This window comes from Grampus griseus (assembly GCF_964374135.1).
Source record: "Grampus griseus genome assembly, chromosome: 5".
NCBI lineage: Eukaryota > Metazoa > Chordata > Mammalia > Artiodactyla > Delphinidae > Grampus > Grampus griseus.
The window spans coordinates 47,956,927-48,066,654 of NC_138998.1; the positions used below are offsets into that span (position 1 = coordinate 47,956,927).

Here is a 109,728-nt window from a genome sequence, read left to right on the forward strand (position 1 = left end):
GCAAGAAAAATAAAAGACATCGAGATTGGAAAGGAAGATGTAAATCAATCTGTATTCTAAAATGGCATAATCTTGCACACAGGAAATTCTAAGGAATCCACCGAGACACTATTAGAACTAATGAGTTCAGCAAGCTTGTAGGATTCAAGATATATACAAAATTATTTTATTTCTATACACCAGCAATGAATAATAAAAAATGAAATTAGGATGGGAATGTAAATCGGCACAGCCACTATGGAAAACAGTCGATGTTAACAATGTTTTAACGATGTTAAAAAATGCCAATGCATGGATAGTTGGATGGGTTGACTGATTGGCTAAATATTCATTGTGCACCTGTTCCATGCAATGGCAATCTACAAGGGCCAAGATATGGGGGGCAGCGAAGGAAGAAAAGTCAATCTTCCATCATACCTTCCAGTTGAGTTTCTTCCTTTATTACATTCATTATTACATTTGTTACATATATTACACTAAATTCTTTTCATAAAAGAGGCTATGCTGGGCAGTAACCAAATTCTTCTTTCCAGAAAAGGTACTGTATGATTGAGATGATTTATGCAATTGGAAGAATTCACCAGAGAACAAAGTCTAGATTGTGAGGAACCCCAATCATTTCCAGTGTCCTCAGGTGCCCACGGTGGATTCAGGACTTCCACGCCGACGGGTCCCGGGGCACGAGCTGAAGACAGGCGGTCAGCGAGAAGGAGGGACGCTCTACACGTAAAGAACCTCAAGTCCCAGAATCCCATGGGGACTCCAAGTCCCAGAAACCCGCCCGGCAAATCTACTCCGAGTCCCTAGCCGTCTGGCCGCGGACGCGACCAAGACAGGAAACTGGGGTGAGATGCCGCAGAATTTGTCCCCCACCATTTTCCTTGTAGGGAGGGGCTTTTTACAGAACTATAGGTACCTCAGTCGTCACATTCTCTCAGTTACAGCCCATGAAAGGCCCCCTGCCGGCAAGTTTTTTGTGATGTTCAGCATCCCCCCCTCCTCTCTCCCCTTTTCCTTGCCCCCGTAAGAATGGTTCAGCCGGGCATCTTGAGTTGGATCGATGGTTGCACCCGCCCTCCCCCGGAATGTGGGCCTTTGGAGCGTGTGAGGTGGGAGGGGCGGAGGTGGGAGGCGTGCTGGGCCCCGGCTGCAGCAGAGGCAGTGTCTGCCGCTGGCGGTGGGGGGAGCCGTGCGGGTTCCGGCTGCCCCGGCGAGGCGACCTCTGGGCCCGCGCCGCGGGCGTGGAGGACAGGTAGGCGAGCGGGCAGCCGCGGCTCCGGGAGAAACTCGGGCCTCGGAGTCCCCTACGGCGCCCGCTGCGCCCCTCGGCCTCCAGCGTTGAGGCGGGGGAGGAAGGAGATGCCGACCCAGAGAGACAGCAGTACCATGTCTCACCCGATCGCAGGCGGCGGCGGCAGCGGGGACCATTCTCACCAGGTCCGGGTGAAAGCCTACTACCGCGGGTGAGTGTGTGGGGTGGGGGTGGGGGTGAGAGGGAAGGGGAGAGGCCAGCTGGACTTGGCCTGGAGGGGGGGCGGGTGTGGGGCTGGAGATGTGGAAGGGATGGGCTGGGCGGGCAAGTCGGGGGACTCGGGATGGGTGACCGAGTGGTCGGGGGAGGAGCACGGGGCACTGGATTGCGGCACCCCCAAGGTGTGGCGCAGGGCGCCCTGGAATCGCGCGGCTGAGGGTCCTGAGCAGGGTCCGAGGGAGGAGCCTTGGAGTAAGTAGGTCCACCTGGTGGGTCCGAGAGACTCGTCTACCAAGAGATTTACAAGAGCTTTACGTCTTTAAGTCTGGATGTATTAGGGGTTGAGAGTTGATTCTGAGTGATGCCTTAGTTAACTAAGTTTACCATGGGTTTAAAAGACAGGATTGCTTCAGTTTGTTGACCCTTTTGATTACCAGCAGGCCTAAAGCCTCTGGTTCTCTAAGTCAGGTTTGTCTTTATCACATAGAAGAGTTCGCGACGTGTACCTGGACTGTGGTCAGGCTGCCAGTATATTAGACATAGGAGTTATTATTTGAGTAAAGTTGATGCGTTTTCAGGGATATGCATTAGGTACTTATGTCTCGCCAAGATTAGGTTGTATATGTGTAAATTAAAATTTGTGAACGCTTCTTTGTCAGTGTTGCTTCAAGGACTGTCCGATAGGGTGAGATATTGCAAGAAGAGGATGAGCATAGGCACAGTTTTAAAATCTGTGATCTTTACTCATATTATTACCTAAGTTATAACTATTGTGGTTACCAGAAATGATCCAGTCCTAAAATCAGTGTATTAAATCATATTCCGTAGTATGACCGTGGTTTGAAATTTCTTAGAGATAACTATATTTGGGAGCATTAGAAAGTTGAACTGTTAGTGTGAGCATAAAGGTTTGAAACTAAGGGTTAACAGAACACCCGACCGCTGTGGCCTGTCTTACTGCTTGTTCAAGCAGAAGTAAATTGCTTTAAAAAACTCAAGCACTAGGAGGTTTGAAACTGCAGTACATACTTTTACATTCCTTAGAGGATCAGTGAAGATAGCAAACTTTCAAAATGCCTCTCTTGTTTTGATTTCAAAGAAAATATAAGCCCCTAAATGTCTTACTGATTTGATGTAAGGACTTCTAGTTTGTTTGCTGCCGTGAAGCCTCTGACCTCTCTCTGTTCATTAGCTTGACTGTATTTAGTAGTAGTTTAGAGGAGTTATTTTGGACAGTAACAGTGTTTTTGCTTAAATTGATCAGGGAAGTCTTGATTTTCAAACAATAGCTACGCACTTTGCACTGTGGAAAAAAAAAGCTTTGCTTCCTTTACCTTACCTTTAATTTGACAGATGAGATATTTCGCTTTAGAATGTGTTCCATTTTATAGTTGACAGTCTGTGAGTTGTTAGGTACAGAGAATGAAATATAGTACATTTTCTTTTTTTTAAATAGTGTCTGATTATTGACAGTTTAAAAAGCGAGGTTAAAAAATAAATACACGCACATGGTAGGAAAGTGCAAATTGTTCAGAAGTATAAAATAAAAAGTGTTCCCCATTCAGTCCTCCCAACCTTCAGAGGTAATTACTATTGATAGTTTATTTCTTGTTCTTCTGGAGGTTGCCTTTATTACTTTAAAAGTTATACTTCCGTTTCGTGATTTATCAACTTTACATGGTATCTATTGATTCCTTCCTCTGAAGATGCGAAATTGGATGCACACTACATTTTGCTTCCTCGCTCCCTGATACCTCTCAAGTTTTGATTGTTACAGTATAATTTTTAGTTCTCCGGTTTATCTTTCTGACTTTAAATAATATAAATTTTTGACTTATTCATTTCAGGTAGTTTCCAATGATTCCAACTATGAAACACAAAGAAACTAGTGCTTCTTCCTTTTTTCCTATTTTTATTAGTTTGACAAGTGTAAATAGGCCTAGTTAGTAAATTAAAATCATTGTAAGCTTCTCTTTTGGAAAGAAATCAAAGTCTTTAGAATGTAGGTATCATATAATATTTTCTTGGTTTATTGCTCCAATTATTTTTTTTTTTAAAGAGGATAAGGACGGCTTCCCTGGTGGCGCAGTGGTTAAGAATCCGCCTGCCAATGCAGGGGACACGGGTTCCAGCCCTGGTCCGGGAAGATCCCACATGCCGCGGAGCAACTAAGCCCGTGCACCACAACTACTGAGTCTGCGCTCTAGAGCCTGCGAGCCACAACTACTGAGCCCGCGTGCCACAACTACTGAGCCTGCATGCCACAACTACTGAAGCCCGCATGCCTAGAGCCTGTGCTCCGCAGCAAGAGAAGCCACTGCAATGAGAAGCCCGCGCACCGCAACGAAGAGTAGCCCCCGCTCGTGGCAACTAGAGAAAGCCCATGCGCAGCAACGAAGACCCAATGCAGCCAAACATAAATAAATAAAATAAATAAAAAGTTCCCTTTAAAAAATAAATAAATTTAAAAAAATAAATAAAAGAGCATAAGGACTTATAACCCTTTTACTGCTTGACTAAAACGTCTCCAAGACATTCAAGTTAACATTTTCTTTGCTTGTTTTTAAAAACCTATGAATTTTGCTAAGTAATGAATCAACCCCTTGCCCTTTAGTGCTTTTATTCAATGAAAACTTTCTAATAGTGCCTTCATTCCAAGCCTCATTTAAAGACAACATCAGCACTCTAAATTGTACCAATTTCTGTCCTCTGAAATTAGATCTGTTAAGATTATATGTTTATTAACAATAGTCTAAACTGATGGTTATGATATTACTTAGCTGCCCATTACTACAAATGAAAGTAAAATGAGTCACCAATGAGGATAGTTAATAAACGGGTTGGCTAAGTAGAACACCTGCCTGATTTTAAAGTAGAAAATTCTTCCCTTACTATCAAGAAATGTAAGGACAATCTGCATTTGAAAAAGTTTCTTTTCCTTCAGATCATCTGAACGGCCGTTATCGATTTTCCCCCATCTCCTTCTAACAATATTTCTTTCCAGTGAATATTGAAATCTCAGAATAGACAGAATATTTTAGTGAATGAATTGCCGTCTCCTTTCAATGATGTGTTTAGTGTTCTCATGCTGTTTAATTTGTTCTTAGTGCAACTGTGATGTCTCCCTAGATATAGCAGATATTTAATTAGCCTTTTTCTAATTTTTATTCAGGAGATTAATAGCACTGAGAATCTGATTTTATTGGAGGCCACCTAAGAGTGCCTGTCTCCTGGCCTGTACTCCTCTTTCCTCACCACAGGAGCTTGTCAATGAGTGGCCTGCCTGCCTTCAATCATTACCTTGTGGTGTTAGCTTGGAGGAGGAGAAACAGGTTTTGTGGGTTAGTGGTAGATTGCCATTGTGTGTGCTATCGTTCTATAAAGTTACTTGATATTACAGGGTAAAATTTAACAAGGAAATGTCTGAATTACTCGTTTCTTTACGTTATAAATGTAAGAGAAATTTTGCAAAGAGCTTGTAAAAAAGCTTTTTAAACCAGTGCTGTTGAGCAGTTATGAATCCAGAGGATTCTTTCTGTGAACATCTACAAATAAAAAGGGATGAACTCCTTGCATATTTGGAAATTATAGCTGGTTTAGTGACGAAGTATGCAGGATTTTTCTCACTGTGAACAAGTCTTGGCAAGACTTGTTTTTAAAAGTATTGCAAAATAATTTTAGTGATATACTTTAGCAATGGTTCTAAGGAAATAAAAATGATATATTAAGTTGAAAGTTGGGAGAATGTGAGTCATTGGTCATGCAGCTTCTGGCATGTCACCTAACCATAGGGCAGCAGATCCGTAGCTTCACCAGAGAGAAAGAAGGGACATGGTGGCCTGGTGCCAAAACCAAAACAACCGTCTCAGAAATTTGGATTAGATAATGTGGAGATAAATTGCTTGTTAGCAGTGAGGACTGAAGCTGAAGAGTTACGGGAGAGGCTGGTGAGGCCGGGATCACCCGTGTGCAAACTGAAGGGCTGAGGAAACAGAGGAGAAAAAAGCAGCTCTCTACAGAGAATAATTTCCTGGATAGCTTTCTAATACAGCTCCCAAACCTCTTATTAAAGTAACTTGAGTGTTTGTTTTCTTTATGGTTGAAATGAGCCTAATTAAAACACTCCAGTCTTGTTTAGGATTTCACATTTTACCAAAGTGTGTTTAAACTCAGTTTAATAAATATTGTTGAACAACTACTATAAGCCAGGCACATGGTACTGGGGTGGGCACAGAGGATGTAGAGTCAATAATACAAGGCTCTGCCCTTGAGGAACCAAGAGACTTGTGGGAGGAAAGACTTTAAAAAGTTAATAAAGGGATATGTGTGTGTGTGTGTGTGTGTGTGTGTCTGTGTGTGTGTGTGTGTGTGTCTGTGTGTGTGTGTGTGTGTGTGTCTGTGTGTGTGTATGTAAGGTACGTGCTAGGATGGCTACTGGGGAGAAGTTTGGGGTGAGGGAAGCCCTCCAAGAGGATGAAATGTTTGATGCTTTTAAAGGATAAGTAGGTTTGCCTGGTGGATTATGATGTTGGGTGGGAGGTCATTCCAGGCATTGCACAGCTGCATGATACGTTTGGAGAATTAAGATCAGTTTAGTCGTTAGTCCCATAGTCATTCCTCATTAGGACATAAAGTGTGAAGTGGACACTGATGAGAAGTGAGCTAATAAGAAGGTTCACAAGCACTAGATCATGAAGACTCTCGAATATCATACTTTGGGCTTCAGACTTTTTCTTGTTGGTGAAGGTTTTAAGTAAGAGGGATGCACGGTTTAGATTTTTATTTTAGAAAGATCACTCTTGGAACCAGTATAGTAGACGAATTAGCAATGGATGAGACTAATCTGGAGGCTTTGGAAGTAGTCCAAGTGAGAGATTCTGAGGAGTTGGAAAAGAGGATATGGATTCAATGGCAATTTTAGGGGGTAGAGTCAATATGAATTAGAGAATGATTGCCTGTGGAGAAGAGAGAGGGTCTGAGTCAGACATGGATTTCTCATTTGGAGAGACTAGGGAATAGAAAAGAAAGAGATTTATTAGAGAGAGTAATTAATTACCTGGAACAAGTAATCAAATTTTGAACTCAGGGTGCTTTGGGAGCATCCAGGGGGAAATGTCCAGAATTAACTGACCAACCGTTTTTTGTGTGCCTGCTCTGTGTCCCCAGCACTCTGCATGACAGCTAACCTATGTAGGAGTATGGCTGAGAATGATGATAGGAACAAAAATGCCACCAATGGCCAAATACAGATCACAAAGACAAGGCACTAAAGCTAAATTTTAAAAATACAGAGATATATAAAGTAGGCTCTCACCCCCTCTTCATAGGGATAGCCATTGTTAACAGTTGGGGATATTCTACATCATATCAATATATCTGTAAGTGTAGGTGTGTGTATACATACAGACACACCCTTTTATTTTTCCAATAAATGGGTTCATATTTCTATACATGTTTCTTTAACTTGAGTTTTTTCATTCATGGTCATTTTTCCATGTCAGGATAGACAGATAAATAGGTAGATACATACAGATAGAGCAATCCACCTCTTTCATTATAATTGGTACATAGTGTTCCATAGTATTGTTATACCACAGTTCATTTAATCTTTTTTTCTGATTGATGAACTTTCGTTAAATCGCTTTGTCAAATCATGTTGAAGGAACATCCTTATAGTTAATATGTATTCTTGCAAACATGGTCAAAGATATGCCTGCTTTAAAACTTGATATTATCTTCGAAAAATGTATCAATTGACATTCCCAGCAAGTGTACAAATGAAGCATTTTCCTTATGCTCCCATTGCATGTTATTGGTCTTTAAAATTTTTGCAAATACAATTGGCAAAAAATGCTAACCTTTTTTTAAACAATATTGAGAGGTAGATATCATTATCTCCATTTTATGGATGATAACTTCGAGGCTTAGTAAAGCATAATACAAAGCTGAGTCTTACCCTTCAGAGAAATTTCCCTTTACCCTTTTACTGTATTGATGGGGTTTTTAAGATTACTTTTTTTCTTTATTGTCAAATTCATATTTCACAGTTATTCTTTTCAAGTCAATTTTCTATCTCCTTGATTTTTAAAAATGGAAGTTTCATTATGGTTTTCTTATAATTAACAATTAATTTGAGGGGGTTATGAATATTTCCTTAAAACCTTTGACCCAGTAATTTTACCATCCATGGATAATCCTGCCTACAAAACTTTTTTTTTTCTGATTGTACTATATTTAATTTAGGAGAGAAGCTTATGTTGAGAAAGCAGAAGGACTGAATATGGTTCTTTTTCAGGTTTATTTTTAAAAGCAATTAGTCCTAAGGAAAAACTTTAGTTTCTATATTTTAGAACATAGGAACATAATGAATGCTTAAAACTGTTTGACCGCTGAAGCAAAAATGCTTTTTTTTTAAATTCAGCTAAAACTATATCTGAATTTGCCATTTTGGGCATCTTTGTGGTGAAGCAGACTGTATTCTGTTGAAGTCCAGTGGTAAGCTAATTTATGCCAACACTGAAGTTAAAACCAGGAAAAATAAGAATCTTCCATGCATGATTTGTTTTGTACCTTTAGAAGTAATATCTTTATTTTGCAGCTTACTTTTAGCTTTGGTACTATAATAAGGATTTGGTGATTGTGGGGTATATGAACATGGTGCTTTCCAATTACTTGGAGAGTTATTTATAAGAAACTCCCTTAAATGTTTTAGTTCCTGGAACTTAAGGAGTGGCAGTTGGTAAATCATGACTCCTTCATTGAGTCCCTTTAGGATGTATGTACTTATTACTTTTAAAGGATTACACATGTTTTAAAAATATTTGTATTTTCTGGGCTTCCCTGGTGGCGCAGTGGTTGAGAGTCCGCCTGCCGATGCAGGGGACACGGGTTCGTGCCCTGGTCCGGGAAGATCCCACATGTCACGGAGCGGCTGGGCCCCATGAGCCATGGCTGCTGAGCCTGCGCGTCCGGAGCCTGTGCTCCGCAACGGGAGAGGCCACAGCAGTGAGAGGCCCGCGTACTGCAAAAAAAAAAAAAAAAATTTGTATTTTCTGATAAATATTTTACAGCTCTTGAAAAATAAGGTTTCTGAAAATTCCCTATTGTTTGGAGATGTGCTTACGTATTTGTTAATTTTAACTACGTGTGGACCTTAATAAGGAAGTCTTATTTTGATGACATCTGATCATACTAACTTTTTCTCCTTGCATTCAAAAAAGATAATGTCACGCTTGTTCTTTGCCAGGGAAATTCAGTGGGAGCCTTTTCTTCTCTTCTGATTTAATTCTAAAATATACTCTCTGAATCCTCACCCCCTCATACTAGTAACCTTGAGGATATTTTGAAAGAAAAATTGCTTTAAGGTAAGCAGGTTCCCTTTTCTAAAAATAATTAATTTATGTATTTATTTTTGGCCGTGCTGGGTCTTCATTTCTGTGCGAGGGCTTTCTCTAGTTGTGGCAAGTGGGGGCCACTCTTCATCGCGGTGTGCGGGCCTCCCACTGTTGTGGCCTCTCTTGTTGCGGAGCACAGGCTCCAGATGTGCAGGCTCAGTAGTTGTGGCTCACAGGCCCAGTTGCTCCGCGGCATGTGGGATCTTCCCAGACCAGGGCTCGAACCCATGTCCCCTGCATTGGCAGGCAGATTCTCAACCACTGCGCCACCAGGGAAGCCCCAGCAAGTTCCCTTTTAATGTCACTAGAAGAAGGAGCTATTTTAAAATATATTTAAATATATACTATATATACTATTAAAATATACTGTTTAAAATATAAATTTTAAAAATAATTAAAACAGGGACTTCCCTGGTGGTCCAGTGGTTAAGACTTTGCCTTCCATTGCAGGGGGTGTGGGTTCGATCCCTGGTCAGGGAGCTAAGATCCCACATGCCTCGCAGCCAAAAAACCAAAACATAAAACAGAAGCAAGGACTTCCCTGGTGGTGCAGTGGTTAAGAATCCTCCTGCCAATGCAGGGGACACGGGTTCGAGCCCTGGTCCAGGAAGATCGCACATGCCGTGGAGCAACTAAGCCTGTGCACCACAACTACTGAGCCTGCTCTCTAGAGCCCGTGAGCCACAACTACTGAGCCCGTGTGCCACAACTACTGAAGCCCGCATGCCTAGAGCCTGTGGTCCGCAACAAGAGAAGCCACCTCAGTGAGAAGCCCACACACCACGACGAAGAGTAGCCCCCACTTGCTGCAACTAAGGATAGCCTGCCCCCAACATCGAAGACCCAACACAGCCAAAAATAAACTTAAAAAAAAAAAAAAGAAACCAGAAGCAATATTGTAACAAATTCAACAAAGACTTTAAAAATGATCCACATCAAAAAAAATCTTAAAAAAAAATTAAAACAATTTTTAAAATTTATAAGTCATTTAAATTTGTTTTATATCTTATTTATAATTATCATAAAATCATACCTTTACATGGTAGAAAAAATAATAATATTCTATGCCGTTCAGAAAGGTCTAAGTATTTGTTTGGCCAAAAAGGTTGTTCAGGTTTTTCCCTAACATCTTAAAAACCCAAATGAACTTTTTGGCCAACCCAATACAAAGTACATCTTCTTTCCATCTCTAGTCTCTCCTTAATCCCCTGTTCCACCACCTAGAGTTAACTACTATTAAAATTCTGCTTTCTTTTATTATATCTGTTGATCAGTATGGAAGATGAGGAATTTAGCACTTCTTCATTGCCTCCTCTCCTGACTATTTTTAGTTTTTCTTGTGGTTACATTTATAACTTAAATAATATACCTCCTCCCGCTTTTCTTTTTTATTTATAATTGTGGTAAAAAAATTTTAATTGACCATCTTAACCATTTTTAAGTGTACAGTTGAGCAGTGTTAACTATATTCACATTGTTATGTGACCAATCTCCAGAACTTTTTCATTTTGCAAAACTGAAACTACATACTAACAACTCTCCCATTCTTCTCCAACCCCCAACCCCTGGCAACTACTCTTCTGTTGTCTGTTTCTATGAATTTGACTACTCTAGATACTTCATATAAATGGAGTCATACAGTGTTTGTCTTTTTGTGGCTGGCTTATTTCATTTAACATAACGTCTTCAAGCTTCATTCATATTGTAGCATGTGTCAGAATTTCCTTTCTCTTTAATGCTGAGTAATATTTCTTTGTATTTATATATCACATTTAGTTTATGTATTCATCCGTCAGTGGACACTTGGGTTGCCTCCACCTTTTGGCTATTGTGAATAATGCTGCTATGAATGTGGATGTACAAATATCTTTTGGATTCCCTGTTTTCAGTTCTTTTGGATATATGTACCCAGAAGTGGAATTGCTGGATCATATGGAAATACTATTTTTAATTTTTTTGAGGAGCATCCATACTGTTTTCTATAGCTGCTGCACCATTTTTCATTCCCACCAACAGAGCACAAGGTGCTAATTTCTCCACATCTTCGATTATACTCGTTCTGTTTTTTTCATAGTAGCCATCCTAATGGATGTAAGGTGACCTTTCATTATGTTTTTCTCTTATTGGCGTATAGTTCATTTACAATGTTGTGTTAATTTCTGCTGTATCATTATAGTTTTGATTTACATTTCTCTAATAATTAGTGATGATAAACATCTTTTTTTTTTAACATCTTTATTGGAGTATAATTGCTTGACAATGGTGTGTTAGTTTCTGCTTTACAACAAAGTGAATCAGTTATACATATACATCTATCCCCATATCTCTTCCCTCTTGCATTTCCCTGAACATCTTTTTGCTAAGCTTGTTGGCCATTTGTATATCCTCTTTGGAGAAGTGTCTGTTCAAGTCCTTTGACTGTTTTTAAGTTTCAAGTTATTTGTTTTTTTCTTGTTCCCTGCTTTTACATTTAATTATTAGTTGTAAATATATTGACTCTCCACTAAGAAAGAGACATTTTTGAATTTACACTTCCTTTTGCTTTCTCTACATCTTGATTTTTCTTGGTAATTTTTATATTGTAAAGGTTTATAACATTATTCTGTTCTTTAACTCCTATTTTTTTTAAGTAATTTTAAAAAGCATTTATAATGAATTCTTATGTAAGTGTGATGCACTTGAAAAGCCAAGAAGTGTGTTTAGATGCTTAGAGAAGGAAAAGTAATCTTGTGTCAGTAAAACTTCTTTTAAGGGTTCCTGTTAACTTTAGTTTTGGGGGCTGGTATGTTTTCTCCGTAAATTTTATCCCATCTGTTTTCAATCATCTAGGATTTTCTCATACTTTTTGGTCTGCTGCTGCTGCCGTTTTCGTGTTCTAAGACTTTGATAAACTTGTCATTTCAGTTTTCTGTCATTTCATTAGGCCCTTAGGATGAAAGATTATAGATGTTTGTTCCTTCCACCATTTTAAACCAGAAGCATCTGTTTTTGTTTTGTTTTGTTTTGTTTTTCTGTGTATTTTTTAGAAGGTTGGATTATTTTTATCTAATAAGGGTCCACTTCTATTTAAAGTGTTATATGAATTAATAATGTTTTAAAATTTATTGAACAGATTTAGAGTATGCTATATGCTAGGTACTATTATAAGTATTTTAAACATGAATTCACTTAATCCATTAAATCCTTATAATATCATAGGAGATAATATTATTCTCATTTTATAGATGAGGAAATTGAACCAACAGAGAAGTTAAATAAATCACCTAAGGTTATACAGCTGGTAAGTGATAGAACCTGGATTCAAACCCAAGCATACTGGCTTTAGCTCTCATGGTCTTAACCAGTATACTACGGCTGCCTCGTATATGTCACTCATCCATTGTGGAATGCTTTTTTTTTTTTTTTTCCCATGGTACGCGGGCCTCTCACTGCTGTGGCTTCTCACGTTGCGGAGCACAGGCTCTGGACGCGCAGGCTCAGCGGCCATGGCTCACGGGCCCAGCCGCTCCGCGGCATGTGGGATCTTCCCGGACCGGGGCACGCACCCGTGTTCCCTGCATCGGCAGGCAGACTCTCAACCACTGCGCCACCAGGGAAGCCCTGGAATGCTTTTTATTTTACATTTCCTCATGCTTTTTTTTAGAGACCAACATATGACACCTCCATTCACTCAACATATATTAATCCATTCTGAGCCAGACGCTGCTTCAGATATTGGTGATGCAGCAGTGAGCAAAACAAAATGCCTGCTCGCATGTTTAGTTGGGGGAGACAGACTGTAAAATATGTATAATTTATATATGCTGGCAACGTATTTTCTCTGAAGAATAAAAAACAATTAACTAGCTTCATACACTAAAGTAGACCCATTTAATCTCGGAAACAAGGGTTACAGTTTTTATTAGCCAAACTTTTTTTTAAATTTATTTATTTTTATTTTTTGTCTGCATTGGGTCTTTGTTGCTGTGCACGGGCTTTCTCTAGTTGTGGCGAGCAGGGCTATCCTTTGTTGTGGTGGCTTCTCTTTTTGCGGAGCCTGGGTTCTAGGCACGTGGGCTTCAGTAGTTGTGGCTAGCGGGCTTCAGTAGTTGTGGCTCACGGGCTCAGTAGCTGTGGTGCATGGGATCAGTTGCTCCGTGGCACGTAGGATCTTCCCGGACCAAGGATCGAACCTGTGTCCCCTGCATTTGTGGGCGGATTCTTATCCACTGCACCACCAGGGAAGTCCCTAGCCAAACTCTTAAAAGTGAAATTGACTGACTGTATCCATTATGCTTTTGTCACAAAATAACATCTAATGATAGCTGTGGGTTGGGTGGATGCTGCTGTGGGAGGTGGTGTTGCAGATTAGCATGCAGGTGGCTTTTCAGGAGTGCTTTTGGGGTTGACAGCTATGGAAGAGAAGGGGAGAAGCAAGCTTAGGTAGGAAAAAATCAAGATGCCCTGAAGTCCCTACAGAAGCCTTAGTTGACCCTCCAGGGAGTTCTGAAGATGAGTTGACACTTCAGAGCTTTCCCGAGTCACGTCTGGGACCTTTATACCCCCATATTGAATTGGCTGTTGGTTGTGGGCTGACCAGGAAGGGGATTTGACTATAGGCGAGCAGTCACATCTCTGAAGGAGGCTGAAGACTGGGGATGTCTACCGGTAGCACTCCCGGTAGCTGGGATGACAAATGCTCCATTGCTAATGGGGGATTCTGGAGGTGGGGTGGAGAGCCGGCAGGTCAGATCACAGCATCCACCACGAGTGTCATTAGGAGATGTGGATTTGAATTTGCATTCTGTTTCCTAACTGTGAGACTCTGGCAAATATTCCCCTGTGCTAAGCTTTTTAAATCTGTAAAACAGGATTAGTAGGTCTAGTTTGACAGTTATTATGAAGATCATATAAGATGTTTGTTCAAACATCTGAAACATGCTAAATATTCTGCACATGTTTATAGGCTAAGGAAACATAAACAGTGATATTTCCTTGTCAAGAGTGCACTTTTTAGAAGTTGGGTTTCTCCTGGAAAATACTACTTCTACATTCAGTTAAGAAATATTTGAGTCCCTATTATATAAATAGTTATGTGAATATATTAAAAAGTCAAGAATTTTTATCTTCCAGCTGTTTATAATCTAGCTAAGGATGTGTGTATATAATTAGTTGAATAACAAAAATTGGAACATAAGATACATGTTGGCTGGACAGATTTAGAAGTATAGACCATCAGGCTTATGTGGTTGAAAAAGTTTTAATGGAAGTTGATATTGAAGAAAAAAGTTGATGTTGAAGAAAGAAGGTTGATGTTAAAGAAAGATCCCCACCTCCCTCCTTAAACTGAGGACAGATCAGGATTAAAACTTAGATCATCAAGGTCTTATGTGTGGTGGTTTGAGTAAACAGATGTCTGTAATAAAGAGTTTGTATCGGGAATGGTGCGATCACGTTGAGAATAGAAATTGGAACAAGCTTGGAACAAGCTTATCAAGAGTCTTAAATACCACAGAGAGAGTTGGAATTACAGATTTAGGAGACCCTTACATAGAGATAATAGTTAAAACATTGAATGTGAATTAGGTTTCAGAAAGAGAGAGACAATGAATGAGAGAGGTTGTGAAGAATGTCTTGTGATTGGAGATAGAGGAGACTTAATAAGTGTTCAGAATAGTAGAAAGGGAGCCAGGGAAGCAGACTGTTATGAAAGCTAAGGCAAGAGGGTTCCAAGAGGCAGGGGTAGAAAACCATGAGATGCTTAGAAAGAGAATGATTATCAAGAAAAGGCCATTCAGTTTCTATGTGTGGCTTTCTGCTTAAAGCCCCTAAAGACTGCAGTTTTAACTTTTTTGCACATGTCTAAAATTTTTAATACCTTATTTCTTACTCTGTGTTCTGCATTCCAACTACACATGTGTGCTTGCACAGTCCCTAACACAGTGTCATTTCCTTCCTTTCTTCAACAAATATTTATTGAATACCCATTCTGTGCTAGACACCGCGTTGGCCACTAGGAATATAATGAACAAAATTCCTATTTTAATCAAGCTTACATTCTAGCTGAGGTAGATGGTAGACTATAAACATCGGTTTATCTGTCCAGTGATAGAAGAGGTAGGTCAGAGGGGCAGCTAGGGCCATTCACACAGGGCCTTGTAGACCCTGCTAGAGACTTTGGATTTCCCTTTACTTTGGGGAAAGACATTTGGAGAGTTTAAAACAAAGGAAAGACATGAACTACATTAATTTTGTAAAACCCTTATGACAGAGGTCACTATATGTGTGTTAAATTAAGAGTCATTTGGTCTGTTTGACTTACCTTTGAAAGGATGACTGTGGCTGGCTACGACATGGAGATTAGATCACAGGGAGCCTTCTTATGGGTCCCTGGAGGAAAACCCAGGCTTCTGTTCTAAAACATTTTGTTATGTTTTTAAATCTCGTTGTGAATAGCTGCTAGGTGGATTTATTTAAGTACTATGACTTATCCAACAGTAATATAAAAATAAACACATGTTTATGTCAATTCCTTCATTTTTTTTGGTGTCTACCTTAAAATATGAATCCTATTTTAAAACGAATTTTGGCAAATGAGTTGTTAATCTGGGTGATTAATCCATGGAAGTCAGGGCTGAGGAAGAGGACCTTTGTCAAATTTTTGAAGGGCCATCTCTTGGATGAAGGTAAACTTTTGGGGGAGGGGAGATCTAGGACTAGAGATTGAAAGAGATTTCAGTTAAGTATAATGCAGAGTTTGTCAGTAATAGAGCTGTTTGTGGAGTGGAATGCCTCACAAAAGAGTGAGCTTCTGATAACTAACATTAAAGCAAAAGTGGAACTACTATCTGTTAGAGCAGTTAGGGTGGGCTTCCTGAATGAGGAGGGGAGATTGAATTAAGGTTTCTCACAAAATCACTATTTTAATCTTTAAGCATTATTCAATGTTGGTATTTTATTTTTTACAGAGATAGTTTACTGGAAGCGGCACAGGCTGGTGCACACACAAAATAACTGAAGTCCATCAAATGGTCAGGCATTCAGTAATATGTAGAGCATTATTAGTCTTAGTCATTGTCTAACTTAAAACTCCTTTTCTTTTTCAGGGATATCATGATAACACATTTTGAACCTTCAATCTCCTTTGAGGGCCTTTGTAATGAGGTTCGAGACATGTGTTCTTTTGACACCGAACAGCTTTTCACCATGAAATGGATAGATGAAGAAGGTGAGTGAATAAAGAGACGGCTGTCTGTGTGAGCATTTGATTTAAGATACCATTTTGTAATTTTTTTAAACAATAAAGCTATATTTAATTTCAACCAATCAAAATTTTGTAGCTTTGGGCTTCCCTGGTGGCGCAATGGTTGAGAGTCCGCCTGCCGATGCAGGGGACACGGGTTCGTGCCCTGGTCCGGGAAGATCCCACATGCCGCTGAGCGGCTGGGCCCGTGAGCCATGGCCGCTGAGCCCGCGCGTCCAGAGCCTGTGCTCCGCACCGGGAGAGGTCACAACAGTGAGAGTCCCGCGTACCACCAAAAAAAAAAAAAAAAAAAAAAAAAATTTGTAGCTTTTAGAATCTATTGCTCAAGACTGCACGTAAGCAACTTAAATGCAAAGTATACTGGTAGTGCTTAAGGGAAACAGACTGTGCACTTTTTTTTTTTTGCTCTCCTTCTATTTGATATTTTTTATTAGTTATCTATTTTATACATATTAATGTATATATGTCAATCCCAGTCTCCCATTTCATCCCCCCCAAACTGCTTTCCCCCCTTGGTGTCCATATGTTTGTTCTCTACATCTGTGTCTCTATTTCTGCCCTGCAAACCAGTTCATCTGTACCATTTTTCTAGATTCCACATATACACGTTAATATACGATATTTGTTTTTCTCTTTCTGACTTACTCCACTCTGTATGACAGTCTCTAGGTCCATCCACGTCTCTACAAATGACCCAATTTCATTCCGTTTTATGGCTGAGTAATATTCCATTGTGTATATGTACCACATCTTCTTTATCCATTCGTCTGTTGATGGGCATTTAGGTTGCTTCCATGACGTGGCTATTGTAAATAGTGTTGCAATGAACATTGTGGTACATGTATCTTCTTGAATTATGTTTTTTTCTGAGTATATGCCCAGTAGTGGGATTGCTGGGTCATATGGTAACTCTATTTTTAGTTTTTTAAGGACCCTCCATACTGTTCTCCATAGTGGCTGTATCAATTTACATTCCCACCAGCAGTGCAAGAGTGTTCTCTTTTCTCCACACCCTCTCCAGCATTTATTGTTTGTAGATTTTTTGATGATGGCCATTCTGACCAGTGTGAGCTGATACCTCATGGTAGTTTTGATTTGCATTTCTCTAATGATTAGTGATGTTAAGCATCCTTTCATGTGTTTGTTGGCAATCTGTATATCTTCTTTGGGGAAATGTCTATTTAGGTCTTCTGCCCATTTTTGGATTGGGTTGCTTGTTTTTTTAATATTGAGCTGCATGAGCTGTATATACATTTTGGAGATTAATCCATTGTCCGTTGATTCATTTGCAAATATTTTCTCCCATTCTGAGAGTTGTCTTTTCGTCTTGTTTATAGTTTCCTTTGCTGTGCAAAGCTTTTAAGTTTCATTAGGTCCCATTTGTTTATTTTTGTTTTTATTTCCATTACTCTAGGAGGTGGGTCAAAAAAGATCTTGCTGTGATTTATGTCAAAGAGTGTTCTTCCTATGTTTTCCTCTAAGAGTTTTATAGTGTCCGGTCTTACATTTAGGTCTTTAAGCTATTTGAGTTCATTTTAGTGTATGCTGTTAGGGAGTGTTCTAATTTCATTCTTTTACATGTAGCTGCCCAGTGTTCCCAACACCACTTATTGAAGAGGCTGTCTTTTCTCCATTGCATATCCTTGCTTTCTTTGTCATAGATTAGTTGACCATAAGTGCATGGGTTTATTTCTGGGTTTTCTATTCTGTTCCATTGATCTATATTTCTGTTTTTGTGTCAGTACCATATTGTCTTTATTACTGTAGCTTTGTAGTATAGTCTGAAGTCAGGGAGTCTGATTCCTCCAGCTCTGTTTTTTTCCCTCAAGATTACATTGGGTATTCGGGGTCTTTTGTGTCTTCATACAAATTTTAAGATTTTTTGTTCTATGTCTGTAAAAAAATGCCACTAGGGATTGCATTGAATCTGTAGATTTTTTTGGGTAGTATAGTCATTTTCATAATGTTGATTCTTCCAATCCAAGAACATGGTATATCTCTCCATCAGTTTGTGTCATCTTTGATTTCTTTCATCAGTGTCTTATAGTTTTCTGAGTACAAGTCTTTTACCTCCTTAGGTACATTTATTCCTAGGCATTTTATTCTTTTTGTTGCAATGGTGAATGGGATTGTTTCCTTAATTTCTCTTTCTGATCTTTCATTGTTAGTGTATAGGAATGCAAGAGATTTCTGTGCATTAATTTTATGTCATGCAACTTTACCAAATTCATTGATTAGCTCTAGTAGTTTTCTAGTGGCATCTTTAGGATTCTGTATGTATAGTATCATGTCATCTGCAAGCAGTGACAGTTTTACTTCTTTTCCAGTTTGGATTCCTTTTATTTCTTTTTCTCCTCTGATTGCCGTGGCTAGGACTTCCAAAACTATGTTGAATAATAGTGGCAAGAGTGGATATCCTTGTCTTGTTCCTGATCTTAGAGGAAACACTTTCAGTTTTTCACTATTGTGAATGATGTTTCCTGTGGGTTTGTCATATATGGCCTTTATTATGTTGAGGTAGGTTCCCTCTGTGCCCACTTTCTGCAGGACTTTTTATCATAAATGGGTGTTGAATTTTGTCAAAAGCTTTTGATTTAAGGTACCATTTTGTCTTTTTTTTTTAATTAATTAATTAATTAATTTTTGGCTGCATTGGGCCTTTGTTGCTGCACGCAGGCTTTCTCTAGTTGAGGTGAGCGGGGGCTACCCTTTGTTGTGGTGTGCAGGCTTCTCATTGCAGTGGCTTCTCTTGTTGCAGAGCACAGGCTCTAGGCATGCGGGCTTCAGTAGTTCTGGTACGTGGGCTCAGTAGTTGTGGCTCGCGGGCTCTAGAGTGCAGGCTCAGTAGTTGTGGCACAGGTTGCTCCATGGCATGTGGGATCTTCCCAGACTAGGGCTCGAACCTGTGCCCCCTGCATTGGCAGGCGGATTCTCCACCACTGTGCCATCAGGGAAGCCCTGTTTTTAAAACGTAATAAAAGTCCTAATTAACTTAAGGAGGGAAAGGTATATTAGAAATTTGATGCCATTCTTATTTTCCTTCAGGTATTTGAGTATCAAAGAGTACAACTTTGTTTTGCCCTTTTTACCCTTAAATATAGTGAAATTAATGTGACTTTTTTCCAGCAATAAGGTAAACATCTCATTAAATAGTGTTACATTTTAGTTTAATTTTGAATATATGTTGCCTTATATTTTAAGAGATTACTTTCAATAATTTGACAGTACTTTACAGCAAATATCTTTAAAGAAAATGTTTTAGAAAAAGTGTAAAAGTGATTGTGACAACCATTACTTCAAAGGTGGTGGCAAAAACTTGATTCAGAAAACATTTATTGAATATGTGTGTGTTGAGGATAGATACTTTCTATCCTCAAACTCCACAGGGAGACGGACATGTGAAGAACAAATGTGACAGTTGAACCTAAATGCATAGGGGCCTCAGAATACAAGAGAAAGAGAAGCATCCGCATATGCCTGAAATATTTGCAAAGTTTGAACTAACCGTATAACAGAGTAAAAGTTTTTGAAGTGGAGTAGGTGAGGGGAGAACCAGAAAGAAAGAATAATATATAAAAAGGCACAGAGGTATGAAGAACATGGTGTGTGGGGAAGAGCAGTAATTCACTAAATTGAAAGTATGGGGAGGCCTCGTTCTGGCGGTCCCATATTGAACTGGAGTTGGAAGAGGTGAGTCTGGTCTCAAAATGGAGGTAAAACCACCCCCAGGTCACTCCCAGCCTGCTGCCACCAGGAGGAGGGCCATGATCCAAAGGAACCAGCGCTGTTGAGAAAACTGTTTATTGGAGGTCTGAACGTTGAAACTACAGATTATAGTTTAAGAGAACATTTTGAGAAATGGGGCACACTTCCAGATTATGCAGTGATGAGAGACCGCCAAACAAAACTTCCCAGGACCTCTAGTTTTGTGACCTACTCTAGCGTTGAAGAGGTGGATGCAGCAGTGAGTGCAGGACCACCGAGGTTGATGGGTGTTTGGTGGAACCAAAGAGAGCTGTTTCTAGAGAGGATTCTGTAAAGCCTGCTGCCCTTCCGAAAGTGAAGAAACTTTTTGTTGGTGGTATTAAAGAGGATAGAGAAGAATATGAGAGACTACTTTGAAAAGTATGGCAGGATTGAAACCATAGAAGTTGGTCTTTCAACCATGGAAGACAGGCAGAGTGGAGAAAAGAGGATTTGCTTTTGTAGCTTTTGATGATCATGATACAGTTGATAAAATTGTTGTTCAGAAATACCACACAATTAACGGGCATAACTGTGAAGTGAAAAAGGTGTAACTCATAGTTCTTTCTCTCTAAATAGCTATTAAGTGTCCTAATTTTCTGGGGAAACTATAAAACTGTAGCCTTTGCCTCATTCAAGTAAAGGTTAAACTTTTCATTAAGGTCTGTTGATTCCCATGTGATCCATTTTACACTGGTGAATTCTGATACCAGTCTTTTCTTAATTTTAGGCTTACAGAGCCAGTAGTAATTATTTTTGAGTTCCTTGCAATTATTTTTCAGTTGTAATTTTTCATCTTTATTTTTAGCCATGTAGGCATTGGGGCATGCTTATATGGAGAAGAAATTTTCTCTAGGATCAGTGGAAGACAGGACTATAATTTGATTTCTCTGGTTTATGAGAAACATTGTTCTAGAAGCTAAACATTTAATTGTGGGATTTTATATCAGAGCAAATAAAGATCATACTTCATTTCTTTACACAGATTTATGACAACCATTCTTCTTCTTTGTGTTCAAAACTAGTTTTACTGATTTGTTTTGATGTGCATGTGGAAAAACTGGTTTGCTTAATCTAACTAAACATTTTAGAATGAATAGTGTTTTGTAACAATCATATGCTGGTTCTCATATGCAGTGAGAGTGTGGGGCAGGGCATGATAAATGTGAGTTTTTAGTTCCCTATATAAGAGTGATTGTTTTTCCTTAAAGATGTGCTTTAAAAATATTACATCTAATATTGAGTATTTTCTAAATTTCTAATTCTATAAATTCTAATTTATTCAGGGTCTGAATACCCGGTTTAAATTTAACTGTGTCACTTCTCTTTTACTAGACACTAGTAATTTCTGTCACTAGCCTTTGGGTATTTTGTTTCTTGTTAGTTTTTATTGAGAATAATGCATGCTTTTTAACAAAAATATTGATTTTTTTGAAGGAAAAAGTGTCTCTGGAGATCTTCAGACCCCCAGAAATAGCTGCTATGAACGAATTTATGGTATCTCTTTCTGTGAATATACAACTAGAAGGGATAGGGTAACAATTTTTTTCTGTCTTACAAATAGACTAATATTATGCAAGCTGTTATTTAACCTGTTTTTTCCCTTACCATCTTGTAGATAGCTTGTCATATCCGTGGGTTTTTTTTTTTTTTGGCCACGCCATGTGGCTTGTGGGATCTTAGTTCCCCGACCAGGGATTGAACCCAGGCCCTCAGCAGTGAGAGCGCGGAGTCCTAACCACTGGACCACCAGGATATTCCCCATATCAGTGCATGTAGATTTATCTCATTCCTCTTAAAGGCTATGTAATATTATATAACAATGTTGTACCATAACTTATTTAATTAATCCCCTTTTGATAGATATTTGGATAGTTTGCAGTTTGTCAAAAATACTGGTGCAGGGAATATCTTTGTGCATGTATTTTGGGGACACTTGTACTATATTATTTGTAAATTCCCTGCAATGGAATGTGTCCTTGATGATAGGTGGTACCAAATTGACCTCCAAAAATATTGTACCCCTTGTTATACTTTTACCAATAGCATTTGTGAATTCCTTTTTTTTTACACCCTGTAAAGGACTATGTGAGGGAAACAGTTGAAAATGTAGGTGACTTGCAGAGTGGGAGAGGGTATTATTTGGATATAGTACTTTAATTCATGTCCTGTTGACTCTAGTAGGTGAGTTTCATGGAAATTTCAAATGAGTATAAACTTTCTTTGACGTAAAGAGCATGGAGTGTTTCTGGATTCTGGGAGGTTAAGCTTCTTCCTGACTTGCATTATAAATCTGATTTGATCATGGGGGGAAACATAGAGTGCCAAGATGCAACAAAACCATACTTAGGATGGCAAGAAACATATTTCTCTGATGTGATGTTTTCCAAACATCTTCAGTCTGGTGTAATTTTAGCTGGTATGTTAAGAACTAAAATAGTAAATCATTCTTCATACTTTTTTTTAATCCCCAGCACTATGCACTGATAGCGGTAATCGTGTCAGAAAAAACAGTGAGTGAAAACTTTTGGACTGAATGTATATTCAGTGTAACTTCAGTTATTTAGATAGCAGTGTTGTGGCTCCAAACCTGAAAATTCAAAAATGAAAATCAACATCAATAAGAAAGAAAATCCGAGTACCTCTGAGCAGATCTTGTTTTGTAACTGGTATTTTCCTTCTGCTTGGAGAACTTCCTTTAACATTTCTGTAGTGGAGGTTTGCTGGTAATGAATTCTTTTAGCTTTTCCGTATCTTTACTTCTCCTCTAAAAATAGCTTTACTGAGGTATAATTAACATACAATAAACTGTGCATATTGTAAGTATACTATTTGATGAAGTTTGACACCCAGGAAACCATCACCACAAGCAAGGTAGAGAACATATCTATTACCCCTTAATGTTTCCGTCTGCTTTGCAATTCCTCACTCCTGCTCCTCTATTCCAGGCAACTACTGATCTGCTTTCTGTCCCTATAGGTTAGTTTGCATTTTTGGTCTGGCTTCTTTCACTCAGCATAATTATTGATACATGTTTTGTGTGTATCAGTAGTTCTTTTTTTTTTTTTTTTTTTTTGCTGAGTGGTATTCCATCATGTGGATGTACCACAATTTGTTTATCTGTTCATCTGTTGATGGACATTGAGTTTGTTTCTAGTTTGGGGCTATTATAAATAAAGGTGCTGTGGCAATCACATACAAGTCTTTGTATCAATATATATTTCCTTTTGTCTTGGGTAAATACTTAGAGGTGGAATGGCTGGATCATATGGTAGGTATATATGCTTTTTTTTTTTAGTGAAACAGGAAAAGGAAAATTTGAGGAGATGAGATGGGGTACTGCACTCCAGGCATGTCCTCAGGCAGATGGTTTTTAGAAAGGAGTTTATATGGAAGTTGAGGAAATGGATGCCTTTAAAAAACTATGCCTGGTAGTCCCTGGAAAGTCTTCCTGTACTCCCAGGGGGTAGAGGACCCCACGAGAAGATAGCTAACTTTAAGAAGTCCCCAAGCACTTCTCTTAGCTCTGGCCTCTGCCCCAGCACCATGCCCCAGACATTCTACCTAGTAAATTCTGGCTGCTACCATTTATATATCAGGCTGTGGTGATGCCTGAAAGGCAAAAGGATCAGACTGGGGCCCACCTGGGAGAAACGCCTTGCAGTGGTGAGGTGGGGATTTGTTGAGAGGTGAAGCAAGAGAGACCATAGGAGTCCAGCAGGGCACCAGGGCTCTCAGACATGCTGTTAAACATGCTCTGGTCTCTGCGAAGTTCTGTCCTTCTTGTTGGCAACCCCGTCTCCAATTGCATTGTCTTCCTTCCCTCTGTAGGAGCCAACTACTACCATAGAATAAGTTTATAGTCTAAACTGTCTTCGCACTCCTATCCCTCAACCCCTAAGCAACCACTAATCTGTCACTTTTTATATGTATACATGACAAAGTATAGTGTTTTTATGTGCTTTTATTTATTTTATTTTAGTTTTTTGGCCATGCTATGTGGGTTGAGGGATTTTAGTTCCCTGACCAGGGATTGAACCCTGGGCCCACTGCAGTGAAAGCACTGAGTCCTAACCACTGGACTGCTAGGGAATTCCCTTTATGTGCTTTTAAATTTATATCAGTGGCATTATTCAGCACATATTTTGAAACTTCCCATTTCTTTCTTTTTTTTTTTTTTACTGGGCCTTATGTAGATGGAGAACTAGTATATTCCTTTTTTAAAATTCTTTTTTAAAAAAATTGTCATAAACCATACATAACACAAAATTTTACCATTTTAACCTTTTTTTTAAAAAAATTATTTATTTATTTGCTGTGTGCAGTCTTAGTTGCAGCAGGCAGGCTCCATAGTTGTGGCTCATGGGCTCCTTAGTTATGGCTTGCGGGCTCCTTAGTTGTGGCACGTGGGCTTCTTAGTTGCAGCATGCGAACTCTTAGTTGTGGCATGCATGCGGGATCTGGTTCCCCAACAAGGGATCGAACCCAGGCCCCCTGCATTGGGAGTGCAGAATCTTATCCACTGCGCCACCAGGGAAGTCCCCATTTTAACCTTTTTAAAGTGTACAATTCAGTGACATTTAAGCACATTCAGAATGTCATGCAACCATCCTCACTACCCATTTCCAGAACTTTTTATCATCTCAAACAAAAACTCTATACCCATCAAACAATAACTCCCCTCCTCCAGCTTCTCCAGCTCCATTCCCACTCCTCCAGCTCCTGGTAACCTCACTTACACTTTCTCTCTCTATGAATTTGCCTTTCTGTCTCTCTGAATTTGTCTATGAATTTGCCTCTAGGTCACCTTTGTTTTTTTGCTTTTTTTTTTTTGGTTTGTTTTTGGTTTTGGTTTTTTTTGGCCACACCGCACGGCTTGTGGGATGTTAGTTCCCACCGCACGGCTTGTGGGATGTTAGTTCCCCAACCAGGGATTGAAATCAGGCCCAGGGCAATGAGAGCATGGAGTCCTAACCACTGGACTGCCAGGGAATTCCTGAGGTCATCTTTGTTTTTGAAAGATAATTTTGCTGGGTAAATAATTATAGGTTGATAATTTTTTTTCATTCAGTACACTGTTTTGTACTGCATTGTTTCTGATGCAGAATCTGCTGTCATCTTTACCTTTGTTTCTCTTATGTAATGTGTCTCTTTGGCTGCTTTTAAGATTTTTCTCTTTATCACTGGATAAAGCAATTTGATAATGATGGACCTTAGTTCAGTTTTCTTCATGTTTCTTGTCTTGAGATTTGTTGGTCTACTTGGATCCGTGGGTTTATAGTTTTCATCAAATTTGGAAAAATTTTGGCCATTATCTCTTCAAATATTGTTTTCTGTCACCAGATTCCTCTTTCAGGGATTCCAGTTACATGTATATTAGGCTTCTCAAACTTGTGATAAAGTTCACTAACTCTCTGTTCTTTTATTATTTTCCTTTTTCAGTCTTTTCCTCTACATTTCATTTTGTATAGTTTTATAGCTATGTTTTCAAGTTCACTAATCTTTTCTCCTGCAATGTCTAATCTGCCATGAATTCCCTCTAGAGCATTTTTCACTTCAGAAATTGTAGCAGCATTTCTAGACATTAAATCTGGGTCTTTTAAAATATCTTCCCTGTTTACTTAACATGCTCAATACCCATAGCTTCTGCACATATTGGATATAATTATAACTCTTTTAATGTCCATGTTTACAAGTTCTTATATTGGTGTCAGTTTGGGGTCAATTTCAATTGATTGATCTTTCTCCTGTTATGGGTCATCTTTTCCTGCTTCTTCACGTGCCTGCTTAGAGTTGATTGGATTCTGGACATTTTGACGTTTGCCTTATTGGATGTTGAATATATTTGTATTTGTGTAGATATTTTTGAGCTTTGTTCTGGGATGCTCAAAAATAGTAACTTAAATAACCATTTAAGTTACTTGGAAACAGTTGATCCTTCATTGCTTGATTTCCAATATCTTGAACCATTTTTTTTTCATTTATTTTGTCCAGTTTTTCTGTTGTTTTAGGAGGAGGGTTAAATCCAGTTTCTGTTAGTTTATCTTCTCCAAAAGTGGAAGTTGAGAATGAGCAGCTTGATAGGATAGCACATGCTTCTGTAACCACTGATTTCCACCTCCCAGAAAAAAGGAAGCAAGAAGCCATAAATCTATTACTATCTGTTATGGGGCCTAATATTGAAAGGATGACCACCTAAATACTATATTATTCTTGGAAAATTTTTGCAAATCTGCATTTTAAGCAATGCAACCCTTTAGGGAGTGCTGTGACTTTCAGAAGTGGCATACAGTGTCTTGAACCCAGTATTCAGAGGCAGGGTGGCAGTAGGAAGGTCTTGGTGGGAGCAGAGAGTGAATCTATAAATCTGTGGCAGGCTCAAAGATCAGGAAGATCTATCATCTATCTATCATCTATCAGGCAAATATTAAACATTGACAACTTTGGTTTCAGGCTGTGTTGATTCTTTCAAATGTGGGGCAGTGAATTCAGCCATATGCTAAAGTACCTAATATAACTAGTGTTACATATGTGTGTCATGTTCAGCACCTTGTGAAGTTATCTCATAAATAATTGGATCTTGCATATTTACCAAATGCCTTGAGGTCCACCGCTCTAATTTCTTTGTTTTTATAGGTGAAAAGAAAATGTAAATGCATTGAAAAAAGAACAGGCCTGCTGGTTAATATACAGATTTCATTACCTTTAAATTCGTTGAACTGAGCAGATCTCACTCTGGGTGTATGCCTTTTTTAGGATATGAATTTGGACTTTAGTAATTGAGTGGGCTTTGAAACATAGCTTTCTGTCTCATTTTTGTTTCATGATGACTCTACATGGAATGTTCTGCTTCTGAGTTATGTGTCCTGCTTTATCAGGCATTAAGCAGTTGGCCTGAAAAGGTAACACCTGAACCAAAGACATTCAGTCCAATGAAAACAAAACAGATGTGAGTATACGCAATGTCAGTGATTAACTTTACTTTCACACTTCCTTGTAGTTTTTCAAAAGCATCAATCTCTAGGGTACATACTGAAAGCAGATACTTGACCTAACTTAGGTTTCAACCAAGAGCAAGCAGATGCTGGCCTGGCAAAAGGACAATATCTAGCAAAAGAGAAAAATTGATTTTTAAAAATATGGTTATTACAATACTTTTAACACTGGTTAATTCCACTCATGGCTTTCAATCAAAGTGCAATATTAAAAACCACACCTGTAATGAACTAAGCATACTGTGAGTCACTTTAAATATATGATCTTTAGCTTTGCCATTCTCTTTGCAATGTAGGAAATACAGCCCTTGTTTTAACATAGGAGAAATTGGGATGGGATCTGGAGCCTGGGAGAGAACCTGTATGTAAAGTACTGCAGGACACCTCTTTGGGAGATTTTTGATGCTCCTTTTTAAAGTCCTGACTCAGGCATTTCCTAAGAATGTAATTTATTTTATATGACATTTATCTAGGTGATATACAGCTTGTAATGTCTGGCTGTTTTTCCCTTTGCTCCAGGAGCATGTACTATCTAATTAGGTTGATATGAGTTGAGAATACAACATTTTTCTCCAGCACACAACTCCTTAAAGGCTTTTCTAGACCTTTGATATCTTGTATATGCCAGTTAAGAATTTAATATTAAGTCAATTTTTTTTTTTTTTTTGCGGTACGCGGGCCTCTCACTGTTGTGGCCTCTCCTGTTGCGGAGCACAGGCTCCGGACGCGCAGGCCCAGCGGCCATGGCCCACGGGCCCAGCCGCTCCGCGGCATGTGGTATCCTCCCGGGCCCGGACATGAACCCGCGTCCCCTGCATCAGCAGGCGGACTCCCAACCACTGCGCCACCAGGGAAGCCCTAAGTCAATTTTTAAAGTTATAAAGAAAACTTCAAAAACTGCATCCATAATCCTATCATGCTGATGCAGAATTGTGTTTATTTTTCATAGAGACTTGTAATCTTTTTAATGATCTTTTCTTAATTTAGTTGTTCATTTTATATGTACTTTGAATGTTTCCTTTGTGTTGTTTTGTGTTTATTTCTGAAGTTCCTTTTTCGTTTTCCTGTTTTATTTATTTATTTATTTAGGCTGTGCCGGGTCTTAGTTGCGGCATGAGGGATCTTTAGTTGTGGCATGCAGACTTTTTTTTCTTAAAGATTTATTTATTATTTATTTTTGGCTGCGTCAGGTCTTAGTTGCGGCATACGGGATCTTCCGTTGTGGTGCACAGGCTCTTCATGGTGGTACATGGGCTTCTCTCTAGTTGTGGCATGCAGGTTTTCTCTCTCTAGTTGTGGCGCATGGGCTCCAGGGTGCATGGGCTCTGTAGTTTGTGGCACACGGGCTCTAGTTGAGGCGTGCGAGCTCAGTAGTTGTGGCATGCAGGCTCAGTTGCCCCGCGGCATGTGGGATCTTAGTTCCCTGACCAGGGATCGAACCTGCGTCCCCTGCATTGTAAGGCAGATTCTTTACCAGTGGGCCACCAGGGAAGTCCCATGCGGACTTCTTAGTTGTGGCATGTGGACTTCTTAGTTGCAGCATGTGGACTCTTAGTTGTGGCATGTGGACTTCTTAGTTGCAGCATGTGGACTCTTAGTTGTGGCATGTGGGCTTCTTAGTTGCGGCATGCATGCGGGATCTAGCTCCCTGACCAGGAATTGAACCCAGACCCCCTGCATTGGGAGTACTGAGTCTTACCACTGGACCACAAGGAAAGTCCCTGAAGTTCCTTTTTGTTAAGATACTCCCAGTCCTTTACAGATAGCATTTACTCAATTTTTGTCTCATCTCTTCTTTTTTCTGCAAATAAGGAAATCAGGGGCCATCTTAAAGAAGTGGTTTACGTGAGGTTGCTCAGAAAGTGAGGTGGTTAAGGTTTGGGATTTTTTAATTCATACTACTGCAGTAAAATCATCCTAACTGCAGAAGCCACTTGAACTGTGGAAGGCATAATTGCTGGGTGTTGAATTTGGTTCAATCTTGTAAGTTTTTTTGGAAATTTTTGTAGAAATAGGCCATTAGGACATTGCAAGCAGCTAGTGAGTCTAGAGAAAATTGGATTTAGTGTTTAAATTTTTTAAAAATCAAGATGCTTATAAGGCATTCATTGGTATCATTCATGTGTGAGATATATATATAGAGAGAGAGAGAGAGAAAGAGAGAGAGAGAGAGAAAGAATGATATAATATTTCTCATTGTTTAGAAAACAATCTGAGGTGAGCTTAAATGTATTTGCCAGCATGGACTCAGGTCCCTCACCTGGAAAATTAGAAATGAAGCATTCATTATATTTCAGATTCATTCTGTTCCTAGAATTCTTTGACTGTTTCATTCTTTGGAATTAATTTAGTCAACTGGCTTGTTTTTCTTTTTTTTTAAGCTGGCCTATTTTTCTAATTGGAAGAGTAATTTGCACACTTATTGAAATGTGAAATTTTCATTTTTCTTTTTTATGTTGCTTTTCTGTTTTTAAACTTTGGCCTGCACTTAAATATACTTCTATAGAAGCGAAAGTTATTTTTTAAAACCTACGTCAAAAAATAGAGCGTGGGCTTCCCTGGTGGCGTAGTGGTTGAGAGTCCGCCTGCCAATGCAGGGGACACGGGTTCGTGCCCTGGTCCGGGAAGATCCCACATGCTGTGGAGCGGCTAGGCCCGTGAACCATGGCCGCTGAGCCTGCACGTCTGGAGCCTGTGCTCTGCAATGGAAGAGGCCTCAACAGTGAGAGGCCCGCGTACCGCCAAAAAAATAGAGTGTAATTATGTGACTTACACTTTCATGTGTGTGGCAAATTGGGAGAAATTTGCATAAGTGAGAAAGTGAGTCTGTATAAAAGAATTGCTTTATTTCTTTGAGGCAAGTTAAGACAGACTTTGCTTTTGGACTGGAATATTACTTTGTTATCGAACTCACTTTTATAAAAATGCTGCACTAAATATTTTTAAATAGCTTTATTGAGATATAATTTATCATTTAAAGTGTACAATTCAGTGGTTTTTAGTATATTTGTGCAGAGAGTGTGCAGCCGTCACCACAATCAATTTTACAACATTTTCATTGCTCAAAAAAGAAACCCCATGCTCATTAGCAGTTACTCTCTATTTCCCCCAGGTTCCTTCCCCCACTGTCCCCAGACCTAAGTAACCACGTATCTAGCTCTTGTTTCTATAGATTTACCTAATCTAGACATGATATATAAAGTATTAATACTTAATCCTTTTTTAATGGTTAATAGTCCGTTGTATTCATACCACATTTTATTTATCCATTCATCAATTGATAGATATTTCGGTTATTTCCACTTTGTGACTATTATGAGTAATGTTTCTATGAACATTTCGTTACAACTTTTTGTGTGGACATATGTTTTCATATCTCTTGGATATATATCTAGGAGTGGAATTGCTGGGTGATATGGTAACAAATGTTCAACTTTTTGAGGAACTACCAGACTGTTTTTCAAAGCAGCAACACCATTTTACATTCCCACTAGCAGTGTATGAGGATTCCAGTTTCTCTGCATCCTCACCAACACCTGTTATTATCAGTGTACTGAGTATTGATCTAAAAACGGTATATCTGGGACTTCCCCGGTGGCACAGTGGATAAGACTCTGTGTTCCCAATGCAGGGGGCCTGGGTTCTTTCCCTGGTCAGAGAACTAGATCCCACATGCATGCCTCAACTAAGAGTTCGCGTGCCGCAACTAAGAGTTCGCATGCTGCAACTAAGGAGCCCATATGCCACAACTAAGGAGCCCTGGAGCCGCAACTAAGGAGCCTGCCTGCCACAACTAAGACCCAGTGCAACCAAATAAATATTAAATAAATAAATAAATAAAAATGCTCTATCTATGCAATCTGGTTGAATCATGTTGACCTATTTTTCAACTAGTCTCTTAAGATATCAACAACACTAAGACAAATATAAAGTCAGTATATGAGAGAACAAATAGCTTTCCTTTATAAAGGTAATACTCAGTCAGAAAGTATATTGGAAGAAAAGATTTCATCCATGTAATAACATAATTTTTTTTAAATCTAGGAATAAACTTTAAAGAAATGCATAGAAACCATATAAACAAAACTTAAAAAAAAACCCACATAAGTATACATATAGCTGATTCACTTTGTTGTACAGCAGAAACTAACACAATGTTGTAAAGCAATTATAATCCAATAAAGATGTTTAAAAAACCAAAAAAAACAATTGGGTGCCATAAATAAAACCTGAATAATGGGTTAGGGAGAGGGAACATAGAAAAAGTAAACTCCCTATAGATCAATCTGTAAAGAGCACAGTTCCCCCCCCCCAAATTCTAATAGGATCTTTTAGAAACTGGCAATTTCATCTGGAAAAATAAATGCTCAAGAGTAAATGGGGGGACTTCCCTGGTGGTGCAGTGGTTAAAGAGTCCGCCTACCAATGCAGGGGACTCGGGTTCAATCCCTGGTCCGGGAAGATCCCACATGTCACAGAGCAACTAAGCAATCTGCCACAACTACTGAGCCTGCACTGTACAGCCCGCGACCCACAACTACTGAGCCTGCATGCCACAACTACTGAAGCCCGCACGCCTAGAGCCCGTGATCCGCAACAAGAGAAGCCACCACAATGAGAAGCCCACACACCGCAACAAAGAGTAGCCCCCGCTCGCTGCAACTAGTGAAAGCCTGCACAGCAACGAAGACCCAATGCAGCCAAAAATAAATAAATAAATTTTTTAAAAAGAATAAATGGGAAAATTCTGAAAAAGGAAATGTAAAGACGGAAGACTTTTCCTAATTCTTTATATTGAAAAACATCATAATCACAGATATAGAAGTAATAACAACTGAGAAAAAAATATTTGCAACATTTACAAAGGATTGCTTATCTCTAATATAAGATAATTAAGTCAAAAAGAAATAGATGAAGCATCTACTGAAAAAGGTGCAAATAGCTAATTCATAAATGACAAAAAAAGCTCAAGGATCACTAATAAAGAAACAAAGATTTTAAAATAAGACATCAGTTTTCATCTATCAGATTAGAAAATAGTTAAAATTTAATCATTACCTGTAAGGGTTAGGAAAAACACACTTGGTTGAGTGTATATGGCATAACCTTTTTGGAGTTACTATCATTCCAAATTTTGAAATAATTGTCAAAATTTTAAATGGGCACACTTTGAGCCAATCATTTCTATTTCTAGGAAAGTATCATGAGAAATTACTCAAGCACAAATATTTCAGTTCAAGAATATTTACTATATTATTCACTAATAAATAAGGACTGAATACTGATACATGCTACAACTTAGATGAACTTGAAAACACTCTAAGCAAAAAAAATCTAGACATAAAAGACCACATATTGTGTGATTCCATTTATATGAAATGTCCAGAAAAGGCAAATCTGTAGAGACTGAAAATAATCAGTGGTTGCCTAGGTCTGACAGTGGAAGGAGAGGTTGGGGGGAAATGGGGAGTGACTGCTAATTGGAAGGGTTTTTTTTGAGGAGGGGTTATGAAAATGTTCTAAAATTGATTATGGTGGTAGTTGCACAGCTCTGTGAATATACTAACGACCACTGAACTGTACACTTCAAATGGGTAAATTGAATGCTGTGTGAATTGTATCTCAATAAAGCTGTTATTAAAAATGAGTAGATTATATCTAGCATTTTTTAAAAAATGTGAAACATTACCCCCTCAGGTAAAGCTTTTCAGAAGAGGTGGCATTTGTCCTGGGTCTTGTAAGATACACAGAATTTCAAGATTCACCTTGAAAGGTGGCAGGAAGGTGTTTGTAACATAACAAATCACCTCAAAGCCTAGTGGCTTTAAAAAACCCACCCTTTTACTTTATAGTCTTTTTACACTTCTGTGAGTTGATTGGCTCTGCTGGTCTCACTTGAGGTCTCTCATGCAGTAGCAATTGGATGACATCCGGGTCTGGAGTCACGTGGAGGCTCACCTGGGATGCTAGCATAGTAGGTTCTCTTTCTCTCTCTCTGTAGTCTCAGGGCTTCTACTCTCAGAGGCAGCTGAACTTCTTACATGGTGACTTAGGGCTCCCAAAAGCAAAAGATGCCAGATGTTTATAAGGTGGAAGCCTAGAACTGGCACAGCGCCACTCTGTGGCTTTTTCTTAGTTAATATAGTGCTAGAGCCAGTCCAACCATCCGCACCATCCATCTCCAGAACTTTCTCATCTTCCCAACTGAAACTCTTTACCCATTAATTTTACCCTATAAAGTTATTCTTTACCCAATAAATCCTCATTCTCCTCTCTCCCCCAGCAAATGGCAACCACCATTCTACCTTGTTTCTGCGAATTTTACTACTCTAGGTACCTTACTGAAGTAGAATCATACAATATTTGTCCTTTAGTAACTGACTTGTTTCACTTACCATAGTGTCTTCAAGGTTCATTCATGTTGTAGCATGTGTCAAAATTTGCTTCCTCTTTTTTTTTCTATTTTATATATACTAGTGTGTATCTGTGAATCCCACACTCCTAATGTATCCCTCACCCATCCCTTACCCTTTGGTAACCATAAGATTGTTTTCTTTTTTTTTTTTTGGCTTCGTTGGGTGTTCATTGTCACGAGCACTTTCCTTAGTTGTGGCGAGCGGGGGCTGCTCATCGTTGCCGTGTGGGGGCTTCTCATTTTGGTGGCTTCTCGTTGCAGAACATGGGCTCCAGGCATGCGGGCTTCAGTAGTTGTGGCGCACAGGCTTGGTTGCTCTGCGGCATGTGGCATCCTCCCGGACCAGGGGTCGAACCCGTGTCCCCTGCATTGGCAGGTGGATTCTTAACCACTGCGCCACCAGGAAAGCCCCGTAAGATTGTTTTCTATGTCTGTGAGTCTGTCTCTGTTTTGTAAATAAATTCATTTGTATCATTTTTTTAGATTCCATAAATAAGTGATATCATATATTTGTCTTTCTCTGTCTGACTTCACTTAGTGTGATAACCTCTACGTCCATCTATGTTGCTGCAAATGACATTATTTCATTCTTTTTTGTGGCTGAGTAATATTCCTTTGTATATACATATACCACATCTTCTTTATCCATTCTTCTGTTGATGGACACATAGGTTGCTTCCATATCTTGGCTGTTGTGAATAGTGCTGCAGTGAGCACTGGGGTGCATACATCTTTTTGAATTAGAGTTTTCATCTTTTCTAGATATATGCCCAAGAGTGGGATTGCTAGATCATATGATGACGCTATTTTTAGTTTTTTGAGGAACCTCCATACTGTTTTCCATAGTGGCTGCACCAATTTACATTCCTACCAACAGTGTAGGAGGGTTCCCCTTTCTCCACACCCTCTCCAACATTTATTGTTTGTAGACTTTTTGATGATGGCCATTTTGACTAGTGTGAGGTGATACCTCATTGTAGTTTTGATCTGCACTTCCCTGATAATTAGCAATGCTGAGCATCTTTTCATGTGCCTGTTGGCCAACAGTATGTCTTCTTTGGAGAAACATCTGTTTAGGTCTTCTTCCCACTTTTTTTTTTTTTTTTTTGCGGTACGTGGGTCTCTCACTGCTGTGGCCCCTCCCGTTGCGGAGCACAGTCTCCGGACGCTCAGGCCCAGCAGCCATGGCTCACGGGCTCAGCCGCTCCGCAGCATGTGGGATCCTCCCGGACCAGGGCACGAACCCGTGTCCCCTGCATCGGCAGGCGGGCTCTCAACCACTGTGCCACCAGGGAAGCCCTCCACTTTTTTTTAATGTATAAATTTATTTACTTTTGGCTGCGTTGGGTCTTCATTGCTGCGTGCAGGCTTTCTCTAGTTGCAGCGAGTGGAGCCTACTTTTTGTGGTGCATGGGCTTCTTATTGGGGTGGCTTCTCTTGTTGTGGAGTGTGGACTCTAGGCGTGTGGGCTTCAGTAGGTGTGGCACGTGGGCTCAGTAGTTGTGGCCCATGGGGTCTAGAGAGCTGGCTCAGTAGTTGTGGCACACGGGCTTAGTTGCTCCGCCGCATGTGGGATCTTCCCAGACCAGGGCTCAAACCTGTGTCCCCTGCATTGGCAGGCGGATTCTTAACACTGCCACCAGGGAAGTCCCTTCTGCCCATTTTTTTATTGGGTTATTTGTTATTTTGATATTGAGTTGTATGAGCTGTTTATATACAACTTCCTTTTTAAGACTAAATAATACTTCTTTTGTATGTACAGTCATCCCTTGGTGTCCACAGTAGATTGGTACTAGAGCCTTCCAGGGATACCAAAATTTGGTTATGCTCAAATCCCTTAAATAAAATGGTGTAGTATTTGCATGTAACCTACGCATATTCTTCCATATCCTTTAAATCATCTATAGATTACCTATAATACCTAATACATTGTAAATGCTATGCAAATAGTTGCCAGTGCATGGCAAATTCTAGTTTTAATTTTTTATGAACTTTCTGGAATTTTTTTTTCAAATATTTTTGATCCGAGGTTGATTGAATCCACAGATTCAGAACCTATAGATATGGAAGGCCAACTGTATATACCATGTTTTGTTTATCCATTCATCTGTTGTTGGACACTTGGGTTGCTTCTACCTTTTGGCTGTTGTGAATAGTGCTGCTGTGAACATGGGTGTACAAATATCTGTTGGAGTCTCTGCTTTTAGTTCTTTGGAAGTATACCCAGAAATGGAATTGCTGGATAATAGGTAATTATATGTTTTATTTTTTGAGGTCGCTGCATCATTGTACATTCCCACCATCAATGCACAAGGGTTCCAGTTTCTCCACATCCTTGCCAACACTTGTTATTGTCTGTGAATGTTTGTGTGTGTTTTACAAAACCTTATGGGTTTGAAGTGGTATCTCATTGATTTGCATTTTCCTGATGATTAGTGGTGTTGAACCTCTTTTCATGTGCTTGTTGGCTATTTGTATATCTTCTTTGGAGAAATATCCTTTGCTCATTTATTTATTTTCGTCGTTGTAGAGTTGTAGGAATTCTTTACATATTTCGAGTGTTAATCCCTTATCAGATGTATCATTTGCAAATATTTCCTCCAATAGGTTGTCTTTTCACTGTGCTGATAGTGTCCTTTTACACACAAAAGGTTTTTTTTTTTTTTTTTTTGCGGTACGCGGGCCTCTCAGTGTTGTGGCCTCTCCCGTTGAGGAGCACAGGCTCTGGACGCGCAGGCTCAGCGACCATGGCTCATGGGCCCAGCCGCTCCGCAGCATGTGGGATCTTCCCGGACCGGGGCACGAACCCGTGTCCCCTGCATCGGCAGGCGGACTCTAAGCCACTGCGCCACCAGGGAAGCCCCACACAAAAGTTTTTAATTTTGTTGTAGACCAATGTATTATTTTTTTTCTTACGTGTGCTTTTGGTGTCACATCCAAGAAATTGTTGCCAAACCCAATGTCGTGAAGCTTTCTCCCTGTGTTTTCCCCCAAGAGTTTTGTAGTTTTAGCTGTTGCATTTTAGGTCTGTGATCCATTTTGATTTCATTTTTATTTATTATATAAGATAAAGGTTCAACTTTATTCTTTTGTATATGGTTATGTTTGGATATTTTATAGGGATTTTTGTTAGTTTATATAGGTTTATAATGGTATTATGATTATGTTAAGGAATTTTTATCTAGCGTTGTAGGGATTTGCTCAGAATGACATGGTGGAGGAGGATAAGTGAGTGAGTCCGCAGGTGAAACAGGATTTTGTAATATGTTTGAAAATTTCCAAAATAAAAAGTTAAAAGAAGAGTTGGGGACTTCCCTGGCGGCACAGTGGATAAGCTTCCGCCTGCTAATGCAGGGGCCACAAGTTCGATCCCTGGTCCAGGAGATCCCACATGCTGCAGAGCAACTAAGCCTATGCTCCACAACTACTGAGCCTACACACTCTAGAGCCCGCGTGCCATAACTACTGAGCCCGCGCTCCACGACTACTGAAGCCTGTGCGCCTAGAGCCCATGCTCCGCAACAAGAGAAGCCACCGCAAGCAAAAGCCCATACACCACAACGAAGAGAAGTCCCTGCTTACCGCAACTAGAGAAAGAAAGCCCGCGCAGCAACTGAAGACCCAACGCAGCCAAAAATAAATAAAATGAAAAAAAAAAAGAGTTGGTAGACCAGGAGAATGGTGTTTAGAAACCCAGACACAAAATTTCTGTAAATAGTCAGTGGATAACTTTGTTCGATGGTATAGCGAGGTCAACCAGAGTAAAGACAAAACATGTCTTTGATTTCAGCAGCTGCTTCCATGACGTTAGATACGGCAGTTTTAGAAGTGTTTGGACTAAAACCTGATAGCAAAATTTTGAGAAATGCTTGGAAGATAGGAACATGGAGAAAGCAATGTGTGTTCACTCTTGATAGGAAGAAAAGCTGTTTCTATTAAGTCTAAAAGATTATAAATCTATGAATTAAAAAATACAAAAGAAAAGTATGAAGTCAAAATTCAAAGGCCCTGTCCCTTTTTCTTCCGTTTCTTCTCGCTCACCCCCTCGTTTCAGTCTGTAGTTTACTCTTGAGACTTGTGGCTACAGAATGAATGGCACCCTGGGCAGGAGAGAGGTTTTGGAGAGGGAGACTCAAACATGCCTTTGCCTGAGAAGAGCTAGTGGAAGGAAAGAAAAAATGAAGATAGAACTGGGGAGGACTAGTGGAATAATGCCCAGAGAAGATAGAGGAAAGGAGGGACTCAGTGGCCAAGTTGGAGAAAAGAACAGAGGCACTCATCTCTTTGAGTCAACAGGAAAGGAAATGACCTCACTTTTCTCTCTGAAGTAGTAGACTGAGTTCCCTGCTGAGAGTGATTGAAGTTTGGACAGGGTTGATGGCATCTCTTGGTGTAACCAGTAACCACAAGAATGAGTAAAAGAATGGCAGCGTTGAGGACCCAGCTCAGGCCCAACTATGTTCGAAATGACTTTTTCATTGAGGAATGCCATCGTACAGGGGGACTTGCCATCTCATTGATTTCCAGGGATGACTCAGTTCACTGGCTGGTTGACTAAGGGAGATGTTTCTTCCTTGTCCTCTCTGTGTGTAAGTTTACTAAACTAGGCATTTACACTTAAAAGCAATCAAGTGGGACTGCTCTTCAGTCCAGAGTACTTTAGTAGCTATGCTTGTTTTCTGTGAGCCTCTTAAGCAGGCTCTCTGGTGAAGGAGAAATTTGACAAAATGATTAAATAGAGACCTCCTCTGATCATATTGTGGTGATGAAACCACTTTCACTTCCTCTTTTGAAGAAACAGGTAACAGAAAACTTACCCCTGGCCATTAATCATGTTGCAGTGACAATCAAAAAAAAGAAAGAAAGAAAAAGAAATCCAGACACAGAGTTTCTATAAATAGTCAGTGGATAGCTTTGTTATAACTTTTTTTGCACTGACAGTCTAAAATGTGGTCAGGGTAGATTCTGTTTGCTATATTTTGAATGTAAACATCATCAAGAATTAAATGGTTGTATACATTTAAAGTTTGTTATCTGTGAACCTCATGTAATATTTTGTAGAAATAGGAGTGGGAGTTATGTTACCTACTTCAGAGAATAGAATTGTCTAAATAAATATCTCAAGTTTAGTCCTTGTCAAATATTTTCTGTAAGTATGAAATTGTTTTTCCTCAAGATTTTATGTAGTAGAAATTGTTTACTGGTCATATGTAGAGGATTTTAAAAGTGAGCTTTACTTTTCCTTTTTATATTTTTTAGGAGACCCATGTACAGTATCGTCTCAGTTGGAGTTAGAAGAAGCCTTTAGGCTTTATGAGCTAAACAAGGATTCTGAACTCTTGATTCATGGTAAAGGAATAGTCATTTCCTACTCTTATAGAACTATACTTCTTTAAAAACATAACCCTGTATCCTTAACCATTTAAAAACATGGTCCTGATGTCATTTTCTTAATCTGTATCCCTCCTTTCTATGTAATTGTCCTTGTTCAGTAGTATCTCAAATGCTAGAGAAGACAAAATCGATCAGCTTCTTATAATCTTAGGAAATTTCTTATTTGTGTATACCTTCTTGGGTATTAAAATGTGATCATCTCAGTGTTTTACAGCAAAGTTTTAGCATAGAATTTAAGAATTGAGAGCCCAGTAGAACCTAAGTCATCCCCTTGCAGTTTTGTAATGTATGCAAATGATGGTTTCCAAAGGTAAGATATCTTAAATGCCCTTTCTTTTGTTTAAGGGTTAACTGTGAAACTATTTATGTAGTAATCATAGACATTAGTGTGTTAAAGGTCAGCAAGCCTGAGAGGTGGGTAGTTGTATAGAAGGAGAGACCTAAACTCAACCATCATGTAACTGGTACATTGTAAACCTGGGTTGTAAATCTAGGTATTCTCTTTCCAAATCTGTGTTCTTTTCATTCTGCCATGCTACCCCTCAAATTTTTTAGGTCATGTAGAATCCACTTAATATGCTTAATATAATTGCAATACATTGGCAGTATTTCACATAGCATTTTTGGGAGTCTTAGGAGACTAGACCTAGGGAACTCTTTACAACTTGAAACAAATATAAATCTCCCCTCAATATAATGACTTATTTCAATATCTTGTTATTATTCCTTTGTACTTTCCTTTACAGTGTGATTTTTTTTTAAAAAAATAGTTTGATTTTTGTCTCCCTTCAGAATTTGACATAGTGACTCCCATGGGATTCATACTCTAATTTGTTGCGATCCTGGAAGAATGTTAGAAGTCTTCCTTTGGTCATCTCTGTCTAGAATAAAGCTACAGTGAATGTTTAAAGAAATTATTTGTCTTAAGCTTTATTGCTTTTTATGCTATATCAGAGATCTGTTTTCAGAAGTTAGCTTATATTTCAACTTTTAAAAATATTCCAGGAACTGTGTTTCCCATACTCTGTGCTCAAAACCATGTCCTTTTTTGTACATCACAGACTACAAAGAGTTGACTAGATGTTTATAAATGTACGATTTCATTATATTCTGTCTCTTTATAAAAATGTTTTGAATTAGCATTTTTACAAATCTGTAGCTCCTAAGACAAAACTTACATTTTTGGATTTGGATACTGTTTTTAATGTTAATTTATTCCTAAGTTTAGAAAAACTGTAGTGGCTTATGTTTATATTTGTATACACTTTGTAATTTTAATTCTTCATCCTAGCAAATTTGTCACTACAATGAGGATTTAAGGAAATAGTTAATGATTTCTCTAATGACCAAAAAAAAAAATCAATTAGTGATGTAATAGGGATTGGAATGAGTAATTTGAGCTTCTGATGCATTGTTTATGGATGTTCGCTTTCATAAGAATTTCTTTTATCATAGCCTTGGTAAAATGGGTCCCTTCAAAAAATAGTACTGACCATATGTTAAGTATCTTGTGTCAAGAGAAGGTCAGGTTTAAGTTTAGATCAATTTATGTGATATTTGAATTTAAAATTCTGTGTAATTTGTATGTTTTAAATATGCTGTATTAATTTTAGTTTGTTGTTTTTCAGTATTCCCTTGTGTACCAGAACGTCCTGGAATGCCTTGTCCAGGAGAAGATAGTGAGTGTTTATATACTTCATACCTTTGAATAGAGTTATTTATGATACAGTGGCACAAGAGAAATCAGAAATAGAACTTTTAATTCATTTGATTTCTTTTCCATTCTTCAGTCTAATTTAGAGTATATTAGTAAACTGCCTAAAGTCTCTACTTTTCCCAAATCGAAATGAGGCAGTTTTTTTTTTTAATTAAAAAAAACATTATTTATTTATTTGGTTGTGCTGGGTCTTAGTTGCAGCAGGCAGGCTCCTTAGTTGCATCTCACGGGCTACTTAGTTGTGGCCTGCAAACTCTTAGTTGCGGCATGCATGAGGGATCTGGTTCCCTGACCAGGGATTGAACCCGAGCCCCCTGCGTCGGGAATGCAGAGTCTTAACCACTGTGCCACCAGGGAAGTCCCAAAATGAGGCAGTTTTTAATTACAACTTACTGACATAATTGTCTATTGTGCATTTGAAAGGAAAATTAAGTTGATTTTAAGTCCTTTCCTGTTTGTTTTTTTTTTAATTAATTAATTTATTTTTGGCTGCGTTGGGTCTTTGTTGCTGCGCTCAGGCTTTTCTCTAGTTGCAGCGAGCAGGGGCTACTCTTCATTGCGGTGCGTGGGCTTCTCATTGTGGTGGCTTCTCTTGTTGCAGAGCATGGGCTCTAGGCGCATGAGCTTCAGTAGTTGTGGCACGTGGACTCAGTAGTTGTGGCTCACGGGCTCTAGAGCACAGGCTCAGTAGTTGTGGTGCACGGGCTTAGTTGCTCCATGGCATGTGGAATCTTCCCAGACCAGGAATCAAACCCATGTCCTCTGCATTGGCAGACGGATTCTTAACCACTGCGCCACCAGGGAAGTCCCCATTTCCTGTTTTTTAATCTTGGAAATTTTCAAACCTATGGAGAAGTTGAAAAAACATAGAAACATTGAAAACAAAGATACCCATATATCTTTACCAAGATTCACCAATTATTAACATTTTCTATGTTTGCTTTATCTCTGTATCTGTGCACACACATGCATACATGTATATACATAACAAACACTTGTTTTATTTTTATTTTTATTTTTTTTAAAGAAGATGTTGGGGGTAGGAGTTTCGTAATTTATTTATTTATTTTTGCTGTGTTGGGTCTTCGTTTCTGTGCAAGGGCTTTCTCTAGTTGTGGCAAGTGGGGGCCACTCTTCATCGCGGTGCGCGGGCCTCTCACTATTGCAGCCTCTCTTGTTGCAGAGCATAGGCTCCAGATGCGCAGGCTCAGTAGTTGTGGTTCATGGGCCTAGTTGCTCCGCGGCATGTGGGATCCTCCCAGACCAGGGTGCGAACCCGTGTCCCGTGCATTAGCAGGCAGATTCTCAACCACTGCGCCACCAGGGAAGCCCTTGTTTTATTTTTATTTATTTTTTTGTGTACCCTTTGAGAGTAAGCTGACATGACACTTTACCTCTAAATACTTTAGCGTGCATCCTTAAGAATTGTTATGAAACTTCCTTTTGAATGTCTAAGCTAGTGGTTAGCATTAATGAGATGAATTGAAAGAGGCAACTATTTGGTCTGATGGAATTTGTTTATATGTGTATATTCATATATATATATATACATCTGTGTATATGTATATATATTTGATATATACATATATACACCAAATTTGAATTTAATGTATGGTATAATTTATAGATTGTAGATATTAGGCAACTCATTTTTATTTGTGGTTTCTGTACATATCTATGACTTTAGCAGGAATAGTAGTAAAAGTTTTGCTTTGTATTAAGTGAAATAGCTCTAAAGTTTTAATCCTGTAACTCTTCGTGCAACTTGGTGAAAAGGAAAAATTAAAGAACTGGGTGTTTGTATATAGAGTTGAATGAGGGCTATGTACTTTATAGGAAGATGGGGAAATATAAGGAGTAGGTAGGCCTCTGAAGCAATAGTGAAAAATTTAGGTTTGGATTCAGCTAGGAGTATTTCATTGGGTTTCCAGTGGCAGATGGATTACAGCCAGTGTGGGCTGCCTTCACAGAGGTGTTGGAGAAGTAGCTCTCCTTTGTCCAGGCCAGTGTTTTGAAAGACTTGCCATTATAGCAAATCTTGGTTGCAGAGTCCCATCTGCAAATCTATTATGGGTCTGTAGCACACTTGCCAGATAAAATGTCTTTTCCTGCCTTTTCACTGTATTTCATGCTCACTTTCCCACTTTAAAATTTGCTGGTGGGGATTTTTACACAGTCCTCTCCAGTATAATTAATATTACTAAACTAGAGCATGGAGGAAAATTGATAACATTAAAGTGATCCCTTGGCTCTTTTAATTCCTAGGCAACATTAACATGTTTAAATTTAAGATATATCAAGTTGTAGTTCATGAAAGTTTCTGAAATAAGATGTTCTTTTAGGTTAAGATATTAACAAACTTTCTGCTTTGGTTACTCCTAACAGAATAAATAATTAAAAATGAAAGCATATATATTTTAGGTTCTATATTATGCTGTCTCAGAATTTCTAATTCAGAGTATTTCACCCATTTCTTTCTATCTTAATTTTAAATAGTAGACCCAGTGCTACATTTGCTTTAAAATGAGTTTTGAGGGAATTTGCTGGTGGTCCAGTGGTTAGGACTCCGCGCTTCCACTGCAGGGGGCATGGTTTCAATCCCTGGTCGGGAACTAAGATCCTGCAAGCCACGCGATTCAGCCAAAAAACTAAAATGAGTTTAGAAACCTAATGGAATTTCCACAGTGATTACTATTACTGTGGGATGACTAATAGACAATATATTTAATAGTGATTGACTTCCAAAATTACACCAGTGGACTTGATTTGATCTCATGGAACCTCTTTGTTTAGGGAATGTATTTAGAATAGTTAAAGATATAAAAAAATATAAAAACCATTGCATAAAAGGTTGTTGTGAAGAGAATATTCTTGTGGTTACAAAATGTCCCTTATACGTTATTTACAAAAACGTACCTTTACAAAGAAGAAAACTAGCCATCACTGCCTTTAACAGAGTGATTGAACACGTAGTGGGAGTCAACAATCTCACATTTGTACATTTCTTGATGAGATGCAGTAAGAAATATACATCACCTGTGTATTATTTTTGCCAAAAGTATTTAATACTTTTTATCTGGGAATCCTTTTTTTATCTGGGAAGTGTGTTACAAATCCATAATATATTTGAGTCTAATGAGGAAACAGACAAATCCAGAATGTAGGTCATGATATAAGACATCTGCCTAGACTCTTTCAACGTCATGAAAAGCAAACAACAACAAATAAGATAGAGTGAATGTTTTAGCATACATTAAAGAGACAAAAAAGGTATAGTAATGAAATTCAGTGCCTGAATCTTGATTGGATCCTGGAGAGAAAAAGAAAACTATGAAAGACACTTTTCAAGCAAATAGGGAAATTAGCAGATGAAGTGTATATTAGGTGATATTTAATTAATGTTAATTTTCTAAGACACAATATGGTATTGTGGTTAAATAGAATTAGGGGGAGTGTCCTTAATCTCAGGCAATGGATACTTAGGTATTTAAGGATGAAGTGTTATGATGTCTGCAATTTATTTTTAAATGATTCAGAAAAAAAAGTGTATGTGTAAATAGAGAAGAAAGCAAATGTGGCAAAATTATAGTAATAGATAAATGTAGGTGAAGGATGGAGATGTTTATTCTTTGAACTTTTCTGTGGGCTTAACATTTTTTCAAAATTAAAAGTTAGGGGACAATTAAAAAACAGAAAAGCCTAGTCTCTTGATGACTTTTATTTTTTCACTTTCAGATTTTTATCAATATTTTTTTTCCTGCAATGAATATCATGAAAAAAATCACAGACGATTATAAAATGACTTTATATTCACACTTGCTCTTTTTGTTTCTTCCTTTTTTTTTTTAACTTTTAATCTCTCTTCAGAATCCATCTACCGCCGAGGTGCACGCCGCTGGAGAAAGCTTTATTGTGCAAATGGCCACACTTTTCAAGCCAAGCGTTTCAACAGGGTAAACCTTAGTTTGCTGAATATTGATAATTTGAGAAATCTGGGTTTTTCCTCTCTACTGTTATTCCTTTCTAAAGGAGTAAGTAGGATGACCTAAAATTCCCAGTTTGCCAGGGGTAGTACATCTGTTATCTTGAGGTAATTTTTAATAGCATCTCCTTTGACTCATAAAAATGTTCCAGCTTGGATGATTAGTTATATGGTTACCCTAGCTGTAAGAAAGTTGGATTTTTTTTTTAGTATAATTCAAGACAGCCAGAAAATAAGCAAGGTTTATTTTGCAAACCATTTACTGTTGTAAATTTTTTTTAGTTTTCCCTGTTTTAGAAAATGAGAATTGCAGTCATTTATCTAGCTTTTAGTATGTACCAGGCACTTTTCTGAATGCTTGCCATATAGTGACTCATTTAATCCCTGCAACAACCTTGTGAGAGAGGTACTATATATTTCCATTTTATAGATGAAGAAACTGAGGTGCAGGATGGTTAGATAACTTGCCCAAGATGACACGGCTAGTAAGTGGCAGAGCCAAGGTTGGAGATCAGTCTGTCTCCAGAAGTCCATGTTTTTAACTACTGTTGTTAACTACAGTTATCCATTTCCATTCTAGAACTCGCGCCGTGTTCTCAATTCTTAATGTAATAGAAGCTACCACCCGAGGTTCCCAAATTCCTGTTCCCAGTAGCACTGATATTTAAAAAGCTTTGAAGTGAGAAGTCACTTTAGGCGTTGCTCTTTAAGAGAGCAGTGGTGTGGCTTCCCTGGTGGCGCAGTGGTTGAGAGTCTGCTTGCCAATGTAGGGGACTGCGGGTTCGTATCCCGGTCCGTAAAGATCCCACATGCTGCGGAGCGGCTGGGCCCGTGAGTCATGGCCGCTGAGCCTGCGCGTCCGGAGCCTGTGCTCCGCAACGGGAGAGGCCACAACAGTGAGAGGCCCGCGTAACGCAAAAAAAAAAAAAAAAAAAGGGAGAGCAGTGGTGACCTAAATGGGAAGGAAATCCAAGAAAGAGGGGAAGAATGTATATGCATAGCTGATTCATTTTGCTGTACAGTAGAAACTAACACAACATTGTAAAGCAACTATACTCCAATAAAAATTAATTTAAAAAAAAGAGAGCAGGGCTTCGGTTTGACCTCTGAACAGACTGATAGGTTTATGTTTGCTTGGGAGTCCTTGCACAGCTTTTTCTGCTATGTGTTTTTCAAGTTTAATTCACTTTTCCTATTGTCATTACTCTGAACTTAATTAGGTGAAGACTGAAAATTCGTGGACTTAGGAAACAACATGGTTGCAAATTTCAGTCTCTTTAAAACAAGCTCTCCTTTCTGTTTATTTTCCCATGACCATCATAGCTTTGGAAAAGTTATGTATGATGAAGGGAATTGAGTTAGAGAAGAAGGCCACTTACTTTCACTATTTTATGAGCAAACTGTTGGGAAATGATTATGACCTTTTTTTTGTTAATAAAATACTGTTGAATTACTTTCTCCAGCGTGCTCATTGTGCCATCTGCACTGACCGAATATGGGGGCTTGGACGTCAGGGATATAAGTGCATCAACTGCAAACTCCTGGTTCATAAGAAGTGCCACAAACTTGTAACAATTGAATGTGGGAGGCATTCTTTGCCACCGGTAAGACACTGTTGTCTAATTTTTTTTTATAGAGCATTTTTGATAACACTGCTAGAACAGAAGGCTAAAATAGGGGGGTGTTTAGGAATCACAGCTCAACAGTGTTGTTACAGAATGTGGGTAGGAATACTTTAGGAGTCCAGTTATCATGTGAATTTTGGAATTGTTATTACAAATTTGTTTGTAGGATATGGTTAACTTCTTTGTTTGACCTGCTACAAAATGATTTGGTCTAAATTAGGAAAATGTAAGGAGAACCATTTAAAAGATATTTTTCTCTTCTTTAAGCTAAACTCTTTAGTTTATAGCTCCCATTATTCTAGCATCTATACTAAACAGATCAGGTGAGAAGAGTCAGAGTCTTCATGTTTGCTCTGTAAAGTGTGAGATTACTGGTGAGTTGTTGCATTTAAAATTTTTATTTTTCACTTTCTATTTTAAATATGAAATTAAAACAAGTTCATTATAGAAAAAATAGAGAATAAAAATGAATAAAGAAAAATTAAACAAAAACCCCCATGAAATCTACCATCTAAAGGTAATTGTCATTTAGTGTATATTCTTCCAGAAGTATGCAAATTTGTATGCATAAACATTTAAAATTTTTCTATAGAGTATAATGAACTTCCAAATACCAGTCATCCAGCTCCAACAGTTATCACCTCACGACCAATCTCGTTTCATCTATACCCCACCCATTTAACCTGCCCTCATCCTATATTGTTTTGAAACAAATTCCAGATGTATTTCAGTATGTACCTCTAAAAGATAAGGACTGTTTTTTAAAAGTAGCTAAAAAATAAGTTCCTTATATCAAATATCCATCAAGGCAATGTTCAAAATTTCAGTTTTCACATAAATGTTATAATTTTGTTTTCATAATTTTCATTGTGATGAGTCAGGATTTAAATGAAGTTCATATTTGCAATTGATTGCCCATATTTACAGTTGATTGATATGTCTTAGATATTTTTTAATTTACTGATTCTTCATCTCTCTCTCTTTTTTCCCTTACAATTTAATTATAGAAGAAACTGTGTTGTCATTTAAAGTGATCCAGAATTTTTCTCTTTGCTTCTCCATGGTTATGTTTAAAATGTTCCCCTGTCCTCTGTATTTTCTGTATATTATAGCTGAATGTAGAGGTTTGATTAGATTCTGGTTTTTGTTTTTTTGTGGGTTGTTTTGAGACTGTTTCATAGAAGGTGGTGTGTTTATCCATCAGAAAGCATACAATGTTTGGTTATGTGTCGTTCTTTTACATACTTTTTAACAAAAGTGAGGTCATATTTGTACTATTTTCTAACCCATTTTTCTCACTGAACAATAGATTTTGGTCATCTTTCTATATCTATCTATACCTTCATCATTTTTAGCAAAGTATTTTATGTGTCTATACCATAATTTATTTAATCTGTTCCCCATGATTGAACATTTGAGTTGTTTTCTAAATTTTCCTATGAGGAAAATCATAATGAACTTCCTGGTAAATAAATCTTATTATTTCCTTAAGGATTCAGAAGTAGAATTACTGGTTTAAAGGATATGTGTTTTTAAAAAGATCTGGGTTCGTCTTTCTAAGTTATCTTTTAGAATGATTATACCATGTTTATTCGTAGTACCTTCTTTGGACATTGTGGAAGTAGGTTATTACTGGTGGCTTGCTGGTAGTAGAATTATTTAGCCAGTTCATGTAAGTTTACAAATGGGTTTATAGTTAGGGAGGTAAAAAGCCAATTTTAAGGAACAGCAGAAGGCCAAAAATTGTGAACATAATTTATCCAGGTTACTGTTGATATTCTTGAGTATTCTTAGGCAATGGAATGACTTGTGTGAGTTCATAAATGTAGAAGGAAAGAGGGCCGTGTTAGTGATTATATTGATATTTTAGGATGGTGCTAAACACATTGAAAAACCCATGAGCTTATTTTTAAGGCAGCCTTAAAAGTATAACTTTATAACTAATGCTGCTTCTCAGATTTACTCTTTCTTGCGGGTATTCATTAAACGTTGGTCCAAAATTAACGAATAAGTAAGATTTTGGTTTGAATTAGCATTGTTCCTGAGGTTATTGGCAGTTAGTTTCTTGGATGTATTTCTTTTCCATTTTTGGGTCACTGACCCCTTTGAGAATCTTCAGAAAAATGGGAAACCCATAAAATTTTACATATAATTTCAAGAAGTTTATAGACATCTTGAAGTCTATTTCTGGACATCAGCTAAGTAACTCTATACTAAGACTCCTTTTGCCAAAGACTTAAAGTGAGTATGTGGAGCTCAAAGGAGGAATAGGTGGTATAGAGGAGAAATAAATCAGAGTATGTAGGAGTTCAATTTAATTTCTAATTGATAGTCTGAAATTCGTTTTGTGTTTTTTCTGTGATCTGTAAAATGTGATAACATTACGTCATTCATAGGAATGTTGTATGGTTTCACATATAATAAAATTGAAAATAAATTATATATAGTAATGTAATTCTCACTTATTAAGTTATATTCTTTCAAATTTAAATTTTAATATGCTGTGTCTCATTGAAATGATGTTGTTTCTGGATTTATAGAGGTATTGGGATGTAAAAAGAATGCACTAAGTTACTGTATCTTTGGAAATGATTTGTAGGAACCAATGATGCCCATGGACCAGTCATCCATGCACTCAGACCATGCACAGACAGGTAAGAATGACACTGGCACAAACCATTGCTCACTGACAAAGTGTCATTTAAAGACTTCTTTATATGACTCTTATACCTAAATTTAAAGACATTTATATTCTTCCCAAATAAAAGCTAGGTAACCATATTTTGTGGTGTTAACATCAGTCACAGTAGTTAACATATGTTTGGCATTTTAAAAAGACAACTATGTAAACTACAACAGATGGCTATTTTCTTTTATTCAGATAAATTTCTTTTGAGACCCCTTTATATTCAGCAAACCTACTTTTTTTCCATAATGAAAACATATACTGATTTTGTGGACTGTATTAACTATATTCAAGTGACCTGTTTTTATTAAAAACTCTATTATGAGATGAAGAAATGATGTAAAATATACAGAGATGCTGTATAGACAATTCAGAAAAGATCGTGTGAGTTCAAATGTCTAAAAAAAACCCAAATGTCTAGTAGATACAAAACCTTAAATATGTCTGTGGGAAATTTGGAGAGCAATTAAATGGGACAGAGCAGCCTGATCTGGGAAGAATCAAGAAAAAGAAAACAAGGGAGTTTTTCTGGAAGGACAGAATGTAGTATCTTGTTCATGGAAGAAGCTGGTTGTATGAAATGTAGGCTTTTTTTTTTTTTTTTTTTACCCAGGTAGCTTTAAGGAATAGAAGCCTGGAGTCCAACTGAGTCCACACTAGAGACCCTCTATCACTATGCCTCAATCATACTAATATAATTAAGTAGGGTTTATAGAGTCACCCTTTTGGAAGGAATTGATTAATTTGTAAAGAAGAGAAATATTTTTTTAAATAGCAAAAGTATTTGTTAAAATCAGTACTTGGCTATTGATTGACTCCTCCTCTCTTTACCCTCATTAAAGATTAGAATTTAACTGGTATTTATGTATAATTTGTTATTAGTAGGACAGATACTCAATTTTAAATGATGAACACTTATTCAGAAATAAAAATTAAGAAAAATCAAATCAAGAGAAAATTTTAAGTGTAACTCAGTTAATGTATACTATGTTTTTCTCTCTCTTTTTTTTTTAATGTTTGGGATTGGTTTTTTAGTAATTCCATATAATCCTTCAAGTCATGAGAGTTTGGACCAAGTTGGTGAAGAAAAGGAGGTAAGATAATTAATTAGTCTTATGGTACATTATGTCATCAGCTTTTTAATGTGACAGTTTAAAAATATGACAAATTGACTTGCTTAAATTTTAGACCATAATTTTGTAGGGATGATTTTTAGTGATTCTAGAGTTTTATTCTGAGTTAATTCAGTAAGTAAATTGCTAAAATCATTTAAATTAAGAAAGAATCTGATGAGATAACATATTCATTTTAAGATAGCATAATCTAAAAATTATACTGCATTTAAGAATGGCATTTAGAATACTTGGTAGTATTGTTTAAAATATAGATCCTTCCATTTTATGGGCTAATTGTTTATTTAAAATATAAATGATTAAGCATCTTAACTGCCCATCTTTTTTGACTATTAAACATTTTATCAGCTTTTAAAACAGTTTAATTAAAACGATAACCAATTTTTTGAAAAAAGCTTATGGTAAAAAAGATTTATCATGCCTCACACCTTCCACTCCCACTTTGACTTCTGAGAGGCAACCCCTTTTAATCATTTCTAGTTGTGTCCACATTGTTTATACCTCTCTTTTTCAATTTTTCAACTTTATATATTTCTAACCATGAAAGGTTTAAACTAGTACACTACCCCGCCCCCCCCCCCCCGGCTCCCCCGCTTTTCTCTTCTCTTTCCAATGTTTGATAGGTGTATCATGTTTTACTCTGTGTAACCTTTTTATTACAGAAAATTTCAAACATCAATAAAAGTAAACAATACTATTCCAAGCTCCTGTGTCCATTACCCAGTTAAAACAATTGTCTGTACGTGTTTTGTCTACCAGCTTGCCTCACTCCTGTAGTGTTTTGAAGCACATCTGTTGGTTACCTATTTAATCTCCTATCTCAGTTTCTTATTCCATCAATTTAGTCAATACCTTGACTCTCCTTTAGCCATCCTTTCTCTTTCTTCCAGCTTTCCTCTTTTAGCTACATATTTACTTTTATGCTGCCAAGGTTATTAACATTCATAATCTGTCCTGCAAGTGTAACCACATCTTTCATATTTTGTTCATTGGTTGACAATGAGTCATCCAAAGGAGGAAATTCTTAATAATAAGGAACAAATTCTCTGTTCTTCTGGCACGACGAGTTAGTAAAGTTTCCTTTTGTTTGATCCTTGATGTTATTTTATAGCTTTTTGTTCTTTTGGGAATTTCTCATTGCCTTAAATATTATTTATTGGTTTGGTTGTTTACCAAAGACTCATTTGGTTTTATTTTCAAGACTTTTAATACATTTAAAAATTGAAGAATAGTATAGAGCAAAGTGCACAAGTCATGAGTACATAATCATGAGTATATAGAGCAAAGTGCACAAATCATGAGTATCTATCTGGGTCAATTTTCACAGGGTGGACACTACATAATGACCACACAGATGAATAAATAGGACCTACTACACATCCCAGGGGCCCATCTTGTACCTTCTCCAAGTCACTGACATTCCCTCCTCCCTTCAAGTAACCACAGTCTTAACACCACAGATTAGTTCTGCTCTTTTCCCCAAGCTTTTTGTAAATGGAGTCACACAGTATCTTTTGTGTCTGGCTTCTTTTGTTCAATATTGTGTTTGTGAGGTTCAGCCGTGTTTTATATAGCAGTATATCATTTATTTTCACTGTTGTTTCAATTCATCTATTCTGTTGACTTCCCCCCTGGATTGGGATTATTATGATATGCTGCTATGAACATTCTTGTACATGTAGTTTGGTGCACATATTTAAGCATTTCTGTTAGGTACATAACTAGGAGTGGAATTCCTGAGTCTTGTGTACATTAGTAAGTAATGCCAAGCAGTTTCCCAAAGTACTTGTATCAGTTTATACTTTCACCAGCAATGTGTGAGAGTATGATTTGCTCCACATCCTTATGAACACGTTGTGTAGTGTGTCTTTTAAATTTTAGCCAACCTGTTGAATGTTGTAGTTTTTATGTGCATTTCCCTGCTGCGTACCTTTTCATGTATTTATTGACCATTTGGATATAATTTTCAATTAAGTGTCTGTTTATATCTCTTTAAGAAAAAGTGAGTGGTCTGCCTTTGTTGTAACGATTTGTAGGAGTTTTTGGTATATTCTTAACATTAAGCTTTCATCAGTTATATATTGCAAATAGATTCTGCCACTCAATAGCTTGTATTTTCACTCTGATAATGGTATCATTGATGAACAGATGTTCTTGATTTTTTTCTTTTTAACATCTTTATTGGAGTATAATTGCTTTACAATGTTATGTTAGTTTCTGCTGTGTAACAAAATGATTCAGCTATATGCATACATATATCCCCATATCCTCTTCCTCTTGCATCTCCTGCCCACCTTCCCTATCACATCCCTCTAGGTGGTCACAAAGCACCGGGCTGATCAGCTATCTGTTTTACATTTGGTAGTGTCTATATGTCAATGCTACTCTCTCACTTCGTCCCAGCTTACCTTTCCCCCTCCCCGAGTCGTCAAGTCCATTCTCTACATCTGCATCTTTATTCCTGTCCTGCTCCTAGATTCATCAGAACCATTTTTTTTTTAGATTCCATATATATGTGTTAGCATACGGTATTTGTTTTTCTCTTTCTGACTTACTTTACTCTGTATGACAGACTCTAGGTCCATCCAACTCACTACAAATAACTCAATTTCATTTCTTTTTATGGTTGAATAATATTCCATTGTATATATGTGCCACATCTTCTTTATCCATTCATCTGTTGCTGGACACTTAGGTTGCTTCCATGTCCTGGCTATTATAAAGAGTACTGCAATGAACATTGTGGAACATGACTCTTTTTTTTTTTTTTTTTTTGCTGTACGCGGGCCTCTCACTGTTGTGGCCTCTCCTGTTGCGGAGCACAGGCTCTGGACGCGCAGGCTCAGCGGCCATGGCTCACAGGCCTAGCCGCTCTGCAGCATGTGGGATCTTCCCGGACCAGGGCGTGAACCCGTGTCCCCTGCATCGGCAGGCGGACTCTCAACCACTGCGCCACCAGGGAAGCCCCCCCATGACTCTTTTTGAATTATGGTTTTCTCAGGGTATATGCCCAGTAGTGGGATTGCTGGGTCATATGGTAATTCTATTTTTAGTTTTTTAAGGAACCTCCATACTGTTCTCCATAGTGGCTCTATCAGTTTACATTCCCACCAATAGTGCAAGAGAGTTCCCTTTTCTCCACGCCCTCTCCAACATTTATTGTTTGCAGATTTTTTGATGATGGCCATTCTGACTGGTGTGAGGTGATACCTCATTGTAGTTTTGATTTGCATTTCTCTAATGATTAATGAAGTTGAGCATTCTTTCATGTGTTTGTTGGCAGTCTGTATATCTTCTTTGGAGAAATGTCTATTTAGGTCTTCTGCCCATTTTTGGATTGGGTTGTTTGTTTTATTGATACTGAGCTGCATGAGCTGCTTGTATATTTTGGAGATTAATCCTTTGTCAGTTGCTTCCTTTGCAAATATTTTCTCCCATTCTGAAGGCTGTCTACATCTGTCTGTTCTTTTTTGGATAGAGATTTTGGGGCCTGTTTAAGAAATCTCTGTCTTTTCCAAGATTATTGAAGACATTGAAAAGACTATACTTTCCTCCATTATTCTGCAGAGGTATCTTTTCATCAATTATATGCCCATTATTACATGGTCTATTTCTGGATTCCTTTTTATTTTCCATCATTTATTTATTCTTATGCTGATATACTGTCATTATTATTATAGGTTTATAATAAGTCTTTTATATCTAGTAAAGTTCTACTTTGTTCTGGGAATTTGTTCTTGGCTACTCTTACTAGCTTTTTGAATTTCCATGTAAATTTTAGAATTAGCTCACTAGTTTCCATAGAATCAAGGAAATAAACCAAACCTGTTGATCAATTTCAGGAACAGTGATATCTACAATATTAAGTCCTGGATCCATGAACATGACACGTTCTTCCATTGACTTAGGTCTTCTTTCATTTCTGTCAGTGTTTTATAGTTTTCAAAGTTCTTGCACTAGAGATATTGGAGGTAAATGGTATTGTTTTAAACTTTAATTGTCTATTTAATATTGTTATATGGAAATAAGGTTTTTTTCCTAAATTGCCTTGTATCCTGAGACCTTGCTAAATTCACTTATTAATTCTAATAGCTATCTAAAGATACTCTTAGATTTTCTACATATATGATCATCTTATGAATAACAGTTTCATTTCTTCCTTTTCCAATCTTATAGATTTTTTTCAGTTTTCTTACCTTATTGAGTTAGCAAGGACCTCTATAAATGGCCAACATGATGTTGAAAAGAAGTAACAATCAGATATTATTGTCTTGTTCCACATCTCAGACAGAAATCTTCCAATATCTTATCATTAAGTTTGATGTTTGCTCTAGGTTTTTATTCTATAGATACCCTTATCAGAATGAGGAAGTTTGTCTCTATTCCTAGTTGGCTAAGATTTTTGTTTTCATCTTGAAAAGATGTTGAATTTTATCAGCAACATTTTATGGTATTTGTGGGGTTGATCATGTATAAATTTCAGTAAATTTCTTTCTTTTTTTAAATTTAAATTTAGTTATTTATTTATTTATTTTGGCTGTGTTGGGTCTTTGTTGCTGCACACGGGCTTTCTCTGGTTGCCGCAGGCGGGGGCTACTCTTCGTTGCTGTGCGTGGGCTTCTCATTGCAGTGGCTTCTCTTATTGCGGAGCATGGGCTCTAGGTGCGCAGGCTTCAGTAGTTGTGGTGCATGGGCTTAGTTGCTCCGCGGCATGTGGGATCTTCCCCGACCAGGGCTCGAACCCGTATCTCCTACGTTGGCAGGTGGATTCTTAACCACTGCACCACCAGGGAAGCCCAATTTCAGTAAATTTCAAATGTTAAGCCTGTTTTTCATTTCTGGAATAAACTCCCTGTGTCATGATGTATAATTCTCTTTGTATATTGGTAGATCTGATTCGCCAACATTTATTTTAGGTTTTTGAAAAAATTATTAACAAGAATCATTGACCTGTAATTTTCCCTTTTTGTACTGGATTGTGAAGTTTTGGTATCAAAATAATACTGGGCTCATAAAATGATTTTGGAATTTTTCCTATTCCCAAGGAGAATTCTTATAAGATAGACATTATTTCTTTCTTACATTTTTGGAAGAATTCACCAGAAAAGCACTCTGGGCCTGGAGGGTTTTTTTGGTTTGTTTTTTTTGTTTGTTTGTTTCATGGGAAGGATTTGATTCTAGGTTCTATTTCTGAATAGATCTAGGGCAATTTAGCTTCTCTGTTTCCTCTTGTGCTATTCCTTGGAATTTGTCTAACCTAAATTTTCAAATTTATTGACACAAAGTTGTTAATTGCTGAGAATATGAAATGATATCCTTTTTTACTCCTGATAAAAAGTTACTGTGCATTCCCTTTTTCTTCATCAGTTTTGCCAAGGGGATGTCAATTTATTAGTCTTTTCAAAGAACTAACTTTTGGCTCTTTGTTGAATGCTTATATCCTATTCTATTGCATTGATTTCTCTTCTCATTATTTCCTTATGCTTTTTTGTCATTCACTTTTTTTTAATACATTCTTTTTTTAATATTCTTTTCCATTATGGTTTATCACAGGATACTGAATATAGTTCCCTGTGCTATACATTAGGACCTTGTTGTTTATCCATTCTAAATGTAATAGTTTGCATCTGCTAATCCCAAATTCCTAGTCCATCCCTCCCCCACCCCCCTCCTGCCCCTGGCAACCACAAATCTGTTCTCTATGTCTATGAGTCTGTTTCTGTTTTGTAGATAGGTTCATTTATGCCATATTTTAGATTCCACAAATAAGTGATATCATATGGAATTTGTCTTTCTCTTTCTGACTTAGTATGATAATCTCTAGTTGTATCCATGTTGCTGCAAATGGCATTATTTCATTCTCTTTTTTTTTATGGCTGGTAGTATTCCATGGTATATATGTACCACATCTTCTTTATTCATTCATCTGTTGATGGACACTTAGGTGGCTTCCATGTCCTGGTTATTGTAAATAGTGCTGCAATGAACGTTGTGGTACGTGACTTTTTGAATTATGGTTCTCTCAGGGTATATGCCCAGTAGTGGGATTGCTGGATCATATGGTAGTTCTATTTTTACTTTTTAAGGAACCTCCATACTGTTTTCCATAGTGGCTGTACCAACTTACATTCCCACCAACAGTGTAGGATGGTTCCCTTTTCTCCACACCCTCTCCAGCATTTGTTATTTGTAGACTTTTTAGTGATGGCCATTCTGACTGGTGTGAGGTGGTATTTCATTGTGGTTTTGATTTGCATCTCTCTAATAATTAGTGGTGTTGAGCATCTTTTCATTTGCCTACCGGCCATCTGTGTCATTCACTTTTAAATATATCTTAATCTGTATTATGATTTCTTCTTTGATCCATGTATTATTTAAAAGTATTGATATACTAATTCATTTTCAAATATGTGGGAATTTTTTTTATTATTGTATTGAGTAGCTTAATTCTGCTGCACGTCAGAGAATGTGTTCTATTCTGTGTGATTTCAGTCTTTTGAACTTTTTTGAAACTTGATTGAAGACCAAGCACGCAGGCATTGGTGAATGTTCCATATGTATTTTTGAATATAATATATTCTGTAGTTGTTGGGTGAAGTATTCTATACAGATCAATTAAGTCAAGAGTAGTAACAGTGTTATTCAGTCTTCTGTTACCTCACTGACTGCATGTTCTTTCCCTACAGTTTTCATTTAGAATTTACCTGTCCCTTTTAGTTTTGTTAGTTTTTGCTTTACATATTTTGAGGTTATGTTATTGAATACATGTAGATTTAGAATCATAGTATCTTACATTGGATTAATGCTTTTTCAGAAATACCCCTCTCTATTTGTAGTAATGCTTCCTTGCCTTATGTTAAGTAATTGCTGTGTAACAAATTACCTTAAAATATAGTGGCTTAAAACAACAAAATTTACTATGTCATAATTTCTGTGGGTCAGGAATCCAGGTTCTTGTCTCAGAGTCCCTTAGAGGCTGCAGTCAGTGTACTGGCAAAGACTGCTGTCGTCTCAAGGCTCAACTGAGGAAGAAACTGCTTCCATACTTACTCACCTCATTGTTGGCAGGATTCACTTCCTTGACATGTGGCCTCTCCATAGGGCAGCTCACAGCAAGGTAGTTTGCTTCATCAGAGCAAGCAAGCAATAAGATCCAGAGATTGAATGCCAGCAAAACAGACCTCACAGTCTTTTGTAACCTAGTCTCAGAAGTGCCGTCCCTTCATTTTTGCCATATTTTTTTCATCAGAAGCTAGTCATTAGGTCCAGCCTATACTCGAGGGGATTACACAAGGGCATGAATACTAGGAGGTGGGAATCACTGGGGTCCTCGTAGAAGTCAGCCTACCACAGTTGGCTACAGCTACTTTGTCTCATGGTAATTTAGCTACAGCTCTCTTTTGGTTAGTGATTACATGGTATATAGTTTCTTACCCTTTTACTTTGAACATTTCTGTACACATATATATCTTATTAACGTCATAGAATTGGACTTCCCCCTCTGGTTTGATAGTCCTTAGCTGTAGTATTTAGTGTGTTTTAATATTTATGTATTGTTACATTTAATATAAGTATATTTAAACTAACAACTTATTTGTATTTAAATCTACCAATTTACTATGTTTTCTGTATCATCTGTTTATGTTACTTTTCTAGCCTTCTTTTGGGTTAATTATTATTTTTTTTTCCTCACCTCTTTTAGCTTGTTTCGCATTCTTTTGCTTTTTTATTACTGGTTGTTCTAGAGGTTGCATCTTATACCCTTAACTTATTTAAATTCAATACAAATTATTAATAATACTTTTTACCATTTTCCAAGATATGCAACTTAGAACACTTTAAATTCACTCATGCTCCCTTCCTGTCTTTATTGCTATTTTTGTCATATTTTAAAATTCTGTATGTGTGTGTTAGTGTTTTTGAACAGTCAATCCTTATTTAGGTTTATCCACATTTTATTCTTTTTGTTCTGCTTTTGTTCCTGTGTGTCTGCCTTCCATATGAGATCATCTTTCTTCTTCTTGAAGAACTCAATATTTCCTTGAGTGAGAACCAACTAGTGACGGATTTCCTTAGTTTTTGTTTGTCTGAAAATGTATTTATTTCATTTTCATTTTGAAGGCTATTTTTACAGGCTGTAGGATTGTAGATAAGCAAGGGAGGGAGGGGGTAAGCCATTTAAAAGGTGACATTCCACTGTCTTCTGGCTTCTGTCATTTCATTCAGCCTTATTATTGTTTATGTGAAGGAACTGTGCTTTCATTCCATTTGATTCTCTTTTATAGCTTCCAGTTAACCATATTTAAAGTCTATACATTGCTTTATCTTTTTACCATTTTCTGCTTTCTTAATCTGCCCTAATCTGGTTTCTTTCACTCCTTTATATTTATTCTTATTACCAAGTCAAATTATTATTTCTAAATTTTGTTTTGGATAATCATCCTCCTTCGATTTTCATAATACTTTTTTCTTTCCTGTTTTGTGCTTACTAGTTTATCTTTCTGAAAATTTGCTCCTTGCTTTTGCTGATACTCTTCACTTCAGAAAATTCGTACTTAATTCTCATGAGTATATCTGTTGGTTGTATGCTGGGAATTTTGCAGGCATCTAATAAAAGATTACCTTTAGTCTCTTTATAAATTTCCAGAAGCCTAAGTTTCTACTTGTGAATGAATTACAGGGCTGACTTTGTCATTCCACAGGAGTCTTGGTATTGTATAGAAAAGAATGTTTTACATTAGCTGAACTGCCTCATGCTTGTTTTCTGCCTGTAGCTTAACTCAGATTTCATACATTAAGCTTCTGGCAGACTCTTTCATCTTGATGTCCCATTGTAACTTCTAATTTCAGTATGAAAATCGAGCTCATTATCTCATCAACTCTGTCAATCTTACCATGTGCTCACACTTCATTTTTCTAGCAGTGGCACCTTCAGAGTCCCAGTCACCGAAGTTAGTGTCATTTTTTTATTCATGTGTCTCCACTGCCTCCATACCCAAAAGTTATCAGATTCCAAGACATCCTTCGATGTTTCTCAGATTGCAACTCCTTCTCCTTTCCTAACACCACCCCTCTGACCTCAACTCATGAATTCATCCTACCTCTTGAGTAGTTAGATTATATCATTTGGAATGATGTAAGAAACTAAGAACTTAAATCAGAAAATATTTAAAAATCTTATAGGTATAACTAGGTGTTAGAAGTATATTGTGTTATGCAAAATACTTCAGGTTTAACTGTTTGGTATAAATGTTCTCAACAGGCAATGAACACCAGGGAAAGTGGCAAAGCTTCATCCAGTTTAGGTCTTCAGGATTTTGATTTGCTCCGGGTAATAGGAAGAGGAAGTTATGCCAAAGTACTACTGGTGCGATTAAAAAAAACAGATCGTATTTATGCAATGAAAGTTGTGAAAAAGGAGCTTGTCAATGATGATGAGGTGAGCACTATGATGTTTTATTACCTCTAAACTGTTAAGTTGGCTTAAGTGTACTATTTCAGAAAAAAACCTCAATGTTTATGCTTATTATTTCAGCCTACTTTTCTAAATACATGCTTCAAACAGATTATTTAAGGTATATTTAAAGTTATCTGATGGGGACTTCCCTGGTGGCGCAGTGGTTAAGAATCCGCCTGCCAGTGCAGGGGACATGGGTTCGATCCCTGGTCTGAGAGGATCCCATATCCTGCGGAGCAACTAAGGCCATGCACCACAACTACTGAGCCTGCACTCTGGAGCCTGTGAGCCACAACTACGTACAGATGTAACAGTTGTAAATAACCTCAACAGCATAGATAACGGTTACATGTAATAAAATAATTAGTTTTGAGTATTTATCACATTTATTTTTAATATAACTAATTGTAAGTTTGTAGAAGTTAAGTGTTAATAATGGTTGTTTCAGAGAGGAAACATAGGAAGAACACTCTTTGACATAAATCACAGCAAGATCTTTTTTGACCCACCTCCTAGAGCAATGGAAATAAAAACAAAAATAAACAAATGGGACCTAATGAAACTTAAAAGCTTTTGCACAGCAAAGGAAACCATAAACAAGACGAAAAGACAACTCTCAGAATGGGAGAAAATATTTGCAAATGAATTAATGGACAAAGGATTAATCTCCAAAATATATATACAGCTCATGCAGCTCAATATTAAAAAAACAAGCAACTCAATCCAAAAATGGGCAGAAGACCTAAATAGACATTTCTCCAAAGAAGACATACAGATGGCCAAGAGGCACATGAAAAGCTGCTCAACATCACTAATTGTTAGACAAATGCAAATCAAAACTACAATAAAGTATGACCTCACACCAGTTAGAATGGGCATCATCAGAAAATCTACAAACAAATGCTGGAGAGGATGTGGAGAAAAGGGAACCCTCTTGCACTGTTGGTGGGAATGTAAATTGATACAGCCACTATGGAGAACAGTACGGAGGGTCCTTAAAAAACTAAAAATAGAATTGCCACATGACCCAGCAATCCCACTCCTGGCCATATATCCGGACAAAACTGTAATTCATAAAGATGCATGCACCCCTATGTTCATAGCAGCACTATTCACAATAGCCAAGACATGGAAACAGCCTAAATGTCCACCAGCAAATGAATGGATAAGGAAGATGTGTTACATATATACAGTGGACTGTTACTGAGCCACAACTACTGAGCCCACACGCCACAACTCCTGAAGCCTGCATGCCTAGAGCCCGTGCTCTGCAACAAGAGAAGCCACAACAATGAGAAGCCCGTGCACCACAACGAAGAGTAGCCCCTGCTCACCACAACTCGAGAAAGGCTGCGTGCAGCAATGAAGACCTAACACAGCCAGATAAATAAATAAAGTTATCTGAGGATTATTAGATTTTTTAAAAATAAAAATCAAACCATATTATTATCAAGGGCAAGTACTTGAGCTTTGTAAAGTTTTCTAGAGTGTTGCATAATATCGAAAGATTTACTGGTAGTATTTTCTCTTTGTATATAAATTACTATTTCATGATTATCAATGCTTTTGATATTTAGCCTAGTTAGTTAATAATTGCATTTATGGTAATAGAATTACTAAGAACAAATTTATCATAGTTTTGATGATATCTCAGTTTGACATAGATTTCTTTTGTATTTTAAAATAGGATATTGACTGGGTACAGACAGAGAAGCATGTTTTTGAGCAGGCATCTAATCACCCTTTTCTTGTTGGGCTGCATTCTTGCTTCCAGACAGAAAGCAGGTAAGATTGAAAGATAATGGAATGATACCTGGGTTTTACACATTTTGGTATATTACACAATAAGAACCCCTTTCTACAGTAATTCCTGAAGTGGAAGTCACATGGAGACAGACACAACAGTACTATGCTTGTAATTTCCTGCTACTCATACTCCAACCAGTGATATCAATTTGACACTGGATCAGCATTAGGAAATTACCTGCTTTAGGCAAAAAAAAAAGAAAAAAAAAAAAATAGCCAGGTCCTAATTATGGCAGTAGAAATCCAACCTTTTAAATATCACCAAGATTCTAGTTATAGGACTTAAATGTTCCTAGAGTTTAATTAAGGGGATAGATTCTAACTTCTTTTGCCTTAAGTGACAGTTGAAAATGACTTACACATTGCACATTCTAAAACTGGGGTGGGAGTGAGAGCTCTGGATTGCAAATGGTACTATTGGCTTGGCCACAAAGTTCATTCGGGCTTTTCGTTAAGATCTTATGGAAAAACCCAAACGAACTTTTTGGCCAACCCAATACTTTAGAATAGAAGTAGCAGGTTACAAATTATCTTTCTGATTTACTTTCTTGTATCTTCTGTGATTAAACAGCTTTCTACTCCAATCACCCTTCGTTTCCACCAAATTCCTGGAATTTTTGTTAAGGGTGAATCATGTAGAATGCTCTCTATGCTGTGACTGGTCTCTATAGTTTTAAAATGCAAAGTTACACCACCTTATTTTGGATCTTGGTTTCATGTGTTCTCTTCTGTTTTTTAGATTGTTCTTTGTCATAGAGTATGTTAATGGAGGAGATCTAATGTTTCATATGCAGCGACAAAGAAAACTTCCTGAAGAACATGCCAGGTAGGTTTTTTGTTTATTGTTTGCTTGTGTTGAAGTTTGGTGAGAGGAGCTATGGGACTTTTTATATGCCAGTGGTTGAAAACAGTAGATAAATCATTTATTTTGATACGAGCTAATTCTTTATAAGTCATGTAAAGGCTAAGCTAACAGTTAAATTATATTATAATGTGATACATATTACATATATAATAATATAATTATAAGCAATTGAGAAGTATAAACAATGTTAAAGCGGAAACCTTTAGTCTACGAAACTCAATTATTTTCAAATATTTTCTCTATTCAGTATCAGCCACTAAGATAATTAATGAATTTATAAACACTTATTAATCTTATCAAGTTTGCAGTGATTGCTGACAGTTTTTCATTAGAAGATTATTATTCATATATACTTGAGAGTAATAAAACAATTCCTCTTAACCTATTATGTAATCGACTGTTCTTCCATAATTATAATTTCTGAATTGTTCTGGCTTTGGCTTCCCTCCCTCTGATCCCATACATGTTGATTAATAAGAGAAAAGAGTATTAAATATCATTTATTTGTTTAGTGCCCTTAATCTGATATTCTTATACAGGATTGTAAATTGTTGGAGGACTTAGGTGGGGAAGGATAAGAAGTTTAATCCATGAGTGCCATGTTTTATTTTGTTTTTTACTCATAATTAGCAGTAATTCTACCCTTTTGCACTTCACGAGAGTAATGCCAAAATGAAGCATGTGAGTTTGTATATGTATGTAACGAAGGTTAGAGATTCATTTTAAAAAATAACTTATTTAGTGGAAATCTCGCTATTCATTGATATTTCTTGTAAAAAAGAGATAATAGCTTTCAATTTTATAAGAAGATATAAAGTGTATTACTCTGTCTCAGGGCCAAACTGCTGTTGTTGTTGTTGTTTAATTTACTGTATGTTCATTATTTATGTAGGCTTTAGCAAATGGTCACCCTTCATGGCAAAGCCACAGATGATATTTTGAATTGTGAATATAGCCGGTATTTGTTCCTTGTTTGTTCAGCTGGACTTGGGGAGAATAGTCTTGTTTTTATTGTATTAAAGTGCCCGTTCTGGTTTTATATCATCTTTGCTTTTCTAGGAACCAGAGTATAGGATAAGAGCTCAAGTTCCCTATTCTTAGAATTAAGTAGCTGGAAGGTGTGTATTATGTACCTCCAGACATGATCACGATAACATTCACCAAAGCAGCCCAAAACCAGCTAGGGTGTTTCATTTTCATTATTCAGGTCAAAAATTCTGCTTACCACCAAATTCTGCTTGCGTCCATTTGTAGGAGTGTGGACTTTCTGAAGTCCATCCGAGGGCCCAGATTAAGAATCCCTGCTTGAGACTTTCAAATTAAACCTTATGAAAAGTATGGGTTTAATTTAGATTGGGACTTTATAATTGTGTTTAGGGCTCAGCTATCTTAAAGTGGCGCTTCAATTTGTGTTTTGGTACTGTTCCTAAAAACATTGAGAGAAAAAAATCTTTTGACATGATTTTGATGTTCTGGTTTGCAGATGAGAGTAGGATTTAAATACCTTTCTGTAGGCACTTACCACAATTTAAAAATTTGAATCAAATGAGTAATTTTTCATTTTATTTTAGATTTTACTCCGCAGAAATCAGTCTAGCATTAAATTATCTTCATGAACGGGGGATAATTTATAGAGATTTGAAATTGGACAACGTGTTGCTGGACTCTGAAGGACACATTAAACTCACTGACTATGGCATGTGTAAGGTGAGGGGAAATTTCTAGTTATTCAGAAGATCTCAGCAGCTCAGGAAATTGTTTCAGTCAAATAACTTTATATTTAATGATGGGGAAATAAGTGCTACTTTGTGCTAGAATTCCAAAAAGTATCCTAAACAAAGACAAATGCACTGATTTCCTAGCCATTTACAAAATTCCATATTTTCTGTGAGCATTATATGTGCTATAAGAGTTAAGTTATTTTTATTTTCTGTAATTTTTTATCTTCAAAGTTGTGACACTATTGAAGAAAACTTGGAGGTAAAAACTGTCTACAAACCCACAACTGTAAAACTGCTTGCATATCACCTTCCAGTTTTTGCCGTTTATTTGTGACTCTTAATGATGCACTCAAGATTTTCCTCGGAAATCTAACATTTTTTATATATTTAAATTTAAATATCTGACATAAAATTCAATAAAGCAAAATAAGAATTTTAGTTACTCTCAGGACATGTCCTTTATTTCTTGGTGTTTTATTCTTTTTGTAACAATGTTTCATTTACGGGTCCAGCCTTTTTCCAGGAGATGTGTAGGGGGCTACTCTCCTTGTCAAAATAGCTGAGACCGAATTATCGTCACACAGTGAATTTGCCAACAAGCATGTGAATGTGTTATTTGCCTTTCCCCCTTCACCTGAGGGATGTGCCTCCAGAGCCTGGTTCTTTTTATTCAAAGAAATTTGGGCATCCTGTTTTGCCTGGAAGATATTATTAGAGAAAAATCACTTGATCTTTTTGTTACTCTTAATGAAAAATAATAATGGTTTGTTATATATTCCCATTCTTTCCAGAGATCCTCAGTCAAATTAATCACGATCTTTGATAAATCTGAGAGGTTTTATTCAGTAGTTCTTTAAGTTGGTTGTCTTGCTTACCTCCTTTTCTGCCTCCTTCTCCAGGAGCTATTTGGTGTTATTAGTAGGAAATAACACCAGGATTGGAACTTGTGTTCAGAGACTTAACCAACAGTACTTTGTTTCTTTTCCAACTAACATATTTACGCCCGATGTTAAACCTTATGGGAAATAAATCCGCTGGAAATTTGAATGTTTTTATCTTATGACTTAACATCAGTATTTAAACTTAACTAATGTCTGACCTTGGGCATATATTGGATAAATTTTTTTTCCTTATAATTATTCTTTGGTAAATCTAAATCATTCAAGTTTTTTTTCAGTTTCTCCAGGTTTAATTAATTTAATTTCTTCAGTTTCTCACTAGGTACTTTTATATAAAGAATGCAGGGACTTCCCTGGTGGTCCAGCGGTTAAGACTCCACTCTCCCAGTGGAGGGCGTCCGGGTTTGATCCCTGGTCAGGGAACTAGATCCTGCATGCCACAACTAAAGATCACGTACTCGGCAATGAAGATCCTGCGTCGCCTAAATAAATAAATATTAAAAAAAAAAAAAGAGGGATTTCCCTGGCGTTCCAGTGGTTAAGACTTCGCCTTCCAATGCAGGGGGTGCAAGTCTGATCCCTGATCGGGGAGCTAAGATCCCACATGCCTTGTGGCCAAAATACCAAAACATAAAACAGAAGCAATATTGTAACAAATTCAATAAAGACTTTATAAAATGTATTTAAAAAGTTTAAAAAGAATGCAGAGAATAGTGATGACTGGAGGCATATGAAAACTGCAATTAACATCTTCAGAGTTATGTTTGGAATATTTTATGAACATTGATTCTTTTTAATTGACTGAAAAACCAGCTATTTTGTGAATTGATGTGCCTTTAACTATTTTTTATCAGCAGGGTGTGTTATAATAATATCTATGTTATGCTGTAAATAATTTAGCTGATGGGCCTATGTTCAGATATCCAGTCAAAAGGTGAATGATTTAGTATAATTCTTTTACAAGTTAACAGACTGCATCCCTTGCCTCTGAGTCTTACCTTGAAAGTGCGTGTCACTCACCATGAGACTGTATGTCAAGCCATTGCCCATAATACGAAACAACTTAAATCACATTCATATTTCTTTGTACAGGCATACTTCATTTTACTGTGCTTCACAGATATTGCGTTTTCTACAAGTTGATGTTTTTTGGCAACCCTGTGTTGTCAGATGATGGTTAGCATTTTTTTTAATATTTATTTATTTATTATTTATTTATTTTTGGCTGCACTGGGTCTTAGTTGCAGCACACAGAATCTTTTGCTGCAGCGTGCAGGCTTCTCTCTAGTTGTGGTGCATGGGCTCCAGAGCATGTGGGCTCAGTAGTTGCAGCGTGCAGACTTAGTTGCCCTGCCGCATGTGGGATCTTAGTTCCCCGACCAGGGATTGAACCCTCATTCCGTGCGTTGGAAGGCAGATTCTTAACCACTGGACCACCAGGTGAAGTTCTTGTTAGCATTTTTTAGCAATAAAGCTTTTTTTAAAATTTTTATTGAAATATAGTTGATTTACAATGTTGTGTTTAAAGTATTTTTTATTTAAGGTATTCACTTTGTTTTTTAGACATAATGCTTTTGCACACTTAATAGATTACAGTGTAGTGTAAACATAATTTTTATATGCACTGGGAAACCAAAAATATTCATGTGACTCAATTTATTGTGATGTCATAAATGGGGGTCTGAAAGCAAACTGCAGTATCTCCATGTATGCCTGTATACAAAAATAACATATATATCCCTGTTAGAGATCTTTAAAAATCCTTGGAGTCACAACATATATTACTAAATATTTCTTCTAGATGTTTGTGTTGGTGTTATATATAATAGTGTAAAATTTGAAGACAGATACATACATCACGCCCAGAATATCTCTGTAGGAACACATAAGAACCTCATGACAGTGGCTGTCCCTAGGGAGCTGGAACTGGATGCGTCAGGGACAAGAATGGGAGGAAGGCTTGATTCTTAGTGTATATCTTCCCCCCCAACCTTTTTGTTTGGAATTTTGTACCATGTAATTTAACAATAGGGAAATGGTTAGATTCTAGGTACATATGTTGAGTTGGATTTGTAGTTATTAGTAATACGAAGTCTGTAATTACATGGGAAATTACATAGCCATAAAGTAAAAAAAGCAGACGCTTAATTGTATATTTAGTATTATTCAGCTTGTATTTAGACTATCTTTTTATTATTTTTAGTTTTAATTGAGGTATGGTTGATTTATAGTATTATGTAAGTTTCAGATGTACAACATAGTGATTTACGGTTTTTAAAGATTGTAGTCCATTTATAGTTACTATAAAATTGGACTATATTCCCTGTGCTGTACAATATACCCTTGTAGCTTATTTATTTTATACATAGTAGTTTGTGCCTCTTAATCTCCTATCTCTATTTTGTCCCTTCCTTCTCCCTCTCCCTCTCCCTGCTGGTAGCCACTAGTTTATTCTCTGTATCTGTGAGTCTGTTTTTGTTGTTGTTACCATATTCATTTGTTTGTTTTATTTTTTAAATTCCACGTATAAGTGATAGCATACAGTATTTGTCTTTCTCTGTCTGACTTATTTCAATAGCATAATAACCCTCCAAGTCTATCTATGTTGTTGTTAATGGCAAAATCTCATTCGTTTTTGTGGCTGAGTAGTATTCCAGTAGTATTTTGTCAGTGGTTTCCTTTGCTGTGCAAAAACTTTTAAGTTTAATTAGGTCCCATTTGTTTATTTTTGCTTTTGTTTCCTTTGCCTTAGAAGATAGATCAAAAATATGTATATATTGGTACAATATATGTCAAAGAGTATTCTGCCTATGTTTTCTTTTAGGAGTTTTGTGGTTTCTGGTCTTATATTTAGGTCTTCAATCCATTTTGAGTTTATTTTTGTATATGGTGTGCGAAAATATTCTAATTTCATTCTTTTACATGTAGATGTCCTGTTTTTCCAGCACCACTAATTGAAGAGACTGTCTTTTCTCCATTGTATACTTTTGTTTCCTTTTTCATAGACTAATTAACCACAAGTGAATGGGCTTATTTATGGACTCTCTCTTTCTGTTCCATTGATCTATGTGTCTGTTTTTGTGCCAGTAGCACACTGTTTTCATTACTGTAACTTTGTAGTATAGTCTGAAGTCAGGGAGCTTGATTCCTCCAACTCTTTTCTTTCTCAAGATTGTTTTGGCTCTTTCTCATTTAATTGCCTGTGGCGCAAGAATGGTCTGAATGATACTAGTCCTTTGAAATTTATTGAGGTTTCTTTTATGCCTTAGTATTTGGTCAGTATCCCAAATGTACTTTAAAAAGGGTATGTAATCTCTGTTTCGCATTCAAGGAGTCTCTCCCTCCTTTTCCGTTTCTCCACACATACACGTAGATAGATATATTCTATATGTATATAAACTATACATATTTTAAACTCTAGCGTTTGTCCAAATCTTTCTCTGCTTACTAATTTTTTTGTTGGTATGACCTACCATTTTTTGATATAAATGTGTTAAAATTACCTGTCATGATTGGGGATTGTACTATCAGTCCAGGCTGCTATAACAAGGTACTACAGATTAGGTGGCTTAAGCAACAAACACTTATTTCTCATGGTTCTGGAGACTGGGAAGTCCAAGATGAAGGTGCTGGCAGATTTGGTGTCTGAAGGCACCCCTCCTGGTTTGCAGAAGAGTAAAGGCATTCTTCGTGGTTTGCAGATGGCTGTCTTCCCGTTGTATCCTCAAATGGTGGGGAGAGAGAAAGGGGCTAGCTCTCTTTCTCTTCTTATAAGAACATGAATCCCATCATGGGGCTCAAACCTTATGATCTAATTACCTCCCCAAAGCCCCCCCCCCACAATGCTATCACATTAGGGCTTCAGCGTAAGAATATTAGGGGCACGTAAACATTCAGGCAATAGCAGGGATTGTGAAGTCCTCTTAATAATTTTGTCCATTTTTACTAGTTGTATTTTGAGGCTGTGTTGTTAGCTGCATACAAGTTTGTTTTAACTTCTTGGTGATTGTTCCATTTGTTATTGTGTAGTTTCTCTATTTATACATATTAGTGTGTTTTACCTTAATTTCCTCCATCCTGTAGCTATTAAAATACAAAACCAAAAAACGTGTGCCTTAGGAGAAATGACCAGAAGGGAAACATCATAATGCCAGCAGTGGTTGTGTTAGGAGGTGGGATTTAAAGAGCTTCTTTTCTTCATAAAATATGATTCCTTTTACTCATGTAATTTAAGTTTTTCTATTATAATTTTACTTGAGTATAAATTATTTTAAGTGCAGTTTTTATCTTAATTGAACTGTTTACCTACATCTAATGAGGACAGGTTTTTTTTAAGGTATTTAGTAGCAACCCATGATTTTAATAGTAAAGGCAACTGTGCTAGTGATATTTTATTTAAGCTCAATATATTACCTATAGATGCTGACCTTATATGATAGATGAAATAAAAGAGGTGAATTTAAAACAGATTTTGCATCTTATTATTTTTTTTCTTTTTTTTTAATAAAAGGAAGGATTACGGCCAGGAGATACAACCAGCACTTTCTGTGGTACTCCTAATTACATTGCTCCTGAAATTTTACGAGGAGAAGATTATGGTAATAAATTGGTGGTATTTTGGCTATGTGCTAGAAGGGTGGTTAAATATGGTACCAATTGCATTATAGCACACTATAGTATTTCAATACTGAGCTTATTAACATAAACTTCCTTGATCTTCTTAAAACCTACATAAAACCCCCAAATTCTGAAATCAGAGATGGTGGGACCTTGGCAGTATTTGGGGGTGCAAATTTGAATAATATTTTATTAGTAGCAAGCACTTAAGAGTACTAGGCACTATTCTAAGCAGTTTGCATATGTTAACTGTTAATCCTCTTAATAATCCTATGAGGTAAGCACTGTTAATTCACATTTTGCAAACAAGGAAACTGATGTACAGAAAGGTTAAATAACTTGCCCAAGGTCATGTAGCTGGAAAGTGGCAGAGTTGGGATTTAATCAGCCATGTGACTCCAGAGTCATAAACCTCTGGAAGATGGTTCAGATTTCCTAGGGTATTTCCCCCAGGAATCTGAAAGATGGAGGAAAGATTGCCTGCTTGCCAGGAACCAGAAGATATGTTTATCTCAAGAAAACATTTGACCCTTTGGGTTCTGGCCCTTTGATTCCAGCAGCTGTAAAGGAGGATGGGTATTTCTGATAGCTGCTCATAATCCAGTTCCAAAGTCCTTCAAGGATCTTTAGTCAGCTAGCAGAAGATCACGTTTCAGATCAAGGAAGGTTATTCTCAAATACAATTTCATTATATCCTCAAAACAAAATATTAGATACAGGCTATGAGTCTGAAATTACAGACATATTTGGGAAGCGAAACTTATGTTCCATTTTCCATATTTTATTTTTAAAGTTATCTTTTAGGTACCTCCCCTTTTTGTTAAGTGAAATATTCCTATAATCCTCCATGCCTACCATGATAGTTGTAATGCATTTCGAGTTTACTTTTTCATTATGTTTATTTTTTTTATTATGTAATAAAATGAATCTCAAATTCCTGACTTTTTAGAATGCAGAATGGATAATTTGTTGCTTTAAAATTTCTTTTTGAAGGTTTCAGCGTCGACTGGTGGGCTCTTGGAGTACTAATGTTTGAGATGATGGCAGGAAGGTCTCCATTTGATATTGTTGGGAGCTCTGATAACCCTGATCAAAACACAGAGGATTATCTTTTTCAAGGTAATTTGCAGTGTTTTACAGAGATTCACTGTGAATAATCTATTCTAGAGCATGAATGAGGATGGCTCAAGTTATTACTTTGAGTAAGAAAGAGGAGAATAATCTGGACAATATAGTCCTTAACACGTGAGGCTTTGAGTTTGTTTTTGTTGTTGTTGTTGTTTTGATCTATCCTTCCTACCTCTTAGTCTGTTCACATTTGCCAGTTACCTTCTCATACTCAAAATCATAACAAAGAGGTTCCTTCAGATTGTACATCACAGAGATTGGAGGAAAGAATTGTGTAGCTGGAGAGGACAGTCTTTTCACCTGGACCACAAGGCTGAATGCATAAGTCCAACAGAAATATGGGGAAAAAGTAGAGTACCAAGAAGACAAGAAGGATCAAAAGGTGAAGAAAAAAGCCCCACAATTGGAAATACAAAGAATTGAACAGAACGGAAACAAGCAGACAAGCACAAGGACCCCTCCCCAACCAACACACAGTCCAAAGAAGTGCGAAGACTGCCATAAAATTCTACATTTCATAATTAAGGCCGTCACAGGAAATGAATGGATATTTCATGTCATAGGAAATCCAGCTGACTGTGGAATATATGGAAAGACGTTCAACCTCACTGCTAATTAGGGGTGTGCACATGAAAATATTAATGAGCTACCATTTTCTACCTACACATTTGGCAAAAACTTGAAAGTCTGATAATACGAGTGCTGGTGAGGATATGGAGCAACTGGAACTCTGGTGTGAAATGAAAATGGAGTGAAAATGGACAGAACAGCTTTGGAGAATAATTTGGCAACGTCTAATAAAATCGAATTTAGTAATATGTGCCACACATTTTACAGATACTAACTCATTTAAACCTCATAACACCCCAATGAATCAGGTATTATTTTTATTCCAATTTTACAGAAGAGGAAACTAAGGTAAGGTAGTCAAAGAATAAAACATATGCATATAATGATAAAAACTGTTCAGAGTAGATAGAGGCTGTCTCTGAGAAGGAAGGAGAGGAATGGGACTGGGAAAGTACACAGGACGCTTAGGTAGTGTATGTAATGTTTTAGTTTTTTTCTGCTAGAATGCCTTAAATACCTCATAATAAAAATATAAAGATTAAAGCCCTGTAAAAGTTAAATATAACGCCGTAAATTTTATCTTTCTAGTTATTTTGGAAAAACAAATTCGCATACCACGTTCTTTGTCTGTAAAAGCTGCAAGTGTCCTGAAGAGCTTCCTCAACAAGGTATAAATTGTGTATAAAATCTTTAGTGATTTATCTCTATACAAATGAAGCTGGTAAGGAGAGGTTCAGGCAACGTAAAATTCCAAAACATCAGAGTATGTAATTTTTCAGTTAGATCTGGAACTTGTCTCTTCAGCAAAGAGTAGGTTGACAGAATTAGATCCTGAGGTGAGGTGTTCTTTCCATTTTGCCAATATAATTTACCCCCAGCTTTATATTACATATGGTGTTTTTAATGTAAATGAAAAATACCATGTACTCAGGGAAAAAGTGCATCTCTGGGGATAGCCTCAATTGTACTTTCAGCTCTGTTTTTCAGTTTTCTTTAGATTATTATTCATAGAATGTCTTAACTTATTGAGCACTTAGTGCAGTAGTGTTCCCTGCAGATTCTCATATCACAACCCTATAATTAGATAATATTCAGAAGAAATGAAATGCTATCATTGGTGCTTTAAAAAATCTGAACATCTGAAAATTCTGTTGTTTGTTGCAGTTGGTAGGCTAGAAGAGTTTTAGGATCTATCTAAGATTACGATTCTGAACTATCTTTACTCATAACACTTCTAACACCAAATGTGTAGGTTTTTTCCACACCAACCAATTTTCCAATTCTTACGTTAAAATCTTATTTTAAATAAATGGTAGGTAGAAAGTAGGCTGATATGCATTTATTTATTTATTTATTTAAAGAGCCCTCTCTCTACCACCAATCTACTTCTTCTTTTTTTTTATATATAAATTTTTAAATTTTTGGCCGTGTTGGGTCTTCATTGCTGCGTGGGCTTTTCCCTGGTTGCAGCGAATGGGGGCTACTCTTTGTTGCAGTGCGTGGGCTTCTCATTGCGGTGGCTTCTCTTGTTGCAGAGCACGGGCTCTAGGAGCACGGGCCTCAGTAGTTGTGGCTTGCGGGCTCAGTAGTTGTGGAGCAAGGGCTTAGTTGCTCCATGGCATGTGGAATCTTCCCGGACCAGGGCTCAAACCCGTGTCCCCTGCATCGGCAGGCAGATTCTTAACCACTGCGCCACCAGGGAAGCCCTGCATTTATTTTCTAAGATAAATAGATAAGATAATGATAAATTTTAATAAAATAAGAAATCCAAGCTTGTTTTAAATGAGTATTTTATGTGAGGAAAGATTTAAACTGGAAACCTAAGCTTTAACACAGTGAAAAGTGAAGGTGAGAAGTGTCAATATGGAAAACAAAATGCCTTTTACTGCAAAGAAAAATGGGAACATGTTCTCATTCATGATAATTTTATAAGTTGCAGGCCGCTTCTCAGTCCATTGATTCAAATAATGGTTGTATTGTTGCGCTATACACAGATTATGGTTGTTGTAATTGGGCATAGGGCTTTTAAATTGAGCTAAAAAACAAACTTGTAAAGTTTGGGGGTTTGCATATTTTGACTATCGCTCTAACCCATATGAAAGAAAGAGCTGGATGCTGCCCAGTTGATTCTGCTGTTCTTTTTCCTCCCATTTTTCTTTAGCAGGGTGTGGCGACATCTCTCCACTTGAATTACAAGGATAGCTGGAGAGAGAGCCATGAAGAAATCTTACTTGTCACAAGCTTCAGATACTCATTTGAGTGTCTAGTGTTGCACTTTCTAGAAAAGAAAGGTAGACCATTCTGAGTTCAGACATAAAGGTATCATATAATAGACACAAAACACAGGTCACAAAGATGATTTATTCTAAAGCAGGATATTCACCCAGTTCTTGAAACATTTCTTTCCACCATAGGACCCAAAGGAACGATTGGGTTGTCATCCTCAAACAGGATTTGCTGATATTCAGGGACACCCATTCTTCCGAAATGTTGATTGGGATATGGTATGTAAATTGGACTGTTTAATATATTAGGTTTCATTATTTTCTTGGGCCAAAATTTATTAACTTAAAAGAATATTGAAAAACTAGTATATCACAGCTTAAATAATTTAAAACCACTGTCTTCAGTGCTTTTAAAAAAGCTTTTGAAACAGTAAAAGCTTAGAACATTAATTTAATGGAGCAGGTTGTAATATTATTGAGGCCTGCATCAATGTTCAGATTTGTAAATTATTTCCATCATTGTGAATATTGTAGAACAATGCCTAGGGACTCATTTTAATAAGACTGGGAAATATCTGAGGACAGAGGAGAAATGTAGAGGTGGAATATTTCTAAGAATGCAGGCTTGAGCTGTCATCCACTATGTCTTTTCTAGATGGAGCAAAAGCAGGTGGTACCTCCCTTTAAACCAAATATTTCTGGGGAATTTGGTTTGGACAACTTTGACTCTCAGTTTACTAATGAACCTGTCCAGCTCACTCCAGATGATGAGTAAGTAGTTCTGTAGACTGAAAATATTTTTAAAGTTCTTTGGAAGTCCCATTTTTAACGGCTTCACAGTGTTTCATTATCAGATTATGCTGTATTTTATCTAATCATTCAGTTATGGGATGTTTGAATTACACAATTATAAAAACAGTAATTGTCATTTTCTTCTTTGCTTTACGTGTATTATCTCTAATTCTCACAACAACCTTGTAAACCTAGTTGTCATCATCTTCGTTTTACAGGTGAGGAAACCAAGGCTCAGAGAGGTTAAGCAAAGTTATGCAGCTATGAGGTGGCAGAGCCAGGATTCAAACCCAAGTCTGACTAAGGCCTGTGCTCTTTCCACTCCAGTGCACTGTTTCGCATTTTGATGATGACCATCTTTGAGTTCATGAGTATTACCTTAAGATAGATTCCTAGACAGGGCATTAGGTCAAAGGGTGCAAAATTTTTAAAGCTCTTGATATGTATTGCCAAGTTACTTTTTTTAAAAGATTACATCAACATATCAAGTCCAGGCAGCAGTGATCTGACATGCTTTTTGTGTTTATGTTGTATCTTTTAAAGTTTAGAATAACTTGGGGATATTTGATCCTTCACCTGTCATTACAGATTCATTCTCTCATCTCATAAAGCCCTTTCTGCTTGGCAGTCACTTTACTTTTACATCTTGTTAGTTCTTATCACGTTCCTCACCGCAGCTGTTCTAAACTATCTCTACATTTTAGAAGCCTTCAGTCCTACCCCTGCCTTCATCACTCTTAACTGCGTTAACCTTGCCTTGAGTTGACTGCCAGGATTGAGACCTCTCTGCTGTGAGCTTGCTCCCTTTCCAGCTGTCACCAGACCACCTTGCATCTCAGAATTGCTCTCTAACTCTTCCCAAGCTTTTGCTTCTTCCCGGTTCTTGGAAGGCAAGGGGTAGTCTCCCCTTTTCCTCCAGGGTTCCTTTTTGTCAGGTATCTCCACTACTCTACCTTCCTTAACGTCTCTTTTCCAGCTTCTTTCCCTCTACTTATAAACATGTTCAAATATCCTAATTTTTTCCACTTCTTTGAACCACCACATTTTTTTCTCATTTTCCTTTCATCTTCGAGCTTTTTCAAAAATAGTTAATAGATGCTTATGGTAAAAGAAAAATAAATAAGCACCATCTCTATTAAATTCCTTCAGAGTAGTCAACATTGATTATCTTACACTTTCTTGCTGCCAACACTTTAACCTCTTACAATTTAACCTGCTTTTTCACCTGTTGAAGGTTGAATTGACTTTTTAATTTCTCAATTAAAAAAATTTTTTTTTTTTAGCTTTTTAAATATTTATTTATTTATTTTATTTTTGGCCGTGTTGGGTCTTCGTTTGTGTGCGAGGGCTTTCTCTGGTTGCGGCGAGCGGGGGCCACTCTTCATCGCGGTGCACGGGCCTCTCACTGCTGCAGCCTCTCTTGTTGCAGAGCACAAGCTCCAGAGCACAGGCTCAGTAGTTGTGGCTCACGGGCTTAGTTGCTCCGCGGCATGTGGGATCTTCCCAGACCAGGGCTCGAACCCGTGTCCCTGCATTGGCGGCAGATTCTCAACCACTGCGCCAGCAGGGAAGCCCTAAAGCATTTTTTGATCTGCCCCCATCTCCTCCGATGTCAGTAAAGCGTCTGGCACTCATGACCTGCTTTAGTTGGCACTGCCTACCCTCTTTCTGCGTCATCTCTTTAACCACTTGTCATCTTATTTTCCCTGTCCCCTTGAGACTAGGATGCTCCGTGGTTCTGTTCATGACTGCTTTCTCTTTGCTATATGCAGTTTATACCTTGGAGATTTCAGCCAACCCCGTAGCATGCATACCAGCTATTAAATGACTCCCAGCTAAATTGGCAAACAATTCTTGAGCAAAAGGCACTATGCTAAGTACTGCACATTCAAAGACGATCAAGGCATAGGCCAATCTCTCAGAAAGCTTACTGGCTACTAGAGGAGGGAGAGGTGTACCCAAATCATTATATCTGGCAGCATTGTGTATTAGAAAGAGCACTGGATTTAACCAAAAGATAGGAATTTGAATCCCAACGCCACCTCTTACCAGCTGGGTACCCTGGGTGTGAATTGCATAGCTTCACTGAGCCTGTGTCTTCTCATATTGCCTACCTCCCAAGGTGCTGTGAAGAATAAATGAGCGGTGGTTTCTAAAGCTCCTAGCCCCTGCCCTGATATCTCTCCTGAGCTGCACTTCCCTCTACTAGTTTAAACATCTCTCCTAGTTTGTCAGATATGCACCTCAAACATACGAAGTCTAAATTGTTCTCACTCGGGTCCTTGTTTTTATTTACCCTTTTCTGCTTGTTGCACCACCGTGCAGTCCTGCATTCGGATCCAAGAGCTGAGTCAGTGGTTGTTGACTCTAACTTTTCCTTACCAAACTATATAATACCTTCAGCAGCCAAGTCCTCGTCTCTTTTTGCTTTACTTCATCACTTGTGTCATTTCCATTCCCACTGCCATAAGCCCAGCCCGGCTCTCTCAGATCATACGTAGAATATCATGCCATCCTAATTGACTCCTTCTTTACTTTGCAGCCTATTCTGTACACTCAGGAAGTACCACTCCAGTTCTTTAACTCCTTTCATCAGAAACCTTCAGTAACTCCTACATTGCCTAGCAGAAAAAGTCTATCCCCTTGGTTAGTAATTAAGGCCTCCCACCATCTACTTCAGCCTGACTTTCTAGCCATATCTCTCACTATACTCTAACAGAAACGCTGCGTTCTCATCAGGCTCAGTTACTCACCATTCCCTGATAGCATGCTGTTAACATTTCCTCTCTATTGCTCCTTCCTTCTCACCTATTGAAATCTTCCCCATCTTTCAGAGCTACCTCAGATGTAACCAGACCTTTGATGGATCAAGGTGGACCTACTTAGTGTAAACATCACTAGCGTCTTTGAGCTAGCCATTACCTTCCTTCCAACGTCCTCTGCCACTTAACACCCTTCTATTCCTGTGCTCTAACTCTAATAATTACTGGCATTCCCCAGACCTACCATAATCTTTCATAATTCCATTCAGTAAGTGTGGAGTGATGCTGCCTTTCTTGATTTCTCCAAGTAGAAGTCACCTTTTTCTTTAGAACTGTGGTTAGAGTAGAACTTAGCTTGTCGTGTAGGAAACTTAGCAGGTACTGCTTTCTGTTATGTGAAGTACCCACCTTCCTTCTCTTCTTGAAGGAAGAGACTATGTCCTGTGTAACGTGGTGCTCTGCAGTATGGTACGAACATTTTTTTTTTTTAAACATAATTCCTCCGTCATTTTGTTTATTTATTTATTTATGGCTGTGTTGGGTCTTCGTTTCTGTGCGAGGGCTTTCTCTAGTTGTGGCAAGTGGGGGCCACTCTTCATCGTGGTGCGCGGGCCTCTTACTATCGCGGCCTCTCCCGTTGCGGAGCACAGGCTCCGGACGTGCAGGCTCAGTAGTTGTGGCTCACGGGCCCAGTTGCTCTGCGGCATGTGGGATCCTCCCAGACCAGGGCTCAAACCTGTGTCCCCTGCATTGGCAGGCAGACTCTCAACCACTGCACCACCAGGGAAGCCCCGGTACGAACATTTAAGTAGTAAAATATTTGATTGAAATACTCTTGTGAATTAAACTAGGAGCCCAGTGTAGCAGAATGCCAGCCTCTCTGCTCCCTGTGGCCCACTGCCTCCCTGTGGTGACCCTTCCTCACTCCAGGTCTTTCAGTGTTCTTCTTCCTCTTGTCTTTTCATTTTGGTTAACTTCTTTTGGGCCTTCTCTTCACCGTCTTCCATCTGGCTGTTGGTGACTACTAAATTGCACACTAATACAGACCTGGATGTTAAATTATGAATGTCGTTCAGGTCAAAAGTTAAGATTACCTAGGATTATGACAATTTGTACCTTGTTTATTCCCAGGCTTCAGTTTTGGACTACTTTTTGGTTCTAAACTTGCTCGTGGGATTATTAGTCTTTTTTGATTTTCAACATTCCTGATTCTTCTAGAAAATGTTTTGGGGTTAATCTAAAATCTTATAGATTTTCCCCCTATAACTTATATAAATTAGCCTTATTTTTAATTTTTTAATCTTATTTTTCCATTTAAGTAAAAAATCAAAGAAATCTTGATGATGAAAATTATTTTTCTTTCAACAGTGACATTGTGAGGAAGATCGATCAGTCTGAATTTGAAGGCTTTGAGTACATTAATCCTCTTCTGATGTCTGCAGAAGAATGTGTCTGATCCTCCTTTCTCAACTATGCATTTTGCTTGTGTTGCCATTTAGTGCATGGATAAACTTGTTACCAGCCTGGATGCAAAGAACCATTTTATATTTTTCACCTGCAAGAAAAGCACTCAGTATATTCTATTGTTGACTGTAAGAGTCAATTATTACATCTAAGTTTAACTATGGAAAAAAAATGAAACTACTTTGCAGACAATCATGTCAAAATTTAGTTACACTGGTAATCCAGCAACCTACTGATGAATAACAAAGTTGTCTTTTTTGTTTAAAGGAAGTACTGACTAAAAAGATTATCTGTTGCATTAAGGCACATGGTGGGATTACATCACAAGCCTCCTGATTTTTGTCATACTCATGAAGTCATTTAAGTGTTTAATTTTGGAATAAAAGAGTAATGCAAAATACAACTTGTTATATTACCTATTACTTTCTGAGTTCTATGTGTTTAAAAATTCAGCTGTAAATTTTATCATTGCTTTAGCAAATTAAATTATTGATTTTTAAGGCAACAATTATAAATTGGTAATAAAAGACGTTGCTTGCTTAGAATGAGGGAATACAGATTCTCCTTGAGGAGGAAAATAGGCACATTTTATTAAGAATCAGATTCCAAATCATTAGCTGTTTTTGAAAAACTGATTCAAGTGATTTCTTTAGTATGTTACGGGGTTAGTGTCTGAGCTTGTCCCTGTAGTGGGAACTTTAACTGGAGTGTTAATAAATGTAGTTCAAAGAACCCAGGATGCAGTTAAATGGAACACTTCTCAGTATATAAAAAGGAAAAAATAGAAACTTAAAATAGATACAGAAAAGTGCAATGGTAATATTTATTTCTTATTGGACAGTAAATCTCACAGTCGCTTTTTGTGATTTGACTTAAATAATAAGGAAGCACTCACTTGCTACCAAATGTAAAAGCATTCCATTATCCAGTGGACACAGAATGTATATTATTTTTTCCTTATAAGTCAGTATACAGGAAAATAATTTATCTTCCAAATAGTGTCTGAACCATGCTTGTTTCTTCCCCAAACCACATTATCCATACTTTCGGATCCTTTTTGTGGAGTCTTCAATGAAACTCAAGAAAAAATAATAAAGTAAACATGAATAAATCTTTAGGATATGCACATACACTCACACTCATCACAGTTCCAGCTCCATAAGTGAGTTTTTGTTAAGTAGGTAACACACGTAATCAGAGTAGAATACATTTCAGGGGCAGAGTTCTTCAGATTATTTTTTATTAATATTAGTGTTTAACAATTTATTATTTAAAGGGATGCCAATGATAGCATCCTTCTGTTGTTTATTTTTAATTTTTTTTTATGAAAAGGGACTTAAAAAATAACCATGATCATTTAAATTACTTATAATTGTCCAATCTTAGTAAAATGTAACTTTTAGGAAAGCTATCAAGTCTTAAATTTAGAATGATTTAAAATATGTAGGCATTTATTAAATTACCTCTTTTTGGGGGGCACGGGGATGCTGCATTTCATTTGAAATGTAATTTTTCCAAAGTTTCTGGCCATGTACTCTCTTTTCTTTGAATAGCTATGTCTGAAAGCAATGAAAACCTCCAAGGAAATGTTTATATAATTTACATGTTTATTTAAGAGGTATGTATGTTTCTCTTAAGACCTGAAACTTGTTTGAAAACAAAAAGCAATATTCACTTCAAATCATAAATTTATAGAAATTTTTGACATATCAGAAATATGTTTATCATCTTGCTTTTAAGTGGTACTGTTTCCCTTAGGGCATTCGTTCTCAAGTTTTAGAATGTGGACTAATCACGTAGTAAGTGTGTTTAATATGCACATTACTGGGCCTGCCTTAGAATTCTGTTGGGTCTTTGGATCTCATTTTGAGAAACATTTTTTTTTTTTTTTTTTTTTTTTGCGGTACGCGGGCCTCTCACTGCTGTGGCCTCTCCCGTTGCAGAGCACAGGCTCCGGACGCGCAGGCTCAGCGGCCATGGCTCACCGGCCCAGCCACTCCGCGGCGGACAGGGGCACGAACCCGGGTCCCCTGCATCGGCGGGTGGACTCTCAACCACTGCGCCACCAGGGAAGCCTGAGAAACATTTTTTTGAGTTTTTCTTTTAGTTTGTCCTTAGTTACATATTAGAGTATTCATGATAAAACATTTTGAGAAGGGGTGCACAGTTACTATCTTATCTACAATTTTAAATAAGTTTTGAGTAAATGACTTCTTCAAGTTAGATATCTTCTAAAAAAAAATCCATCAGTTTTCTATCAATGTTACAAATGATGAAACATTTTTCTGTGATGAGGTTTTAACCATTATTCAGGGTGGCCTTTTTTTAAATATTTTTTTTAAAAAAAACTAATAAGATTTACTGTGTATATTTTATACAGAATTGAATTACAAATATGTTTTAAATTGTATTCTGCTTTTTGTAGTCCTTATGTGCCATGCCAATTCTTTTTATATTACATAGAAGTTGTTTCAGATTACTCACCAGGGGACTAAGGCAGTTGACAGAATGGTTGGAATTTTGGTGTTCTAAGAAAAAATTTATTTTGTATAAGCATGTATGTGGTCAGATCATTCTATGTGTATGCAGCCTGAAATGCATATCAGGTATTATGCTTGTTTGGTACCTGTACATTTACTTTTACAATTTTGTTTTGTTTTGATTTTTGTCATGTAGAATACTGCCTTGGTATAATGTGATCTGTATTTGTGTACCTTTTTTTTTTACTTTCAAATCTTTAAATAAAATGTTTAATACTCATCAAGATTGGAACATGTTTAATATGTAGCATACCAGAGTTTTGTGAAAGAACAAAGGCATATCAAAATTTGTTCAAGAAGAAAAATGAAAATTTTAGAGTTTGGAATTTTGCTGTACTTAAAGCAACATTGGTAGTTCTGATGCCATATTGTAGGCATCTACTCATAAAATATTGTTCAGTGTATTTTTTTTTTTTTTTTGCGGTACGCGGGCCTCTCACTGTTGTGGCCTCTCCCGTTGCGGAGCACAGGCTCCGGACGTGCAGGCTCAGCGGCCATGGCTCATGGACCCAGCCGCTCCGCGGCATGTGGGATCTTCCCGGACCGGGGCACGAACCCGGGTCCCCTGCATCGGCAGGCGGACCCCCAACCACTGCACCACCAGGGAAGCCCTGTTCAGTGTATTTTTAAACTCACCCCTCTATATCTCTTATGTTGGAAAACAAATTAGTAAAAAATCAGCTGAAGAGAGAGCATTTTAACTAGTTTTAAAACTGAACTAAATTTAAACAGATGCAGAACAGTATGTTCTACAGTGATGTATTCTAGAGTTCCAGAACTTCTCCTTTCTCAATTGTAGCTAGTGTCCATATATAAACAGGCATGAGCCTGGTATCCCACACTTACAAGCCTCTTTACCATTACTCAAGCCTTTCCTTTCCTTTCCAAGGAGAATGAAATCTTAAGTGCTTTTACTTTTTTCTTAATTGCCTTGTCAGAGAGCTAGAGCCTGTATATTAAAACCACCAAAGACTGATCTCCTGTGTCTTCTCTATTATTTTATCCTAATATCCCCTGTACCAAATCATAAATTTGGTTGTTTTCTTTGTGTTAATAAAATCCCAAAACAGAATCCAAAGAGGAGTTTGAAGCTCTAGGGAAATTTTGCATTCAATAGGGCAACCAGTTTCTCCCTGAGAGAGAAAGTCAATCTCCAATCTTTAAAATCCAACAGGTTGGTTTCTGGATAACACCCAACAGCAAGTCATTTGGTATATATGATGGTCTTCCTTCATGGATTTACCCTCCTATCCGCTAGGACTTAAGGAATCAGTTAAGACCCAGATAGTCTGAGTAGTTTGTATCCAAAGTTTATTGTCCCAGAATGTTCATGGTGCTAAATAAGGCTAATAAAAAGACAGAATCTCTGCCCTTGATATTCAAGATAGAGAACAGACATACTCAGAAAGATGATTGTCTCCACAGGAAATAGTCCAGTGATAAGAGCCAAATAAATGCAGAAAAATATACATTATGTGGCCATGTTAGGTTACAGGTTTACCAGTGAAACTTGTATGAATTTTACTTGATATTCGTATATAATTGATCCATGCCATACGTTTTTTTAGATTTATGGTAGATTGCAAAAAGCTTTAAGAATTCATATATACATAATAAAATCTTAGATATTTCTATATATACACACACGCACACACAGTATATACTATACTAGATATACTATATATAAGATTAATATATAAGATTGTTTTTGGCTTTTCTGCTCAGAAATATGAATTGGAATTTACATGGACATGGGAGAGAAAATTATCAGATGCTCCTGCTTAGATTAGATTTTGTACAATTCATGTCTGAAATTTATAATTAAGAGGAACCCAGCTCAGAATTTGAGAGTGATTTTTGGCTTGAAATGTGGCAGTGCAGTTCACCTTTATGTAGCAATTTGTGCCTTACTGGCATGAACACTGTATTTTTACTCCAATTACTATTTTTAACATTTTTACTGAAGAAAATGGAATTACAATTCTTCTAAGGATTAAGTGGCTGTTTCGTGTGATCTTTTACAGGCTATCGGAAAGTTCAACTCCATGCCAGATGTGTTCACTAGACTTGAGAGAGCTTTAGCTCAAGTTTTTATTGACAGTTAACAGGTCAGAAACAAATTCTCATTGTGTAAGAAAGGACCCTTTGCTGGTAGAGGCGGGGCTCTTTTACCAGGAAAATTTTTTTCAAGCAAAATTTTTTTCTAAGGTAAATTTCTAAGTAAAATTTTCTAGAAGTAGTGCCACGTAACCAGATTTAAACCTTCCATGATGTAAACTGTCTGCAACGTGGGTGGTTATACTTCGTGACTTTTTACGTTATTCATAGTATATTTACTATGAAATAAGTGAAAAAATTTTTCTAAGGTAAATTTCTAAGTAAAATTTTTTTCTAGGCACTCTTGATTTTTACTTAAAAGTTAGATTTTTAAATTTAAAGATCATGAAAGTATGTGCACTTGTGCATCATTTGAAAGTTTACTCAATTTGAAACAATATTTTAATGAAGAAATCTGAATCTATGTTAATGAGGATACTTTGCTACATTATTATTCCCTTCTTTAAGTTTAAATTTTTATTTCATACGTTTATTGAAGGCTATGTAATGTGTCCAGTACTATGCTGATCCTACAGGATTTGGAAAAGTTTTATTGTAAGGAATTCTTTTATGATACAAGGAATAAATTCATTCCAGAAAAGTTGGCTTAGGTTTAAAAGAAAAAAAGTCGGTGTGTGTGTTATCCTTTGAGGTAGGGGATATTTCCTATGATTAAAATAAAAATTAACATTCTCCCCCAAGTAGTGAGGTCTGAAAAATGTGGAAATGGGAGATAGCAGCGTATATGGTTGTCTCAGAATGGTGATTCCATCCACTTCATCACCACCAGGGGCCAGTCTCTTGCTGTAATGAAGGTCAGACTTACCAGCACTTTCGCCCTCTGGAGAAGGCAGTATATTCTCTACAAGCCGGTTACCAAGAGGTTCCAGGATTTCATCAGTGCTTATCATGTGTGTTTTGAATTTACAGTTATCTGGGAGTCTGGCAAATTGTCATAGAACTGCTTTGCTTTCTTTAACTCTTCAGGGTGTTAGACCTTCCATATTTATTCAAAACAAATTAGGACCTACTATGTGCCGGGCACTGGGGATATATCAAGCAAGCGTCTAGTCGTGTCATGCTTCATGCAGTCTGGGCAGTTTTCCATCTGTGAAGGATACCTTTAGCTGAAAATAAAACCAGGGCTGATTTTGGTCATTTAACTATAGAAGAATTCAATTAAAACAAAATGCAGGAAATTGCCCACATGCTTTAGTTGTGGAACTTTCTATAATCAATTATTGCATGGCATCACAGGTTTAACCCATGAATGTTTGTAGACCCTCAGAGTATCCATTAAAAACATGATTTCAGGAAAGTTTGGACTATGTTGCTATTTAACAAACACTAAACACTTTTGTACTGGAAGTAAATAGTTGAAAGCCTCGGTTTGCCAAGGAAAGACATTTTCCTGCTGATTCCATTGAAACGTTAATTTCCAGCATGCTTCAGTTTCAGGCAGTCATTTACTTCATGGCCCAGAATAACTCTACAATGTGCTGTGAGTTACACTAAACAACCTCACACCTTCTCCTTCACAGGTTTTTCATCAACAAATTTTTAGATTTGTTGTGTTACTGACACCATTTTATAATCTGCACATTGTAACTTGATAGAGCAACTAGGAAGTATGAAATCTGTCCACGTACAAAGTATTCTTAAAAGTATAAGAATTCCTTTTTGTGAGCCTGCTTCCTTTTTGTTACATTCACTAGTTTGTTGTACTTTTTAGATTCCAAATACAAGTGATATGCAGTATAACGTGAACAAACTAGTGGTTACCGGTGGGAAGAGGGAAAGGGGAAGGGGCAATATCAGGGTATTTGTATGAAGAGATACAAACTATTGGGTACAAAATAAGCTACAAGGATATATTGTACAACGTGGGGAATATAGCCAATATTTTATAATAACTATAAGTAGACTATAACCTTTAAAAATTGTGAATCACTATATTGTACATCTATAACTTATATTGTACAACTATACTTCAATAAAGATTTTAAAACATTTTACCAAAAAATGGGGAATAGGTAAATATATTTTTCCAAATTTCTATAGCGATAGAAATAAAGGAAAGAGAGAAAAATTCCTTTTTATATCTCAAAACAGAGGTGAAAGATTGAACTTACGATGAGGCCTCGTGATTTTTATTTCTATCTGATTTTCAGTGATGCCAAAGGAGGTTAAGTTTCCCAAAGAAAGTTGCTCCTCACTGTTGGGTCCACCCAAATAGAAATAGTATTTATGGATTTTAATAGCTGACATGGGCCAGGCATGTGCCAAACATTTCACAGACGTCTCATTTAATCCTAACAATCCCGTGGCTGTCTCCCATCCCAGAGCTACTGAACTGAAGTCTGTGTAGGCAAGACCTGAGACTAGCACCTCAGGTGGTCTCAAGTTAAATTCAGAGAATTTAATCCACTAGCCTTATTAATATGTACTATTATTACCATTCAACTGGTGGGGAAAAAATGGAGTTTTAGGGAGGTTAAGTAACCTTGCCCAATCAAGGTCCATATGATTCCAGTACCTATTGTCTCTCAAGACAGTTATATAACATTTGCTCCAAATTCTGTCTCCTGAGAAATTACACACAGCTAATTAATGCCCTGTTCTTCAAACTCTCTCTGGCTAACTCCTTGATGGCCATCTCTGTGGGTCTGGCCCCTTCTCTGCAACCCTCCGTGTTGGCTCAACCCTGCCAGCCTTTTCCGGTGATGTTGTGCTCCATCTTTCCATGCTCTGAGCCTCCCACTTCATAGATATATGAAGTACACTTTCTTCACTGGCCCAGGACTCCTTTCTTTCAAGCACTCAGAACTGTGTGGTAGCCCATCAGAAACTGTTCCTATATCCAACATTTGGTGTGAGCCTGCCTGGTGAAGTAATCCTGTGGCTGGCCTCGCCCAACCACGACTTCCTCAGATCAAGACGTCCAGGAAGCTGCTGATTTCTGGGAAACCAGGGTACCCCCTGAAACACACACACACCTCTACTCCACTAGGTGACTGTGAAGGTTTCTTCTTTTAGACACCTTGGCGTTAGTTATACCCATATGCTTGTTACTTGTGGTGATGCTTCAAGAGGTGACTCCAGCAGGATAGCCTGCCCTGTACTCTCATCCGCATTCTTCTCTGTTCTCGCCCTTCCCAAACTCAGCCTTCCTTCTTCCTTTCCCTCCTAACTGTTCTGTGTGCCCACTGGGACCCTCCTTCCTGGATACATTGACATCAAGGTTCTCAGCCCATTCGTTGCACTCTCCTTCCCCTTCTGAATGAGAACGTTGCTTTTCCTGCCGCCCTCTCCAGTGGAGGCTGCTCATTCTAATGGTTCCCGGGATTCAGCCTTCTCTTGCTCCCTTAAAGCTACAGCATACTATGACTCCTCCACCTTTGTGTAAAAACCCTGCTTCTTCAGGGTCTGTGCTATGTGGCTCAGCCTCTTTATCATACAATGTCCTCCTCCTCATTCCATTTCATTTGAGGAAGATGTGGTACCTGGCTCACTGCTCTACCCTACAGCCAGCCATCTGTAGCAACCAGTGTCTCAATGGACCAGGGATCCAACATCCAATCAAACACCAAATCCTATTTCTTCTTTTTCTTTTTTTGCTGTGTTGGATCTTTGTTGCTGCGTACGGGCTTTCTCTAGTTGCGGCGAGCGGGATCTACTCTTCGTTGTGGTGTGCGGGCTTCTCTTATTGCGGAGCACAGGCTCTAGGCGTGTGGGCTTCAGTAGTTGCGGCTCGCGGGCTCAGTAGTTGTGGCTCGTGGGCTCTAGAGTGCAGGCTCAGTAGTTGTGGCACACGGGCTTAGCTGCTCCACAGCATGTGGGATCTTCCCGGACCCGGGCTCGAACCCATGTCCCCTGCACTGGCAGGCGGATTCTTAACCACTGTGCCACCAAGGAAGCCTCATCCTTTCTTTCTTATCAGTCTTTTTCCTACCACACTTGTTTCCACCTAAGGATTTTAACACATGCTGTCCCAATGCCTCCTCTCCTTTTGTCCTTTCTCAGGTGGGCATCTTATGTGCTTCAGGCGTGTGTGTCTCTTCCCCTGAGAGGACAACCTAGGGCCACCTTACTTAGCCCCCTCCACTATTGTCTCTCATTGCACTTTGTTTTCTTGACAGCATCGCTCACAATGTGTAATTGTATGTTGCTGATTTATTTTACCATCATCTGTCACCTCCACCAATCTGTATGTTCCATGAGGGCAGGAACCACGTCAATTTCATTTACTGTTGCAGTCCCAGCACCTAGCACAATGCTTGGCACATAGGCCCTCCAGAAACATTTATTAAATGAATGAATAAATGAGTGAATGAACAAACGTTATCCATGTACTTTGGAAAAAGAGAGCTCCCACTGGCTTGTGGTTTCACCATGAATAGAGGTTGGCAGGGAAACTTTCATTGATCCAGCAGAGTTGGGACAAAGGAAGCAGTACTTTTTTTTTTTTTTTTTTTTGAGGTACGCGGGCCTCTCACTGCTGTGGCCTCTCCCGTTGTGGAGCACAGGCTCCAGACGCGCAGGCTCAGCGGCCATGGCTCACGGGCCCAGCCGCTCCACGGCATGTGGGATCTTCCCGGACCGGGGCACGAACCCGTGTCCCCTGCATCGGCAGGCAGACTCTCAACCACTGTGCCACCAGGGAAGCCCAGGAACCAGTATTTTTTTATAGACCACGCAGATCATTTTTATGCTTTAATAAAGTCTGGAAAACAGAACCAGGGAAGGGCCTTCACCCACACACTAAATGCTGACCTAGGCTAGATAGCTTCTTGCTATAGTCGGGAAGGTGAGTCATTCTGGGCTTTTGTGGGATTCCCCAACACTTGTGTAAACAGAAGCATTTAGCGAAGGCCCTCACTTACTCAGGTAATAAATGGAAATCAAGGGAAAAGGGACTCCTGAAAGATTGTAGCGACTGAAAGGTGTAGGCTAATTTTAGTTTGTAATAGGTTTTCTGTTTTGTATGAGGAATTTTGGAGAGGAGAATTTCAGTTTATAGATTTCCTTTGTTGCCTTAACCAGGTGAATAATCCTATTGAAACTCCTCAATGGCAGCATGTTTCATACTCTGAAGATGATTTCTAGAGGTAAACAGGACATATTATCCCTTCTCTTTGGCCACATCGGAACTTCAGTTCTTCTCAGGAGAGGAGAAATGTGACCCAGAGAAGTTTTTTTTCCTAGCGCAATGAATCCCCAAAGCTGTGGCTTTTGTCTCTTCGTTGAGCTCCCTGGTTGTATCTCAGGTGCTTGCCCTGGGCCAGGGGAGCAGAGGATCTAGTTCAGAAGCTCGTCTGAGTCAGTGTTCACAGACCCAGAATAATATTCAATTAGTTCTGTACTCCAGGCTCCTTGTGATGGGATTTCTTGGGGGATGAGGGCAGGATAAGGATGAAAAGAGAGACTGCACCTCTCGTTTAGAATCCTATCCCTAGAAGCTCACACAACTACAAGGGTCTCAACCACAGGCCGTGAGAGTCCTCATGTGGGTACCCTCTAAAGATAGCAGAGAATGTCCCACCTGGAATTCCCTTTCCTCTCCCCACCCTCCCCCATCCACCTCCTTTACCACAGAGCAACCCACGCCCATCTCTGCTGCTAAGATGAGTAAGGGCAACACAGGGGTTGGAGGAGGGGAGGGAAGAACTGCAATTGCCTTGCTTCTGGTTTCTGTTTGTTTGTTGATTTGGCTTTAATTCGATCACTTCTAAATTTCTTTAAAAAAAATCAGACATTTTGCATTGTGAGATTAATATCCTATGGCTACTTCTCCAGGTCTAGGTTTAAGATTCATACTCTCCCTGCCAGCACGATTCTTGGGCCTTTGGGGCTTAGAAGAGTATCTGTCTCCTTTTAAAACCTGGAGTAACCTTACAAAGTTCCCTTCTATTAATGCTGACTTGACAGAAAGCATGTCTGACTTCCCCTTCCCAATTTCCTATCTCTTTCACTCTCTGACATCAGGCAAAGAGATGTTATAAATGATGGTGGACTGTACTGAAATACTGCTTTTGGTATTGTAGGTTGGGCAGGGGTAGGAGTGAGGATCTAAGTGCCATTTCTGACACCGCCTATATGGGAAAAGATCTTCGATGTTCCAAACAAAGAACAGACAAACAAACTAGCGGACCTAGTATTACCATGGAAACAGTCCCTCCGTGTATGTATGGGTGGTCATACACGTAACACACATAAAGGCGGTGCCCTGGGGCATTCTCTCTATGACAGTCCTTTTGGGACCTTGGGGAATCCCCGGCCTCACTGAGTATTACTTAGGGTAAGCTACACTGCTCTAACAAATAGACCCATAAGGTGATGGAAGTTCGTTTCTTCCTCTCCTAACAGTCCAGGGCAGATGCTCTGCGTCTGGAGCTGGGAAGATGAGGCTGTTTCCCATTGACATTCAGGGCACCAGGTCTTAGGTGCCTTAGGGAAGGAAAGAGCTAGGAGGCACATTCGTGGAAGGTGTTACAGCTCTGGCTTGGAAGTGACTTGCCTCACGTAGGCTCACATGGCTTTGGCCAGAACTCAGTCCTATGGCCTTTCCTAAAGCAAGGGAGGCTGAGGAATGTCAGCCAGCTGTGCACCCAGGAAGAAGAGGTGGATAGCTTTAGAAGGCCTGCCAGCTGTCTTCTCTGTGCTGAGGCTGAGTTCCAGGCTGAACTGCATCAGATGAGAGACCCTGAATTGACCCTTGGAGGGGCATCAGCATATGATTCAGACTGAGAAGGAAGGGGTAGGAAGTCCTGCACTGATACTCAGAGGGTCACCAGCACAGCCCTGTTTCTGGTGGCTGCAGCTGCTGTGTCCCACTTTGACTTCCTGCTTCAATCCCTGGCTCAGCTGGACTTCCACCTCCTTCCTTTGCTCTCCTCCTGGGCCTGCTCCCAGGCAGTGTGGCCTCAGGCTCCCAGTCTCTCCTTGCTACTGGGATCCACCAAGGAGTTTCCTGGTCCCTTATTCACTGGACTCCCTGGCTTTCAGCTCAAACGTCCTGTAAGTCCCCTACTGTTCCTCCTAAAGTGGACAACAGCACTGAGGCTCTTAGCTCTCGTACTGATGCCCCATCCCAGGCTATGCCCTTTATGGCCTCCCCTTGTCTTTGGCACGTTTGGTCTCCTCTTTTGTTTCCCTTACCTCCTCCAGAGCCCCCTCCTGGCAGACTGCTGGTTTGGAAAGCTGTGCCTTTCACACTTGAAGACACTCAGCTTTTTCTCCCCCCAAACTCCAGACTGCATCTGTGTTAGGTGCCTTCTCCTGCCTGGAGCTCCCTTGCTGGAAATCATCTGTGACCCAGGCAATTCAGAAGACGTATAGACATAAAAAAAACTCGGTAAGAATCCTTCACTTGTCACTTAGCAGATGTCAACATCTTTGCAATGGTGGAGTTTTTTATGTAGGTGATCTGCCACCTCCTTCCCCATCTAAGTTGGAAACCCTTGGTTTATATTTAATGAATTTCTTGTTATGTCCTAAGTATTGTGGCACATATATACTTTGTTTACTCCACAGCACTTAGCATATACTAAGCACTCACTAAATACTATTAATACTAGCTTTTCCTTCATCCATTTATTATTTTAAGGGAAATGCTTATTATAGTGCAGAGTTAGATGATTTAAAACATTGCTACTCAGCCCTCAAAATAAGTATTACAAATGAAGGAATCATAGACAAGGCTGAACATATAGCTCTACTGAGGAAGAGTATATTAAAAAACTAAAGAGAAAGGTCATTTAAAACTAGAAATAAGTAAAGCTGGATATTTACTATACCATTCTGAAGTGTGCTTTGTCACTGTACTTATAGTGTGGTCTAGCTGTGTTTTTAACAGCATTATAACAGCATTACAACTACATTTGAAAATTTTTTAACAACATTATAACAGCATTATAACTACATTTTGAAATGAGGATCTGTCTTGATAAAAATATGGAAGCTATAAAGACAAATATCATGTATGCAGCCTAAAAGTTGGCTTGACCAAGAAATTCTTAGAGATTCATTTATATTGTTTGGTTCAGCGGCCCTGGAGAAGGAGTTGTAAGTTATGGAATGGTAGTCCAGATTTGAAAAGGGAGGTCTGCTAGGTCAGAAACAAATTCTTCTTTATAGAATCCGACTCATTTGAAATGAGGGAGAAAACTGATGGATGGTTTAAAAGGAAATGTTTGACTGAAGCCTGCCTGCTGTACCCATAGCTACCTGCCCACCAGAACGTGACTCCCTGGTGACAGCTGCACTAATTATAGAAAACAAGTTGAGTGGAAGAAGATGAATTATGTAAATTTACAATCACTGAGGATCCTGTTGGAGCCTTTAGGAATTTTGATTAATAAAAATAAACCTAGGATTTTCTCACATTGAAAAGCAATTAAAAGATGAAGGATAATTTGCTATAGTCTTAGAATAGCAAGGAAACATTTATTAACACGTTTTTATTTCTTACTGCTTATTCATTGTATTACATATAATTACATGTCCTTGCATGTGTATCATTTATTACTGTAAATTACTTGCTGGTAACAGCCATTTTGTGGATTGGAGAGGAAGTATAATGTTTTAGGCTGCATGTTTATATTTTATTTTTTGTTTATGAAAAATAATGAAAGGTACCAAAAAAAAGTCATGTTTTTCATAAACCCATGCTATTAAAAGAGAAGACTGCAATTTTCTCTGCTCCATTTCAACCAGTTCTCTTATTCTAAAATATAAACCTAGCTTAAAAGCTGAGGATTAGAAAACAATCAGGAATGGTAAGCCACTCAATCTTCTAAAAGAAAACATTTTTGTTTGTGTTAATAGATGAGCCATTGAAACGAATACCTTAATAAAGATGCTTAACATGGTTCTTTACACATTTAGAAATTTGATAAACTCAGGCTTAGTGAATATGTTAACAAAAGTAAGTGAAACTGGTATTTAAAAATTTTTATTAGTGAAATATTACTCAACACAATTTAATATGCTGTAATTTTATTTTATTTTATTTGTTTATTTACTTTTGGCTGTGTTGGGTCTTCGTTGCTGTGTGCGGGGTCTTCGTTGCTGTGTGCAGGCTTCTCTAGTTGCGGTGAGCAGGGGCTTCTCTTGTTGCAGAGCACAGGCTCTCGGTACACGGGCTTCAGTAGTTGCAGCATGCGGCCTCAGTAGTTGCAGCACACTGGCCCTAGAGTATGTGGGCTTCAGTAGTTATGGCACACAGGCTCAGTAGTTGTGGCGCAGGCTCTAGAGCACAGGCTCAGTAGTTGTGGTGCATGGGTTTAGTTGCTCCGTGGCATGTGGGATCTTCCCGGACCAGGGATCGAACCTGTGTCCCCTGCATTGGCAGGCGGATTCTTAACCACTGCACCACCAGGGAAGTCCCAGGATGCTGTAATTTTAAATGACTCTTTTTTCCTACTTAGACACATTGGAAATGCTGCTAAATTGTTTCAGTCGCCAACTCACTGAAAAACAACAACAAAAAAAGACATTGGGCTTCCCTGGTAGCATTTTGACTAAGCGGGGAAAACACCATTACATCAGGATCAGAAAACCGTGCGAATGCAAAATGCTCTATGTTTATTGCCACTCTTAATTCCCAAGTATGTATATTTAATAATCTACAGTTCAGGGGAGAGTACCCAAGCCTTTTCCCAAAGGCAGATCTCTCAAGATTTGTGCTACACTGAAAACCTCTGTACAGACAAAGCACAGCTCAAGGGCACCCGAGTGTTCATATTTAGCACTGACACAGAGCTTTCATCTGTAACATGCTTTACAAACATTGACTAATTAAGAGGAACAACACCCCTGCAAGGTATTTAGCAGGATGCAAAAATGAAAATTTACAAGAAAGACAGCCAGGATGCATAAATCATGAAGTGTTAAATCAGCATGACCTGGAAACCAGCAAGACTCCCTCCCCATTTCTTGCCATGACGGTCTTTTAGATTTTATGCCAGGTGATGGTGGTGGGGGGGTGATGTCTGGGTGGGAGGGCTGTGATAAAATTCGAAGTATCACATTTGCAAAGGGAATTGTTCTACTAGCTCAGAGAAGGGGCTTCAAGAATATAATCCATTTAGAAGTACCCGAGAGAATAGGAAATCAATACAGTATTTAATTAATCTACTGCAGATTGACTTCACATAAAGGAACCCCAACCAGGAAAGTATCAGGCTAGGAAATCTGACAGTGCACAGTTGGAGAGTCTAAGAGGGCAGGAAAATGGCCTGGGGTATAATCTGCATTTTTCATTCTTTCAGGAGGTGTGGGCGGGCGTCCTGACTGTCCTGGGGTCTGACTGCAGACTTCCCTCCCCTGTTCTATGAAAGCAGTCTCAACAGGTAACAGCATTACACAAATGGTGAGTGGAATAAGTTCAGTAGCTTTTAGAGGACAGAATGGACTGTCATTCAGTTTAGGGCTTTGGGTGAAGAAGACTGGGATTCTAACTAGTGCTGTAACCCGAGTCTCTGTTTCTTATTTATTTGGCCGACCGGCATGTGGGATCTCAGTTCCCGGACCAGGGATCAAACCCGTGTCCCCTGCAGTGGAAGCGGGGAGTCTTAAACACTGAATTCCTCTTCATCTTTATATGGTTTAATAATCTCTCTCAAAGAGGTGCTGGAAAATGAAATGAAATGGACGTGAAAGTGCTTAAGAGCAAGAGTAGATGCTCAATGACCTGTAGTTCTCTCCTCCTTACTGTCTTTGGTGAACTGCAGCTATGAGGCAGGTACAGCTCTGTCTCAACCTCAGGAGTTCTGCCATCAGTGGAAGCAGTTATAGAGTCAGGACCCATCTCAGATGCCCTCTAGAACCCCCGAGGGCCCGTGTTTAACATGAACCACATGTGCTACCGAGCACCTGCAATGTGGCTGGTCCAAGAGATGAGCTCTCACTGTAGACTACAAGACAGATTTCAAAGACTTAGTAAAAGAAAAAGAATGTAAAATATTTTATTCATAATTTTAATATTTATTATATGTTGAAATGAGAATATTTTGGACATATTGGGTTAAACAAAATATATGAAAATTAACTCTACCTCTTTTCACTTTTAAAAATTGTGGCTGAGGGGGGCTTCCCTGGTGGCGCAGTGGTTGGGAGTCCCCCTGACGACGCAGGGGACACGGGTTCGTGCCCCAGTGTGGGAGGATCCCACATGCCGCGGAGCGGCTGGGCCCGTGAGCCATGGCTGCTGAGCCTGCGCGTCCGGAGCCTGTGCTCCACAACGGGAGAGGCCACAACAGTGAGAGGCCCGCGTACCGCAAAAAAAAAAAAAAAAAAAAAAAAATTCACTAAGAAGAGAGGGAAAGGAAAGTGCCAGGGAGGAAGGGAGCGGAGAAAGAGCCGGTGCCTATGTTTTCAGGTCCTATGAGCAGAGGTGTGGAGGTGTGGAGCCCCATTCCGTGTAGGACCCCACAAAGTGACAAGATCTTTCTGATGAGAAGCCTTGGGAGATACTAAGATTTGAGGACAGCAGAGAAAGACTCCTGTGCCCAAGTTTGGCCCAAGAACCAAAGAGATTATGGGCTTGGGTGAGGCATGAGGCCTTATGTGTGCTAGAGACCAGAGGACCTGCCCCATATATTCTACAATACATGAGACCGTCTGGGACTCCTGGATGACCTTAGGGATGGGAAGAAGCCCAAATCATGACTGAGATTAATTTCCTGGCAGCAGAATTATTTGAATTAGAGATACATAGAAATGTGACACGTTTTTAATGAAAAATATCATAATTATTAAATGTACATAGTTTAAAATGTGAAATAGAGTATATGTATACCTGATGCACTTTGCTGTACCCCTGAAACTAACACATTATAAATCAACTATACTCCAATAAAAAAATTTTTTTAAATGTGAAATAGAAATGAAATGAAAAGTCCCTTGTCCTACCTCCACACTCCAGATTCCCACTTCCTAGGAAGAGCCACCTTCAACTTTTTTAGCTATTTCTTCTCACGCTTACCTCCATAATTCTAAATAAGGTATTCTTACTATTCCTGAAGTTTTTGAGTTTTATATATTGCCTAAGAACTTCTCACTATAGAAGATGAAAGTTCATACACACACACACACACACACACACACACACACACACACACACACACTTTGCCTCCCCTCTGTCCTCTCAATATAGTTATATGACAATTTTGTAATTTTGGTTATTAATAGAGTATTTACATTACTATGACTGTGCCAATTTTACTCACAGCAGAGCCAGGTAACGTATTGTAATTTCCTTTCTTGAAAAATTTTTCTTTTTCCTAAAGTTAATAAGTACCTTAAAAATGTTGGGGGTTTTTTATGAACCTATGAACGACTCATTCGTTCTCGAATTTTCTCACTACACAGTGAGATGTGTTCAAACATTGATGAACACATCTCTCTTGATGTGTTCAAACATTAGGAAGTGTGTCATTTTTCTGTCATTTCTCACTTTCTTGCATTAATCTGGACTGGAACATGCTTGTCATCCTGGGGCTTCCTTTCACCATCAGTCTCACATTTCCCTTTGCCCTCATTTCTTGAATTTTTTTTTTTGTTGTTGTTCTTGTGGGTTTATGCTTACTTTATTCATTTACTTCACTTAAAAATTTTTTTTTTCAATTTTTTGGCTGTGTTGGGTCTTTGTTGCTGTGCACGGGCTTTCTCTAGTTGTAGAGAGCAGGGACTACACTTTGTTGCGTGGGCTTCTCATTTGTGGTGGCTTCTCTTGTTGAGGAGCACAGGCTCTAGGCACGCGGGCTTCAGTAGTTGTGGCACTCGGGTTTAGTTGCTCTGCGGCATGTGGGATCTTTCCGGACTGGGGCTCGAACCCGTGTACCCTGCATTGGAGGGCGGATTCTTAACCACTGCACCACCAGGGAAGTCCCCATTTACTTTACTTTTAATGAGGGTTCAAGAAGATGCAGATGTTATTTTTTTTTCAGGAGTGCTGCTTATCAGGTAGTAGTAGGAATGTGACATTTCCCAGTCTCAGTCTTGTAGCGTAAACATCATAGCAGCCTCACAGAAACAGCAGCATCTGAAAACGAAGTCCATGCACTGATGCAGCACCAGTGACACCCTGAAGAGAAGCTCCTTCTCCAGCTGGAGCTGACTCCAACCATCTGCATGACAGAGTCAAGTGTAGAGTCCTCTTAAACTCTACTAACTCACTAATTGGGGCTACAAAAACCACATTGTATAACTCATAACATCATTCTGTAAGTTCTGGAAAGCAGCTCTTAGTCATATGGGAAAATAAATGCTTCAGTGACTGTGGGTCATTTATCTCTCAGAACCAAAGCAGCTCCTATGGCCAAAAGTGGGACACTTTGAGCAAAACTAAAGTGTAATGCATTGAGATACATCAAATGTGCTAAAATCCGTGAGTTCACAAGGGCACAAGAAATTAAAACCCAAAAGACTCCTTGGTCATCTTTGGAGGATGCTCGTTATTCTGAGAACTGGTAAATAAAAGGAAAGAATCAAACATCCTCCCTTTCCTGAAAAAAAAAAAAACCCCAAAAACTGTACTTCAGGTTAACACATAGATGACAATGGAGAGCTCTTCTTTAAAAAAAACAACAAAAAACTCCAGCTAATAAATGAGGAAGGAGTAAATAAGTGCAACCCCTATTGAAATAATGGATCCAGGCAATGATCATCAATGGTTACTGAAACCATTTCCTGAACTGCTGGGGAACTTTATCTATCTATCTATCTATCTATCTATCCATGCCACACTATGCGTCATGCAGGATCTTACTTCCCTGATCAGGGATCGAACCCGTGCCCCCTGCAGTGGAAGCACAGAGTCCTAACCACTGGACCGGCAGGGAATTCCCCAATGGAGAATTTTATAATAGATGGATCAGGCTGACAACATCTGGAAACACTGATCAATCTTAATATTACAAAAAAGAGAGACAAGGAGACAGTATGTGCCTCATGCGATGTAAACAGGAAGTACACAGCACTGCCAATAAAATATTCTTGCCAACAAATTACACACAATCTGATTGTCTCTAGATTTTACTACCACTGTAACAGAAAACAGGGAGCGGGAAGGTGATAAATTGACATTATAGGGAGGCAGTCAACAAAATCATCAAAAATCAGAATATAGGAAACTCCTATAGGACAAATGACACAGTTTCTTGCACAAATAAATGACAAGGAAAAAGGAGTACCTGTGGATTAAGAGACTCAAGGAACCCATACCAAGCACGGTATGTGGCTCTTGATTCAAACATGCCAACCGTAAAAACAGTCAAACAAGCAAACTTTATGAGACAACCAGGGACATGTGAATCCTGACTGCATATTTGATGATATTAAGTGATCATTGTTAGTCGTTTAAGGGATGACTCTGGGATTGTGATTATCTTTTAAAAACTTCTTGTCGTTTAGAGATACACACCAAAGTAAAGAGAGTCTCCTATTGCCTGCCTTCCTTGTCCCACAAACTCTTATCCCGTCGGGTTGGTTCTCTTTACAACAGTCAGAAAGGCTAGTGTAGATGCTCAGGCCCCCTCTGGCTTGTCACAGAGCCTGCTCTGTGTGAGCCCTTGGCGTCAGCCTATGTCTTCAAGGAAGAGCCAAGGCAGCTGGCCACTGTGAGTGTTAGTAATTGCTGAGTAATTGTAATTGCTCAGTATTTGCTGAGAATGTGTGCCGAGACCAGCGATAAGGAGTGGTGAGGGCTGTGGTAAATTGGAGAGTACACTCTCTGTCTGAAGACATTCAAATGCAATGCTAGAGGGAGGGAGGGAGAGAGAGAGAGAGAGCGAGGATGAACCAACACCGGAGGCCAAAGAGCATGGATCCAGGCTACAACCTTTAGCCAAATTGGTGATCCTTGCAGCAGACCTAAACCTATACTTGAGCTGAATGTAGACTTTTTTGGAAGTACAACTCTTGGCCGTATCCATCTCTGTGACAGTCAGTACAGAACTCTAGTGCCTACTCACGGTGGATTAGAGAGTGTTATGCTTATCAAACTGACAAAGCGAGAACTGGTAGGAAATGTGCTACCAGGAAAAAGGCAGTCCCTTGAGGAGCCTGTCTGTGTTGATTTAATGATAAGAATCTGTACACCAAGGGTGTCAGCCAGACAGGAAATCCATCCTGGTGGAGAGTCAGAAGTGCCCCAGTTGGACTGACAGGCTGTGGCCACATTGATTGGCTCCAAAGGGCATCGTTATACACACAGGCAAAGGGCGTATCTAGACTTTGTGGTCACCGGAGACTTTCCTGGGGCACTGAAAGGGAGTATAGGGAAGGCGATTAAGGGCCCTAAGAGAGAGGCAGGAAATCTACTTCTTCTTTTCTCCCTGTGATCGATTGATTTTTATTCAATTTAAAGATAATTCTGAGATGCTTCCTAAATACTAGAGAAATATCAGAATGTGGTAGAAATTATTTATTAAAAAATGGAATTTTTTGGGTGTGTTTCAGGATCTTGCTGAAAGGATTGTTCATTTATTTGGTGGGTTAGCAGGAAGGCTGACTGTAGCAACTGCTGCACTGTCAAGAACAAACACTTCTTGAGAATATGATGAAAAGGAACCATACCAAACCCTGTGGTGGATATAGGCATGAGTAAGACACAGTTCCTGCCCTGCCAGAGCTTACACTACAGTTGAAAATCTGAGATCATATAATTACACTAAAAAAAAAATATTACACTATAAGACATAATGTGGTAAATGTAAATGACTATGAAATTAGGAAAGGCAGAGGTGGACATGCAAAGCTTCACAAAATATATGGGGACTGAAAGCTTTGAAGGGTGGCCTGAATTTCAGTACGTGTTAAAGGGAGAGAGAGCTTTAATTCCATCTAATTCTGTCATGGTATACTAGATGTTGCCAGGGCCTGAATGTCTGCATTCCCTCGAAGAAACTGCCTTGCCCAAAGGCTCTTGCAGGCAGTCATGCTTTAATGTCCACAGCCCACTATTCCAGCAGGTTAGGCAAGAGGTGGTTTCCTGACCCAGGACTGTCACTCCCAGGTGTGACCCGACTAGTACAGCCTGGCTTAGAAGGACATTCTGAGCCCATGAGAGTCTTCTTTTTGATAATTTAAATGTAGAAACATGAAAGAGCTCAAGTGAAAGGATGCCATGTGTAAGTCAAAGTTATGAAGGAAAAAAGGTGGTACCAGGTTCCCTTGGAGCCGAGCGCTTTCTGGTTCCAATAACAGGTGTCCTTATGATCCTCCACCTCTAAGTGACTTGAAGTAAATGGAATGGAAAACTGTTCCTTAACCAAATTATCTGATTAAAATCTATGGGCAAGATGAATGGAAATAGTAACAGGGCTTTTTTTCCCCTCTCTTAGCTCTGAGACTCTCTTGGTAGAAACACCCTGAAAGTCATCTTAGTAATTATAAGGTGGACCTTGACCTTACATTTGTATGCAAGAGGATGTGACAAATGGCATGTTACCCAGAACTTCCAGTTTCTCTTTGTTTTACCTCCAACTTCTTTCCCACCCTCCTTCATTTCTTGTCTCATGGATGAAAGGAGAGCAATGAGAAATTAAAGGGGGGAAATAAAAATCAAACCAAGTGTAGAGTGAACACAGAACTGTAGCTGGATGCAGTCTAGAAATTTGCTTCTGAGCTTCTGGGGGTATCATGGTTAATAACAACATTTTTAGTATTTGTGAGATAGAAGCAAAACAGTTGAGGCTCAACAGAAGTTTCTCTCATGGGTCCTCATAAAGGGAATAACCATTCTCAACCAACAGATGAGCCAACAGGTGGCTCTTAGAAAAAGCCTACAAAGGAGGGGAACTCCCCTTGTTTTAAGTATGAACATTTCGGATGGTTGATTTGATCCAAGGAAAAAGAATCTAAGGGGGAGAAAACATAACATGCCTAAGAAGAGTGGATGGCCTTCCAGTCCTCTAGGTAATCTTTGATGAACAGCATTCCTCACAACTCTGTTTTGGTAAGAATTAAAGGGCAGAGAGGTTATATCCTGAAGGGAAGAAATTGGATACAGCTGACAACACCAGATGCATATTTCTGACATTTTGATATGTGGACAATCAATGGCGCAGGTGTCATAGTAGGCATCATTTTCTGGAAGCAAGGGGCCAAACTTGGAGAGGAGAAACCAGACGATCTTCCAGTTTAGGTAGAAGTCTCAACTGAATGTCTGAACAGGTGTGGGGCTGCTAGTGGGGACATAGAGGCCTGTGGGAGACTGGACTCATTTCCTTTTTGGCCGACCATGATCTCTGCAGTGTATACTTTATGGAGGGCCTCAGGAGTCTACATCAGTGTCGATTGTTTACAACTAAATTATTCGGTAACATTTATTGGCAAGTTGTTCTCCATTTTCTTACAATTATGCTAATGCAATGTCTTATCCATTTTTAAATGTGTAAAACATACTGAATACTTGGCACTTGTCCATCCAGGAGAAAGTGACTAAAGCACATGAGAAAAACATTATGGAGAGCTTTTTTTGACACGCTGATTTATTTAAAAATCAACAAAGTGGCTAATGGAACGTTGGGGTAGTAATTTCACATTTATATTAAACTTTAATGAGCCCATGTGGTTTCTTTAAAATCTATATTACCTGTGTAAAGAAAACCTATTCATTAGAAACCCAGTCCCTGATTTTGGTAACAGAGCCAATATTCATATCCCACAGAGGCCAATTCTAGTGAGCTTTAAATTTCAAGATATTTAACTTTATGAATATAAGACTTTATTATCAACACATTTCCCATGCTGTCAGTTGAAAGAATATGTTGACCACCTACTGTAACTAATTTAACTAGTAAATGATTGAAATATTAATGGACAGAACAATAGAGTTGTTAACATTTTTCTTAGGAAAATAACTTTTATACTTATATTAGGCTTATTTGCAAATAATCATTTTACTGCCTGAGGTTTTAATACATAACTTTATAATTTATTTATAAAGAAAAATGTATATGTCAATTCCAATTGGCTAATTCTATATTTTTCTGTTAAATTGTGCAAGGAGAAAGTCTAATTGGTCTAATTAATTCGTATGAACTTCTCTGGGCTGGGCTTTTTGGGTCAAAGTCTAGTTGTTGGCCAGCCTATGGCTCGGATCCCCACTCCTGATCCACTCAGTGAACACCCTTTGTTCAAGGAAAAGTCTAAGCCCACAGCAAGGGATTGTGACCAGGGTGGGTTCTGGTATAAGAGGATGGAGGAGATGCATGCATCATGATTGATGCATTTCACATTAGAATTTTCCAGTCTTTCTGCATTGTTAACAACACTGATACACGACCTTGTTATACGTCTTTTTGCATTTGTCCACTAAATTTGTTAGGATGAATTTTCAGAAGAGTAACTGTCTAGAGTCAAACGGTATAAAAAATTTTAATTTTTCTACCTATCTTGCTAAATTTTTACCATTATATTTCTCTCCGTCTCTTAATATTTCACTTACTAAACACCAAGAATATAATTCTCCCTCTTTTCATGTGTGTAAACGTGTAAGAAAGAAAACTTTCGCTTCTGTAATCAGCTCACAGACATGGTTGAGTCTCACAACCTTGTTCTCTTCCTTTTTTTTTTTTTACGTGAAACTGCTTATGAAAGATTTTTAATGTTATTTTGGGAAATATTCCTATCTCTAGAATGTTGTTTTACTTCAAGAAAACGTTAGGGTGGCTTGACTGCTGCTAGTGAGGCTACCATCCAAGAAAGAGGAAAAGATAAAATTCCAGGTGCTGTTTTTCTCACTTAATTTTGCAAATTTTGTAAAAGATTAATTAGAAAAACCCCAAACTGCTCTCAGGACGGTGGAACAGCTGACAAAGTTTGGAAAGTCGGGCCAGGCTGTTCTCTCAGGAAAGTTTGCACTTGCACTCTGCCCTGCCTGCCCGAGTGGCTGGTATGAGCGATCCTGTTCCCGTGGGTGTTCCTTGTCACACTTCAGGGAGGAGAATTCTTCCCCGTGCTTTTCTTTATACTTCCCTTGGTGTAGAGCTTCTCAAATTGAGAGGGCAGAGGAGCACCTGGGAATTTGTGCAAACTGCAGATTCCTGTGCTCCAACGCCTGAGATTTTCTAACTTGGTAGTTCTGGGGCCCAAGGACCTATATGTTTAACAAGTTCCTCAGATAACTGGCACAGGTGCTCGATAAACCGCACTTTGAGAAAAATTGCTTCAGGGACTTAATGGGTACTTTTGGGGTGAGAGGAAGTGAAAATTAAGTTTTCTATTTAGGGACTTCCCTGGTGGCACAGTGGTTAAGAATACGCCTGCCAATACAGGGGTCATGGGTGTGAGCCCTGGTCGGGGAAGATCCCACATGCCACAGAGCAACTAAGCCCGTGCACCACAGCTACTGAGCCTGTGCTCTAGAGCCCACGAGCCACAACTACTGAGTCCGCGTGCCACAGCTACTGAAGCCTGCGAGCTTAGAGCCTGTGTTCTGCAACAAGAGAAGCCACAACAATAAGAAGCCCGGGCACTGTAATGAAGAGTAGCCCCCGCTCAACTAGAGAAAGCCCGCGTGCAGCAACAAAGACCCAAAGCAGCCAAAAATTAATTAATTAATTATAAAAAAGATAACTGATGCATAAAAAAGTTTTCTATTTAAAAAAAGTTTGTTCTATAAAAAGATTGGTTATGCTACACTTTGTTTTGGTAAGTCAGTTCTGGGTCTTATCAAACAACTTTCTTAAAGAGAATATTGAAATCTGTCTCCCCACTACTTCACAAACAAGAATGCTATTGACCCTTGCTTTTTCCTACTATCCATCCTGTTTAATTGACTTATGTGTTCACATTCTTCCATTCCTAAATCCTCTGGTTCTGTTCTTTTTGGACCACGCCAGAATCCATTGAGGAGCTCTACAGTTTCTCCTGATCCTACTTTAGCAATTAGTATTTTGAAGACTAGCCCCTTGGACAGGTCAAGGCATATGTGCGGAGGTTATTTGGCTGTCTGCCAGGAAAGGACCAGGCTGATGTTATCTGGGTTAATTAGAACCTGGCTCTTTGCCTTGATGGTTCAGATACTTGATTTTGTCAACAAACAGGACTGGATCCGGTCTGTGAGCAGGTTCACTTTAACCAAACTTACAGCACCTTGTGCACATGACCAGCCTGCCACACATTTGTTTACAGTTAGAAAGGGACTGGAACATTTCCACCATTCGAGTGCTTTGGGACGTCCAATCACAATCAGAAGTTTGCTTCCTGGGTAAGAAATCAGAATAAGGGAGGTTCAATACATAATTTGCTTTCTGATACCTTGAGGCTGATGCATTCATTGCCGCAATTGAGATAGCCTCGCTAACCTTGCTGACCAGATAGCCTTCTGAGGGATACATTTATTTTGTAGATTTGTTCATGCTACCAGTTAAATTTTAATCTGACCAGAGAACTATCTTTTCTCTTCAGAGTGACTTTGCCTCTCTCTGCTTCCCTCCTTTCTTTCTTTTTGTTTATTTTACAGGTAGTTCTTATTATCCTTTATCCGTTTTAATATCCTTTTCCCAAGTTATTGTGTGGAGTAGGAGATAGAAATGCAGTTTACAGTTACTGGGTCAGGCACTTCATAGTTGTGCCCTAGTGTTTCTGCACTGCTCGCAGTTTTCTTTTGATTCTTATCTTGACACTGCAAGCCAACTTTACTATTTGTATCTTGTTACAGAAGAAAACCTATTTTCAATGATTAGAGAGCTGTCCTGTTCAATATGGTAGCCACTAGCCGCATATGGTGGCTATATATATATATATATATATATATATATATATATATTTTTTTTTTTTTTTTTTTTTTTTTTTTTTTCGGTACGCGGGCCTCTCACTGTTGTGGCCTCTCCCGTTGCGGAGCACAGGCTCCGGACGCGCAGGCTCAGCGGCCATGGCTCACGGGCCCAGCCGCTCCGTGGCATATGGGATCCTCCCACACTGGGGCACGAACCCGTGTCCCCTGCATCGGCAGGCGGACTCTCAACCACTGTGCCACCAGGGAAGCCCCTAGATATATTTTTTTAAAAATTCGGGGAACTCCCTGGAAGTCCAGTGGTTAGGACTCCGTGCTTTCACTGACGAAGGCACAGGCTCAATCCCTGGTTGGGGAACAAAGATCCCACAAGTCTCATGGCATAGCCAAAAAAAAAATTTTGGTTTCTTAGTTGTACCAGACACATTTCACGTGCTCAACATGTAGGTAGTGTTTCCTACTGGGCAGCACAGATATAGAACATGTCCATCATTGCAGAAAGTTCTACTGACCAGCACTGGTCCACAGACTCCTACATTTAAGAGAAGTGAGAAGATCCTTAAATATCTCATATGCCAAAGGCAAGAAAAAATGATTAAAAACAATTTTAGTTGTTTTTTTTTTTTTTTTTGGTTGAGGACTCTATTGCTAATGAGACTTGGCAGTTTATAACTAAGTCCAGCGATACATAAAATTGAAGTGTGTGGGTCTTTCTGCCACTATCCCATCCTTCCACTTCTTCTTCAGGCTCTCTTGTTTGAAAGTAACAGAAACCCACTCTGACTAGCTAAAGCAAAAAAAGGGGATTCTGTTCAAAGCTGCAGGATTATCCAAGGACAGGAGTACAGCTCAGCCTGGAACCAAACTGGGACCTAAGACTTAGGTCTTATCAGCACTCTATCTGCTCCTCTCTGCACCTGCCTCATTTTGGCTTCTCTCTGCAGACCAGCTTACACTGCTTTTCTACTCCATGATACAGCAAGTATGACCACCAATAGCTCCCGAGATTATATTACCTCCATTCACTATGTCAGCTAGGCTGAGGCTAGACTCTTTCAGTGCTCATTCCAGTCATCTCTGGGAAGGTGTTCATTGGCCTAGCTCAGCTCAGGTGTCTATTCCTGGTCCAATGGCTGTGACTGGGGGCAAGGTCAACCATAGCTGCATGAAGCCTTGCTGCCGTTACCATGTGGTTTAGAGAGTGCGACAGGAGCCAGGAAAAGACACAGCCAGGAAAAGACACAGAGCTTGGCAGCCAACCCCATGGGAGGCCACCGCAATTCTCACTGTATCATTTGGTGGCCCAGGACTCCCCTCTTTAGTCATTTACCTGAACTATACGCTCCCTGAACTATTTCCCTCCCTCAACTATACCACGAATATACTCTATTTCTACATCCTCCTCTAAGTAAAGTTTCTTTATCTTGTGTACCATTATAATAGGATTATGCTAGAAGGGCAATTATTCTGATATTGACAGCAAACTGTAGCAAAGATTCAGATAAACCTAGAATATCAGTTTTCTCATCTGATAAATGAGGATTATTTTGTCTAGCTTAAGGTAGTTTTTGAGCTTTAGAGTTTAATAATAATAATAATGCTATGCCCTTCAAAGTAATACATTTTCAGTTTAACCTGGATATTAATGGAAATAAAATATCTTATGGGAATTTCAAACACTGTCAGAAAGGCAGTGGGGGAGATAAAAACTTTACTGAACCTGAGGTCATATAATATAAACTTTAATTCTATTTTTTTTACATCCAGATTGATCTTGCATAGAACTCAGATTTGAAAATCAAGTATAATCTTTTTCATAATCTGAGGGGAAGGATTTACCTAGCTGTGTGATCTTGAGCACAACACCGTGCCAGGTTCTTCATCTATAAAATGGGATAATAATAGCCACTACCTCACTGGCTTGTGAAGATTAAATGAGTTATCATATGTAAAATATAATAGAACAAGAGCCTAGCAATAGTAAACACTATGTAAATGTTAACACTGATTATTATTCTTTGACACATTGTTTCTTAAACTGTAGGTTGGGATGCATTAGTAGCCAATTAAAATACAAAGAAACAGACCAGAGCAGAATAAAATAGTAGAGAGCACTGCACACGGTACAGGTATTATTGTGGGTTGTGATAAATATGCCATAACAATTGGTACAATGCTACCTACTCTGTAAGTTTCAATATTTGCTCTTTTTTGGGCTAATTTGAATCGGTTCTTAAAGCTTATTTGAATGAATACCAAGAAGAGTGAGAAAATGAAGAATGGAAACTCCACTGATTGGGGGTCAGATGCATTTAGTTCTAACCACTGTTCTGCCACTGATCAGCAAAGTGGTTTGACACATGACCTGAACTCGACACCTCTTTTATTAAAAAGAGAATTTCTTGTATGTACCTCAAAGGAAAGTGTGAAGCACTGTGAGCCCTTATAGTCCAGCACTACATATGAATTAGACAACACCTCTCAACTTGTCCGTTTTGAATTATAGCTTGGCAACATCATAGGGCTAATTATGACTCCTCCCATTTTTTTTTTTTTTTTTTTTGGTTTGGAAAAAAAACACACGAAGTTCTCTGATTTGCAATAAATGCAACTTTGCCAAATCCTCTGACCACTCATAAAATTCCGAGAAGTGACAACGAAATACACTTAATATATCTGTTACGTTGATTTTAGAGTTTATTGCAATTTAAGCCTGAAAATTCAAACATTTCTAACATCACCTTTTTCTATTTTACCCTTTCCTTTTTGCTTTCTTTCTCTTACTTCCATTCCAATTCCATAGGGCCCAAGTTAAAACCTGAAGAAAAGGGCTTCCCTGGTGGTGTAGTGGTTAAGAATCTGCCTGCCAGTGCAGGGGACAAGGGTTCGAGACCTGGTCCGGAAAGATCCCACAAGCCGTGGAGCCACTAAGCTCGTGCGCCATGACTACTGAGCCGGCACTCGAGAGCCCGCGAGCCATAACCACTGAGCCCGTGCACTTAGAGGCCATACTCCGCAACAAGAGAAGCCACTGCAATGAGAAGCCTACGCACCACAACGAAAAGACTAGCCCCTGCTCGCCGCAGCTAGAGAAAGCCCGTGCGCAGCAACGAAGACCCAATGCAGCCAAAATAAGTAAAACAAACAAACAAACAAAAGACCTGAAGAAAAGAATTGCTATGTGACATTATTCAGGTGAATAGTTTTTAAAACATCTGGTTCTCATCTTATTTAAAGCATGAAAATGAGAATTGGAATCTTGTAGATCTAGTATTGATTTGGCAGCTAAGAGAAGAATGGCGCCCCAGAAGGAAGTCTAGTCAATGAGGGGAAGGAACTTTGCACTGACAGGGACAGTAGCATTAAACTAACATGGGGAGTAAAGTGCACAGGGAAGAGGATTGGTAGGAAAAAGATGAAAGTGCTCTGAGAAAGTTAAGGGTCATCATCATCCCCATCATCATCATCATCATCATAATTCTGACAAGTAGAAATAAATGAAAAGCTACAGAAAAAAATGAGATGGAAAAGGAAATAGTTGAGATTCTTTTGTGAAATTGAAGGAACTTGTAGCATCTGACTTGCTGCTTTAAAATATTTCACACAAGTTTTTTTGTTGTTGTGGATCAAGGAAGGGGGAGAAGAGGCACTAGAACCATCAAGCTACAACTAGTTTCTCTTGAAAAAGAGCAGAAGGTAAGGGAGGGGATATATGCATATGTATGGCTGATTCATTCTTCAGTGCAGTAGAAGCTAACACAATATTGTAAAGCAACTATACTCCAATAAAAATTAAATTAAAACAAGAATTGATTAATTTAAAACTAATTAATTTAAACTAATTTTAAAAAATTCGAATAACAACAACAACAAAAAAGAAACCAACTACTGATACGCACAACAACTGGGATGGATCTTAAGGGCATTATACTGAAAGAAAAAAGCCAATTTCAAAGGTCACATATGTATAATTCCATTTATATAATATTCTTGAAATACGATTTTAAAGATGGAAACAGTAGTTTCAAGGGCATAGAGATGGGGAGTGAGGATATGGAATGATGGGTATGACTCTAAAAGGGTAGCACGGGGGATATCTTTGTGATGATGTAATCATTCTGTATCTTGATTTTGGTGGTGGTTACCAAATCTACACATGTGGTAAAATGCCACAGAAATATATAGACATATTGTGCCAATGTCAGTTTCTGAATAAGGGCAGGTACGTCTAAAGAACTACCTAGACCACCTGGAATGCAACACAGAACAACAGAAAGTAGAAAATATGAAAGAGATTACAAAACATGGAGGACAGAATGAGGAGATTTAATATTATCTAATTAGTGTTACAGAAGGAGAAATGGGGGAGAGGCAAAACTAGAAGAGATCATATCTAGGCAGTCTCCTGGTAGTCTAATGGTTAGGATTTGGTACTTTCATTGCCGTGGCCCGGGTTCAATCCCTGGTCGGAGAACTGAGATCCCGCAAGCCATGCAATGTGGCCAAAATAAAATAATAAAAAAATTTTTTTTAAAAAGAGGAAAGAGCAGAAGGTGTAAACGAAAACACAAGCCTGTTGGTACGCTCAATAAACATTTATTTGACTTTTCTTCCCCATACTTCATAAAAATAAAATGAATTTATATTGAATGTTTGCACTTTACCCTTTTTTGCTTCCATGTTCTTCATAATTAATATTAGTAGGTCATTATCAATAGATCAGTAAATGGAGACAAGAAGAAAGCATTTGCTTCAAACCATTTATCAGGTCAGAGGGCAGAGCTGGTCTTCAAATTTATAACCTCTAAATTCTTGGTTTCTATTATTACCAGACATCTCTAACTACTGAAAAAGAAGTTCTAGACTACCTAGTACCAGCTAGTTTGCATCTTCCATCTGTGCTGTTTAATGGAAGATGAGACAGTAGGTAGTGCTCCCGTACCCCCAATCGTTTGGAATTTTAACGTGCACACAGGCACACACTCTCACTGTGGCCTTGCTTAGCACCTGCTGGCAGCCAAGATGGTAAGGTAGGAGGCCATGCAAAACCAGTTTAATAGCTATTTACTAACTGATACTTAAACTGACTTTTCAACACTGATGAAGACCATCAGTATGTGGGGATTACAATATTCATTACCCCACCGTGATTATTTTTTCTAAGGCCTGTATTCTCTGTGATCATTCAATTCTGTTTCTCGGATAAAGAACCATTATCATTAGTTTCAGTGCTTTTTGTTTTATGTTATACAGTCAATTTTACCGATAATTTCCAAACATCCTTAAGTAGGCCTGCAAAAATGTCAGTTAGTGTGTGCCTTCCCATCTGCCTCAGATCTATGTAAATGTACCCTGCTTAGTTTCACTTGAGTTCAAACCTGTACCTTTGAGGCCAAGACCTTGGGAATTCAAGGGCAAAGTGAACTTTAATCTGGTACATTTCGTACTTTGATGAATAGTGAAAAAAAAAATCCTCAGAGCTTGATTGGTTCTAGTCACATTTGCCTGTCACTATTTCTCAAACCATTGTACATAAAGTCACCAGCACAAAAGATCCTTCACTAAAAAAACATATGCCAGGGGAAAGCAAATCAAAAGAACAGGGGAGAGGATAATGTGTTTGATTTCTCAAAAGTCTATTTACTGTCCAATTGATTTTGGCCCTTAGGCCTTTGGATGTGCTAGCAAGTAATTATTTTTATGGTTGATAAAATGAGTACTGAATATTTATCATTAATTGCAGTTTGAAATCACTTAAAAAAAATCTGTCATTTTGGTTTCTAAAAATTGTTTCTTCTGGCTAGACACGAGCCAAGTGCCGAGAGCTGACCAGATGCCAAGTCTCAGGACTGTCCAGTCTTCCACATCAGACCCTCAGCCGGGCCTTCTGACTCTTCTTGAGGTTAGAAAATCTATCCCCCAGTCTCACAGATGCTGTTCTCCCCCAACTGGCTCTACAGAGAACATCATTATCTTTGCTGAGCTTCTGTCTCTATGGCAATAACAGATGGGAAGTGCTGCGGAATTATTCATGTTCTGGAAAGGAGGCAGTCAAGGAGGGGAAGATGGGGGGTGGGAGAAGGGGGCACGACCCGGGAGCACGGCGATCGTGGTGTAAAGAACGGAACGTGTGTGTGGAGCGAAAGAGAGGCTCGTGAGCCTTTAGTAGGCCCGTTGGGAGGAAAAGAGGGAAAAAAATCTATGAGCACAGGGGTATTCCCAGTCGGCTGGCTCCAAATG

General features: G+C 38.4%; 1 protein-coding gene across 2 annotated transcripts; it reads left to right on the plus strand.

Moving 5' to 3' along the window:
* Positions 1-1,170: 1,170 nt before the first annotated feature.
* Positions 1,171-80,869, plus strand: PRKCI (protein kinase C iota). Of its 2 annotated transcripts, XM_082655062.1 has the most exons (18): positions 1,171-1,463; positions 15,951-16,072; positions 38,522-38,611; positions 40,285-40,335; positions 44,241-44,326; positions 45,819-45,959; positions 48,580-48,634; positions 49,702-49,760; positions 59,062-59,238; positions 60,944-61,041; positions 61,802-61,888; positions 63,499-63,634; positions 69,058-69,145; positions 70,158-70,283; positions 71,451-71,530; positions 73,277-73,366; positions 73,743-73,858; positions 78,010-80,869. In XM_082655062.1, the coding sequence occupies exons 1-18, from the start codon at positions 1,360-1,362 to the stop codon at positions 78,095-78,097; spliced, it is 1,794 nt and encodes a 597-aa protein (XP_082511188.1). In that variant the 5' UTR covers positions 1,171-1,359; the 3' UTR covers positions 78,098-80,869. The 2 variants fall into 2 exon arrangements, with proteins under 2 accessions (XP_082511188.1, XP_082511189.1); XM_082655063.1 differs by lacking the exon at positions 73,277-73,366.
* Positions 80,870-109,728: the final 28,859 nt, after the last annotated feature.

Coding starts and splice junctions, on each gene's coding strand:
- PRKCI (XM_082655062.1), top strand. CDS start 1,360: ATGCCGACCCAGAGAGACAGCAGTACCATGTCTCACCCGATCGCAGGC. Junction 48,635..49,701: donor CTCAGACCATGCACAGACAG/GTAAGAATGACA, acceptor TTGGTTTTTTAG/TAATTCCATATAATCCTTCA. Junction 70,284..71,450: donor AGAGGATTATCTTTTTCAAG/GTAATTTGCAGT, acceptor TTATCTTTCTAG/TTATTTTGGAAAAACAAATT.